This window comes from Podarcis gaigeae, assembly GCF_964106915.1.
Source record: "Podarcis gaigeae genome assembly, chromosome: 8".
NCBI lineage: Eukaryota > Metazoa > Chordata > Lepidosauria > Squamata > Lacertidae > Podarcis > Podarcis gaigeae.
Genome location: NC_139684.1, coordinates 58,384,412 through 58,526,813, shown reverse-complemented (window position 1 = coordinate 58,526,813; position 142,402 = coordinate 58,384,412). Strand labels below are relative to the sequence as shown.

Genomic DNA, 142,402 nt, shown 5'->3' with positions numbered 1-142,402 from the left:
AGCTGCAGGCCCCCAGATCAGAAAAGGCTGGAATAGATGACATATGAAAATCAGGAAAAGAGGAATGTTTTTGCCTGATGCCTAAAGATATGTAACAAAGACACCAGGTGGGTGTCCCTGGGGAGAGCACTCCACAAACAGGGAGCCACCACCACAGAAAAGGCGCACACTTGCAGGCTCCAGGTCAGTTCATATGAGGAGAGGCAGTCCATTTTGCTGGTGTTTGTATTGCTGTTACTGCTTTTAACCTGTCCCAAGCTTTAGAGGAAGGAAGGAAGGAAGGAAGGAAGGAAGGAAGGAAGGAAGGAAGGAAGGAGGGAGGGAGGGAGGGAGGGAGGGAGGGAGGGAGGGAGGGAGGAAGGAAGGAAGGAAGGAAGGAAGGAAGGAAGGAAGGAAGGAAGGAAGGAAGGAAGAAGGAAGGAAGGCTATGTGTCTCCCTCCCTGCTAGAACCACATTTTCTGAAAAGCATAGCCACAATGGATCTTCAGCATTTTCCAGTTACAAGGACTTTCAGAGCAGCTGTGTTAGTCTATTGCAGAAAAACCAACCAAAGAGGCTCATGGCACCTTGAAGACCAGCACATTCATTATGGCATCAGCTTCCATGGACTTCAGGCCACTTCATCAGATGTAGCTCAGGATAACACTTCATGCATCTGATGAAGTGGGCTGTAGTCCTCGAAAGCTTCTGCCATAATAAATGTGCTGGTCTTGAATATGCCACAAGGCTCTCTGTTCCAATTGCAAAGATACTTTGACGATACCAAGGACAGTTGGAATGAAAGAGCTGCCTTCACTCCTCTCACTCCTGCCTTTTTATTTGTTTCTCTCCTAAATACACAACAATATGTTCTCCTCCTGTCTGGCAGACAAGAAAGGAAAATATCCCCTGGAGTTTACACCTCTCTTGCCTTAATTCCTGCGGATGGGCAGCCCCCATCTCCTGAGTATGTGCAAAACCTGAGAGGCCTTCTTGATTGACCACTGTCTTCTCCATCCATCCCCCCACCCATGCCAGTCACCATCCAAGGGCAGAACATACAAATGGCATGTACTGAGCATGCCTCTGTTTGCTTTCAGCTGAATCTGGTCAGGATTGAGCCCCACGATCAGTGAAGGCCTAAGTGTATTCAAGGAAGTCTGTTGAGATCAGCTACACTCTGGGATTTCCAACCAGGCAGCCCAGAGTGTAGCCAATCCGAGTGGGGTTTGGAGCCATGGCCATACAGCTGGCATCCCAGTACTGATGGGATGAGCTGGCATCTTTCTTGGCAGTGTGGCTCAAGTTCAAGCCAAGCTGCAAGAGGAAAACAAACCACTTGGGATCATGGTGACATCCGACTCCTGTGCCACAGAAATCAGGTTTCCACAGCGTGGAATCTGGGGTACAGAAGAATTAAGGAGTGTTCCACATCTCTGAGAAATTGAAATCTGACATGTAACCTATATCTGACCCAAACCTTAAATAAAACACAGAGGTTCATCAAGTGACTGTGTAGCCTTGGATGGAAGAGAAGTGAGACAAGAGCCCCTAATCCCCTTTGGGGGTGGGATGCAAAGAGACCCAAAGGTATTGGCAGATCAGGTTATCTAACTTAAATGGATTCATGGAACATTTGTGGCTATTGGCCATAGCAAGCTTTAGTAACTCCAAAGCCAGTCAGAGGAAGCCATGTTTGCATCATTCATTCATTCATTCATTCATTCATTCATTCATTCACTTCTACTGCCACGAGCAGCCAGAGGCACTCAGGAGTCGAGGTAGTTTAAGGCACCCCCAAGAAGAGCTGGCTGCCTGCTGTGGGCAAAGGAAGATGGATAGGATCAACTGTTTGGTCGGATCTAGCAAAGCTCATTGATTTAAAGAACACTTAGGAAATATATATAATATTTCCAGAGCAGCTGCCCAGTTAAAAATCATAAAACAAGACACACCCGCACAGTTAAGAAGAAAAGAATACTTAAAACAATGCAAAAGTTTTAAAGCCTGAAAAAAAAAATTCCAAAGGTCTTGTGCAAGTGCCCAAAAGACATCAATACACTTCCATGAGGAAAACATCCCCCAAGTGGCTGTCGGCCTGCAGAGGGCCGGGAGGCCAGCTAGCTAGCCCCGGCTGGGCCGTCTCCTTCCTGCCGTCCCGCTGGGAAGAACATCACCTCTGCCCAACATAAATCAGCGACCCGGGCTTACTCAGCCAGGGCACACTGTCAGCAGATCGAACTGCGCACACAGAATAGGTGTGAGGCTTGTGGAAGCATACTACAACTACAGATTCATTAAGCATAAATCAGGACAAAGAAACATGTCATCTCTCTCTCATGTTGTCTCAGAGAGAACAGCAAAAGCAAAAGCTATGCACACAATGGAAGTTCCCAGCATACTGTGCTGGAACATAAACAGACATGTGACATGCAACAATTCCACACGCCTGTTCCTTAAGGTGGAATGGAAATGTCAACATGGCATGCCACTCACTGCTGTGAAAGGCATCTTCCCCCTCCACCCACCAGAGCTGGTCCAAGACATTTTACTACTTAAAGGGCAGGGTGCACTTAAGAAGCACATCTTTACCAGGCCTTTGACACCTGAGATATTTATTTTAGGACCCACACAATTCTTTTGATCATAATGAATTATTTTAACTGAGTTCAGTATTGTAGTTTTACACCATTGTAGCCTGTCCTGGGACCATGGGCAGGTAGTAAGAATAATAACGGCAGGCCCCTTGCTGTTCCACCTACAGAATCCAACCAGACTGGTAGGTGGGTCTTAGTTCAGTGCTGGTGATGATGGGATGACAGTGTCGTCCACTGCCTCCAATGGCAGGATAGCTTAGGGGGCCCAGGGCTGACCATCTAGCACAAACAGTGGTGTCCCCCAACCCTATGCCATTGCTCCCCCACCTCCCTGAGGCATGGACGTAGCCAAGATTTTTGTTGGGGGGCAGGACCAATGTGATTGATCAGTTAGTTAAGCATTTTTATTGTTTTACTTGATCTAGGGGGGGGGCAGCTGCGCCCATGCCCTGAGGTGAATGCTTCTCTCTACCTAATGGAAGGGCTGACCCAACCACCTCCCACGTTTCAGGCAGCCAGAAGTGGGTCTGAGGCTAAACGTGTGGGTAGAGTCATGTTGTAGAAGGGTCACCTTCCCACAGTTCTCCCCGAAGGCGACGCCAGCATGTGAATTGTGCCCAGAAACAGAGCGGCAGCTGGCAATGGTGTTCTTCAAGCACTGCCAAGGTATCAGCTAGTCCCAGTTAGCTGCATGGCAGCTGTGCGTTCTGAACTAACTGTACAAGGAATGGATCCTGCCATTTCGTGCGTTCTCATGCAGCTCTTAACAAGTGAGCCAAGCTGTGTGTTCCACAGGAAGGCACACGTTGCAGGGGGTTGGGTCAGATGACCCTTGGGATCCCTTCCAACTCTACATTCCAATGACTCTATATAATGTTTACTTGTAAGGATCTCACCGTTGGCGCAGCCTTTTACATTCCTCGGTTTCCTGTTGCTCCCATCCCTCCGTTAGCCTTTCAGCAGGATATGCCATTTCCCCTACAATTCGCTGCCCCCCTCCCACTGCCATCCACCTCCCTTCCAAGCAGTTGACGGCTGTGCTCTGCTGCAGATAATGATTTTGACATTTAAATTGTAAAGGGAGGAAGAGAAGCCGGGGTGCGCCTTCTGCTCAGGCAGAATTTGCTTCACATTTCCCTGATGAGACGTGACTGCCATTTGCTGCCTTCGGAAGAGCACGGAGGTGGAGGGGATAACAAGGAGGCCCGACTCTTGTGGCCTGCCCTTAGGCCGCTTCCTCAGGCATGGTGGGGCTCAGGGCCAGAGTCCTGAGCCCTTGAGAAGCTGGAGGAGGGACAATAAGCTGGAGTTCAGTGCCAAGAAGACAGTAAGTAGGGAGTCGATGCTTCCATGGATCCAGCTTTGCCGCTCAGGGAGCCTTGTTGACAAGCTGGGGCTGCTCCGCCACCTTGGGGCAGAGGTTGCTGCAATGTGGCAGGACTTTGGGCTGTAACACTTTTGGCTTCTCTCAATGTCTCATTTTCCCAGTCCTAAATTCAGTTCACTTCATTCCTGAATCAGCTTGCAATACATACATACATAGGTAAAAGGTAAAGGTAAAGGACCCTGGTTAAGTCCAGTCAAAGGTAACTCTGGGGTTGCGGCGCTCATCTCGCTTTCAGGCCAAGGGAGCTGGCGCTTGTCCACTGACAGCTTTCCAGGACATGTGGTCAGCATGACTAAACCGCTTCTGGTGCAATGGGACACCGTGATGAGTGCCAGAGCTCACAGAAACACTGTTTACCTTCCAGCCACAGAGGTACCTATTTATCTACTTGTACTAGCATGCTTTTGAACTGCTAAGTAGGCAGGAGCTGGGACAGAGTAATGGGAGCTCACCCAGTTGAGTGAATTCGAACCGCCAACCTTCTGATTGGCTAGCCCAAGAGGCTCAGTGGTTTAGACCACAGCGCCACCAGCATCCCTTATACAGTGGTACCTCGGGTTAAGTACTTAATTTGTTCCGGAGGTCCGTTCTTAACCTGAAACTGTTCTTAACCTGAAGCACCACTTTAGCTAATGGGGCCTCCTGCTGCTGCTGCCGCACCGCCGCAGCACAATTTCTGTTCTCATCCTGAAGCAAAGTTCTTAACCCAAGGTACTATTTCTGGGTTAGCATAGTCTGTAACCTGAAGCGTATGTAACCTGAAGCGTCTGTAACCCGAGGTACCACTGTACATACATACATACATACATACATGTGTATGTGTATTTTGAAAACACTTCAGTGCTTATTTCTCCAATTATGCACATTTTGGGCATGCCATTTTGCCTAAGATGCATGCTAAGGTTGCCATATGTCCCCTTTTTCCAGGATACATCCTCTTTTTCATGGGTAGAGTCGTCATAGTGATCCATAGTTAAAAGTAGAAGTTGGCAGGTGTGTCCTCATTTCTGCTCTTCAAAATATGGCAACCCTAAATAATGCATTGCTGTATGTTGTTTTCACAAATATATGCATTTACATGCACACACACACACCCAGTGTACACATTTTGGCATGTGTTTTGGCTGGAGAACACCTGTTGCAAAATTCAAAGAAGTGTGAACGGCAAAGGGGTGACACGATGTGCTTTGTGTGTTTCTTCAGGAAGTGCAAATGAGGCCAGTTCACACACTGAAATGTGAACTGAGAAGCATTTCTCCCCCACCCCCACCCCTGGCTGCCAGTGCCCTCAATCAGGGGAAACCAGGCCTTAGCGACTGTCAGAGCTGGGCGATTTAGAAGGGGTCTCCAACAGGCCTCACTGTCAACCACGGCTATAATAGGGATCATGTGCTATTGATTTAATGGCAACTAAATTGATCTGATGTTTTCATTAGGCTAAACAAATTCTCGCCACACAGGTTCATTCAAGGTGCGCTCACTGGAGGAAGCAGGGCAGTCAGATCGCCTTCCCTTTTCGTCGTAGAAAGATGATTTATCAGGAACAGCGCAAATGCTGACCGGAGGCTTAATAAGACCAGGTCTTTGAATCCATCCGGCAGCCTTCATGGGTGAGACAAGGGAGAAGTCCCTTCAAGAGAATACAGCAGTCTCACAGAGGGAGGAGTAAAGGAGCTTATATGGCAGGCAGGGCCGGCCCACTTGAGACAAAACACAAAATGCCCCCTGCCTCTGATACCTCCTCTGTCCCCACACCCTCGCTGCCATCGCCTCCTCCTCCACTGCTACTGGAGGCAGCTTGGGGCACTGAAGAGAGTGGCGCAGTGGGAGAAGGAGGAGCAGGCATTGGGGGGGTAGAGGAGGAGTGTCAGGAGCAAGCCAGCAGTAAATCACACCGTGGGAGTGAAGATAACTCTTTATTAGAGAAAGCAGGATCTGCACAGGAGTGCAAGGCCTAATCTCATCTCCAGTAGGTCTTGCCCCTATGAGGCAGTTTTGGAGATTTCCACCTTCCCACAGTTGCCTAAGTCCCCTCCTCTTCAGAGTTTTTCCCAAGCAATCTGAGACTGTGCCTACCTGCCTTTCCCCCTCCCACTTCATGCCTTTATGGGTACTGAGAGATCAGGCAGGAGGGGAGCTAGTCGCAGTATGGTAGAACGCCATGAACCTGGTGAGTACAGGTATCTTTTTTTTCTAGAAAAAAAGCACTGGAGCCAGTGGCGTAGCGTGGGGGTGCAGGGTGGGCCGGCCGCACTGGGCGCAACATCTGGGGGCTAGGGTTAGGGGGCGCAAATCCACGTGTTAGGGGGCGCAAATTACTTGCCCCGGGTGCTGACAACCCATGCTACGCCACTGACTGGAGCACACAATAGTCATCATGTTTCTCCCACCGGTCCGGTCCACAAATGAGGTGGAGTGAAGCAGCCACCTTGGGCAGGAGAATCCCATGATGTGGTGTACCCATGGATATTCCACACACCCCTGCTGCCATTGCTAGGATTGCATGGCTGTGGCTTCTGGAGAGATCTTTCAAGAATCCTGCAAGACCTCACACAATCTTGCTGGAAGCCGCAGCAACAGCAGCAGCAACAGCAACAGCAGAACCCCAGTAAGTGAGGCTCTGGTGGAAGGCAGTAGCTGTGTCACATTCCCATTTTGCCTCCGGCACTGAAACAGGGCAGGCCACCCCTGGCCACAGAGCTCGTTCCCCAGCAAGGCTCTTCATATGTCCTTGTGCGGTTGCCTGTAATCAAACAGGCCCTTTCCAAAGAAAAAAAGCCTCCCAGGAAGGAAGGGAAAGCGCTATCATCTAATCCCACTAGAAGTGACTGACACTGCCCTTTTAATCAGTGCTCATTGCATCATGAAAAAACATCACCGTTCATCTGCCTTTAATAGGCTTATTCATTTGCCCACTTAGACCCATGTCCCCTGCTCATTAAAACGCCATTCATAGCAGGGTGCTATTTCATGAAGTTCATTTCCCTAAGAGCTTCCCCCACCACCACCACCAATCTGGCTCGATAAGGCTGTGTGGTGTGCCCAGCCAGATCGACATTCACTCATTCCTCCTCTCTCTCTCTCTCTCTCTCTCTCTCTCTCTCTCTCTCTCTCTCTCTCCCTCTCTGTCTCTCATTGCACAGACCTGCTTTTGCCATTTCCCTTCCTTGCCATCACTCGCCCCAGCTCTGTGCACTTGCTAGGTTTGGACGCCTGCTTCTGCAGCATGTGGATCAGCAGGGGTGCACACACACACACACACACACACACACACACACACCACTGGACTCCTTCCACAAGCAGGTTGGAGGGTGATCACAACAATCTGGGCTTGCAGCAAAACTAGCCCACTGGCCCAACTAGTGGGGGAGGGGGCATCAGCCAGCCATGAGAGACAGAGGGAGGGGAGTCAGCTCTCTGAAATCACAGAGTTTGTTTGAAACCAATAAGGGGCTAGCATGCAGCAGCATTTGCCATCTCGGCCCCCTTCCGCCAGGTGCACTATTTTAGATTTCAGGGAAGGGATGGTCAGACCAAGGTGCTCAGGGAAAACCTTCATGCAGCCAAGATAAAAATACCCCAGACCAAAAGTTGTCTATATTAAGGGGGGGATTCACAATAAAATGCTTCTGAAATTTCATGAAGACTTTAAAAAAAAGTTTGTGGAGATGCAAAGCACTGAGAGATGAGAAACAGAGAGAAACCAAAATGGAGAGATTCCCTCGCCTCTGTTGCTCACACTGGGACTATTAATGACACATTATATACTATGGTGCTGGAGGAGACTCTTGAGAGTCCCATGGACTGCAAGAAGATCAAACCGATCCATTCTGAAGGAAATCAGCCCTGAGTGCTCACTGGAAGGACAGAACCTGAAGCTGAGGCTCCAGTACTTTGGCATCCTCATGAGAAGAGAAGGCTCCCTGGAAAAGACCCTGATGTTGGGAAAGATGGAGGGCACAAGGAGAAGGGGACGACAGAGGACGAGATGGTTGGACAGTGTTCTCGAAGCTACCTGCATGAATTTGACCAAACTGTGGGAGGCAGTGGAAGACAGGAGTGCCTGGCATGCCCTGGTCCATGAAGAGTCGGACACGACTAAACGACTAAACAACAACATACTAGATGTTGAAGAAGCACCAGTTGAAGAAGCCCCTTCTCAAGGGATCCAGAGCCAGGATTATGCCCTGTGCAAGCACTTCGGCTTGCAGGGGTGGAGGGTGCGGGGGCAAATGTTTAACTGCTCTGCCATATCTAAAGCAACAGCAGCAGCAGCAACCATCAGCCGATTCTCCCTGCCCATTCAGAACTACCCTATGAGGGAGAGTCTGATTCTCAGCAAGTTTTGCTAGCTTTGCAAGTGTGAATACCCAATCATCCCCCCCATCTGAATCTGAAGCGATCCTGTCCAGAAATAGATACCTAAGCAAGAAGGGAACAAGAAGCAGCAGGTGGAGATTAGCAAATGCAGGTGGGACAGTGGCTGGTTGGCCCAGGAGGAAATCTGGTTTGAGGTGGGGGGGTCCCCTGCCAGGGAAGCAGACCACAGAGAGCGGCTTCCTCTGCCTTGCCACCCCAAGCCTTCGGAGACCAGAGCCCCCTCCTTCTGCCTGAACGGTAAGGAGAGAAAATTAGTCATCCCCCTATTGACATCCAGCTAACCTGTTCTATTCTCCCCTAATTATCCCACTGGTCCCTCAGCCAGCCATTGATTGGAGTTCAATGACAATAACCGCCTACCACTCAGAAGCCACCCAGGGTGCTAATTAAAGGTTGCTCTTGATCTTGTGCGTTCCCCTCATCAATGAGGACCAGGCTCTTGGGAGTTTGCCGCTCCTTAGCTCCGGGGGGGGGGGGGAGGGTTTGACATCTTTGGCAAAGGCCTCAGGGGACTCTGGGGGGTCATGCTCTGATGTAGGGGAGTGTGTGGTGACCTGAGAAGAGGCAGTGGGGGGCAGGGAGTGGCTTGGCCTACCATCCAACTTTTTCAAGCCCCAAACCTGGACAAAAGTGAGTCACGTGACCCATGCCTCACTCATGCAACGAAAAAGTGTTGGTTTTTTTCAGCATGAGAGGACACAATTCAAAACCCAAAATGGCCATCACAATCTCATGCGGGGAAAACAGGAGGTCTGGGGGTTTTCAGGGCATTTGGCAGGTATGGCTTTGGCTAAATGGCATAGGGCCTGTGTAGAGATGGGAAGGCCTTGGGGGAGAACAGAAAAATGGGGGGGGGGGGCTTTTCCCTGTTGTTTTCCTGTCCCCCCCCCCATTTTTTCCATTTTCTTCCAAAGCCATTTTCCCCCCCAGAAAAATTGGAGAAAAAACAGTTTGATATAACAAAAAAAAATCCTTCCAGTAGCACCTTAAAGACCAACTTAGTTCTTGGTATGAGCTTTCGTGTGCATTTTTTTTTTGTTTTGACTATGGCAGACCAACACGGCTACCTATCTGTAACTGGAACAGTTTGATATAGTTTGAATATTCCACACACTTTTTCTTTCGATTTTTCTGGGGAAAAGCAGCTTTGCGGAAAATCGGGGGGGGGGGGACTGGGTTGTTGTTCTTCAAATTTTCCGGGGCTTTTCCGGGCCTTCCCATCTCTAGGCCTGTGAAAGGTTTGCTGGGAGCCATTGCTGCCTTTGAGGCAAACAAAGGTTAGCCACACACACACACCCTAAAAAGTTCCTACTCTAGACTTGCATTTGCTTTGCCTGGGGCTCCATGCATGGGTGTGTAGCCACTGAACTTTGCTGCACAACTAGAATCCTGCTTATGGAAGCCACCTTTGCCATTTTAATTTCCTGCCCTCCCCAGCTGGGCTTCAAGTTCCTGCAAACGTATCTGAGGTAAGGAAATGTGTTAAATAGCAAATGATGCAAAGCACAAACTCAACTTATTTCCAGCAGTCACCTCCCCTGCTCACTTGTTGGGTGTCATGAACTGGCAGGGCCACAGGGAGGTGGAAGAGGGTCCTGGTGAGGGGTATAGCCAGGACTGGGACACACTGGGGCAAGCTGGGGAAGGGGAAGGGGAAGGAGTGGGTGCTGTAGGAAATACTCACTGGGTGATGGAAGCTGGTGAGGGGATGGGGGTCCATGGGCGTAGTCAGGATTTATGGGGGCAAGTTTTATGTTGTGGGAGCAGAACCGAGTTATTTGTGATCAGTTAGTTTAGTATTTTTCTTTATTTACTTGATTTGGGGGGACAGCTGCCCCCGTTGGCTATGCCCATGTGGGGGTCAGTGCACAGGAACCAGAGCAGCAGGACCCATCACCAGAGCCAGAGGGGCCCCTGTCTCCATGAACACGGTGGGCTCTGGGACATAGGGAGCAACGGGAGGGGTGCTCTAGGAGGCTGAGGCAGGCAAGGACCCACAGCCCAGCTCCCTAGCTGGCCAGGTGGGGCTCACTAGCTCTGGGATGAGGGATGTGATTCTTCAGCTGGAGCAGGAACAGGTGAGGGTCCCATGCCTTGTCAAGCCCAGATGCTGCAATCAGCATGCAAGGTATAAAAGGGCAGCAGAGGTGCTGGGTCTGCTCAACTGCCCGTGATGGTTGGACCATGGCTTGGATGTTCCAGGGAGCTCTTTGGGACTGCTGGTGTGGGATTGACTTCCAAGTGCCTCAACCCCTGGACTGACTGCAGAGGTGGGAACCTGGCCTCTCTGGCCCTGATGGCCTGCTGAGCTGTGTGCTAGCATCTGCCATGCGTTCCTGCACTCCAGTGGGACTTGCTGCCAGATACCTCGTGGTTCAGGACACGGGGTATGATGGCTTCCAGCATAGGGTGGTTTCTGTTGGTGTAATTTGGAAAAACGAGTGAAACTGCATTAAGTGCTTGGGCCATGTCCTTAACTGCCCACCCCCATGTCTGGATTCTGCTTAGCTTTAGCACCCCAGCTACACTGGGTGGCTTAGAAACAGTCCAAGGCTAAATGCCTGAAACATGACTCATCCACCCTCCCTTTCTCTAAGGAATATGTGTACAGCAGAGGTGGCTATAAAGTCAAGGCTGCATTCAGCAGCATTGACAGGAGTGTGAGGTATTCATTGAGAAAAGGGTTTTGTTAAGTGCAAGAGATCTATGGAGAAGCCCTCCAGGCCTCTCCATCTCGCCCTCAGACCCCTCCCAGCCACGCCCCTTCTCCCTAGGCCACACCCCTCACCAGCCCTGCTTTGCACCCTCCCTGAGTGTTCTTGCTTGGCTGGGAAGTGCCCTTGAACTCTGATCATGCCCTTTGCTTTTATTTGCATTTCACCTCCTGTTTATATTGTTCTCTGAAGTCCCTGTGCCCTCTTTAATTCCATTTTCCATTTCATCCTTCTCTGGTCCGCTTTCATTCACCATTACATCAATCTCTGCTCTAATAACTTTTATTTGCTCATCAAACAATTGCTAAAGCATGCCAACAGTGAATGGAATGTCCAGCAATGTATATTTGCCATACTAAACATTCTTCACCTTATTCACAAGTCCGTCTCCACCTTAAGACCTTCAATCTCCCTTCTCCACCTTAGGATCTTCACAGTGTTCTCTCTTATCAAAACACATTCCTTTCCCACAGAGGAAATATGAAGCAGCAACATTTCAATTTCAAGGCAACACTTTCGTCGGGAAAACAGAGAATTAAAAAAATTAAAATTCTTAGCACTCAGAACTCCCTTGATGGTTTAAAACTTTCTTGGTTCAAACAATTAGAACATGCTTTTTGTTCTGCCTTCAACCCTTTAATGTTTATTCTTCTTAAAGTCCCTTGCTTTTATCAATGGAAGATGGAGAGTGGGGTGTGAGTGTATGGAGAAAGTAGCCTACTGCACAAAGGGAACATTTACATGTCGCACCGACAGAATACAATGGGACCCTCAGGCAGCTCTAACAGCTGCAGAAATCATGATTCTCACTTTAAAGAGGAAACATGACTACTCCTTTCTCCTCCCTTACTGGCCCTCCCCCTGTGCCTTTAAAAGCCCAACCCAGTGGAATTAAAGAAGAGGTTTTCCTTGCCACTCTTCTCCAGGGAAGACCACAAGTGAAATAATGCCTGTCAGGCTGCTATTGAAGGCACAACAAGGTGGCAACCAAACTGACAATTGTCCAGATAAAACCAGAAACAGCTGCACGGCCCAAACTCACCTCTTGGCCAAATCCAGTGATGCACTGCCTTGCCATTCAGAGTCCGGGAGAGATTTCAGGCTGAAAGGAATGAGTTTCTCTCTGATGCACTGAGTTGGTCCAAAGTGTTAAGATGGGGAGTGCCTGGAGCTGCCTTCATCAACCTGGTGCCTTTCTGATACATTGGAACTACAACTCCCATGAACCACAGCTGGCTGGGACTCCTGGAAGTTGTAGCCCACAAATTTATGGAGGGCAGCAGGTTGGCAAAGGCTAGCCTTGAGGGAGGCAGGGAGATTCCATGGGAATCAGTCTCCAGCGGGGGGCAGGGGGGAATCCATCTCACCCAGGAGAGAGGGTGATTCCCTGGGAACTGGGCCAGCGAACCGCATTCCTGTTGAGTGGGGGTGCTCAGCGTACACTTCTTGCCTGAGCAACGGGATTATTCTGATCACGTCTGCGCAGGCCGGGAGATTTATTGACTAGTCTCTTCTCCATCACAATCCCAGGAAGAATTTCCTCCAAGCTTTGCAGAGCAAAAGTGGCAGGGAAGGAGAGAAAGGAGGGTGGAAAAAGAGAAAGAGAGAAGGGGAGAGAGAGAGACGACTTCAATTGTCTGTTAATTAAGTGTTTCGAATTGGCCGTGGCTCTGTGTGGCGTAATAGGGCATTAGAGGGCAGGAATGGATTTTGTGCAGGCTTTTTCAGCAGCTACAGGATGGATCAGGAGGAGAGTGCACAGCTCAGAGTTCCAGCAGCACCGTCCATGCATAGCCCTGCCTGGCAAGTAGCATTGCCATTTGGCAACTTGGAAGGCGGGTTGGAGGAATGTGATGTGGCAAAGGCAAAATCATCCCTCTGCTGACAAGACCCATTGCCACTGCACCAGCAACTTTTGCTGCCCCCTCTCCTTGAGTTTTCTACCCCACTTGTAACTAAGAACTTGTACCTACCTGGGTTTGCTTGTTTCCTCCTCCCTCCTAATTTATTTTCCTTTAGTATCATGCCTTTTCAGTAAGTCTGGGGGACGATACTGCATTTTTATTTTTATTTTGGTGAGAGATTTATAAGCTCCTCTAGCAGCCTTTTATTTTGGTGTCAGAGCAGGGTTTGTTTGTTTTTAATATACAAATCTTTAGACAAATAACAACAAGCACATGTTATTATAAGGTCACAGACCCAGTAAAACAAATTAAAACTCCAAAACTATGCCATTAGTAACATACGCTGAGTTAAAATATATGGTACTTATATAAATAAAGCACAGAAGCTAACCAAGATATAATTATATTAACAAAATCCTTTTACCAGTCCTTGCAGCAGCAGAAAAAAAGAAATCTAGCAACTGATTATGTTATTATTCTGTTCATGCCAGCCAGTAAATAGGCCAAATACCATTCAGAGGTCCTTCCCTGGGAATTTAAGTAGGCGGAGAGTAAATGATCTACTCTGTAATAGCTGCATACATAGAGAGCATGCAGTCATGTCTCCATTGCTCCATATAAATGCCTGTCGCCGGCAATTGTGACTGGTGCCCATTGGGACTGGTGGGGTGAAAAGCAAGGAGCCCAACAGTAGGTGGCGCCAGAGCAAACAGCAGGCAGATCCAGCTCATTCTAGTTTTGCTCCCCATCTGCACTATACATTTAAAGCAGTATCATGCCACTTTAAACAGTCATGGCTTCCCGCAAAGAATTCTGAAAACTGTAGGGTGACGAGAGTCGTTGTGAGACCTTTATTCGCCTCACAGAGCTACAGTTGGCAGAGTGGTTTAACAGCCAGTTCCTTTTCCCAGAAAACTCTGGAAATTGTATCTCCATGAGGGGAATAGGTAAAGGTAAAGGGACCCCTGACCATTAGGTCCAGTCACAAACGACTTTGGGTTTGCGGCGCTCATCTCACTTTATTGGCCGAGGGAGCCGGCGTACATCTTCCGGGTCATGTGGCCAGCATGACTCTGGTTGGCGAACCAGAGCAGCGCACGGAAACGCCGTTTACCTTCCCACCGGAGCGGTACCTATCTATCTACTTGCACTTTGACGTGCTTTTGAACTGCTAGGTTGGCAGGAGCAGGGACTGAGCAATGGGAGCTCACCCCGTCGCAGCGATTCGAACCGCCGACCTTCTGATCGGCAAGCCCTACGCTCTGTGATTTAACCCACAGCACCACCGACGTCCCTTATGAGGGGAATAGGGGTCTCCTAACAACTCTTATGCTCTGGAACACTTAACACTTATGCTCTGGAACACTAGAGTTAACCTCTGGGAGAGCTGAAGTTGTCTCCCCCACCCCACCCCACAACTTCGGGGGGCATGAGCTTCTAGGCAGACTTGCTTCTCCATCACTTCTCACTGTAATGATCTAAGCCAGCCTTCCCAGCCTTGTCCCCTCCAGGTGTTTGGGGCTGCACCTCCCATGTGCTGGCTGGGACTGGTGCGAGTTAATAGTAAGAAACATCTGGAGAGCACCCAGGTCAGAAAAGGCGGGGCAAGGCTCTTTGATCGTTCTTTCAGCTCAAGTCGCCAGGAATCGAGCAATTCCTTATGCCACAAATCTCCAGCCTGGTACTGTTTGGGGTAGCGACCAATCCCACCAGCCCCAGCCAGCGCATGGCTTATGTCCTCTTTGCAACCACATCTAAAGGGCTGTCACATGGAAGATGGAGCAAGCTTGTTCTGTGCTGCTCCAGAGGGTGTGGCCCAAACCAATGGATGCAAATAAGAAAGGAGATTCTGACGAAACATTAGGAGGAACTTTCTGGTGGTAAAAGACCCCTGTCAAAGGCAACTATGGCAGGGGTCAGCAAACGTTTTCAGCAGGGGGCCGGTCCACTGTCCCTCAGATCTTGTGGGGGGCCGGACTATATCTTTTGGGGGGGGGGGAATAATGAACGAATTCCTATGCCCCACAAATAACCCAGAGACGCATTTTAAATAAAAGGACACATTCTACTCATGTAAAAACACGCTGATTCCCGGACCATCCGTGGGCTGGATTTAGAAGGCGATTGGGCCGCATCTGGCCCCCGGGCCTTAGTTTGCCTACCCATGGACTACAGGGTTGCGGCACTCATCTCGCTTTCAGGCCGATGGAGCTGGCGTTTGCCCATAGACAGCTTTCCAGACAGCGTTTGCCCATAGGACAGTTTAGTCATGTGGCTAGCATGACTAAACCACTTCTGGTGCAGTGGGACACCGTGACAGAAACCAGAGCGCATGGAAACGCCTGTTACCTTTCCGCCACAGCAGTACCTATCTATCTACTTGAACTGGTGTGCTTTCAAACTGCTAGGTTGGCAGGAGCTGGGACAGAGCAATGTGAGCTCTCCCCATTGCGTGGATTTGAACTGCTGACCTTCCGATCAGAAAGCCCAAGAGACTCAGTGGTTTAGACCACAGTGCTACCTGCGTCCCTTTTTTGATAGTAAGTGCTGTTCAACAGTTGAATGGACTACCTCAGAAGGTGGTGGACTCTCATTCCTTGAAGGTTTTTAAACAGAGGCTGGATGGCCATCTGTCAGCGATTCCTTAGCTGTGATTCCTGCATCACAGGGAGTTGGACTAGATAGCCCTTGCAGCCCCTTCCATAGAACTCTACGGTTCTATTATTCTACGGCTGCCAAGCTGCAAATGTTTCACTCTTCTAAAAGACGGACCCTCTACATTACATTCTGAGCTTTGGAGCAGGGAGAGTGGGGGGGTGTTTGGGGGTGGTATCTTGGCGGATACACCTTAAAAGGTTTGTTTTCATGTTGTACTCTCACTACTTACACAATCAGCCTGCTCTCTCTGTGTGGCTGCCATGACATGATGCTGCTGCCAGAGGCTTCGCTGGAGCTTTGCTGCCCCCTGCTGCTCTGCACTGGGAATGTGAAGTAGTTTTCGAGAGTGGGGCTTCATTTCAGCCTAGCCAGAATGCTCCAGCAAGTTTCTACCCTTCCACATGCCAGTGTGATGTAGTGTAGTGGTTAAGAGCGGTAGACTCGTAATCTGGTGAACCGGGTTCGCGTCTCTGCTCCTCTACATGCAGCTGCTGGCTGACCTTGGGCTAGTCACACTTCTTTGAAGTCTGTCAGCCCCACACACCTCACAGAGTGTTTGCTGTGGGGGAGGAAGGGAAAGGAGAATGTTAGCCGCTTTGAGACTCCTTAAGGGGAGTGATAATGCAGGATATCAAATCCAAACTCTTGCTCTTCTTCTTTCATGCCACATGCATGGCCATCTCCACTTGGTTGCTGATTATTTCTCCAGGATTTGGGAGTCTGGGTGGCAGAACGTCCAAACGGTCCCCTGTCCCCATTCCCATTATGAATCCACTTGCAGAGTGTTTCTGCACATGCAGCCCAGGAGTGGGATCTGGGCCTGCATTTCCTCCTAATGACACACACTAAATCCTGAGGATCCATGAAAGCTTAGGCTACAAGATAGGCTTCCCCAGGCTGCTGATGCCCTCCAGAACATAGAACAATAGAACAATAGAATTGTAGAGTTGGAAGGGATCACCAAGGGTTATCTAGTCTAGCCCCCTGCAATGCAGAGACTGATGGGAGCTGTCATCCAAAACATCCAGAGAGCACCACCAGCCTGGGGAAGAGTGCTGCTCTATGGAAATCTATTAGCCTTTAAGGTGCAACTGGACTCTTAAGGGGAAGGGCTACAGGTCAGCAGTAGGGCATCTGCTTTGCATGCAAATCCCAAGCTCAGTTCCTGGCACCTCCAGGCAGTGTGGGAAAAGCCTGAGGAGCTACTGCCAGTCAGTGCAGACAGTACTGAGCTAGATGGACCAGTGCAGCCACACTCAGCATCAGGCAGCTTCCTACGTTCTTCCGGTTTTTGTTGTTTTCACCTGCCTCAAGGGAAGGTGTCTTCTGTTTCCCTGTCTGAGCAAAGGAGAAAAGACTCCTGGGAATGTCTCCTGCTCAAGCTCTGTTGATGGAGCAGGAGCTGCACCAGAGACAGGCCCTTCCAGTTAGCCCCCTACCCAGGAGCGATGGCTCCCTTCTGACACCCCATGCTCTGCTGGCAGCATTCGTCAGCAGCATATTTCCTTCCATGGCAGCTGCCACCTGCATTAACATAATTAATTATATTAGGGGCTGGTGGATTAGCCAATTATGAATGTGCCGATGTTCTAATTTTCCTTTAATTAATTTGTTTTGTTTACAATGCAGCAACATCTGTAGTGTCCCCACTGGACTGTACCAGGAATGAGGCAGGACGTTTCTCCTGGGAACTGGGGAACTCTTCCGCATGACAGAACTGTCTTTGAAAATCCATCATTTATTTCTAGGTTGATGTTTAAATACACATTTGAAGGGGCCAAGCAACTCTTGGCTGGATCTGCCAGCAGCCATCCTCTCTTCTGCTCATCAACATCTATGAAATTTTCCTGCTTAATAAAACTTACCAAGCATCCTATAGCAAGAGTTGCTTTGAACTGCCATCCGCAAAATCCATTAACACAGCTGAGAGATTTAAGTGCTGTGTGGGTCATTTTCTCCCTATTATCATTTTCTCAGTATTTGCCCAGCCATGCCTACACTAAGTTTGAAGATATATATTAACATTTCTAAAGGGATGGAGGCAGCTTAAAAGAGGAATCGAATTTCACTTTCATTGCTGGTCAAATGGTGTGCTTTGCCCAACAGGGGGCAGCAGAGAGACCTCTTTCCAAAGCCCTGCGGGAACTGAAGGTGGAATAATAAAACGATGCACTTTAGCACCATTTCCCAGCCAGATCAGGCTTGAACCTCTCCACCACTTTCTTGCACAGAGCAGATAGAAGCTGTTCACAGGGAACCTCATTAGGAGGAATTTACTTTGACAGCCTGGCACCCTTGAGGTGTTGGCAAAGGCTGAACTAACTGAAGGAACATCTCCCCTGCACCCACCCCCTCCATTTTATCCTCACAACATCACCAGCCCTGTGAGGTAGATTAGTCCGAGAGACAGTGACGGACCCAAAGACACCCAGGGAGCTTCATGGCTGAGTGGGGATTTGAACCCTGGTCTCTTCCTGGCCTTAGTCCAGCATTCTAACCACTGCACCAAAGTCTCTGGTTTTCACACATCCTTCTGCAAAGCTAAAGTAGCTTTTCAACCAGCTCCAAACAGATCCAGTCCCACGGTTGTTTCCCTCTACTGGATCATCTTTACAACAGGGATGAGGAGCCTGTGCCATAAGAACATAAGCAAAGCCCTGCAGGATCAGGCCAATGTCCTATCAAGTCCAGCATGCCTGTGGGAAACCAGCAAGCAAGATTCTCCTTTGTGAATTGGGTGGCCATCACTGTGTCCTGAGGGAGTGAGTTCCATAGTTTAATGATGCATTGTGTAGTACGTTCCTTTAACCCCTCCTGAATCTTCCAGTATTCAGACCCCTAAGCCGCCTGAAAGAAAGCCTGTATAGGGAAGTTTAAAAAAATGTTTTATTATGTTTTTATATATGTTGGAAGCTGCCCAGAGTGGCTGGGCAACCCAGGCAGATGTGTGGGGGTATAAATAGTAAAATTATCATTATGGAATGGGACGTCCCTATTTTCACCGCAGAAATGTTGGAGGGTATGGTATCTGTCCCTCCTTGGCACAATCCCTGCTGTGTCTGTGTCTTCCTCCTGGCCCTCCAGAAGTTTTTGCCCTACTAAGCAGACAGGAGCAACACCATCAGTTGAGGCTGCACTTAGCGCTGAAACAGAAAGTTTCCTGGTTATCAGCAGAACCCACCACCACTACCCCCTTGCTTTGTTTGCTGTCCCAGAGCGAGAGACAGAAGCTAGCACATGCTGGGGCAAAGGAGACCCCTCCTCAGAATCCTGGAAGTTCTGCGGATGAGCCCCAGCCCTTTGCTGCTTTCTGACCATCACATATGCCACCCTGAAGCAAAAAAAACACTTCTTGGGTTGCCTGTTTGAAAAGCAGCAAAGATCAGACGGCAAGGGGGAAACAAACCCAGTTTGTGTTCAAACTGGGTAGGAGGTCAGGGAGGTGGGGGTGGAGAGAAAGAAGCAGGAAAAAAGCAGCTCCTGTTCCAAAGAAGCTGCAAACAATGACATAGTTAGGGTAGGTTTAGACTCTGGACTTAATATCTTACCAGGGCTGGGAGGGGCAGTCTTTTCAGGCATCGGTTGTGTGTTATTTACCTTCGTTCCAAATGTAGTAAGTGAGCCCTGTTCATGCTCATTTTGCTGCTTGGGACCCTGAACTTCTGCCCTGATGATGGCACAAGTGGCCTTAAAACAAGGCTGCAGGGCCAGCGCAATACCTGTTCTGTCTTCATAGAGCTGTCCTCTGGGCACAAAGTGTTGCAAGGTCAAGAGATGGGCAACTGAGGTGGGACTGATCATTTGGGCTGGAGGGTGGTGAAGGGAGAGAGTCCCATATTCTTCAGAGGTAGTGTTCCTTTTCTGATTCCTCTCATGTGCCTTGAAGGGGGTGTCCCAGGGAACGTTGGCCAGAATGATAGAAGGCTTATTCCTCACAAAGGCCGCAGTGAACCAGTGTCCTGGGGTAAAGAGACCTTTCTAGTTGCCCAGTAATTTTAGATTCTAGATAATTGTTGGGAATGTGCTGTTTTGCATTTGGGTGTTGGTGTTGTTTAATTGTCTTGTGCTTTATTATGTTTATTTGTTGATTTCAAATCACACTTGTATGTTCTGCAAATTAATTTTGTTCACCCTTTTGTAGGCTGCCATGGAATCCTGTGATGAGAAGGTTAGAAATATTTAAAATAAAGGCCGCATGCTCAGAGACATTAGTGAGCAGCATTGTGAGGGAGAAGGGGCGGCAAGGGCGGCAAAGAGAGTCCCGCTTATCAGTAGATGGGGACTCTGCTGAGACATGAAGGCTGCCAGCAACACCAACCCCTGAAGGCAGTCCAAAGGAGAGCCAGCACAAGGCCACACAAAAGTGGGTCTGGAAGCAGTGGAGTTCACCTGACTTACATGGGGTGCCAACAGGGTACCTGCAACATTTCAAAGAACTGGCACTACTTGCTTTGGGCCCTTTCATTGGAGCAACAGAGGTGAAGTGTGAGAAAGGACCTTTGCAGGTTGTATAGAAATCGCAGAATGCCCTCCTTGGAGAGACCAATTAGATTTTATTTTCATATCTGGAAGCACTTTTTAAATTGCTCATTTAAGCAAACTTTTAATATTTATAATGACAATTTTATTATTAGGCTTTAAAATAAAAATAAATAAAAATATGCTTTTTAATGTTTTCATCACCTTTTTATTATTGATGTTCTATAATGTGTTTTTAATGTTGGGATTTTTTTTGATAAAGGGCAGATTGTTGTTTCGTTTGTTTATCAAATGAATGAATGTTAGTGCAGCTTTCACCAAGCTGAGGATTACACAGCATGGATCTCACAAAGTGATCTCTACTCTGTGAAAGTTTATGATGTAAGGCAGCCTTTGCAAAAGTGGTGCCCTCCAAAGGCTTCCGACTACAGCTCCCATCAGCCCTAGCCAGACAACCTTCCTCCCATTCATTCATTCATTCATTCATTCATTTTGAATAGCATTTGTGCCCTACTCCTCAGGGTCAGAAAGGCTTCCAGTGTGGATGATTTAAGGTAAAGGTAAAGGGACCCCTGACCATTAGGTCCAGTCATGACCGACTCTGGGGTAATGGGGTTTGCGGTACTCATCTGGGGTTGCGGCACTCATCTCACTTTATTGGCTGAGGGAGCCGGCGTACAGCTTCCGGGTCATGTGGCCAGCATGACTAAGCCGCGAATCAGAGCAGCGCACGGAAACGCCGTTTACCTTCCCGCCTAGCGGTACCTATTTATCTACTTGCACTTTTGAACTGCTAGGTTGGCAGGAGCTGGGACAGAGCAACGGGAGCTCACCCCGTTGCGGGGATTCGAACTGCCAACCTTCTGATCGGCAAGTCCTAGGCTTTGTGGTTTAACCCACAGTGCCACCCGTGTCCCTGTGGATGATTTACAATAGATTAAAACAAACTGAAAAACTTGCAACTAAAAGCTGCAACACAAAAGGAAAAAGGGGTGAAGGGTGAAGCAGGGGGAGAGAAAACCCAGGCACCAATTCTTAAAGTTAAATAGTTTTCATAATGACCAGCTGGAATTGAAAGATTACATTCTCTTAGAATGGAGGATTCTCTCAGGCTACAATCCTTCCTTCCTAGGTACTATATGCAAAGTGGAATTGGTAGCATATGTTGGCTATGTTAATAAAGTTTTAATTTAGGCACACCTGTGCCTCACCATATAATGTGGAACTGATCATTACTCCCGTGAACAACAAATGCAGCCTATGGAAAGTAGAACGGTGGGTTTCAAGGCTAGTAACAAACAAGCATCATTTTTAAAGAGCAATTATCTCCCTCCATCAAATGGGGTAATAGAGGTACTCTAATTACCAGACGCGACTATTGGGCAACTGGGGATTGTAAAGTTTGCTTTTAGCAGCAGCCGTTAAAAGACACTCTCTCTCCCTCCCCCTCCCTTTATTAATTTATTTAAAGCACCTACCCCATGCATTTGCCCAAAAGGCTCTCAGGATGGCTTACAAATCAACAAGAAAAACTGCCATTAGACTATCACTAGAATAATTACCATTTATACTAGTTAAACACCAGCAATCCATAAGCAGTAAAATGATATATAGTTCAGCTAAAAGCAGGCCCCTTCTTGCATTAAGAAGACGAGAATGAAAATGCATCCTCTGCTGCTTTTTGGAAGGCGAGGGTGGGCTTAGTCTGCCAGAGCTTCTTGGGAATTGATTACAAAGCGATGACCCTACCACTAAGAGAGAGACTTGTTTAATTCTGGGCAAGGAAGAAACCTCAAAGATCGCTGTATGCAGGCAAACACATCCCACATAAGTAACTAATCCTCACCCCTTAGGTGATCCAGACACTAACTAAAGGCCTTTGAGTTTAAAACACCACTTTGTAATGGTATTCAGAAACTAATCACAGGGTACTGGTCAACCAGATCAGAAGGTTGGCGGTTCGAATCCCTGTGACGGGGTGAGCTCCCATTGTTCGGTCCCAGCTCCTGCCCACCTAGCAGTTCGAAAGCACGTCAAAGTGCAAGTAGATAAACAGGTACCGCTCCGGCAGGAAGGTAAACAGTGTTTCCGTGTGTTGCTCTGGTTCGCCAGTAGCAGCTTAGTCATGCTGGCCACATGACCCAGAAGCTCTCTGTGGACAAACTTTGGCTCCCTCAGCCTATAGAGTGAGATGAGCGCCACAACCTGAGTCATCTGCAACTGGACCCAAAGGTCAGGGGTACCTTTACCTTTACTTTTACTGGTCTACACAGGCCACAGGCACTAAATCCAGGATGACTTGAAAAGAGCTTTGTTTGCCCTAATGCAGCCTTCTCTGTTATGGTATAGGGTGAGACAGATGGGAGTCCAAAATATCTAAAAGGGCATCAGGTTGAGGAAGGCTGCCCTAGTAGATGACCTGCCCGAGGAGGAGGAGGAGCAGGAGGAGGAGGGTGGCTATGGAAGTGCAACTCTGTTGGTTCTTCTGAATCTGTCAGCAGCTTTTCATTACATTGGCCATGGTATCCTTCTGCACCAACTAGCAAAGATGGTTCTGGGAGGCAGTTTCATGGAGACTTCAGTCCTTTCTGCAGGGAAGGTCCCAGAAGGTACTACAGGGAAAGTGCATCAACCCAACAGAACAATGAAAGGCAGACCGCAAAGTTGCTCACGACCATCTCTAAAGAGGAGTTTTGAAGGATCTACAGGCAAAGGCTTAAATTCCACAGTGGAAGACAACTCTTGGGTCACCTGCATGCATCACATCATGGACAAGATCCTCAGGACATACCTCACACATGGATGCTACACTCGAACACTGCTGTCCCAAGGGACCCTCTTCTTTACTTGCTTGTGCAGTTGCCCTGTTGCTGGTGGATGGATTTGTTACATATGATCAGGGATGCTGCAGACTGTTCTTGACATGCCTTAGAAGCACATCTAAATCTTGGATTCCTACAGCTTCTGCCTGCCATGTGAAGCTAGCTAGAGCAGCTACTCAACCAAACAATCTGTTCTAAGAAACTGAAGCTCACAAAGTAATCCTTTAGCAGCTACTCTATTCTGCAACATCAAAGGTCCTTGATAGCTCACTTTTATCTATGTGTGGCTGATCTGTATGCCTCCAGAAAATGGCACCTTCACCTTAACTCACCAGGAAAAATGTGGGGGAGTGGGAGGCACTGCACAATTTTGAAATAGATACCACATGCATTAAAAGTCAAATTACAGATTGCCATAATAATAAGCTATTATGGCGGTGGGGGGAGTGTTTAAAAATATAGTCACTGTTCCACGTGCCTTAAGTTAAAAATAACTCCATTAAATGACTTGCTTTTGCAATTAAGGCTACCCATCAAGCTTGAGCATTATAAGTCTGTTTTTTATTGCCATAAGAATAAATCCATGTTGTACAATACAGGGCCACTTAAAGGAAAGTTATGCAGCTATATTTAAAGATTGTTTCCAGCAAATCAAATAAATGCATTATGAAACAATGTTTGCAACTGGAAGATCTATTATTTTTGCTCACTTTTGCAATTTTGCCTCCCTACTTTTCCTATTTGCAGGAGGGTCTTGCTTTATTTCTTTATACCATGTGTCAAGGGAAGCTCCACAGGTCCTGGAGCAGTGACTGAATGCAGCGGTGGGTTGCATGAGGGCCAATAAGCTGAAGGTGAATCTCAGTAAAATGGACTAAGTGTGTGGCTTGGATAGCTTACCTGAAAAGGATGAGGATTAACTCCATCTGCAACAGGGGAACGGAACCGCTGGCCAACGGGTCAAATTTGAACCAGGACAGGTCCCAATATGGCATACTCTCACCAGCCTCGCACCTGATGTCCCATGTAGAACTCAAACATGCAGCTGATCCCTGCAGAAAACTGCTTTCTCTGCTCTATGCTTGGGACTTGGAAAGCACCGAGCAGGTCTAGCAAAGCCCCTTGAGCTGCAACTTCCAAGCACCCAACAACCAGCTGGCTTTTGGGTGCTTGGGAAGTGCTGTGTAAGAATCTTTACAGGTGAGTTGCCCCACCCACCTGTCAAGGATCTGGGCTGTTAGACACAAAAGGTTCCCCACCTGTGCTCTGAAGAGTGGTTTACCAGGGAAAGCGGAAGGGCAAACAGAAAGCTCAGACCCATGCTTTCTAGAAGTGGGACAAAAAACTGGACAAACCCATAGTCTGTAAGTTCTGGTCGATTTGCTGCTGCTGCTGCTGGAGGCTGAGCTGGCTTCCACATCAAGGAGTATCATTTTCCAGATATGGCTCGTTTGCCAGCTAGTGGTACCTTGGGTTAAGAACTTAATTCGTTCCAGAGGTCCGTTCTTAAGCTGAAACTGTTCTTAACCTGAAGCACCACTTTAGCTAATGGGGCCTTCTCCTGCTGCCGCCGCGCCGCTTCTGCGCAATTTCTGTTCTCATTCTGAAGCAAAGTTCTTAACCCGAGGTACTATTTCTAGGTTAGCAGAGTCTGTAACCTGAAGCGTCTGTAACCCAAGGTACCACTGGATAGCCATCCCTTCACAGGGAGAACCTGGTGAAGTGACCCATGCACTGTTAACTTCAAGGTTGGGCTAGCGCAATCCACTCTGTATGGGGCTGCTCCTGAACTTGGTTTGGAAGCTGCAGCTAGTGCAGAATGCAGCAGCTAGGTTGTTAGCTGGAATGCCTTGCACCACCAGCATGCAACAACTATTCTGAAAGAAATGCATTTGAGCTGAAGCATTTGGGACTATTGGTTTTGCAGGCGCCTTTCTGTAGTTAATGAAGAAACTTTTGCTTTCTGCTTTTGCATGCTACAAGCTGATTTTGGAGGGGATGGAGAGACCTGATATTAGAAAGCCGACTCCGGATCAGATATTCCTTCCCAATCTTGTGGTCCTATTGCATTTTACTAGCATAATGCTATCAACCAATTCTGCAGGATACAGGTTGTTGGAAAACTAAGTTTAGTAACTTTTTGCAACCTCAGTGAAGCTTTGGGTCTACCTTGAACCTCTTCATACACAATACGTCTAGACAATTCCTCTTATAACAATTAACAAAGCTTTTATTGCTATGAACAGCTTAACAGAAAAACAGAAAAATCTGTCATGCTAGCATTCTGTGTGCAGATAACACCAGTACCAACCCAACTTTCATCTTATAACATCAGTTTTTTTACCACTAGGGTCACTCTCTCTTACCCCACACAACCACATCTAATTTCAAAAAAACCCAGAAATAGTGGAACTTTATTCACTTGTATCTCTCACCATCAAACCCTTTTGTTCAGGAAGTTATTAAGCATGAATCTGCATGGTCATACTGGAGAATGCTTGTTTTCAGGCTATACTGAAAATGTGCTTGCGGTGTACCAATCAGCTTTGCCACAGACAGTTTGAGATTTTGCATGCCAAGGCTCACACCAATTACAGAACCAATCAAGATGAACCACAGTGGCAAATGCATTATTTTAAAACCCAGATCTGCTCTGATCATTTAGAAACGAGGGAGTCCAATTTGAAGGGTAACGGAGGGTGATAAACCTTCCACCACTTGCAGCTTACACCGTCTGTTCCCCAATGTGATTTCCCCCTACCTGAATGCTGTTGTTGTTGCCATTAGAATTCCCACCTGCTGTTTACAATATGGTTGGCAGAGATACAAGTCTCAATACATTGACCTGCGACTGTTGCATCAAATTTGGTAGCAAGAAAGCTTTCCAGGAAAATAGAGGTGGCCCTTTAACAAGTGGTGTGCAAACATTACTTGGCAAACCAGTCCATGTGATATCATCTTCTTAACAAGAGGTGAAGATCACATTATCTCTCCCACTGGTTCTCCAGTTTTCTGGCCAGGTAGAGAAGCATGACAAGATTCTCCGTGGCAGGACAATACAGCTGGCTGACTGACCAAAATTGTTACGTGAATGCTTAGTAAAGTTGGTCATCAGTATTCACCTCTTAGTGGCTTGCAAAATCATCACCAATGGTCATAATGTTTTTTTCACCATGAGCACATTCTGAATATTGATCAAATCTTGCCAGAGGGCAAGGATTATGAGAGTCATGAACAACAACAACAAAAGCAAATATATATTTAAAAAGTTGGAAAAGCACAAATCCAATATTAGGTTTCCTCCCCCCCCCCCCCGCTTTTCCCCGAGATAAATTCTTAATTGCATTAGAAGATGGCTGCTATGCCTCACCACAATCTTTAAAGCCACCTTTCCCTTTCTTTGCATTTTGTTTTTAAACAACTACAGTTTAGTCCTTGAGGGCCACAAGGCTCTTAGGGCATCTGTGCATTAGGCCCCTGAGTCTGGAGATGGGACTCAACCTGCTGGATGAGGGATAAAGTTTCCTGCAACAATGAGTTGGGTTCTCCAGCAACATATGCAATGCAAGGAATCTGGGCCGAAGATAGAACCTGTGACACTTCGCAAGGTGGCAAAGCATCAGCACAAAGGATGCTCTGTAAGAATGAGGAATCTATTATGTCTGCTCCATCTGCTTCATGTTGATCTGGGCACACAGGCTCAGAAGACAAAAGAAGCTCAATAGTCTTCCAGATATGTGATTGATCAGAATCACCACAGAGCTGCAAATGATCCCTGTCCTGATGTGGCTGTGCTCCCAAGATTCCCAGACTCAAGTTGCTCCACTGTTCCACTGCCCAAGAAGAACTACTTAGTGACTGGAGAGTGTCACCTACAGGAAAGTGGTTGGCTTCATTTCCTGCCTCTTCATGCCGCAAAGAGGAAGGATCTCTATGAAATGTCTCTCCACCAAGCTCTTCAGGGTGAACAAAGACAGCATCAGCTGATAAAGGCTCTTGTCTTGGAAGGACTAGCAAGGGCCCCTCATTTCCACAGAGAAGGCTATCTATGGACAATTGTGGTGGTGGCCATGTCTGGCAAGTATCCACTTGTGGAAGAGAAAAGCTATCAGCTCCAGTGCTGTCCTTTAAAGTGATATTCTTTCTCCTGGCTTTTGGTAAAGGATTAGACATTGTTTCCAAACTGCCTGTACATGTTCTCTTGGGCAGAATTAGTCCCAGCAACAAAGAAGGGTGGCATGGCTCAAGCCCTATGGAAAGAAAGAAAGCAAATAAATGAAATGACATGTTTCTGTAACTCTAGTGACAACCCAGGGACAAAAGCATGAGAATCTCAGCTGTTCTTAAAACAGGTGCCTTAGCTCCTAGAAAACTACAATAATTTGACTGCAGCATGCACCCTGACCTTTTAAAAGCAAACTGGGGGGAGGGACAAATCATTCAATAATTTTAAAAAATCAAGTCCTTAAACCCACTAGCAATCATCTAACCTGTTTAGAAAAAAGCAGACGTGTACTGCTTTAGAAAATGTAAAATTTATGGTGTGTGTCTAAGGGTTTAACACCAGACACAGACCGAAGTGATGTAGTAGAATAATCCTTATTATGAAACTTCATTTACATGATGGAATCACTTCAATCAATTTGGTGCTTCCCACTGCCCTGCCTGCCTCTCTTCATCCCCTCACATCAGTCCTAGGAAATAGCATTCTTGATAAATGGACACATGATTCCCTAGCGCTTTGCAATGAGAAATAAAAGGATACCACCACTTCCAAATGTCAACAAATACATTTTAATATCCTGCTCCAGCCAGATGATCAAATTCTGTGCTGTCTCAGAATAGGCATGCAAAGGTCATATCAGATAACATGATGAAAAAGGCCAACGGCAGAGGGATTCAGAAAAGTGGACTTTTTAAGATGACCAGCAATTGAAGGATTCTGCTCAGGGGGGCATACACATATCTGCCTCATACGCCAAACATTCAAGATTCGTTTTCAAACTCTGGGAAGCTCCATCACTCCAGAAGCTCCAATGTGCATACAGCAGTTCCAATGAGTACAGGCAGCTCCAAAAACTCAGTAATGATCCAATTTGCTACACAAACCAGCTCCATGCGCATACTGGAGTTAGGGCCAACATCTAGGGAGGACTCAGAAGCCCCAGAATCCTTCAGTGTACTTCTTATTTTCTTTCCATGGCCTGTATTCTCTGGCAGATATTTTGCAATAATATATGCTAAACATCTGTTTCCTAGTTCCAAAATTTGGATTTGTTTTGGTAGCAAATATACAGAGCCTTGGCACTCTTGCCATTAGCACATGGCCTGGGTATTTTTCACTGAGTTACTCCAAGGGATATGTCATTCTTCACACCATCCAGTACGTTATCTCTGGTGAATCAATGCAAATAATAAATGAATGGAAAGAAACCCTACCCACGTGACTGAAAAAATGAAAGTTTACTAGCCTCTTCTCTCTCCCCACCCCACTTTCTCCCCAACTCTCTTCTCCCCCAACTGACGTACTATATACATCAAAGTTTCACATCGAATATAACTGATCTGTAGAAAGAACTTTATGATCTGAAAATAGAGATGATGCATGTACTTTTGTAACCCCAGAAAATCTTTAATAGAAAATATTTTTTTTTTAAAGTCCTCTTGTTCGCTTTTACACCTTCTGCCTATCAGTGTCATTAGATTTCTACAAGCTTCTGTATGCTGAGAAGTAAAATTTCTCTTTTGTTTACCCTCTCTGTGCCACGGTACAAATAATCTTATAAACCTCTATCATGTCCTTCCCTCCTCGGTCTTCCTCACCCCCAATCTAACAAAACTGCTTATACAAACAAAATTCATGCAGAAAAGAAATTGTAGTAGAATAGCCATATTAGTTTACAGTGGAAAGGAAAATCTGAGTATTGACTTAATGTGGCACAAAGTGTGTTCTCCAGAAATATATCTATGATAATTGTTCAACTCCACTTCCATGAACTTCAAGAAAAAGGAGAAAGATTTGTTCCCAGTTCCTACCTGGACCACCAAATGCGTGCAGTTTAGAAGGCACAGGCTGGTAAGCTGCTAATGGCACCATGAATATCTCCATCTGGTTGCTGTCCACGATGCCATATCTCTGTTTATTGTTCAAGTAGGAATACAGAGTGTTATAAGGGTCGAAGCCTTTGGGTAAGCTGGGGTGGAATCTTATCACTCCCATCTCCTGCGCAAACATGGGAAGAAAAAGAAAGGAAGCTATTATCAGGGAGTACTGAGCTCCTATGAAAAGGAACATTTTGCCTATTGAGCACCTGCTCTTCTTGTAAGTGTCAGGGCATTCAGGCCCACACAACACAGCTGCCAGATCAGGAGAGGCTCTGTGGCTGAAGAGCTTTTCACGCTTCCTTTGGAAGAAAGCCTAACACCTCCCTTCTGCCATCTGACTTACTGTTGCTGGTACACCACTGTGGCCTCAAGCCACCCTGCAGATCAGGTCAGGTCGGGACGAAAATTTCTTCAGTCAAGAATAAAGGTGGCAGCAGGGAATGGCTCATCAAGTCCGGGGCTTGGAAATCACATCCACTCCTGTAACGTTAGGTCATGCTGGACTGTTTCTAGCTACAGTTTGACTCAAAGCCAGAAGGTAGGGCCTGAAGATGAGTGTCTTATCTGCCTCCCTGCTACCACTTTATAGTTGTTGGTAACTTCTAGGTTGCCACATCTGGCAGCAACTGGGGGTGGGGTGGGGGACATCAGATGCTGCACAAGATATCTGGGAGTTCCCTAGCGGTGTCCACTCCAGTTGCAGCCTCTCTGACAGAGAGGGAAGAAGAATGCATTTAGTTTCCAGTGGATGTGAGGCTTTCAGCCCTTCTATTCCCACATTAAGCTTCTAGTTTTTGCATTCTTTATCTCTTTCGTTCTATTTGTACTTTTGTTTGTTTGTTTTTGTATACATTGCTCACTTCTAGCCATTAAGAGGCTCCGAGAAAGAACCTTCCCTAATCAAGACAGGAAGATGACAGGAGTTTAAGAAAGATCCTGACTCCTTAGAAAGTGTTTGTTAGCCCTACCTATTCCGGCCCACAGTCTGGTCCTTTACTATCTGCAACTGCAACACTTCTGGAAACAGGAAAGTGTAACAGAAGAGAGTTCTGGATGGTGCTGACATAATTTTTTTTACTAGGAACTACCAACATAGTAAGATAAAATCCTTGTACTTTAATAATAATAATAATAATAATAATAATAATAATAATATGTTTATACCCCACCCATCTGGCTGGGTTTCCCCAGCCACTCTGGGCAGCTTCCAACAGAACACTAAAATACAATAACTTATTAAACATTAAAAGCTTCCCTAAACAGGGCTGCCTTCAGATGTCTTCTATGGGTTTCTTTCCTTATAAATGCCCCACCACCATCTGTTTGATGAAACAGATTTGCATGTATAGGAAAGGCAAGAAGTAATTACTAAATTTGTTCTTTAGCTCAGAAATTACAGATGTAACTATCAGGAGGCCCTAGATTGCTAAGAGCAATGTTATTCACCTTCCAATCTAGCTACAAGGGCTCATACTGTTCTTTGATTTATGCTGCGCATCTGGTGTTGCAGTATACTGGGTGTTACTTACTTACTTACTTACTTACTTATACACACACACACACACACACAAGGGCTGGGCAATATGATGATATATCATCCAAAACCAGTTTGAAGTCTATAGCGTGATAGTTTCATAGTTTTTGACCGGACAATATGTCATGAATATGTCATGTGTGTTAGGGCTATGCAATATATCATCCAAAACCAGTTTCAATACCATATCATTTTTTTATCATTTTTCATTTATCATTTTTGACCTGACAATATATTGTGAATCACAATGTGTGTGTGTCTGTGTGCTATGCAAAAATCACAATGTGGTGAAAACCGTAAAACCAGCCAATGCCTCTACATAGCTCCATCGTTATTTCAGACATTATGATTTATCAGTATATTGCAATGTTTAGCTGGCGATATATCACAAAGTTGAAAAGCAGATATCTCCCAGCCTTACTGTTCACCTCTACATAGTTTCAGCCTTATTTCAGACACCGTGATATTGGTATATCACAACACTTAGGTGGTGATATATCGCGATGTTGAAAACCAGATATCTCCCAGCCCTAACACAAAAACCTTAAAACAATGTCATTAAGCTACAACCCTGAAACAGTTCAGAGCAAAACTACAATCCTTGAATGATATATCCCTGGACCCAAGGACTCAGTGGAAATATCAACCAGCAGGAAAGCAAAGTCTGGATGAGAGAACTTTTGTTCAGAGCTGCATCTGTGCTACCTTCCCTATACATATGACACACACATGCACCTGCAGAATTACCTATGGTAATTACAGAAGCAAAAAATGTGCTACACAGCTGATGCTATGTAACATGTAATTTGGCTCCAAATCCCACTCTTTACAAAGGAGGATCCTGAGGAGGCACAAATCTGCATTGGATGCTCCTGATGGGGCTGTGGGAACATTCAAGGTCAACTGTGGTATCAAATAAGCAACAGAGCCTGATTAAAATAAGAACCTTTCAGCGAGATACCTTGCTGTTTGCTGGCCATATGCTGTCTAGATAGGACCAGACATCCTCCGGGAGAATACAGCCCCTTCCCTGTAGAATATGTGGTAAGGCCTGGATGAATCACAAGAGCATAAAGGAAGATCACTATCATAAGAGAAATCCACATGTCTGTGATTGAATTTGGTTTTCCAACAATACACTGATCTAGTGGAAACAGATCTAGAATGAACATTATCTTAGCAGCCATTCTAGGGCTGTTTTAAGGGCAGCAGTTCTCTCCTTACTGAAGATGGGGAGTGAGGGGAGGCTTCCTAAAACTTTCATGGAAGGAATATGATTTGAAGCATGGATTTTTCATCTCATAATTTACTGTCTTAGTACACTACACCAGCTTTATGACTTATTGTCACAATATCAGAATCCCTGGAACATCAGTTTCAACTTAACCAGGGAAGAGTAGAAAGATACCTTATTTTGTCCTCTCTTTTTACCCTGCTGCTCTAACAGAGACAGTAAGGCCTATTTAGCTGTTGCTTATCCCTCCTCCAGAGCTATTAGGACTTGGTCAGCAACATAAAAGGGATGCTCCGATAAGAGTAGTGGCAAACTTGCTGAAAGTTCTTAAATGGGTGGAGGGAATGTGGAGGTATTGCGCTGTACCTAATGTAGCCCTGCTCATACCCAGTAGAGGCTCTTACACTTGGACTACTGGGGCACAACCCTCCCAAGGAGAATGTCAAACACATTTTTAAAGGACCCCCCCCTCCCCAATTTCAAAGCCACCCATTCTTTCCTGTCCCTCTGGAGATATTTCCATTCATCTCCTTTTCTCTGGCCAATCTACTCTCTGTATCACTGAGCCACACTTAGTCCAAAAGTATTGGATAGTAAAGAGGTCCCTCCCATGTTCCTCAAGGAGAACTGCCAGTTTTTGAGCCCTGCTAGAAAAATGCAACCTGTGCCATTAATAAAGATAGTGCAACTCGTACAGCACGTAGGCGAAAAATATTCAGTTGTTCAAAAATAATTTTACACCATTTATCAAATATGTGAGAAAGAGACAATTACTTACAAAGTGCCATGAAAACTTACAAACTACCTAAAATAAAATGAACTTGCAATATCATATTTATGGGCTCTGGCTGAACAGTTTCCCCTCCTTCCTGTTATGAAGGCAATCTACATTGACTAGAGAGGACCTAGTCTGTTCCAGCCTTATCAAATCATACAACTGTTCTGAGCAAACTCAGAGCCATTTCCCTGAAGGCCAGATCTCCTCATAGGTTTTAGCAGTACTTTTTTCTGGAAAAAATGTGGAGGAACTCAACACAAAGCTTGTCTGTCTGTCTGTCTGTCTGTCTGTTTGTTTGTTTAATGCGGGATCCAGTCGCAGTGCCACACACATACAGGCAGTGGTTAAATGTAAGATGTGATTAATAAACTCAAGCAAACAATGATCTGGATTAGAAATGGCCACAACTTTATTGATTACAGATATAGGTGTATTTTTGGCTCAGGCATTAGGTGTATATCTGTTTCAGGCCCCCCCCCCAATTTTTTTTAATTACTTTTAAAAAGGTAAGGGAACCACGCTCCTGCTCAAAAAAAACCCTTGGATTTTAGTAACCAGAGAATTAACATGTTTCCTTCCCCAAAAGAGCCTTTTTATTTTAGTATTTTGTTTTGTGACTTTGCTAGAGAGCAACCAAACAAGCAATAGCGGGCACATTGTGAGTCGTTTTCCTTTAAAAATATCTATTTTTTTATTTGGTCACTTTGCATTTATTTTTGTGAATTTTCTGGGAGAATGGTGGATAGCTTGTGTATGTATTGCAACGAACTGTGCATTAACCATTTCCCTGTACTCACTCATTAAAAGCTGCAGCAAGTGTTGATAAGGATTCTTTTAATTTAGAAAAAAAAATGTGTTTTGGATAATTAAAAGTTAAAATTGATTTGGGGTGAGGATAACTACATGCAACTGGAAGCAAGTGTTCCTCACATTTTAAAACTTTTTGCATGTTTCTTTAGTTCTTTGGAAATGGATATGTAGCTGTAATCAATACACGAATTCACAAACTTATGCTGTGAGGTCTGCCTTAATTTCTAAATAAGAGATATGCAGTCAATATTGTCTGAAAACGATACTTGAACCCTCTTGCTTAGGAGCTCTTCCCCTGTCCATAGATGTGCAAAGAATAATGGGTGTTTTCCATCAAGGAGATGGTGGCAATCTGCACGTCTGTAATGGCACACTTTCTTAAATAAGTGTTGTATGAGTCCTATTGTGATGAAGCAAGGTTAAAAACTGCAACCTGTCATGGGCCAGGAGTCAGCTTCTCCTGCTGAACAGCAGCCTGAAGGGGGAGAAGGCAGAGTGACTCCACCTGCAGCTGATCAGCCTTCAAGGACACAAAGAAGGCACTGATGAGAACCAGCTGGCTCCAGCCTTCTTAAACAGAGCTCTCAGCAGCAGTCAGAGTCTGGAAACAAACCCTGTGGTTCCTGGCCCTACCTTGCTGCTTCCTGCTCTCTGTTTGGACCCTTGGCTTCGTTATCATCTGATTCCCCAACCTCTGGATTGTCTATGTGGATTGCTGTTTGCCCAACCCTTGGAACGGACTTGACTTTGTATGCTGACTCTGCCAGGTGCATCTCAAAAAGACTCTTATTTCCTGTTTGTTTGGGCTCACACTCCACCGAGCTCTGCACGCTGTTGCTTGGCAACGGGACTATGACACAGCACTACCAAGTCAAAGTGTTACCAGCCACCACTGCTCATACCTGTGACAGATTACAGCTGGATCCAGAAACAGGGTATGCTTTTGCCACAAATTGCTTCACACTGAACATGTGAATGACTCCTTCCCAGATGGCGGAGTTCCTGGGCTGCTTCTCCACTCGTCGATGTTTCTTTGGAATGTGAGGTGAGATGGGGCTAAAAGAGAAGAGGAAATATGCAAATCCAGTTCTGTTCAGAATTGTAGAACTGGAAGAGACCTCGAAGACCATCTAGTCCAACCCCCGGGGCTCAACGTAGGATCTGCAATATAGGATCTTGCAACTACAACATCCCGAACAGATGGCTATCCACTCTGCTTAAATACCTTCAGAAAAGAACTCGCCACTTCCGGATGCATGTTCCACCATCAAATAGCTCTTAGGAAAGGTCTTCTAATGTTGGCATTCTGCCAGCTCTTGAAGACACACCTGTTTACGCAAGCATTCCCCTGAACTGAACTTCTGGTTTTATTGTTTTAAAAACTGTTTTTAAATGTCATTCTTTTCAACTGCTTGTTTTATTGGGTCCAATCCAAACAGACACAAAGGAATGTGGTAAATGGAGCCTGCTATTCCTCCTGCTCCCCTCGCTGCTAGCAGGATCGGCAAGGCTGGGGAAGAACATTTCAAGCTATTGGGACACTCTGTTGTGGACCTTAAGGTAGCTATCCCTGGACAAAGGAATTTCAAAGGGAAATCCCAACATGAAACGGCCGAGTTACAATTTATCAAGAAATTTGCTTCTAGTTCATTTGGGCCTGAATAGAGACAATTGTTTCCTGTCCAACTACAGGTGCTATTTTACTCAGCAATGCTAAGCAGATTCTGTTATCACCAATTGTCGTAATGTTTCATAGTGTTTGCATACAGTTAAGCTCTAATTAAACTGGCACAGGCTGTACTTTTGTACTTCCTTACCAATGAACTCCAGTTTTTATACTCCCTCATTCCCCCGCCCCCTTACACACATACAAACTGAGAGGTATTGCAATGCATCTGATGAAGTGGACTCTAATCCATGAAAACTAACGCCATAATAAATTTATTAGTTTTTAAAGTGCTTTTTTTCTTTTCTTTTCAAGAGACTAACAAAAGTACCCCTCTGGAAGTTGTTGCAATGGAAGCCATCTGTTTCTGTGGATCATTGTTTTTTAAACTTTTGTTAAGTCGGAACGTTCAGAACTATTGCTCAACAACTCAGCCAATAACAGAGGACATACTTATACCAAATATGACAGCCAACAACTACAAAGGTTCCAAAAACACCAGACTAAGTCTCAGAATTTTTCTTCTATCTGTTGGATGGGTGGTAGAAGAGTAAGAATCACATTTCCCCTATAAATCTAGATGTGCTGTGCTTTATTATCTCATTTCTCTCTTGGACCTAAAAGGCTATCCAATGGAAATTTCCCTCTTACCCTTGTATGAAGGGGAAATGGCAATGCATGCCTGAGTTACTGCTACAGCTTAAAAGTAACTGTGTTGATACCCACCAAATGAACAAAGCTTCACACATCTCAGACTGACTTATTTCTTTTAAGGTTTAATGTATCGCATTTTTAAAAGTGTTGCGTTATTTATAGGGTTTCTATCTTCAATATTAAAGTTCTGGGGGTTGAGAAGTATGAATTATACAGACCTGTCCACATGAAGAGGCCTTTCTCCTTCCTCTGAGAACATGGTGCTTGGGTGCCAATGTTTTGTGGCATTTGCTTTCTGTTTTAAAGCGTGCTTGTACGTAGGTGGCTTAAATCCCTGCTCACCGCCGGCAGTAATTTGTCCTAGAAAGCCAGAAGGAACAGTGCTATTTTCCCCCCACATTAAAAGATTCTGAATCAATTTTCAAGAGTCCTTTTTCTCCGTTGTCAAATTTAATTGGCAGGCCCAAGATTTTTCTACTGCCGCTTGGATTTGAAGATTGACTTTGGAGTTTTGTATTTGAAGAAATAATAAATAAAAACTCACAAACTCAGAAGGTCAGTCTTATAAAGAATGGCTGGAATCTTTAATTCGGTGGTCCAAAAAAAGCAATCCCTCTTTTTGCTGCAGAATGTTAACAAGTTTGGTAACTTACCAAAACAACTAAGATCCTCAGAACGATTCAGCTGAACATCATCTGGGTCTCTCACAGATACTCTAGGAATCTCAGAACTATGGTTCACCTCTTTGGGTGACTGTGATCCCTAAAAATAATGCAAGGTGGCAAGTTACTGTGCCCTTAACTTTTGGTTTCACTGACTACAATTAGTCTCATTAGTTAAATAACTCAATAGTCAATTAATCTTGGGGGGGGGGGGGCAATTAAAAGTTTGCAGCACTTGTAAGAGCTAATGTTGACTCCTTTACAGCATCTGGCAAATTATGCGGCTCTCTGATCCTATCCAGAACAGGCTCTGACCAAAGCACTACTGAAAGCATAATCAAACTCACTAACAAAAAGTCAAAGGGACTGTAGTGTGAGGTGCACCATTACTTTTCAGACCTGCACTCCCAGGGTCCCTACGCAGGTTCTGTAGTACAAGCAAGTGCAACCCATTGCTCTTCTTTTATAGTGATTACAGGACATTTTAATGACGAGCAGGGAAAAGTCTAGGGCCACATTTAGGCTCTGTTTTTGCTGCACCTGCTTGGACTCAAGGCACTGGTACTGTTAAGTAGTTCTCTACTACCCAACAATCTGCACAGAAACCTGTGTCAGAAATTCATCACATGCAGCTCAAATGCCTGCTTCATGCAATCTGGTTGATCTCAGGCACCTATATATTTTTCCTTGAGCATGAAATGATTTGCACAGTATATGCTCAGTTGGTTGTGCTTGTCTGAACATTGCTATCTACTCACAAATATTTCTTGGAACATCAAGTCCTCTTCTGCTTCTCTCTCTATCTCTACAATTCCTTTGTGGTTGAATTTTGCAGAGCAACACCTTGGTGCTTCTTGTTCCTCTCTCTCTATTATTTCCAGCGCCTGCAAACAGCACAGTGATGTAGGCATGGCTCTAAACATGCATTTTGGGGGGCCACTTCACATATAATGCTTTTGGGCTTACACTTGATATATAATGCACAAATGCAATAAACATGTTTTTACCAAGATAGTATCATACACATACACTTGTTATAGAACCAGGGTTGGCTATGACCTGAAGCATACACTCAGTGGCACAGGTTTGCCACCACGTATGTGTGAAAGAGTCTAAGGCTAGGATACACATGGAAAAATAAAGCCAAACATGTCCCACCGCTGGGCTTCTATTAGGACATATTTTTCTCTAGTAAGTAAATTGCCGTCAGATAAGCATAGAGCAAGCTGCTGACTCAGAAACAACTTCGGGGTCCAAGCTGGAAACTGATTCGCTCTGCTTTGCCTTTTCCTGGGCATAAAATGATTACTTACACGTTTGTTCTCTTTGGCTCTCCACTCTGCTAGTTCCGGGGGTGCCATCTCAAAGGAGCTCATCTGAACTAGTCTCTTGGGGGTAATCTCCCCAAATATTAATTTGCGGAAGAGGTACTGAAATAAAGTGAAACAAGCAATCCTCATTAGAAAGATTATTTATTAGAATAACAATAAATCAATCCACAGCAGCAACCTGAGAGAGTGAGCCATTTTGCATAGTCAAGGATATCTTACTACCACAGCCAATTTAAAAAATAACAGTGATGGCCAGACACATCTTTCAGCCCTAGAGAGGGAATAAAGATTACTGGATGACAAGTGTAACAAAGGGTACAAGTCAACAAAACATAGGGGGGGAAATGTCTATCTTTCACCGCGATTTACAATCTTTGCTTAATAAGGAGAATCACACTGCCCATTAAAAATATCATGAGGCAAATAAAGAGTTTTGTGTGCTTTTTCATTTTGTTTTTCTGACCTGGTTTTCTGCAGATTTTAAGTTGAAGAGCAGACTGCGGTACTTGTTCTTGTAGTTTTGTTCAACACAGCAAAACCGTTTGAAAATCTCCTGCTCCACTTTCTTTGCTATCTTCAAGATTGTTTTTTTCTGTACACACAGGTCAGGCAAATCATCCAACCTGAAACACAGAAGGCAAGGAATGTGTTGATTTACCTAGACAGGGCATCCACACAAGAGCTGATCTGCAAACATGTCTGCACTTTCACAAATAAACTGGTCAGTGGGCCAAGCCCAGAGTCCACAACATCTCAATGCAACAGATAAATGTGTAATGCCAGTGTGGTATAACTGCTAGTTATTGACTTGGGCCATTGTGAGGATATCATGGGATATCGTGATATGTATCATGTCTTGTAGTTTTTGAAGGAATGGTGGGATAAAGTGAGTAATGCTACAAATGTTTCAGATTAACTTTACCACCTTACAATCAAGACTCATACATAAGTTCCTTTCCTGTGTAGACTGAGATGTCCAGGCATTTTTACCTTTTCAAAAGAGCTTCCCTCAAGGCATCCACAACCTTACAACGACTTTGTTCCTGAGTCAGCTGAGAACTGTGAACTGGAGCTGGTGCCTTATTAGGTCCCTGGCGTCTCTTATTCTTCCTTGTCCTATTATCATCTTAGAACAAAAGAAAGAACTTTCAGATCTTCCAACATTCTCCCAAAGGAACTTACAGAACAGAAATTATATGAAGACCCAGTACTACCTGCTTTTAAGGCAGGGGTATGGAACCTCAGGCCTGGGGGTCAAATGTAGCCTTTCAGACCTCTCTGTATGACCCTTGGAACTCTCCAGACCACATCCATCACTGGCCTTACTTTAAAGCAAGAGAATCTTTGCCTTGTGTGCTTGAAATATGCGGCCCTTGTTTTTCTTGATGGAGGGGTGTGTGTGTGGAGAAAGTAGCCTACAGTACAAAGGTAAAATTTCTATTTGTTGCTCTACCCAGTTTTGCCTCCGGCTCCACCTACCACTGGCATGTGGCCTTCAGAACATTGCCTAGAATGGAACAAACATTGTTCCCCATCGGTTTAAGGGGTTAAGCTTTTCTGAAAAATCAATGGCTACATTCTCAGTTATAGAAGTGAGAAACACACATGCACTCAAAACAGCCAACCCTCAATTTCTTCTCCCAGCTGAAGACTGCTCTCTAGTAATCAGCAGCCAAAAGCAAAATATATCATAGAACTATATAATTAGAACTTGTATAAACAATCCTTTTTGGGGAGTAATGGCCCCACAATTTTGTTTCAAGGTGCAAATATTATTTCCCCCAATGGTGCCCCAGGCTGTGCTTGTTTTATACAACACCTTCGTATTGCTGGTTAAATGCAATTCACCCTCAAGCTAACACCTGTTGCCACTGAGACACTACAAGATGACTGCATGATGGTCAGCTACATGAGCACTTCCCCATTTTTAATATCTGAACATTCATTGATATAACCTATAAAAAGGAGGGGGAAGTAGCCAGCCTCAGCAGACCCTGGAGTCTAGAGCTGTGAAGATGTTGTGAAATGCTGTTGCTTTCATTCCACAGTACTTGGAACCACCGAGGAATAAAAAGGAACATTTTGCTACCACAGCAAAAATGCAAATTCAGTGTTTTTTTATCAACACTGTCTAATTTGCCTAATGTACTCCAGCTGCTGAACTGCAGCATTTTAAAATCAAAATTTGAGTTTATTTCCCCTCCTAAGTACTAGCCTCAGTCCTAGAGTAAATTTTAAAATATCCACAGAATGAAAAAAAAGTGTGAGCCACAATGTGTCATAGCAGTTGTTGTTCTGGGCATAGCAGGACTCTCAACAGTTTGGTACCCATGATGGGCTTGCTTTGGTTACTGCCAGTGCTGTGATAAACCGTTCAAGAAATAAAGAACTTGCCCTCTTCACAGTTCCTTCCCCAGGGAAGCCACACTGCCAACAGCTTTCTCTACACTTGGAAAAGCATCAGAGCTGAAACTATTTGAGCACACAACCCTTAACTGCTTCAGACAAGGTGTACTATAAGCATTTTTCAGTTGCTGCTTTTTAAAAAAGAAAAGAACATTCTACCCTGAGAAAATCTTCTGACTCTAGGCCACCAACAGGTGGTTTTCTAACACCTCATGGACTCAACTAGCCCTTCATCAGTGTGAAAATATCCTGGGATTTATCAAATACCACTTCAATATTGAACTGGTTACTGAAATGTTTGAGCTATAGAAGTAGAACACACAAATCTGTAGTTAGTGAGCTGTAACTGAGCAGGGATAGGGACCCTTCTAGAAGTTATGATTGCAGGGCCCTATCCTCTTGGGCTGTATATAAAGCATCTATTTAATGCACATTTAAAGGACATGAATTTCCCACCCCACCCCCCAAAAAATCTGGAGAACTGTAGTTTAAGGGTGCTGGGAACTGCAGCTCTCTGCTACAACTGCAGTACCCAGGATTCTTTGGGGAAGTTGTTTTTTTTTTAATACAAGTCGTGTACACAGCTTTATACCACATAAAGCACTGTGAACAGTCATACCATGAGCTCCCTCCTGCCAACCAAGCAGTTTGAAAGCACACCAGTGCAAGTAGATAAATAGGTACCGCTGCAGCAGGAAGGTAAACGGCATTTTTCCGAGCGCTCTGGTTTCCATCACGGTGCTCCGTTGTGCCAGAAGTGGTTTAGTCATGCTGGCCAAATGACCCAGAAAGCTGTCTGTAGACAAACGCCGGCTCCCTCAGCCTGAAAGCGAGATGAGCGCTGCATCCCATAGTCACCTTTGACTGGATTTAACCGGCCAAGGGTCCTTTACCTTTATTATCTATGAGCCCCAATGGATCAGACCAAAGTTTCTATGGGAAGTTACAGGCCTGAGTGCAACTGCATTCACCTCATGCGATTTCCAACCAGTAGCATTCAGAGGCATACTGCCTCTGAGAGTGGAGGGCAAACATAATACATCCTGGCTGCATAGCTTTTATTCTCCATAGATTTGTGTCTTCCTCGTTCATTCATTCATTATTTGTAACACTGGTGAGAGGGAGGACTTCAGCCTTGTGAGCTCTATTCTGCTATTCTGTATTTTTGCTATATCTCCATTGGATAACTCCAATATCCACCAACCAGAGTCAGGCGTAAAATTGTGGCTGAGAGTATGGAGTCAATTATCTATTGTGTCTCAAAAGCCATACACTAGAATAATCTGCATATAGGAATATAGATCTGTATCTGTGTCGTGGCAAATCAGGTATATGAACAAGAACTCTTATATATATTGTTAACAAATCAATATTCAAATTTTACAAGAGGAACACAGAAACCGATATGCAACTAGCAAAAGCCCAGCCACGATACAGAATTATTTTTAATTAGAATTTACGAATCTACTGTAAAGATGTCTACCTGTCAATTTTACCTTTTGCCCATCCATGGAGACTGATGGCTAAAAGCCATACATGCTTAGTAAAAAAGCAGCAACTTACCTAAATTCAAAGGCTTGTGTTGAATGACAGTTTCTGAATACAGCTTCCCTTCATTTTTACTATTTGGTAGCAGAAGAGCACAGTTGCCTTGGCTTTCCTTGTGCTGTGGGAATTGCAGTGAGGATGGTTGGAAGAAAAATGGAACTAAGTTACTGGTTTCTTTGGACCTTTAATCAGGAAAAATTGATAAAGTAAGAGACCTTTTGCTGAATAGCCATAAACGGATTCCTTCTATGAGCCCTAACCATGGCCAAGACTGGTATTGATGAACTGGAAAGAATAAAGATATGGTCCCCTTAAATGATGGATTGAAGACATGACAACGCTCACAACATATGAACGGATTGCTTATTGACACAGACTTCATTTGGAGAAATATATTGGCATTTGGAAATAATTTATACAAGATATAGTAGGCTATCAACAATCATATATATATTATGACAATAACAGTACTTACATATCTATAGAAAAATGCAAGTGTAACTGATTATATTGCGGGGGCTCAATTAGTGCCAGCGCCTTCTGTCAAGAGCTTGGGTGTAACCTTTGACGCCTCCCTTTCCATGAAGACGCAGGTTGCAGCCACAGCAAAGGTGGCATTTTTCCATTTCCACCATATTAAGCAGTTGGTCCCTTACCTTTCTCGCCCTAATCTGGCCACAGTGATCCATACAACCTCCAGGCTTGATTATTGTAACTCGCTCTACACAGGGCTGCCTAGAAACTGACCTAGAAACTCCAGCGGGTGCAGAATGCCGTGGCGAGGCTCCCTACAGGGTCCTTGCTGTGGGATCACATTCATCCAGTGCTTTACCCAGTGGAGTACAGGGTCAGGTTTAAGGTGCTGGTTTTGACCTTTAAAGCCCTATGCAGCCTAGGACCCACGTACCTACAGGACTGCCTCTCCTGGTATGCCCCGTGGACCTTAAGGTCCACAAATGACAACATTTTGGAGGTCTCAGGTCGCAAGGTGGTTAGATTGGTCGCAACTAGGACCAGAGCCTTTTCAGTACTGGCCCCGACTTGGTGGAACTCTCTGTCACAAGAGACTAGGGCCCTGCGGGACCTAACATCTTTCCGCAGGACCTGTAAGACAGAGCTGTTCCGCCTGGCCTTTGGTTTGGTCTCAGTCTGACCCTTGTTTCCCTCCCCTTATGGTTTCTGATCTATGGGCTATGTTTAAAATGAGGCTGCATTCTAAATTGCATTTTAACCTGGATTTTAAATTAGTTTTTTCCTATTATGTTTTTACTGTAATTTTATTGGTATTAGCCGGCTCTGGCCGAGGATAGCGGGGTATAAATATATTATTATTATTATTATTATTATTATTATTATTATTATTATTATTTAGTCTGCTATACCCTACTCTATATATCTACAGTGGGTGGGTGGGGGTGTAAATTTTTTATTCTTTTTATTTTTCTTTGCACTTTTTTCTTCTTTTTCTTTTTTCACTTTCTTCTGTGAAACTGAAATTCTCTTAATTAAAAATTAATTGAAAATAAATGGATTCTTGATCTGCTCATTATGTTAAATTTCTCTTTTCAGATAAAGCAGTGTGAGTGCTGCACAAACAAGTAATCAAACTGACAAAATAGAAATGGTACAATACTTCATATTCTCTTTACCCATCTCACCAACAGGACACCTTCTGTCTATGATAGGAATTGACAACTTGGTGCTTTCTTGGCATTCCTAAGTCAATCTGTCAGTAATATTGGTGGTCTATAGCTTTCCACTCTGAATGGTTTGTAAGTTTCTAAGGGGGAGAAGTGCAGAGATGGGTTTCTCTCCTTGTGATCCTTCCCATCCACTTAGCCTAAGTTTTGTTGTCTATGCTCTGATAACCTCTAGCCTGTATTACTGCAATGCGTGTGATACATGGGGCTGCTTCTGAAAACGTTTCAGAAACTTCAGCTGGTGCAGAATCTGGCAACCAGGTTGCTCACTTGGGCAAGATGGTTTCAGCACTGGCTGCCAATTAGCTTCTGGGTCCAATTCAAAGTGCTGGTTTTGACCTATAAAGCCTTAAATGGCTCAGAACCGCAATATCCCAAGAACAACCTTTCTCCAGATGAACCTACCCAAACCGAGATCATCATCTGAGGACCTTCTTCCTGTGCCTCCTTCATGAGATCCAGAGGGTAGCAACATGAGAACAGGCCTTTTCTGTTGTTGCTCTCCATTTTGTGGAATGCTCTCCCCTGGGAGATATGGCTGGCCCCTTCATTATACACCTTTAGACGCCAGACAAAAACATTCCTCTTCAATCAAACCTTTGGTTGATTAACATCTGATACCCTTTTAAATCTGCTGGGAAGATACTTGGTTTGTTTTTGTTCTTATTTATATTACATATTTTGTGGGTTTTATATTGTGTTTTTGTGTTGTGAACTTCCCCGAGATCTATGACTGAATGGCTGCATGCAGATTTCAATGAATAATAATAATATTTCAGCAGCAAGGATAGCAAGAAAGGAAGTTTTAAAAGGGGATATTTTTGCTGCATGACATTTGCTTTGCTGGATTTTTCAACAAGGCAATCCACTTGACACCAGAGGCAAGATTTAAAAAACGCAACAATGAACAAAGGGATGGATGAACAAATACTCCCTTTAGCCAGCTCAGTGCTGAGAGGTATCAGTCACATTCTCCTTTCACACGGCCTCTGCAGCATGACTGGCACCAGAGACAAGTTCGGCTTCCAACAAATTAATAAGCTTTTGACATCACTACGAAGCAGAAAGAGGCCTGAAACTTATTGCAAACTCCTATCCAATCATCTTCATTAAAAAGGAGCTTCCTCAACTATCTTAACCTTTATTGCTGTCAGCTGCTAATCATTCTAATCAGTTATTTCATCATGCTGCAATGTAAGAGGGAAATATATACTGAATGGGATCTAGTAATGTGCACCTCGTCATCTGATGAATCCTCCAGTTCTATGAGCTTCCCCAAAGTGAACATTTCATCACCGTGAGTCTGAGTTCCAAGGAGTTTGACTGCTGACCCAGACAATTCCTAAAAGAAGTAAATTATAGAACAAACAGAATCAAACAGAAAATGGTTTTAAATATAAGACTAGGAGAGTATGGGGGAGGAGTGGGAACTGTCGTAAATCCCACCATGGATCTATATTTATTTGGCAGCTAAGCTTTCTGCTTTATTGGATCCAGGAACAGGAATTCATACATGAGGCTAAAAGGCATTAGCTGACACATTTGGGTTTGTAATGTAGGTATAATAAACTGATCAAAGCACTCGTTTCCATTACAAATGCCTCTTCTCTGATTTCTTTTTGGACATTAATAAAGCAGCAGGACAAGAGAGAGGCTCTTATAGTGTTTTTTGCCCTTTTCTGTATCTGTAATACAGATGCAAAATCTAAAGTGGACAGACTGTACACTCAATTTAACGTGATCTACTTACTACCTCACATTAATATTTACATGGTCACACAATTTTATTTTATTTTTTTAAATTATGGACAGCTCCTTATTTAAGTCACTTTGTCATTATAGTGAAAAGAAAGGTTGAGGAAAGTTTTAGTGTTTTGTAGAAAAAATCATCTTAGCAACAAAAGGTAGCTGTCAATCAATATACAGCAGAATCCTATTCAGAAGCAAAACCCATTGTATTCAGTGGAGCTTACTCCCCCAGTGACTGCAACCTGAAAAAATTGTTGATCATATACATTTTTCTACCAGTTAATAAGCACATGTGCCCTTCACTAGCAGTCTCACAAATTATAAACTGAAACTCATTGATTAATCAACTAACACTGTAATCACAACCCCCTTTTGCATTGGGCTGGGGAGGAGCCGGTTTAAGAGGTGTCACTCCACAGGTAACAGAGCTCCCAATTTGCCTGTTGGGTGGAAGTGATGCAAGTGGGATCCCCTCCACCCCAAGTGGCAGCTTGCATAAAACCCTAAAACACGGCATTATGGGAATGGGGAAGTGCTGACCTGACCTGACTTGACCTGCTAGATTTCAAGTCAGCCTCACTATCATCATGTGATGACATCAGGCCCAACGGCTGCACAAGCAAATGGTGGCAAAGTTCCATTAAGACTTTTCAGAACTTTACACCTTAAATTAAAAACATATTCCTTGCATCTTCTGTTACCTCAAAGGAACATTAGAGTCAGAGGGTGTAAGTGTCTAATTAATGTTGATGTGTACCTTTGCTAAACTGTACTCAACATTATAGGAAGATCTTGGTGTTAGGAATAGACATTGCTTGAGTTACATGAAGTACTGTGTAGAACTACCATTCTAATTCCACTTCCAGCCAATCATGGAAAAGCAAGGCTTCAACCGAAAGCACTAGGATATGAGTGTTCAATTCATCCAGTCAGTGCCTGGCCATCCCACACTGAACCACTTCTGATTTCAGAAGTGCCAACTATCTAAAGCAGAGGTTTTCAACCTTTTGGGGACCACAGCTCCCTTGACCAACTACATTCTTTCTGCAGCTTCCCTGTGGGGAAATGCGCTCCAAACCTCAGAAGCCCAATTATGTCACCCCTTGCCTGCAGAGTCCACAGCCCTTTACCCTTTGCCCCAAAGAGAGGTGCCTCTTCACTCCCCACTTGTCTATCCATTCCCCACAGCAAGGACTAGTGGACTGGCTGGCTGGGCTCCCTCATCCACTTGCTTGCTTACTCCAAGGCCGCCTCAGCTCCTGGCAACCAGAACCCCCTGGCCAGCCCCAGAGGCACCATTTGCTAGGGGAAGCTTATAGCCAGGCCTGCTGCAACCAACAGCCACGCAAGCCCTAGGGGAGCAGAGACGCAAGAGGGCAAAAATCCACATACAAAAAGATAAAATTAGAGAAAGAAGAGAGATGAAAAAGTGTGGTATCCCAACATCCCAGAGACAAATCTCAAGGGAAGAAGAGTCGACTAGAAGAATCTGATTCCTCTGTTCTGCAATACTGGTATTTGTCAACTCATTGTGATGATTAAGATCATTTTCACCCCTCATTTCACTTCATAATTACAAAACTGATCCTCTTGGAAAGTCTGTAGCTTCTTGCTTTCCTCTCTCTTCCATTTGGCTGTTGGTAGGACAAATCAAATAGTCCTACATATGAGCTGGCTCTAGCACAGACACATCTACAAGATAGTCACAAATATAGCTGCAGAGAGAGGCTGGGTTGCAAGTAATTACTCTGAGCTGGTGCAGATTAACCTGGTGTGCGACAGCTGATTTACACCTGTCTATTCAGTACATCCACAAGATGAAGCAGCAGCAGACTGCTCCGCAGGCCATCACAAAAACACACTGGGGTTCAAAAGTAGTGCTGTGCAAAGTGCCCCATTATCAGATTTTAAGTGGCCATCACAAGCTCAAAGTTAATCTGCATCAGTTTACAAATTTGTAGAGTTGTGTACATAACCAAATGCCTATGTAGTTCAGAACACTGAGACAGAACTACTTATTAACTTTCAGAGAACTGGCCCAGCTTTAGGCGTTGGTGTGATTCAGGGGAATATGACTCTTCACGTCAAGCCTGATAACCTCACAATCTTTTATCTGCTGTATTTCCAGAGAACACTGGAAGAAATGTCAATCTAGCTTAGTGCTGCCTACAATGGTTGGCATAAGCTCTCATAGGGACATTCTCAGCCCTACTTGGCGATGCCACACATGAAACCACTTTGACCTTTTTTATAATCAAGTGGTAGATTTTATGAAATGAAATTAAACAAACATTGGACCTGCATGCTGAGCTACAGCCCTTCTAATATTAACATGCCCAAAGGGCTAATAATTGAAGCTGCAGTCCTAGCCCTACTTACTCCCAATTTAATGGGACTTCTGAGAAGACTGCAACCTTAAATTACAATTAGCACCCTAAAGCTGACCAGTTTTAACCTGGAACAAGGCATCTACGGTAGGTAATTAATGGTTATTCAAGGGGATAATTAATCAGAGTCAGCTTATTTCCATCCCAGTGCTGAAGTTGTATATCCTACCTCTTTATTATTAAATTTAAAGGAGCTATGTTGCAATATCATACTGCAACTTGAGAAATAAGATGGTAAAGCCTAGAATTCAAATACTGCAGTAAAATTAGATGTATTACTTAATCCTCACCAAACCATAACCATAAAGCAATGAGGACAGTAAGAAGATGACATACGTAAAAGACCATTTTTACACCGTGAGATTGATGTGGTCGCAGGCTTTCTTCCTCCTTGGACAGAAAGAGAACACACCAATTATAAACCAACTTTTAAAAGCAATCTGTTTTTTAGTTGGCTGATTAAGAGAAATATCTAACAGATCACCCATCCCCCACACTCACTGTTCCCAAAGAACACCTTTCCAACCATCAGTGTTCAAAATCCAGATAATTTTTAAAGAGTGTACAAGTGTTCTCTGAAGCTTGCCAAGTATGGCAGGAGGAATTACATTTCTTACTTTGGCGGGATTGGCTGAGGCTTTTATCATGAAATTCTGTAGAGGTCTCATTTTAGGGCCAGTTTTCATAGATGATATTTTTATGTTATACATAGTCCTGAAACTGTGATAGGATAAAATAACAAATCCATTTTTAAAAAAAAAAATACAAATATTCAGGTTTTCTACTTCACCAAGATTCTTAACCCAGGTTTGAAACTAATTAGAATTTTTTTAATTCTTTTTTATTTTCCCATTTTACAAATGTTTTGACTAAGTTTACAGTCAATGTGCCAAATCTTAATGACCCCCTCCCTGCTTTCTGCAATTACTTCTGGTGTATCATTTACCCCTGCATATCCAATTCAAACCTGTTTACTAAATTTTCCTTTTGTATCCCCTTTAAATTGTAACTGCACATTTTTATGTCAATCCTGCTAATGACTTAAGTTGTTTACAATAATTTTTACAACAGTCCACAGATTTTCCCTATTCTATATTAGGTTTGAAGCTAATTGGAAATCATTGGTGAAGTGGGAAGGCAGGTTATTTGGGACTTACATTTTTAGACTATTTTAATTGATACATTTTACCAAGACTGCCAGCCTCTTTGAGCTTCCTGTCTGGGATGTAAAGGTAAGATACATATGACAAACATAGGTATTACTTAACGGCTGCTAAGGCCAGGTAGGAAGAATTTACAATAAAAAGCATGTGGAATAGCGGGAGGGAATATGCTATCCTAATTGGCTTACTCTTGGTCACTTAACTACAGTAGTGTTTGCACCAGCCTACAGTGAACATGCTACTACAACCACACCTGCACAGGACTGCTTTCTTCGGCTGGTTGAGTATTCACACTTTCTTCTACATTGTTGATCTTGCCATCCAAGTCCTCTTGGTGATCACTTGACATTCTTTTTTTCTCAATGAGCTTGGTAACTGCAGTGCCATCTGTGAATGACTGATACCCTGACTTGCTCTCCAACTGTGGAAAGTCAAGACCATGATCTAAAATAACATCTCCACACTCCAAGTCTCTGAATCTGTTTTCTTCATCTGTGGCACACACAGAATCTTCCTGATCTATAACTTCATCAATTTTCAGAAGAAACCAGCAACTATCCATATTCATGTTCCCAGACAAGGTATTGTTTGGGTTTAGAGTCTCATGTTCTTCCACACCCACTTGCTCTCTGAGAAATTCTTCAGCCGATGCATCCATAGAATCTGAAACAATTATTTCTCCTATGGACATCTCACTTTTCATTATGTCAGAAACTGTGTCCTTCAAGTCTAATTTAAGTTTGGCCCCTGAAACAAAGTTAGGTTCAAATTCAGAGTTTGCTTGACATATGTCTGCTTTCTTAACAGTTGTATCAGGCAACAGAGAAGAAGCACCCATTCTTCGGGATATTTTGGAGACCTTGGTTTCACTAAATGAATTTTCAGATGAAAAAGAGGAATACATTTTGTGAGTCTGTAAAGCTTCTGTATGAAAAGTAGCTATCAGATTTTGACTAGTATCACTGACTGTTTCTCCTAAAAAGCTAGGTGATGTGTCCAGATCTTGATACTCTTGATACTGCGTCTCATGAATTGGAGAAGTATCTAAACACTCTTTCTCTTTTTCAATTTCTTCTTCATGATAATGATGGATAATGGAATTATCATGGCATGATTCCTTAGAAGAAAATCTTGCAAAAATACCTTCATCACATAGGGCAGATATATCTGTAGATTTTGCTCTTTCAGCTTTAATGCCAAAATCATTATTTGTTTCCCCAGGGTCTGATTCTCCAGAACTTAGCACTTGAACAGAAGTGTCAAGTTCCAAGCCACTTTCCACCTTGTTCACTTTTTCATATTCCAGTTGTCCCCCAGCATTCTTAATCTTGGGGGATGTCTTTAGCTTTTTAGTACAATTTTTATCCAACAAGTCAAACAGGGCAACCCTTAGTTTTTCATAAATACCGTCCTTCTTTTTGTTTTGCATTTTCTGTGGCAATTTCTTTGGATTCAGATGCATTAAACAATGTTTTTGTTTCTGTTTTCTTTGCTGGTTGGTATCTTTCAAAAGCACATAGCAAGGCTTTGTTAATTTTGTTGCTATACCTTTCATTCTGCTTGACCAAGGTTCTGACAAAGTTTCAGAGGCCAACAGTCTGTGTGAGATTTTTTCAGATGGTACAGATTCCTTTCTGAGACCTTATCTGCAATGTCTTTATGAGTAAGAGCCAACTGTTGCTTGTACTGTTCTTTTCCTGCAAGGTGCTCATTGACTCATGTTGTTTTCTCCACCTTGACTGCAACCTGCCTATTTCGGGAAATGCTGCAAACTGTGGTAGGAAAGAAAAGGTTTTAATTATGGTAGTGGTGTGGTGTTAAGGCACAGCATCAGCTCTGCCTCCTAATCCCCCCCTCAATGTCTCTAAAGACTAATGTACCCTATGCATGCTCAAAATATATAGGATGAACCAAAAGTAACATTTTTAAAAATCAGCTTTGCACATGCTCTGCAGAAGCCACACATGTGCAGAATGTACATGTTCACATTAACAGATAAGCCCAGCATATCTAGAGGTGTTCCCTCTTGCCAGATGTTGTGACGCTACTATCCACATAGAATACATGTTCATATCAGCCTAACAACTAATAGCACCATTGTACACTCTTTGAAACTCCCTCCACAGGAATATAGGTACAGCCTCATCACTTAAAAAAACCACACTAATGAAAGCATTCTTACTCAAGCCTGTTTGGCAGAATTGTGTTACATATATATATATATATATATATATATATTACACATACACATACACACACACACAGTGTGCGTGTATACAATATACACAACACACCTACGTTTCCCCCTATTTAAATAATTTCCATGTGTTGTGAGCTACTTTGAAAGGCCAGCATGCCCAGAAAGGCAGGTTTAAACTACTTTTGCTTTTAAAAGCTGCCCAGACTTCCACCGTCAGTAAAATAATATATATTGTTCTGGGAAGAGGACAGGCTGGCTTGGAACCTAAAGAGCTCTTCCTAACTCCAATTTCCCTCCAGAGCTGACCACCGTCTCTCCTATCGATTCTAGAACACCCCTCTCCCTTCCTCACAAACGATTCAAAAAAACGAGACGGGTGTGCCAAACAGGCGCAGGATGGGGAAGAACAATTGGGGGGAGGGAAAATGCAGAGTCAACAAGCACGCGCTTCTCCCTTAACGATTGCCACACGAGCCTCTTTCCCGGGCGCTGGCTCCCTCCTACGCCTCCTCGCGCTCCACCTGCAGCGCCGCCCACGCCAGCACGACGCCAAGACGGGGCGGGGATAAATAGGAATCTGCGCCACGTGACCTTGGATCAAGCGGGAAACTTGCAGATTCTTTGCCTAGACGCACGTCACAAAGAGGAGGAGGCGAGGCTTGGGGTTTGAAAACGAAAGGCCGTTGGCCGGCTGTTAAGAGTTCTGTGGGCGGGGCCTGCCTGGGCAAAATTGACGGGAAAGCAGCAGGAGCGTTTAAAAATGGGGGTTTCCCCCCCCCTTCGGAGCGGATTTCTCCCTGCCTCCGAAAGTGGTTTACAAAAAAGAGTAACACAAAATTATCAACGTGCGTGTTGGCACCCGCCCGTCTCCGGGACATAAGCGCAAATTATCAGTAAAAACAGTTTAAAACTATTAATAAATAATTCAGCATTTTAAAAAATCAACGCTTAAATGCTGCATTTTCACAGGTCACATCAGAAAAGGGGTGAAATTCACCTGACACGAGAACTTTTTCATTTACCACTTTCCCTAACAAGGGGGCTGCAGAGGGTGTTGACACAATGGGTTTTCTTGGGGTGGCTTCCAACCTATGCAACGTTCTCCCCTGGAAAACACACCTGGCACCATTTCTGTCTTTTTGGCCCCAAGCAAAAATGTTCCTCGTCCACCAAGCCATTGGCCTTTAATTATCTGCAGCATCCTTCCGTGGGTGGGATGCCCTAGGTCTGTCTTTATAGATATGAACATATTTTTAGTTTTGACTCTGTTGGTGTTAATGTATGTTGTTTTTATTTTGTAAGTTGCTTTAAGTTACTTTTCATTTAAAAAAACAACCCCTAGAACAACTACTAGAAAGTGCAGTTAAAAGGTATGTGCAGAATGCCTTCACCCCACAAGAACCAACATGTAAAACAAGAGAGAACAGTACAAATAACAACAATAACAACAACAATAATAATAATAATAAATACGAAGACAAATTGGCTCTGGGGAAGAAACTTTCCTTGTCACCTTCCTTCAGATGCTGATCCCAAAAGTCCAGGGTTCATATGGGGGAAAGGCAGTTCTCTTCAGTATAGGGGTCCTGAACTGTGTAGGGCTCTAAAGCAATTAAATTACTCTAAAAACAAATTGGCAGCCAGACCAGAACCAGTTTTATGTTCATTTCTTCTTGTTCCAGCCATATTCTGCACTAGCTGTTGTTTCCAAACCATCTTCAAAGACAGTCCCAACATCCAGCACATTGCAATAGCCTAACCTGTAAGTTATCCAAGCATAGACAATGGAAGCCATTCCTTTCAATGAAAACTTGCATGCCAGGTACTATAAGCCAGTGCTGAAGCAATGACCCACCTTAAAAAAAAATCAAACAATTTAAACTGCTGGGTGGAGAAGGCAGTTACTGTATTTTTCACCCTATAGGACGCACTTTTTCCCCTCCAAAAATGAAGGGGAAATGTGTGTGCATCCTATGGGCGAATGCAGGCTTTCGCTGAAGCCTGGAGAGCAAGAGGGGTTAGTGCGCACCGACCCCTCTCGCTCTCCAGGCTTCAGGAAGCTATCTGCAAGGCTTGGAAGCCCAGCGGGAGGTCCCGTGGGCTCGCAAGGCTTGCGGGCAGCAGCCTGCAGCCCAAAAGCTCGGGGGACAGCAGGGAGGCGCAGGGCCACCACCCCGCTATTCCCCGACCTGATCTGGAGGCTGGCTTCTCCCCCCCGCCAGCCCCACAAACTCGGGGGACAGCAGGGCAAGCCGCTGCCCCATGGAGGCTACAGAGGCTGCCCCTGAAGGCAGAAGAGGGAGATGGAGCGCTCCGTCTCCCTCTTCTAGCTTGGGGACGGCTGCGCAAACCTGGGGGGGAAATAAAATTTTTTTCCTTGATTTCCTCCCCCCCAAAAAAACTAGGTGCGTCCTATGGGCCGGTCCTATAGGGCGAAAAATACGGTAAGTACCACTATAAACCCTGATGGACCAGGGCCAGAAAAGATTTCTTGGAGGACACACCTGAGGAGGGTGAACTGCCACTATCCAGCTGGAACCTTTTTGGGGTAGTCTGCTTCTTTTCATGTATTTTACAAATGTATTTAAATCCAGTTCATTATGATCTGCAGTCTCAGTCTCTTTCCAGAGTTAATCCACAATTATATTGGTAAGCAATAGGGTATCATGTGGAAAGAAATGATGGGATGTATAGCTACTATAACTTTCTTATGGAAGTTGGGTTATTGACATGTGTCAATATACCCTCATAAATGTATGAATTTAAAAAAATGATTATCTGGTAGACTGGGGGTATGATTGGAAACAACAGACTGCTGATACTTTGGAAAAGGAACTTCCACATCTCCCTTTAAGTTTTTTCTATTTAGATGAACACTACTAGTCTTGTAAGCTGATGAGGAATACACACATGCAAACTCCAGTACTGAATAAGCTTGCAAATACCTCCCCCTCCCAATTCCTGCAGGAGATCTGATCTTAAAGTACTTCAGTACTTCCTATTGATTGTATTCTAAGCAAAGATAAAGAGCAACTTCAGAGTTTCATTTACCTAAAAATAAGTTTCTATGAATCAGCCTTTACAGAGTCAGAATATGGAAGGCGCCACCTTCTCAAAACTCAGTTGTTTTCTGAAAGCAGCAGATATTGAGGTAATGATCTGTAACATCACAGTTAATGTTCACCTAGTGTAAAACCATGGTGACAGCAGCCACGAAATTAAAAGACGCCTGCTTCTTGGGAGAAGGGCAATGACAGGCCTAGACAGCATCTTGAGAAGTAGAGACATCACCTTGCCAACAAAGGTTCGTATAGTTAAAGCTATGGTTTTCCCAGTAGTGATGTATGGAAGTGAGAGCTGGACCATAAAGAAGGCTGATCGCCGAAGAATTGATGCTTTTGAATTATGGTGCTGGAGGAGACTCTTGAAAGTCCCATGGACTGCAAGAAGATCAAACCTCTCCATACTGAAGGAAATCAACCCTGAGTGCTCACTGGAAGGACAGATTGTGAAGCTGAGGCTCCAGTACTTTGGCCACCTCATGAGAAGAGAAGACTCCCTGGAGAAGACCCTGATGTTGGCTAAGATGGAGGGCACAAGGAGAAGGGGACGGCGGAGGACGAGATGGTTGGATAGTGTTTTTGAGGTTACCAGCATGAGTTTGACCAAACTGCGGGAGGCAGTGGAGGACAGAGGTGCCTGGCGTTCTCTGGTCCATGGGGTCACGAAGAGTCGGACACGACTAAACGACTAAACAACAACAACAAAGTGTAAAACCATGGTTTCCTGGACAAGTTGCAGAGACTTGGAGCTGTGTATTCCCTTCATGATTTGTACGTGATGGGTTTAGAAGCATCTGCTTACATTTTTAAACAAGCTATAGTTCCGCATGACAGTTATACTGCAAAATTGCAGCAGGCTTAAACTCAAATCAGTGAGAACAAGCCAGGATCAAATCACAGTATCACAATTGAAAGGGACCACGAGGGTCATATAGTCCAACCCCTTGCAATGCAGGAATCTTACACCCAATGTGGTACACAACCCTAACAGTCTCATGCTCTACGAACTGAGCTATGGTGACTTCAAATCCTGTTTTCTCTTTTAAAGCATATGCTTCAGATTTCCTCCTTTGGTGCACAAAACGGTTTTGGAGTGTACAAAATTCATAACTCATTCACATTGAAGAAAATCATGGTTTCCCATAATAACAGAGCTGGGCCCAAGTATAATTAGTGAATTGCCAGGTTTTATATCGCATATGCAGTGAGATCCAGCCAAGGACTTTTGACAACTGTGTTCTACTGAGCACTATCTTACTAGCTGGTAACAGCCGTATTTTTAGCACAGTGATTGCCTTGTGGATGTCGATGCATGTGATGGCCACAGCTCACCACATCCAGAAAAAAGATGCTTCCACAGCCCAATATCACATTTGCACACTGCTCTTCATGCAAGGTGCCAAGGGCACCATTCATGTGACTGTCCTTTATCGCAACCATCATCTTAACATCGTATTACCAGAATCACTTAGCGATATGAATCAATCCTGGCCTCCCCAAACTCAGTCTACCACTACATCACACTGGCTCTGTCAGTTGGCTCTGTCAGTGCAGGGGATCATTGGGCTCTTGCTCTTGACAAGCCAGCAGGAGGCCAAAGCTTGGACCTGATAAAAATCTGATGTTGATAATGGTGCATTCCATTCCTAGCTTCCCAGATACCAAGAGGCACAGCAAAACATAAGTGCTCATTCCTGGATCAATTTTTGTTGGACTGCATATCTGACACACACAGCTATTTGTCTGAAGAAAGTATCTTGTACCAGTTTGGCATGGTTATTCTACTAAAGTGGTGCATACAAACCCCCTCTATCCAATTCACAGGACCACCACCCTCAGGTACTTGCCCTGACATATCACCAGAGCTAGTAGTTGTAAACAAAATTCACTGAGAACCAGGGAGGAGACTTTATACAGTAAGAACTTTATTGCACTGTGTTCCAAGTGCTGAACCAGAAATGTTTGTGCCTGTTGAGCCCGACTCACAATGAAGCTCTAGCATTTCTACTCTATGACAGAACGTGCATCCCTGTGCGCTTAACCGCCCCACCTTCTCAGTTCTGTTAAGGTTGCAATACAAGCTAATATACTGTAATACATCGATGTGAAATTAAAAGGGGGAGAAACAAAACTATACATAGGAAAAACAAAAGTAATCCACTTGTTCTACAAGTCTGGGGCTGTTTTATATTTGGCTACAACATCTTAAGTTGTAGCTTTTTTTAAAGCAAAAAACTTTTACACGTGTTGTAGAAGTGAGACTAGTTACAAGGACAATTTGTGCCTTTATGTGCACGAGGGCAAAATGGGACAGAAGATGAGAAGGAAAATTCAACAACCTGTTCTTTTCCACATTTCTCAACCTATAATCATTGTTCCAGATAAGCACTCTTTTTTTAACGCACAGTCCATGGTACTATGATCATTTGCATGTTTTAAATATAATGCCAACACCCACTCCAAATATATGCCATATTTTAGAGGAAAGATGGCATTTGTAGTCAACATTTTCAGACTTAAGTCTATTAAGCCACCCACAAATTAAACTGATTGGCATAGTACCATCACAATTAGATTGATTTAAGTCTGTATGGAGCTTTAAAGACTGTGATCCACTTTCTGCATTAAAAATGTTTAAAGGGAATGTTAAGTGATCAGATGCAACGCAGAAATAGGGCCCTGTTTATAAGGTCTGTAAGGCCTTGTCTATACCCACTGAAAGAGCTGCTGAGAGTGACTTACCAAAGCCTTTGACACTGTGCAAGAGACTAAATTGAAAGCTAATTCATAATTTTGAGTAGCCAAACAAATTTTAAAATAGAAGAAAGGGACATGGGTTTTCTGTTGGCACTGCAAATGTGGACCCAGCTTAGCCAAAGCAATTTCCTAGAGAGGTCACCTAAAACTGGCTAAGCACAAGCAATGCTCTTCTGCCCTTCTGACCAAAATTCAGGACACATTCTCCGTATTTATTACGCTCTGAATACAGCATATGCCAATGAGGCATTGGTTGTGTGCAACCAGCAAGGCTCCCTTAAGAACCTGATGAAAAGTCAGAAACAAGGCAATCAGTGGTTACAGTAAACTATACATGAGCCCAGTCTGGAAAGATACAGGCATTGAGAACTCAAGATCAAGAGATGCCAATGGGCACCAAAGCCCTATTAGAACTAGACTTCATTCAAGTTTATTCCCTTCAGAGAGGCGAGGATCATTCAGACAAGCAGCACACAGCCTTCCCATCGAGATTTTATAACAGGAGTTGTTTTAACCTTAATCAAACACACATGCCTATTCTCTTCCTATGCTGTGTCAGTTTTTCTGCCTAAATGGCAGGAAGCTAACTTCCAAATTATTTAGAGAAATCTATTTGCAGCCAAATGGTGGGCAACATTTCAGCACAGAGGATCCCATCTGAAACACCTGCCTTAATGTGTGTGATTTGGACATCCGCATATCACTCTTTTAGAGGGATCAGATCCTCAGCTACAGATTCCCAAGGGTTACAAAGTAGGCCATCTTTCATTTCAAATGACTGTTTACATGTTAACTGAATGATAACTGAAAATGTTCAGTTAAGAAAAGGACTTTCACCCATTGTGATAGGTTTACCAAAAGCAACTCTCCCCAAATGCCTATCAGCTGCAAACGCAATGTCCAGAACTTCTTGGAACACCCACTTGGGATTAAGGCTGCCAACCACATACTAGCTATACAGGCGCTCCTTAAATTCTGTCTGCCATCTTTCACCAGTAAGAGGAATAACTAGTACAAAACTAAAAAATAAATTTGGGCTAGGACCTAAGTGAGGGATGCTGTCCTGCTCCAATGGTTTCTGCACAGTCTGATACTCTGGTTTTCCTTGAGACATAGAATTCATTTTATTAATTTATCTCTCTCCAAAAAGTTAAAAATACAGAAGGTTCAAATAATGCTCGTCTCTTGGCAGATGTTCAGACTGCAACATGAGAAGACAATCCTTCACTGAAATGTTTACTTTTAATTTTATTTTTTATCACAATCATCATCATTGGGACAAAGGCAGAGGAGCACCCACTCCACTACGGTAAATATGTCGTTCAGCTCCAGAATTACATTTCCAGGTTCCACGAGTCCAAAAAGACAGCCATGAGAGCGTCAAGACTTCATGGAGGGCCTCCCCCTTACTGCATAATGCAGTGGCCGTTGGCATCTCTGAAGCGTAATCGCATCTTCGGTCGGTATTTCTCAAGGTAGAGCAGTTGTTTAGAATTGAAAGCTCCCCTCCTCTTCCTGAAACAGAAGCACATCCAAGACATTAGATCTCAAGCACAAACACTAAATGCGTTTCTCCAGTTGGAGGTAGCAATACCAGTTGCTCTGGTGCTTAAATTCTGCTTGCTGGTTTCCGACAGGCAACTGCTGAGAGTATGATCTCTGTGAGAGTAGGATCCTGGCATCATCCAGCAAGTTTGTCTGACATTCTTAATAGACCTGCACAGCTCACACCTAACTTCCTATATGGTACCTCTGCTTCATTTCAAGCTTGGCAGAAGCCAAGAGAATGAAAACATGAGGTGCATATGCAGATGAAACTGGATCTATAAATTATCAGTAGGACTGCAAGCTTTGATCAGTTTAATAGGTTGATCAACAAAAGCTTTAGTTAATTAAGACAGAGTTATTACATTACTGTCACTCTTTCTTTTCTGCAATGTTAGCCTCAAACCACAAAGGAAAAGCTTACTGCAGCTCCTCCCCATGCTAGTGTCAGTCTTTGGAAAATGCGTTAAACACTGGCATGAAGGTCCACAGACTCGCTTGCCAAACAGGTGTTTTTTTCATTCTGATGAGATCCCCCCAGACCCTATATTGAGCCTTAAGGAACTCATATGGCCCCAGACTTATTGTGTTACCCAGTGGTGTTGGAAAGATATGGCTCCTACACCATCAAGGTAACCCAAGAACCCAGCCTAAATAGTGACGGCCAAATTCTAATCTGTGAGGAAAAATAATAATATATTATTCAGGTTCAAAATCCTACTCAGTTTATGGAACTCATTATGTGACTTTGGGTCATTCACCAGTGTCAGACATGATAAATCTATGGTTTGTTGAGATGAAAACACACTCCAGTGTACCTTAGGCTCATGCACTCCCCTTCTTCCTCCTTTCAGCACAAACAAATATTATTAAAGTGTCCATTACAGTGGTACCTCTGGATGCAAACAGGAACCGTTCCAGAGCCCCGTTTGCATCCTGAGCAGAATGCAACCCGTGTCTGCGGGTCGCGATTCTCCGTTTCTGCGCATGACATCATTTTGAGCATCTGCGAGCGGCAAAACCCGGAAGTAACCCGTTCTGTTACTTCCGGGTCGCCACGGAGCGCAACCTGAAAACGCTCAACCTGAAGCGACTTTAACCCGAGGTATGATGGTATAAATATCCTGGTTTAATTAATTATGGTTTGCACAACTCAATTTGCCTTAACTGGACAAACCAGGGAACTGCAGTTTAAATACACCAGCTGAAGCTTTAACTTTAGCATGACTCCCAATATGACCTTTCAGCCCAGCCTGCCTCATACAGGATAAAATGGGGTGGGGAGATCATGTGCGCTGCTCTGATCTTGTTGGAGGAAAGGTAGGATACAATAATCAGTAAACACAGGCTGTATTGACATGCCTATTTCTGCTCTGAGGTGAACTCATTAGGCTACAGTTCATGTGGAACGAAGTGTCTCATTAAAATAAATAAAGAAAAGCATGATGTGCCTAAGAGCCATCTACCTCGTATTTTAAAAGCAGACGGAGGGGGCTCTATTACCGGCTAGCCCTCCCCCCGCAACTCTGGATTCCTTTGGAATGACTGACTTCTACTAGCTGGGTTGTAGCAAAGCAATGCCTAAGATCAGCAGTGCCAGCCAAGACAGGCTACATTTATTCTGTATTCCAAGAGACTTGGTCAGTTTCCCAATAAAGAAAATGGGGGGGGGGGGCAGTTCTGTAGCTTGCTTGTTCTTAAGTGAATGTTATATCCAAGTGGCCCAAGTCACAAGCCTAGCTAATTCTGTCTAATCACCACCCAGAAGGAGGGACTGTGCCTAGGCCTCAAACATTTTTGTAGGTCACAAGCTCAGCAATGCTATGAGGAAGCAGCAGCTGCTAACCAACCTTGTGACAGAAGATTGCTCAATGCAAAGAATGCTATAGAAAGCGAGAAGAGGGGCAACACTTACTGTCTTATAAACTGCACAGCGTCCTCATACTTCATTCCACATTCAATGAGTGCTAGGGCAACCAGAACTGGGGCTCTGGAAGGAGAAGAGAAATCAATACAAATTTAAACTAGGTCCAGTAAACCTCTCAAAAATAGATCCAATTAGTGCAGCCATGGGTCCAAGACTGCTTCTCTCTCTCTCAGCTGTAGAACAATATTGGCCTGCTTTGTTTAATGCTGCATGCAGTATGAAATCAATAGCTTTATAGGTGCCCAATATAGGACAGCAACACTGTTTGCACATTTCAGTTAAAAAGTTTATCAACTATAATTGAGACTAGATGGGCGATGCATCTTAAAGAAAAGTACCTGCCACCTGCAGTTTTGAAAAATACTTTAAAATATTTATTTTAAAGATTTTCCAATTAATCAAGGGAATATTTAAGGTCAAAATGTTTTGATAAACTGATCCATTGACCAAATGTTAACAGTCCTGCTGGCATGTGGCACAAAGTAGCTCAGGGCAGCAGTTCCTGGCACTCCAATTTTAGCAAGTGCATTGTTTCACAATATTGATCATGTTGAGGAATGCAATTGCAATTAAGAAGGGAGTGCCAGCAGCTATCATAAGCAACTAAAAATGACTGGTTACTGGAGAGGTCAAATCATCAAGAGCCACAGCACGCACCAGCTGATTACAATTCTTACCCCGTGCATAAGCATGATTGCAAGGGAAGGAACTATCTACCCATTTACTACTTTGCAGCTGTCCTAGTTGTGGGCAGCTTGCTTCAAGAGTGCCTAAGCCAAACTTAGTGATTTAAAAGGTCTCCTCTTAAAAACCCAAGGGCCTATTCTTCTTCATGGTGTAAAAAACTTAAAAGTTAATTGCAGTGCTTTACAATGGAGCATGGGGTTGGTGTTAGATGAGAACTATCCCTGTTGATTTAGAAGTCTTGAAAAAATGGCTGGGGAGGAAGACAGCAGTGTTTGAAACCAATGAGTCAGCATCCTAGCAGACAACCAAATGTGTCTCAATATACTGGTGGGTTTGTTGTGCTACAGACCTCAAATCACAGGTTCAGCTGCAAGAAACAGGAAATCCTGAAATCAACCTCTCCAATCAGAGAACAGGAAGTTTACCTTCCAAGCCCTGCAACACAGTGTACAGCAACGCAGCAGCCAGGTTCCTCACGAAATTTTGTTTTCAAAAGGTTAAGCCAGTCATCCACGATTTCACTTGGAGGTGGTGCTCCATCATCAAATGGCCAGTCCTTTGGAAGAAGGAGACAGAACATGTTACTTCCTCTCAGTATTAAAATGCCACCCCACGTCTTTTCAGAAGACCCGTAACCATCCCATTTCTCAGGCAGATGCAACTTAAGTCTGCCTGAATTATTGCACCTTCCTTTTCTCCCCTCCCACTCTGGGCATGCTACCACTAAATTGTTGTACCTGCAACCTGTATTTATTGGATCTTAATTGACTATCCGTGTGTTGTGTCTGAATTTTTAAACGAAGAGTGATATAAATCTGTTTTACAATAAACAAAACAAATTTGGCAACTAATTATACCACTTTGGCAATAACAAGAGAAAAAAGCATACTCTCATTTTCATGTGTGTGACAGCAATACCTTGAATACTGAATATGATATCTGGGAGGGATATCAGCTGTAAGCTTTTATGGTCTGCATTTTATTGTGGGATCAATACACTGTTTTGATGCTAATTTGGTTCATATATTATATTTTTAAAATTATTATTTATAGCACCTTTAGTGTGTACAGCACTTTACAAAATACAGTGGACACTCGGGTTGCGAACGTGATCTGTGTGGGAGGCACGTTTGCAACCTGCAGCACCGCATCTGCGCACGCGCAGGTCGCGATTCAGCGCTTCTGCGTATGCGCGAGTGCTAAAACCCGGAAGTAACCCATTTCGGTACTTCCGGGTTAGGCGCGGTGCACAATCCGAAAACATGCAACCTAAACCGTCTGTAACCCAAGGTATGACACATGGAAGGGGAGGCAGGGATAAGCAATATGCAGTTGTTTCAGTTGCACATGTTAAGGCTGGGTTACAGTACAATGTTGAAATTAAAGGGCTGTGCCAAAAGCTTCAAGGAAAAGGTGAGCTTTTAGGAGTGATTTGATGATCATCAGGTAGTTCCAAACAGTACAGGACAGTAAGGAGACAAGGCTGGTATCTTTTGAGGGACAGGAGACAATGTTCACATGGCTCAGGGTGAGGGAGTTTTATTGTTTTAGCCATAACAAAATATTTAATATGTTATCTGTTTAAGTGCAGTGTTAAGGAACATGATTGGCAGCCCCCCTCTTCTCATGGATTCCTATGAAAAAACATTATTGAATATTATGTTTATGAAGGACAATTGCCCAGAATTATGCTGCTATTATTATAATTATTATACAGTGGTGCCCCGCAAGACGAATGCCTCGCTAAACGAAAAACCCACAAGACGAAAGGGTTTTCCGATTTTTAGCGGCTTCGCAAGACGAATTTCCCTATGGGCTTGCTTCGCAAGACGAAAGCCCATAGGGAAATCTCCGGGGACAGCGGGGAAGCACAGCACGCCTTCTCCTCTGTTCCCGGACCTGTCCTAAGGCTTGCGGTGGGAGGTCCGGGAACAGAGGACAAGGCGCGAAGGACTTCTCCTCTGTTCCCGGGGCTTGCGGTGGGAGGAGGGTTTTTCCTCCCCACCGCCAACATTCAGAACAGCATTCTGAATGTTGGCGGTGGGGAGGAAAGCCCTCCTCCCACCGCAAGCCTTCAGGACAGGTCCGGGAACAGAGGGGAAGGTGCGCAGCGCTTCTCCTCTGTTCCCGGACCTGTCTTGAAGACTTGCGGTGGGAGGAAGGTTTTCCTCCCCACCGCCAACATTCAGAAGGCTGTTCTGAAGGCTGGCGGTGGGAAGAAAAGCCCTTCTCCCCCGCCAGCCTTCAGAAGAGTTCCCGCCTAGGCTGCAGATAGCAGCCTGCTGCCCCGCGCGAGGGGCGCTCTTAAGCAGAGCGCCCCTCGCGCGGGGCAGCAGGCTGCTATCCGCAGCTTGGAGAGCCCTGCGGGGAAGTCCTGCAGGGCTCCCCAAGCTGCGAATGTCTGCCCCGCACGACATTCTCCGCTGTCCCGGGAAGGCAGGCGGGGGGAAGCAAAGACTTTCGCCCCCCCGCCGGCCTTCAGAAGAGGTCGGGGGACAGACTGTCCCCGGACCTGGTCTGAAGGCGGTTTCCATAGGAACGCATTGATTGATTTTCAATGCATTCCTATGGGAAACCGTGCTTCGCAAGACGAAAAACTCACAAGACGAAAAGACTTGCGGAACGAATTAATTTCGTCTTGCGAGGCACCACTGTATATTATTACTGCTCCTTCCTCTCTCTTCGTATCCCACTTTTCTTGCTTTGATTTCTTCTCTTATTTTTTTATAGTTGCCATTATTGCTTTTGCTTTATTAGAAAATAGAAACCCAAACTTCAAAAGTGTCTTTTCACGGTTTGGAGGGAAGGGGAAGACCACCACCCTACAAAGGTGTTCTGAGCAGAAGGGGCAGAGACAGAATGGGTAGAATCCTCTTAGAAAACAGGAAACTTAGAGGTGGCAGGCTTGGAGGAGCCAAGGCCATATACAAAAGATATGACCCCAAATAGGGCAGAAAGATAAAACATGTCTTCCTTTGAGCACCCTGAGGAAAGATCCATTGAGAGCTGAAAGGAAAGAGCAAATCTTCATTGTATCTCTTCTTCTGAGATGCCTGCTCAACAGAACACCACATTATCAGCATGAAACTGTCAGCCGCTGATCACAGTTCCCAGAATAGACCTCAAGCACCACAATAAGACTACCAATGCTGACTGCAAAGCCTGGGGTTTTTCACAGGTTAACAGCTATACAAGGCTTCCACTGCAGCAGCTTATCAGGCCAGATGCCAGAACCAGGGGGACTTCCAATGGGCAGATGAAAGGAAGTACAAGAACTGACATTCAGTGGTGGAATCACTCAAATGAAAAGTTCCCCCTCGCAGACATTCAGTTAAATTTGATTAAGCATGGCCTGATCCAGGAAAGCACTGAGTGCTTCTTTTAACAAGCCAAGTGGTGCTGAGGAAATTCCACAGCTCAAAAGATCAACCCTTTAGATTAACAAGCCCTGAAAGAGTCTAGAAGCATAGACGCTGCATTCATTGCTACTGGGAGTAATATTTATATTGTGCTACATTTGCTTCATGTTTATTTGCCTTCACAACAAGCCTGTGAAGCTGGCCCCAATTATCCTAATTTTACATATGAGGGAACTGATGGTGAGCCAGAAGGATTTGCCAAAGGCCACACAACGAATCTCCTAGATCGAACTTCAGCTTGTTCAACCAAATCATTCAGCTTATACTCTGCTCTCAGCTTGTTATCGCTCAGCACCTAATGACAGCAGACATGCATTCTGGGCCAATCCTGATCTCACAGCTGCCTCAGGAAAGTCTACTGTTTTTTTCAAAAGTACACCTGCTTTTCTGCAGGCACTATATTGCAGAAACATTTTCAGAAGATAATTCAACCTTGTCTTTCCTAAGCCGTGTCTGCTGTTTAGACAAGCTATTTTTAAAATCAGACACATGAACCTGTGAAGTGTCAGCAGCTGGCATGGAACAATGCCAGCATTATCCACCCCACCTCCCTTGCCTTTTCCTGCATTAAATGTATTGAACACTACTAGTTCAATCAGCTTATGTCTAATTCTGATGACCTATTACCATGTGTTAGGGTAGAATAAGCAATTGCTTTGTGTGTCCCATCTCCTAAACATCTCTACAAGTAAAGTCTGGACAAACATTTTATCTTTACAACCATCGTTCGAGGTAGTGTAGCTATCCCTCAGCCAAACCTATCTCACAGGATGGTTCTGACACAATTGTTGGGAGACTAGAACATCTTGGTGGACAGCTTGATTTTTTTATTTCCATTTTCTTCTAACAGTTTTTTTCAGGTTTTGCTGGCAAATTAAGAGCCCAGAGGTAAGTCAAAGCATTGGAAAGATCTGGGCAGAGTTCCTTATCCTGTGGAACTGGTTTAGAGATAGTCCGCTCAGAATGGACTGAACTACTGCTGCAGGCAGTGGAGACAAAGGTGGGGAATGAGGTATACATAGCAAGCTGCTTGTTGCAATTGCTCAGATCAAGGACACCATAAGTGGCCATTCTTCTGTCACACTAGAGAAAACAAGGGCAAGAGGAAGGGCTGGCCTACAGTCACAAGATGATGCTGTTGACCTCTAGGAGAGAGTAGTCTAAGTATCACGCAACATAGATCTCTCTCATCACTACCTTTTCATGCTGCAGCAGAGATTATTTTCCAGGCATTGCTTGACACAAGAGATTATCTTGGCTGTGACTTCTGGAGAACCTGCTCTCTTGCAGGCCTTTGCCACCTGGCCTGGGAGGGTAGGGCCCTGACCGACTCCAGCTACAAAAGCTGAGGCAGATGAACAGAATCTTGGGTTGGGGTATTGTTTAGGGGGGTGGTTGTTGGTGGATTCTGTTGCTGTTATTATTGTCCTAATTGTTTAAAGAATTTTAAAATGTTTTCAACCGCTTTTTAACATGTGTTTTTAAATTTGGGTTTGTTGATGACACAATTGTTCCTGAATGCCCCCTCCTGCTTTGTGGAGCCCACTTGGCTCCCTGTTATACTCCATAGCTTAAGTCAAGGAAACAAGCTGGGAGGCAGCTCAAATGTGAGTGGAAGAAAACTCTGGTCAAATGCAATCAAATACTGGTGAGGGCTCATCATCAAGCCTACCTAGTGACAGTGAAGGCAGCAAAGAAGGCTTACTTTGCTGCCTCTGTAGTTCCCCCGGCCCTGAACTACTGCAATTTACACACACACAAACACACACACCTTCTCCCAGGACAAAATCATTTTCCAGCCAAGAAAACATAGTACTGTGCCGTGTCACTCACTTTCTCATGAACACACACACTTGTTCCTGGCTTTAAAGCTGAAGGCGGATGGGTATCCCCACTGGCAAGGTTTATCTAGTTAATACTCACAAAAGTCTATCTTTAGAGAAACACAGAGACATTGGAACTCAATCCCCCAAACTGATTAGCCAAATACTTGAATGCACCTGATATGGCAGGACTGTAGATTGCTCAGTGACCCAGAATCCATGCCCAAGTGTTGCACAGCTCCACAGCTGCAGGCTAGCCCAGACAGTGCCATCTGACTAAGAAGCAAGACCACTAGGCAGTTCAAAAAACCCCACCATTTTCTGCTGAATCATAATTCCCTCTCAGAACTTTATACTCACCAGAACTTGAATTCCTTCTTTTTCAACTGGTGCTTTATCATAGGTAGCATCACAGACACGCACCAAGGTTGTCACTCCATACTTCTTCAGCTCCTTTTAGAAAAAAACGAAGTCAAATCAACTTTTCATACCAAGTGAAAAAATACCTTTGCTTCCAGAGGCATGCAAAGCTGTATGAATAACTGATGACAGGTGACAGCCTGGGGCAGCCTTCCAAGGAAAACTATCTCTTCCTTGAATTACTGCTGCACATACTTCAACTGTCCAGAAACAGCAGGGTGTAAAGGAGGATAAGCAGAAAGGACGACCTGCCAATGGAAGGATCCACAAAGAAGCAATGGGTGTGACAGACTGAGAAGTCAACGAGCGTCTTCTCTTAAAACAGCTGGAACTACAGAGCTCTTAAAAGCTTTGTTAGCTGCATAAAGCCTGTTCCTTTCTCCTTCATTATTTAATTTGCAACTGGTTAAGTTTAAGTGTGCAAATTTTGGATAGACTCTTTAGGTTAATGTAATTGACTTTGCATTGCACACTATTGCAACAGTGTTTATTGTTAATATTTGTTACCATGGTTGTTATCTGTATATTTTGAAAATCTTTGAATAATAGTATTTATTTCAAAAAGTTTAAATCTGCAGCACAAAATCATCTAAAACATAATCTAAAGCCTAGTAGGTGATATCCAACATTAATCATACTAGGTTGTATCCACTGAAGTTCTGCTCAGAGTAATTCCACAGAAATTAATGGACCCAAGTTAGTCATGACCATTGGTTTAAGTGTGCTCACCCCAAGTAAGACTTAGCTGGATACCATCCCATTTGTTTAAGAAGCACCCTTGTCCTTAAATTGGAAGCGAGTTATTCAAAACAAGAGAGAGAACATATGGTAGCATGAAAGAAAACACATTTAACATTTTACAAGCTAGAAGAGAGGTAAGTACTGAAAAGTATTACTTGTAAAGTGGCCTAAACAAGAAAAAGGAACACAAAGGCAAAGTGGAACAGCAAAGTTAGCACCCCAATCTTCTTTAAATGGAAGCATGTGGTTGTCTGGGTTATGTAGCCTCAGTCATTTCTGGTCTAAAGGACAGCCTTGTTTTCTGGCTTCCTGGGAATGCATTACAAGTATAAATTCTAAGGCACACAAACACAACTCTGGTTTAGTTGCAAAACGTGAAAAAAACAAGCTGAACTTCAAAATCCCTTAATTTACTTTTAACATACATTCTACCCACAATACACAATGAGAGCAAAATTCCCCAGTTGTGACATCACCCTGAAGAACTCTCAGGTGATTAGCCACCCCGAATTTATTAGTGTCTGAATGATTCCTCAATTAAGTCTCACTGCTTAATTCCAGTATCTGGTGTAGAGGCTAACACAGGATGAATGAAAAGAGAGAGGAGGACACCTTGTAGGTCAATTTAGTAATTGCAGTCTTGTGCCTTCTAGGGCTGGATGGTGTATCAATACATTTTCCAAAATCAGTTTGAAGTCCACATCATGGTAACGGTTTCATAATATTCAACATGGTGATATTCTGAGAATCACAATGTTTGTGTGTGTGCTATGTAAACAATCATGAAAGACCATGAAGCTGGTCATCGCTTCTCTCATGATTCCTGCTAACCTTGTTGCTCTGTTGACTGAGGTAACAAAGTTACAGACATGGCGTATCAATGGCCGGACTATTCCTGGACTAGGTGTGAACACTGTATTTATATTCTGGCCTTTCCTGCTTTCATATTTCATATTTCATGTGTTAACTTGTTTCAACCCACATACTGTTGTGGGCTCCAGGCAAGGGGGTCTGCTTGAAGAGTGCCTTTTCTTGGGGGTAACCCTACAGGAAGAGAGGTGAAGGGGGAGAAAGACTAGCAAGCAGCCCTAGTGCATGGGGATTCCAGAAATAAATAGGCCATGCAAGATATGAGTCACTGCAGCTTTACACTCCAGAAATCCTGGGACTGCGGGTTTTGAATAAGAGTTCTAGAGAATTTCTCTACTAGGCCCTACTTTAGTCCCACATTAATCAAGAACTTACTTTAGAACTCACCCAGCAATTTCTATGTCTGTGTATTGCCAGGGGGAAGTTTGGAAATATTGGGCAAGTTACCTTTTAGCTATCATCTGTTGGAATCTGGTCTCAATAACTGCAGGGTACAGTTGTCTACCATTACTGGTCTTTCCACTGAAGAGTCCTTGATAAGCTTCCCACCTCCACTAGGCTTCCCGGAAGAAAATTTGAAAACCACTCATCTAGGTAGACTACTACATTGGCCTGCATCTTTGGTGCACTCTTTGGCTGCCTGTTCAAAGATATAATACAGATAGCCTCCTTACCTCTGTGAATTTGTTGAGGGTTGCATTGGTTGGGTTGTGGGTAATTAGGAAGCGCATACTCTCATAAGTAATCTCCACTGGAGCGGGACGGTTCATAGTGGCAGGAGGAGTGATGGGGCCCAAAAAAAAATCAAACCTTGCAACGTTTCACAGCAGAAAACATTTAAAAAATCACTAAAGGGTCTGGGGATAGATCACAGCTTTCCTTGTTAAGTTCTTTAAGATGATTCTTCACTTCAAGAAAAGCAGGTTTGCTTAAAACGTGCTGCACTTCAACTTCAGCCTCAATTACTACAGGCGGTTCTCCTCAAGACTCTGCCCTACTACATGCACAAAATAGGCAGCCTTTATTACATTTAGGCACTGGTGAGGCACAAAGAAAATTTAAGGGCAGATCTTCTTTCCACTTGTGTTTGGCCAAGCTTTGCTTCTCTAGTGTCACCAAGAGGAAAAGGTGTCCAGTGTGCAGAAAATATCCCCATATATTTGAGGCTTATGTCTTGGTGTCTGGAGTCTTCAAGGCAAAGTTTCGTTATGGCACGTAGGACCCTGGCCCCCAGCTCACTTGTCAGCCAGGGTGCTGTGCTGGGCCCGGCAGAAATCTGCCCTGACACTCAGAATCGCCATAAATGTGTGACGTGGATTCGAATGGAAAACCTAAGAGAGGGGGAAATATTCATGTTTAGAGACAGCTGTGCACAGATTATATGTACAGAAGCATCAAAACACCTACAGCATTAAGATTTCAAATGGCAAACAAGTATCTGAAATTGCTTTAGTCATAGAGTGAACAATATATATTAACGAAGTGAAACAACATTTCTGTGATCTGTATGCTCATTCCGATTAATCAAGGCCAGTGCTCATATTACTATCTGATCCTTATGCCTTGTCTGTGATTGCAATCCTAGGGTTTCCAAATCTCACACAGCACTATTTCCCCTGCATGCAGATTCAAGCAATTATCACAACTTAGTTTGAACTAGTCCTTAAGTATAGCAAATATGACCCTTAATACATATCAAGAAACATATGCTATCCATAAAAATCTTTTACCTTTCATAAACTGCTTGTGGAAGATTTGGTTTCAACTCAAACATGTGAGCTGAAAGTTTCATTAAGTGCTCTGTTTGCCTCAACCACATGCACACAAGTTGTGCCAAAAGGAACTTGAAAGCCAAGAGCAGTCCAGTTCACATTTTCACAAGGCAAATTGTTCCGTGACGCACAGTATAAAACAAATACCAGGAAATTCTAACCTGCTCACTTCAGTGTTGATCCTTACCAAGGTTATGACGTATATCATCTAAGACAATGCACCAAGGAAAGGATTTTATGTAGCCTGGTTACATATTCCAGTTAAACATTCAAACAGTATCCTCCTCCACACTATTCTGCATGGTTAATAAAGATGAGTTTTGTCCTGGAAAGTGCTACCAAGCATCCACATCAAATTACAAAACTTATTACATGTGAAAATTACTGTATGTTAGCCCTCACAACATGGGAATTCCAAATATAAATTTCAGAAAGGCTGAAAGCAGCCCAATCTCATGTTCACCTGTTGCAGAAACAGAACTGTGTGGGTCTTTCCTTTCTAACCTTAAAGAATGACTGGTTTTCAATGCTGAAAGGAAGATTTCCAACAAGCAGCTCCAGTACAAGAAACCCATGCTGTATGATGGAGGCTGCATATGCATATGCATCTTTCTGTCTCAAAGCCTACTTCCAAGGCAGGGAGTGAGGCAGAGTCCCACACTCAAGATTCCTTTTTTTTAGAAGCTGCTTAGTAGTTTTAAAATCTCTTAAGTGGTGTACAACCTAAAACAATACACATAATTAAAACAAAAATATAGCATAAAACCAGTAAATCATTAGTGCAAAAGCATATAAGAGTTCAATCTTTTAAGCCAGGGAACAAATCACAGGCAAAAAAACACAGTCCATCACCCTACAAAGTCTGCTACCAGGTCCTGAAGTTGTACAGAGACATATAGCCTGCACTGTAGTAGGAAAACTTTCTAATTTAAAGAGTATTGAATGCAAAGCATCTATTAGTCAATTTAGCACTGGGGATTCAATTATGTAAACTAGATGCAAGAGAGAAGGAATTAGTATAACTGCTGCTGTTCACAGAAGACACTGAAGCCTGCATATAAACATGCTTGCTGTGGTTCTCTTCTGTAGTCTCCATGGGGATGAAATTTCTCATGGGTAGCAACCAAGCCTAGACTATGCACCTACTCTTCAGTTTCCTCAGCTGTGCCTTTCCAACATATGACAGCAAAAAATTCACCTGTGGAATGCTGAGCAAGATGTTCAGCAAAAATGAATGCAAATCCACCTGCAACTGTGTCAACAACTATCAGAAAAACTTAAATTTCGTTAGTTGTAATACTTTTTTAATTTTTACATGAGACTTTATCAGGTATCATGGTTCAACTACTATAGAACCTTACAAGCTAGGTAAGGAAAATAACACAAAGGTAGAAACATTTTAAGAAATTGAGTGTGGGCTATCTAGAGGCACAAATTTAACATGAAAAAATGTATTGTTCAAACCAGGCTTTTAGAGGAATTCACAAAGGTTACTATATTTTAGTAAACTGTCTACTAACACATAAAAAAACCACTTTTTTGTGTGGGGAGTGAGGAATCTCAAACTTTAGAAAATGGAATTTGAAAAAAATCAAATGTTCCAGAATTACAGGTTGTTGGTTTTTTTTTAAAAAAAATGTATACATAGATGGATGTTCACAGGAGTATACAAAAAGGTCAGTGGCACAAACACAGTAACTTCATTACTGGCTCCCTTTCACAGATCCTATCTGATCAAAACCTTTTCTGGCTCAAATTGTCACCAATTTACTCTTCACAGTTTTGTCTAATGAACATTCAGTTCTCAACTCTTCCCTTCCGCTTTCAAACTAAGCTTGTGTTTGCTAGAATTGAGGCCAGAATGTGTTTTCACTGGCAGAGCTCAGTCCACAAACTTGTGAAGTAAAGGTGTTTCGAAGAAGTAATCAATTGTCTTTTTATTCCTTGGCTTGACAGATGGTCATTCATGGTTTATGAGGCTGAGTGTGTGGCATTTATTTGAAGGCTTCTTATTACATTGTAACTAGGTAACTCTGATTTAGTATCTGATAACAAACTAGAAAAATAAGCCAGGATTCCTGATTTGTTAACATATATTAAGCCAGAGCGGCACATTTCAAACACAACAGGGTACTCTGGCTCAATACAAGCTAGCATCTTTGCACCAAAGCCAGCATGAGGAGTGCTCAGCCCTGACCTTTGTTCCATCAACCATGGTTTATGAAGCCTTAAATAACAGCCCAAACCAGGCCATTGAGTAACTATGAGCTAGCCCTCAAATAGATTTCACATGGCAGAAGCAAAAATAACAGCCAGCTAGAGTTATTTCACACCTTACCGTCTGACGGCCTTAAGGAAAGGAAAATGTACACAGAAAGAGGTAGAATCTCCTTCCAAAAACAAAGACTATAGTCACACAATACAGACAAATCTACTGACTGAGGTTCTGCCTTCATTTACTGGATCTTGATCAATGTTAAGATGATAAAAACAGGAGAGCTTTGCAAAACAAAGGTGGCTTCTGGTCCAGATGTACTAGGTCTAAGAACTGACCAAAATCCAATCAATACAGAATGAAGCATGTCCAAAAGTTTGTTTGCAAATCTGGGGCTCTGAGTTAACAACCGGTCTCCAGGGGAGGGGGCAGTTTCTAGTCGCCAGTGGTGACTAGGCAACATGTTACCAAGTAGAAGAATTCTACATTATGTACTCAAAAGCAGGAGGGCAAATCACAGAAAAGATTCTCCCAGTTGTCATGTGTGCCTTTATTCACTGTCCACAGAATTTTAATAAAATACAATTTAAAAAATTAACTCAGATAACAGTGGGCCACTGGCATGCCCTTAGTCACTCCTTTGCAGGTTCTTAATTGCCTCTATTAAGTGATGCTCCAAAACAAGACAACATTTTAGTTAAGTTGTCGGGGGGGGGGGCCAAGGTCAGAGGTGTGCTCAATCACCTAACTGAGGTCTAGCCTTCCCCGCACCACCACCACCTTAAACGTGTGAGTGGAGCTCTGGAATATTAACTGGATTCAACTGTGAAATCTTCTCCTACAGAATGCTACACTTGAATCTTAGCATTATCACTACATCAAAACCATCACTTGCCCTGCAGCTACAGAATATGAAAACAAAAAACAGTCTGGTGTGCCCATTAAGCAGAAGAACAAAAGCTGTTGGGAGCTTGGCCCCTCTTCTCTTCCAGCTAGAATAAACAGGTACCAAAGAACTTTGGATGTTTTGTGTAATACTTAGTGGAAGAGATCCATTTTTATTTCCTTTTTAACAATGAAAAAAACAGTAGTTTTGTGTGAAGTCATACAAAACTGAATGGAGAGGATACTGGTAAGTCACTTACATCAAGGGAAAGTTACCAGATCTTCTTCCTTATTTCTGTACTCCAGGCAAAGCTCTCCCAAATAAATGGGAATTTACTCCCAAGGTCTAGCTATTAAGCAAGCGATTGCACAACTGAAAATCTGTATGTGGGCATCAACTCCCTGGCAATGAAGGTTTTAAGAGTAACATAGTTCCTGCTGACAAAGTGTTCCTTGACTACCATCCTGGATTATCAAGCCAACTTTAAAAGCAAGAGGTCTTACAAAGGTATTCATCCAGAAAAAAATAATATTTGCAGCTGCTTAAGAGCATCTCAAGTTAATTCCCTTTCCTGCCAAAACCACAGAACATCTTAAAGTGACATAAAATAATCCACATATGCTTGTCAAGTCAAATTGTTAATTCTACCCACTTATTAAAAATCAAAACCTCTTGATACTCAAGTGTAAGGTAACAACTACTTAACATCCAGCTATTATATACATGCCCAAACCTTACTTTAGGAATGTATCAGAAAAGTTTCAAAATTAACTCAACATCTTAATTTGTCCATCAATTAAAACTGACCACGATAAATTAACTAATGTTTTAACTTATTGTCCTACTGATGAAACTGAGGGGAACTAGCAACCCTACCACAGTCTCCCAAGGATAAAGAGAGATTTATTTTGCTTTATTATCCCAAAGACCCCAAGGCAAGTTACAAATCTGGGTTCAGCCCTACTACTGAATTCTAGGACTAAGCGAGAGAATAAGAAGTTTGTTTGATTGTGAGGTGGGTGAGAATATATTTAGAAAGAGGCTATAAAAGGATGATTGCACAGAACCAGAAGTGAATTTTGTGGGAAAGGACCAGGTTGCACATTATATGGCGTGGGGCGATTAATTTTTAAGGAGAAAATGGTGCTAGATCTCTGACCTATGCAACAGTCATGCCATATGCTCTCCAAGTGTGGGAAGAGAGCAAATAACCTGTAGTTCAGAGTCGGGAAAAGGTGTTATCAACATGCACATAGGCACCTTCTGCAGAGTCCAGTATTCAGTCTAGGAACACAAAGCAGATTCCAGGTTTCATCCCTATTGTGCCCTAGAACAAATGATGCCTAAAACAGGGCTTTACTCTTTGTAGACTGGTTTGTACACAATAAATTTATGTGCACATGAGAGCCTTTTGCTGCCTGAGAAGTAGCAATTAAAGAACAGCATGTAGTGAAGCTATACATAAATGGCAAATGATAATATAGGCCCAAAAGAAGATATCGCACACCGTTTCAGAACAACTAGAAGTTTTATAAACTGTGATTTAGGGAACCCAGAGAAGCTTGGGAAGGGACCTGAATAATTTTTACACACTGACTGAAACTTTATATAAACGTGGCCTGGCAGGCCATTAGTCTCATCTCATGAATCACAGATAGCAGAGTCCGAGATAAAGCAACCTGCCAACAGCCTGGCAGGAGAGATTAACCAGGATCACTACAATGACATCTAGCTGACCCATAAACTTTTAAAAGTAACAAATTCATCTGTACTAGATGCCTACATTTCTGATTTACCCAACTTTTAGTTCAGTTTCCTACTGCAAACAGAACTAGTCCAAAAATACTCCCTGCCTTTGAAGACCCCCTTGCAGCTTGCATTTCAGCTTGTTGCCTTCAGGACTGAGGCCATAAGACGGACTGCACCAGCTGTACCTTTCCAGGACTGCAAGAGACATACTTTAGAAAAGGTTATTTGGATCACCTTTCAACATAGCATAGCACAACAACATAGTACAAAGCAAAACCTGCTAATTTGTCAGACATTCATCAGAGATTACGCTCCAGTATAGGCAAGCAACCTCTTGTAAGATTAGCTTATCTGAACTCATTTTACTTCTAGCTGAATTCCACACTTGATTATTTTTCATATGCTTAGAATGAACTGCCATGAAGAGTAGTGTAAAAATTGCTTTCTCAAAGCAGCAAAAATTATTCAAGGGACAAATCTCCAAAAGTTCCTTGTTTCTTAAAACTAAACTTGTAATAGCACAGAAATAAGAGAACAGGTTTTGGAATGTTGTTAGATATAATTTTACCATGATCAAATACTGTCACATCTCAGCAAGCCAATAATAAATACACGCCAGAGTCTGCCAAGATTCTGAACAGCAGCCAGCTTTTCAACAGTTTCATGGTGCTGGTTAACATGGACAGAAGTGCCTGCTCTTTGTCCATTCATGCAACCATGCACTTCCTCCTCCGAAGTTCTTTTATATGCCTTATACTTATAATGCAGTTTGCTCACATTTGGGAACAAATTTATCTTTTCTCTGTTCTTCTCTCAAGAGGTCCAACAACTTCCTGCACCTTGTGTGGACATGGGTTGCAAAGCTGCAGGCCTATGCCCTTGAGAAACTCAACTAGCACTGCCTATTACAGTGGTGCCCCGCAAGACGAATGCCTCACTAAACGAAAAACCCGCAAGACGAAAGGGTTTTCCGATTTTTTAGCGGCTTCGCAAGACGAATTTCCCTATGGGCTTGCTTCGCAAGACGAAAGCCCATAGGGAAATCTCCGGGGACAGCGGGGAAGCGCAGCGTGCCTTCTCCTCTGTTCCCGGACCTGTCCTAAGGCTTGCGGTGGGAGGTCCGGGAACAGAGGACAAGGCGCGAAGGGCTTCTCCTCTGTTCCCGGGCTTGCGGTGGGAGGAGGGTTTTTCCTCCCCACCGCCAACATTCAGAACAGCATTCTGAATGTTGGCGGTGGGGAGGAAAGCCCTCTTCCCACCGCAAGCCTTCAGGACAGGTCCGGGAACAGAGGGGAAGGTGCGCAGCGCTTCTCCTCTGTTCCCGGGCCTGTCTTGAAGACTTGCGGTGGGAGGAAGGTTTTCCTCCCCACCGCCAACATTCAGAAGGCTGTTCTGAAGGCTGGCGGTGGGAAGAAAAGCCCTTCTCCCCCGCCAGCCTTCAGAAGAGTTCCCGCCTAGGCTGCGGGTAGCAGCCTGCTGCCCCGCGAGAGGGGCGCTCTTAAGCAGAGCGCCCCTCGCGCGGGGCAGCAGGCTGCTATCCGCAGCTTGGAGAGCCCTCTGGACCTCTTCTGAAGGCGGGCGGGGGGCAAAAGTCTTTGCTCCCCCCCGCCTGCCTTCAAAAGCCGTCCGGGAGCATTTTAAAATCGCCCCGGGACAGCGAATGAATTCTCCGCTGTCCCGGGGCGATTTAAAAGCCCCCGGGAAGGCAGGCAGGGGGAAGCAAAGACTTTCGCCCGCCCCCCGCCGGCCTTCAGAAGAGGTCAGGGGACAGACTGTCCCCGGACCTGGTCTGAAGGCGATTTCCATAGGAACGCATTGATTGATTTTCAATGCATTCCTATGGGAAACCGTGCTTCGCAAGACGAAAAACTCGCAAGACGAAAAGACTTGCGGAATGAATTAATTTCGTCTTGCGAGGCACCACTGTAATTTCAATGTAATTTTGTGGTTTGATGTAATCCTGAACAACTTCCATTTCTACTTTTCTAACAGTGCACTCTCTAGAAATCTGCTACCCAAATACTACCCGAATCTTAACAAAGAAGCCCTTTTGCAATAACTTAACAAAAGCTACTGTTAGTTGCTTGGTCATCTTTAACATTATTGTTCAGTGCTTTTCCTCTAGAAAAAAGGGTGCTGGTACTCACCATGAAGTTGTTACAGTAAGTGCCACACTTAAAGAGGGCTTTTATTCTAAGGGAAAAGGTGCCAGCAGTGAGTACCATTGGGTACCCCCAGAAAAGTACCATTCTTGTTCATTCCCTTTCACAACCTCGGAACCAAAGCAGCCTAAAACATACATATGCTCATTTTGGTGCCAGTGATTAAAATGGTTCTACACAAAATATATATATATATTTTTCATAAAACTGCAAGCTTTAATCTGGTCAATCCAAGATGCAAAAACCTAATCCTGGTGCTGCACAGAGGGTTTAAGGATTAACAGCCTGAAAGCAATTACAAAAAAAATATAATTGAAGTGCTGAAAATGGAAAGCAATGTTGTCACAAATGACCAGATACAAATAAATGTTTTCCAGCTGTGGCTAGATCTGCCTGAAGTTTCCAGGCAGTGCTATCAAATTTCTAGAGATTTTGATAACCAAGTGCCCTGAATTTTTCAAGTTTCCAGGCCGAGAGAGAGAGAGAGAGAGAGAGAGAGAGCTATGCCTGTATACAAAACACATACACATTAAGCACAGCCTTGTCTTTAACCATTCGCTTGGCCAACATTGGTGCTTTCCTTCAACAGATTTGACTGGCAAAGCTGAGCAGTCTTTCTGCTTTACCACCATGATTGGTTCCCATACTGACTACAGAAGAAGTGAAGCTGACCAGGCTAGCAAAGAGCAACACTCTTCCATGCTTCACCTGCCTAGAAGGAATGTCAGTTACTTTTTCATTCCCAACTGCTACCAAGTTCATCAATGGAACTAAGTAGATATCCACAGTAGATGGAGAAGAGGAGGATGTGCACAAGAACATTTTCTACTGCAAACTCACCATCTCACCTTAAATTTCCTATCCCTCATTCACTGTGCCCACTTCCTTCCCATTACAGTCAAACCTTGGCTCCCGAATGCCCACGTTTTGGAACGTTTCGGCTCCCGAATGCCAAAAAAAAAAACCCTGGAAGTAAATGCTCTGGCTTTCGGATGTCGGACATCCAATGCGGCTTCCACTTGAGTACAGGAAGCTCCTGTAACCAATCAGAAGCCGCACCTCGGTTGATGAACATTTTGGAAGCTGAACAGGTTTCCAGAACGTATTACATTCAACAACCGAAGTTTGACTGTATCACAAACTCCTCATTCACCTTTACAAGCCGTATTCTGTGCAAACTCCACAATATTTCCAACAGTCTCAGGTTACTGTCCACTTCAGTCTACCCCTTAAATACTTTTAACGTGAGTAATCTAGAGTGACAAAGAAACATTATTTATACAGTATAGACATGCTCTTTCTACATCAGAGTTCACCCCTTTTGGAATCATGGGTACATTTACAAACCTTAGAAACTATAATGGGCACTATGCACACACTGCAGCTTAATCAACTGGCTACAGTAAAATGCTTCTTTCACATTTCAATGGTCCTTTCAGGCACCAGAAAAAGCACCAGTGTCACCTACGTGTGTCCACAGGTGTCATGCTGACAAGCACTATTTTTCTCAGATTCCCTAAAAAGGCCAATTCTGTAGTGGCCTGAGATTCAAATTCTGTTAGTATTTATGAAGTGCCACGCTCTCTCTCTCTCTCTGATTCAATGTACTATGTAAATAGCATGCCTTTTGGAGCACTCCAGTATTTATACCAAAGTGACGACATACAAAATAATTTAGTTACACTTTTTAGGTTAATTGACAAATCTCTCTTACAGACAGGGGCCAAGAGTTGGGAAAATTGGGAAGCACCTGCTGCATTTTTATTTCATAAAGTGATTCTGAAATGTGCAGTATTTTCCAGAATTTAAAAATAAGAGACCACAAATAATTCTCAAAAGTAAATTAAATTTAAAAACATTAGAAGACAGCTGATGGATTCCCAATTTTAAGCTTCCAATTATGTGAATGTGTTTCCAGTTACATTTCCAATTGGAGGGTAGAACATGTAGGTGGATGGAAAGTGTTGTTTTTATAAATAGCCAATCTTTCTATAGTCAACATTCAAAGCCAGATGTCAGCTTCTAGCAACTTGATGACCCACCCACAAGCTTCTATGACCTATGTCAACAGCAGTTTTGTTTACCCAAATGACTAATTATTTGATGTCCTCCAGGTCACACAGAAAATTAAGTTAGTGCAATTTATTTTCAGAAAGCAAGTTTACTATAAGGAACTTATAGCAGGGAGATCAAACCCAAAATATTATTTTAGGGGATAATATTTTTATAGAATGGTGTTATTTAACATAGTACGATATTAGACCAGACTGAATCCACTAATTAGACTAAGTCCATTTATCCTCTGCATTCTGATTATCAGAAATGGCCAGCCAGATACCATGGCACAATCAATATCCACTCTATTAGCCTACAACATCTGGTAGTTAAGAGATACTTTAAAGAAAACACACACAGACGCACAATTTGCACTTCTGGCTATCACTATCGGTAGTCCCATAAAATTATCTACATGTGGACACACTATACACTTCTACAGAGCAATTATGTGGATTTAGAAAGAATAAAAGTTTTTTTCTTAAGAATGCAACCCTGTCACTTGTTAAAAAAATAAATTTTCTCTTCACTTTAGAAACATAGGAAGCTGTCTTATAGCAAGAAAAACAACTCTTTCATCTAGCTCTATGCTGCATTCTGGCTGGCAATAGCTCTCCAGAGTTTTAGGCAAGGTCTTTTCCAGCCACACCTGGAGATGCCTGAGACTGAACCTGTTACATCTACAGGCCAAACATGTGTTCTAAAACTGAATTATAGTCTGTCCCCTGTCCGTTTAGATTTGTGCTGTTGCCTGATCCCATTTTACTTTAGTTCTGTTGTTAAATCGCACAATTTCAGAGGAGCTTCTTACTCCCAAAAAAGCAGAGAGGATTGCAGTCATCTCCTCGCAATATAAAAATATAAGGAGATGAACAGTAGTGTTGTATGATAACTGAGTATGTTTTCTCCACCATTCTCTTTTTACAAAGAAAAGCAGCTTCTTATAAGTGAGTCAAAAATCCATTTTTAATAAATATTTATGCAATTTAAATTCAGATTTAATTTTAGACCAGTGTATATGTAAAATAAAACATTGTAGCTAAAACTAAATTTGGTAAAATCAGATTTGTTTCACCTAAATTGGTCGATCATTTTTGTCCACCCTGTTATAAAGCATTTATCAGTAAAGTGTCTCTGTCAGAGACACCACTTTTTTTTAAGTAAAACTATACCACAATATCAGAAAAGATGCAAAAAGAATCAGTACATTATATTTTATTGCTATGGCTAGTGGCTGATGCAAATAAAGATTCTTCTGATTCTGATGCTAAACGAAGCAGGAGCCTGAAGAGGTCATTTTTAATTTTAAAAAATTACAAGCAACACTACCATCACATCAGCTCTATTCCTTAATAAGGCCCCTCAACAGTTAACTAGTGCAGTGTTCTATGGAAGGACAAAGTTCAAAATGTGGACAGTAAACTGAAAATTATTCACAAAGTGTTAGTGAAAACTGTTTCAATTTAGTCGTATCTAGACATTCTATAGCTAAACCACGGCATGCTCAAAAGATTCCTCCTCACTACAACAAATAAAATCATCTATTAGTTTGAGACCTCAACTCCCACCTCTTGTAGACTTTCCAACCCCACAGAAGTCTAAGTGAAGATAACATTTCTGCACTTTGAGTCACATAGGGAGGTGCCTTTTTTTCCTTACTACTGCAGTTCTGAGTCACAACCTTCCCTGTTCATTCAACAAGCAGAGAGAATGTTCATACTACAACTTGCGAAAAGTGCTAGTCTGTTCATAGGTACCCAAAAATCACACACACATAGTTATTTCACATAGGGAAAGTGGTTTGTAACAAACCATAGCCAACGAAACCCCAGGGGGTGCCAGCAGATTTCAAATGACAAGGGCTGTCCTGTGCTTTTATCTCATACACCCCCCAAGAAACTTATTTCCAGCACAAAGACTCCCCTTTTAATGATTTAACTAGACTATGCTTCCTTACACCATCTTGGTCTTTTATCACCTAACATCTTTGAAGCTCCAGCCTTGATGCTCACTTGCATAATCTCTCCTCCTTTCTAGAGACTTGTAGGTCCCCCTGGGAGACATTCTTCAGTACACACCCACTTCCTCCATTCTTCCACAGGTCTGATCCTAATGCTCAGTTTTATGCTGTTATTCTCTACCTAACCTGAAATTTTCCTTGTAGCATTTCCCCATCATAACATTTACTGATTCCTTGTGGTCTAGCAGCCCCTCCCTTCCCCCCCCCAAATTACGAATCCTTCCTTAAGCCTCCACTTTTTTGTCTAAGTATCCCCCACAACACCATGACCCTCCTTTACCAAGTTTGCATGTATGTTTTTCTGGGCAACTCAAAGAAAAAATTATCCCATAAGAACAAGAGACAAAAAGCAAATCATTCTAAAGATAGAATACCTATTATTTACAAATGTTTATCATCTATTGGGGTATAATATTTATCACGGGGTGATCTCCCGTTGCTTGGTCCCTGCTCCTGCCAACCTAGCAATTCGAAAGCACATCAAAGTGCAAGTAGATAAATAGGTACCACTCCGGCGGAAGGGTAAACGGCGTTTGCGTGCGCTGCTCTGGTTCGCCACATGACCCGGAAGCTGTACGCTGGCTCCCTCAGCCAATAAAGCAAGATGACCGCTGCAACCCCAGAGTCGTTCGCAACTGGACGTAATGGTCAGGATCCCTTTACCTTTACCTTCCGGTTCCTTGGAGGACTTGTATTACTTCTAAATCCAAAGTTTTTGCTCCTTCAGGTCTCCTCCCTTCACATGTTGCTAAAGCTCAACACTGTTCCAGTACATTTCCTTTCCATGATGACCACTCTTTTAAAAGTAATCTTTTAAAACAAAGTACTGCCCCTAGGCCAGGTCAAGCCAGCTTCACCCTCCTCCACAGACAACAACTTTGTCCATCCTCCTTCACAACGGAGCGATGAAGCTCACTGGGTGTTCTTGGGCCAGTCACTTCGGCCTAACCTACTTCACAGGGTTGTTGTGAGGATGAATTAAGGAAGAGAACCATGCATGCCATTCTGAGCTTCATGGAGAAAAGGTGGGATATAAATGTAAAAATAAATATATAAGAGTAACCGAGAGGTCTGAAAAGACTATTCTTCCCTCCACCAAATCAGGCCTTCTCTTCCTTTTGGCCTAACCCATTTCTGCAAACCTTCCTGTGGTATTCCCATTTTTTCCTCCATGCATCCCCTTAGCAATCCTCCCTTTAACCATACAATCAATTTTCCATCCCATGTTATAAGCAACCACTCAAAAAAAGAAAAAAAGGCTTACAAACGTCAAGAAGAAATATATGACTATGTTGGACATCTCTCTCCCCACACTTGAACAGGCCAGGCCCCTCCTCTAGTTCAGCTTCTCAGACCCAGTCCCAGACATCCCCCCTCTGCCAGCACCCCAGCCTGCCGGCTCCCAGTGTCTGCCTTAGGCTTAGCCACTCTCTCTTTCAGACGCCGCTTCCTCCTACTCCAAATTTCAAGCGTGGCCCCATTCACTGCAAGTCGCACAACCACCAGAGGAAGTAGCGTATGAAAATGGCCCTTTCCCAAACCCCATGCCCTTTTAAATTCCGCATCCTCCCCATCTCCTTTCCCTACCAGCCTGCCTCCCATTCTTCCCCTTAAACCCACTCACCACCACGGAAACCTCCTAACTCGAAAGTCCCAAGGGTGGCTCTCCCTCTCTCACCCACACTTCACTCAGGAAAATTCACAGCGCCATCAAAAGAAAACTGAAGGGCCTGAAAAGGGCCTTGTGCAGATCCACTGTTGACCCTCAACGCTCACCCCCATAATGTCTTGACCTCCCTCCCACCCTTTCTCCCCCAACCCACCGAGCAGCTCCCCAGTTCGCCCCCCCGCCCCTCCCACTTCCTTCCCCAGGCAGCCCACAAATACCGGGACACCCCCCCCCATCGAAGTAAAGGGTCTCAGAGCGGCGTTCGCTCCCCGCCCTACGCCTGTGCGGCCCTCCCCCTCGTGCTTCAGCCTCCCCCCATTCTCCCCCCACCGCGCCTTCATCCACCCCTCCCGCAAAGGCCCCGGCCACCGCCGCCTCCTCGCCGTCGTCCTCTCACCCACCGAGAGCATTGAACGTCCAGGCGCGGAGCAGACCGGGCGCCTCCCACACGGCCCGGGCAGGGAGGGCCCCTCTACCTGCGTCAACGCGCGGAAGCGGGCCAGAGCCGCGGAGGGGGAAGAGGAAGAAGGGAGCGCCGCCGCGTCGTCGTCGTCGTCGCCACCGCCGCGTAATCGAAGCCTCCCAAACCGGACCTGACCGGCAGCCGACGCGACGCGCGATTCCCCCTCAGCCAGGCACACAAGACAGACAGGCGGCCACCCGCCAACCACAAGGCCCGCCGGGAGAAAGGCCCCGCCCGCCGCCCTCGCGCAAGCGCACGAGGCACCTCCCGTCCCCGTCGCGCGCCTTGCCACAATGGTACCGTCCGGCTCACCTCACGCCACCCTCCCCCCTGCACCGCGGCGGGTGATGGTACAGGCTTAGGCGGCGGCGGCGCCGTTCTTCTCCGGCTCCTCTCCCTCCATTTGCGATGGCCTGACGCACAAATGAAGTTGCCCCTCTCTTTGAGAATGGTCCACGCCGCTCCTTTTCAGGAGAATGGAAGCGGCGCGCTCAGTTCCCGCCCCGGCGTGACCCAGAGTGGTACGGCCTGCTCGGAAAAGAAAGCGCGCAAGCACTACTCACATCTGCAAGTGTGGCAGTTGCCTTCGCTCGATAATGGACTGGACAAGAGCCAACATACTGAAGCTCAATCCAGATAAGGCTGAGGCCCTGTTAGTGGGTGGTTCCCTAGACCGGATGGCTGAGTGGCTGCCTGCTTTTGATGGCAACTATGTTGCAATTGAAGAAGCTACATAGCTTGGGGGTACTTTTGGATCTATCACTGTCCAATAGTATTTTATTTAATGTTGCTTTAAATATAATAAAGCCTAAAGACAGGAAAGCCATTTACAACCAGAAAAGATAAAAACAAAAATACAAAATGCATAAAATGCTAAGATATCACAATTAATTTAATAAAGAGAAATGCCAGTGTTTAAAGCTGCATGCCAACTGCAAGCAGAAGTGGTCTGCTATTCAGTTTAAACCAGGTGCATATGTACCTAGTCTGAGCATGGGAAACTGCTTTATAGGAAGTCAAACCATTGATCCATCTAGCGGTTTTGCCTATATCACAGGCAGCAGCTCTTCAGTTTCAGGCAGGACATCCCCACTCCTACCTGGAGATGCTGGGGCTTCAGCCTAGAACCTTTTGCATCCAAAGCAGATGCTCTGCCACTAAGCTCTGATCCTTCTCTGCTTGCCTTTCCAGTAGGGTACTGTTCAAAGAATTCCCCAATGAGAATGAGCGGGTGGTTCTCCCTGCATGCATATAATCTCATTTAAATTTGATGGATTACAACTACAGAAGATTAATTTAATAACTGAGTTTTAAAGTGAAAGTCTTTCAAGTAGTTTGGCAGAAATATACTACAGAATAAAAAAAGGCAGCTTGCCAAAAAGATGACTAGAATACTCTTCCTTAATGCATTGATGCATACAGATTTTAATCCACCATGGTTATCAAACTGTTTAAAAACCAAACCAAATTGCTTCCAACCTAGTTGCAGAAAGCCAATGTGTTAGTGCTTCTATACTATAGATTAGTGTTTCCCAAGTGGGCGATACCTCCCCCTCAGGGGCACTGGAATGATCTAGGGGGGCAGTAGTAGCATCTGGTGCAATTGGGAGGGCCTTGAATAAAAATAAGGGACTGGTGGAAGCATGAGGAAAGATGAGAATAAAATTTTGAAAAACCATTAGTACATGTCGCATCCGTTGTGTAATCATGCTTACTGCCAGGTCAGGTGCCATTGTGCGATGGCAACACCACCACCCCTGAATCCAGTGGTCCTGCTGAAGACGAGGGGTTTTCGTGGGCTTGAGTGAGCTGTTTTCAGCTTCATCCAGGCCTGGGAAGTGGATTGCAGCTTGCTTGCCTATTTGGCCAATGGCAGGCAGGTTGCCGCACTGGCCCCACCCCTGGGGCAGATTGTACTGAGCTTACCCAAGCTAGTACACTCCATATGTTTTGAACTACAATTCCCAGGCGACTGGGCCTGATGGGAATTGCACACCAAAACATCTTGAGGTTGGTGAAGGTCTCTCTAACTATACAACCTTGTGCAAGTTTACTCAGAAGTAAGTCCCACTGCCAGGGCTGATATCAGCATGTGGCACTCTTGGGCAGCTGTTGAGGCCCCAGCACCACAGAAGAGCCCACTCCTGCTCCCTCCAGTCTGGGGAGCTGATATTTTAATTTCCTATAATGACTCCAATGTAACCTTGGTCCAGGGCTTTGTAGGACATTAAAATGACAGACCTCAGACTGCCCTGGAGGCCTGCCATTGACATTTCTCATTGTGGAAAATTAAAATGGTGGCTTGCCATCTGACCTTTGTTTGAAACTGCTGCCACTTCCTAACACTGGCAGGGAGCAGAAACATTTTGTTGAGACACCCCTCTTCCCTGTATTCACTGTGGCTTTCTCTCAGATAAGTGCACAGTATTGCTGCTAATATCAGTGACCATTGCACTTGGAATGTAAGATGAGGCCAGAGTAGTTAACAAAAGGCTTTGTTGAAGGAAGAGGACAGGGAGCAATATTTATCTTTATATTGCTTTCTATCCCATACTTCCTCATGTATATACACACACACACACACACACACACACACACACACACACACACACACACTATAGAGCTCGCCTCACAACAATCCTGCAAGGTCTGCTTAATTTTGTTTTTTAGACTTGAGGGGGAAGCTGCTTTTCCATTTCAAATGCAACATTTCAGTTTTTGCCACTAGAGAGCAGCAGGAATCCACATTCCACTTGCAGAGAAAGCCTGCTCTCCCATGCTGGGAAGGAATGATTGAGTAAGTAATATACAGTACATTGTTAGATGGTCATCATGTTTTGTCTTTGGGAATATTAGCACAGGGCTCTGTGAACACCTGTTACCTTTGAACTTATTGAACAAGGTGGGGCTTTTTATAATCCTACCGCCATGACCATCCAATTGCTGTGTTAATGGAGGAGCCATTTAAACAGCGAAGGGAAATCTGGTCCTCCTTATGTTGTAGGCTTATAACTGATTTATTATTGATTCATTGCATTTATATCCCACCTTTTTCTCCAAGGAGCTGAAGGTGGTGTTCACAGTTCTACCCCTCCTTATTTAATCCTCTCAACAACCTTGTGGGGTAGGTTAGGCTGAGAGGCAGTGACTAGCCCAAGGTCACCCAGTGTGCCTCATGACCGAGTAGGGATTTGAACCCTGGTCTCCCAGGTCCTAGTCCAACACACTAACCACTACACCACACTGGCTCTGTTTCATCAGCCCCGGCCAGCATGGCCAATGGCCAGGGGTAATGGGAGATGCAGTCTATCAAAACATCTAGAGGGCCATCTGTTCCCCACCATTGTATTAACACAAGAGATATGCTTGCAGGGGAGTAGTGTTCTAATCTAATGGGGGGCAACATCTCTGAGGGGTGTTAAAAAAGAACTAAGAATCTCTGGGGTCACGCCATCTCCAGCTACTTAGCACAGGCCCTACAGACCAAGGTCTTCTGAAAAAGTAGGCTCTGACCTATGAAACAACAAGCAGCCATGTCTTTTAAAGGCACCACAGGATGAGTTGGAGTTGTTGCTGCAACAAACATGGCTACCCACCTGCAATTTATCTAGAAAATGCTCTAGCCAACCACTTCTATACTGAGGCATATTTTTCTGCATTCTGTGTCCCCATCCCATGGAGAGTTTACCATGGGGAGGTAAATGGTAACATCTGAGATGTCTATGCATCTATGATAATTCCCTCCTCACCAGAGGTATTCTGTGTCTGAATGTGCTTTCTTGGGTTAGGCTGCAGGCATCTGACCTGGTCCTAGTTATGCTACTGTTATGCTAGTTATGCAAGAGGACCTGGGGCAGTGGAATGTGCTTGTTTTCTCCATTAATATCTACTTCCACAAAGTTATCACCTTTCAACACACTGTTCTGGCAGGGCCAGTGTGCCTTTAACGGCAGGCAGAAATAATGTAAGAAAAAAAGTTTTTTTCTGTGCTGGAGAAAGAAACCAGCACCTGTGGAAAGCCTGCCATTTACCCAACTGTTTAAAGCACAGGGTCCTGGCTGTAGCTCCTGCAGCACACGCAAAAGAAATCTGTGGTAACAGGAGTGGGGGAATGCCACTCCAAGAAGCACAAAATGGTTCAACAATGCCAGCTGCATCATCAGCATCCATGGCAACACCACTGATGCCATCATCAGTCACAGATTGCATGGCAATGGTGCTGCTGTGAAAAACCGCTACAGAACAAGCCAGTCTACAGATGGTGATACACCCACACAATATCTCCCAGCACAGCCATGCCTGCCTCAAAGAAGAGAAAGAATGCTAGGCCCCAACCTCTGCTAAGAAGATTTCACCCTCCATTAAATGTTGCCTGGCAGCAGCCACTGCATCAGGCTGTAAGAGAGAGAAAAGCAAGGATGCAGGCACACTCTTTGGCCACTGTGAGAATAGGATGCTAGTCTAAATGGGCCATTGGGTTAATCCAGCTGGCTTATGTTCTCATGCTGAGAGAAAGCAATATTTGGTGTCTCCTCTCCTTGAACTTTTTTATCCCATCTGGTCTTCAGAACAACATTTACCTATGAATATGAATGCAAGTTTGCTTATTTTTTCCTCTATCTAATCCATTTCCTGCTTGTGTTATGTCTGGAAATTGTAAGTCTGAGGGCATGGACTGTATTTTTTGTTATATGTAAACAACTCAATCCGTGGCTGAAGAGTGGGATAAAAGCATTCTCCAAATAAATACTAAATAAAAATGAGTCTTGCACATGGGGGTTCCAGTCCCATTATCTACACACACACACACAATTGTTCATAAGTACCCTTTTGACTGCACAACAGAGAACACACGGGGAGAACAGTTTTAAAGACCACTGGTGTCATGACCTTGGGATCAGATTCCCCTTTTTCAGGGGATAAGATAGAGAACTCTGAGCCAGAGGAGGAAATTGCATGCAGGGCCAGTCCCAGAAGCACATCTGCAACATGAGCCTGTAGTGCCAGTCTCCTCCCCTGCACCAGTGAGGACGCCCCATTGTCATCCTGGAACTCAAAGAACACCATCACAAAAGCCCCAGTATACCCAGAACCACCCTTGCTCCATTGGAATAAAAGATCATTGGAGCAGGCTGGGTTCCTTTAGCTTTAGTGGCAACTTCCCAGCATAGGGCACAAGGCTGAGAACCACGGTGGGAATTTATGCTCCACTACATTGGAAGTGGGAAGTCCCAGCGCCTGCCAACCTAGCAGTTCGAAAGCACCTCCGGGTGCAAGTAGATAAATAGGGACCGCTTACCAGCGGGAAGGTAAACGGCGTTTCCGTGTGTGGCTCTGGCTCGCCAGAGCAGCGATGTCACGCTGGCCACGTGACCCGGAAGTGTCTCCGGACAGCGCTGGCCCCTGGCCTCTTAAGTGAGATGGGCGCACAACCCCAGAGTCTGTCAAGACTGGCCCGTACGGGCAGGGGTACCTTTACCTTTACCTTACATTGGAAGTGTTGGGGTACCACTCAGCTTGCACTGTAGGCAGACATACCTGCATGGGAAGAGTAGAAAGAGAGGAACCTCCAATCTTTCAGTATAAAAATGCAGTTTTACAAATTATGCTGCAACTGCGTTTGGAATACTGTGTACAGTTCTGGTTGAGTTGGGGGGGGGGGCAGAAGCTGTATGAGTCATGTCTGATTTCTGCTGGAATCCAAAGCTGTAACCATAGGAGAAGCAACACCCTCTTGGGGTGTCAATGCTGTGGGCCCCTCCATTGTAGGCTCAGGTTGTATATATGTGTAAATAAATCATATATCATAAAGACACCACTGTCTCTGCAGTTCTTCACTGCAAGGGAACTGAACCTTGGTCAAGCATCCAGAACTCCTGGAATCTCGCACCACTTGGAGATTAGGGCAGCGTGCAATAATATTGTGGAGTTGGAAAAGGTTCAGAAAAGGGCAATCAACATGATCAAGATGGAGAAACTTAAGAAAGGTGGTAGCATTTACCACCTTTTGGTTTAGAGAAAAGATAAATCAGAGGTTACATGACAGAAGTTTATAAAAGCAGGCCTGGCATGGAGGAAGCGGACAGAGAAAAGTTTTTCTCCGCTTATCATAACTCTGGAACTCGTGGACAAAATCCAACAGAGCTGACTGTTGGAAGACTCAGGGCAAATAAAATACTTCTTCACACAGTACATAGTTAAACTATGGCCACCAACTTGGATGGATTCAAAAGCTGAAGGAGGCAGCTATCAATGGCTACTAGCCACAATGCCCATGCACTGCAATTCCCCTCAGTACCAGTTGCTGGAAACCATAGGAGGGCAGGGTGCTCCTGTGCTCAAATCCAGCTTGCAGGTTTCCACAGTTATATGGTGGGCCACTGTGAGAAGAGGATGCGGGGCTGGAAGGACCATTGATCAATGATGGCCTAATCCAGCTGAATTCTTCTTACGTTCTTATTTGAATGCCCCAGATTTTTGCTTCTTCTTAAACTGTGCGCTCATTAGGGTCTGGCACATGCGAGATTAAACACTGCTATTATGCAACTCGGCATTTAACAACGCACATGGTTATCGTACGGTAACTGTTGGGAAATTATTAGCATTTTGTCTTTTTGTAAACTTCTAAGAAAATTATTCACTGAGACGGCGGTGGGGAGACCCATGCGGGGGCGCGCTCCCGCGCCCTCCATGATTCCTGCGCACGCGGCTGTGCATTGTCCTCCTCGCTTCGCCATGAGGGCGCGCGCGCTCCCGCGCTCGGCCTCTCGCTATCAGCTTTGTCCTCGGCGAAGAAGGAGCTTGTCACGAGAATTAGACTTACTAATGTAGACTAGCCCACAGAGCACAGATCCGGGTTCACCTAGACAGCCACAAGTGCGGAGGTGTTCCCTTGCTTGAAACGAGGAAAGTTGCCCAGGGAGGACAAGAGAGTTTGGCACGCTTTTTAGCATCCATTAGGCTACAGGAGCGAGTTCCCTTCGCGAACCAAAGCTAGTAAGAAAGGCAGCTGCTCTTTCTTATGGCGCGGGGATTGATCTTATTTAGTGGAAAGGAACGTGTCTGGAGTTCTTAAACAGCTTAAGGCTGTGCTCTGTTGCACACACTGCTGCAGCGTCGGTACTCCTGGCTAACGTTTTGAAGAAGTTTCCCAAATCATATTTTCACACGGATTAAAGCTGAATTAGAAAGAGCATTAACTTCTCTTTTTACTGCTGTTTCCATTTCGTTTCGAGGAGGCCACGCTGCTTTCCGAATCCAGCTAAAAACTACTTCCTATTGTTCTCCATAAGCAGCGCTCACTTTTCTCTTATGGAAAGAAAAAAAAGGAGAGAGAGAGTAGTAGGAGGGAATTTGTACAGTGAACCTTTACTTCCAATGTATTTTCTCTCTATATATGTAGTCTACGAACCACGCATGAGCCCTGAATTACATCTAAGACGCATGCGCAGGGTGTGTGCGCACGGCGAGCTGATAGGAAAGAGGGCCGTCTCTTCAATGGAATGCTGCGCCTGCGCGGCTCATCCCGGCGCTTCATTTTTTTTGTTCGTGGCGAAGAGGCCTTAGGCTGGCGCGTGCGCAGTGGGCGCCCTCGCGAGGTCTGCGCACGCGCATTCCTGGCTTGAGTCGAGAAGAACGGTTGGAGGCGGCCGTACTTTGGGCGCGAGGCAGAGGAAGAAAGAAAGAGGCGAAGAAGCAGAAGCAGTTCCCGCGCGCACGAGGCGTTTCCGCTCCGGCCCTCCCTCCGCTTCCTGTCTCGGCGGCCCCGGCGCTCAGTCGGCGTGGCAACCCTGTTCCCTCGCGCGCCTTTGCCGCTCCTTCGGCCGCGGATGCAGCGCCGCGAGGACCTCGCCGCCCCCGGCCGCCTGGGCAGGGCCCCGGGCCCGGCGGCTCCCCCGGGCCGCCTCCAGTCGCCTCAGGCCGCCGCTTCCCCGAGGAGGCCTCCGCGGGGCGGAGGTGGCGGGGTGCGCGGGCCCCAGCCTCCGCCGCTGCTGCCGCCCTCGGCCACCGGCTCGGCTCCGCCGGCCCCCAGCGTCGTCCCTACCCCGCTGATTCCCGGAGCCGGCTCCGCGGCCAAGGCCGAGCCCGAGAACAAGTACCTGCCCGAGCTCATGGCCGAGAAGGACAGCCTGGACCCTTCCTTCACCCACGCCATGCAGCTGCTGCAAGCCGGTAAACGCCCCTGCCGCGGGGGAGGGGAGGGGAGAGGAGAGGGGCCGCCGACACTGTGGCGACTACTCGGCTGATTTGGGGGTGGGGTGGGGAGATGAGTCCCAGCGTCCTGTAGAATAATAGTAATAGAAAAGGTGGAGTGCCTGATTCCATCCACTGGAACACTATAGTTCAAATTAGTAAACCCCCCTGCCAATCTTTGTTAGTCTGACATCCTTTACTTTTCCAGGCATATACTTAAAAATGTAATCAAGTATAAAGGTGTATGAAGAAGGCCATATGTGCCTTAACTTTCCCCTTCAGTAGAAGTTTTGGTAGGCTAGAACCCATTTGATCTGGTGCTGGTCCTATTTGTTGATCAGAGTTAACAGTATGGGAGAACTCAGGCAGTTTATACCCCAGTTAGTTGAGCAAATTCGTTGTCTCTTCCTCTTCCCTGCCACCAAACCCCCATCCTGTATTCTTGTCAAGGTCATAAAACTGGGCTCCTTTGCCATTTTAAATAAACTCCCACCCCCATGTAACCCATCTGCTTACATATATTTTCAAATGGTAGGTGTGGCATGTTGACGGTATGAATAAAGGAATACTGAACAGAAACTGCTCTTCTAGTTTAGAGAATCCTTCTTGCCTAGTTTATGGTGATAATTCCTATTTTCCATAGGCAAGTGACTGTTATACCCTTGGAGCAGGGTTCAAAATTGGCAGGGCGCCAGGCACATTTCGCTTCTAAAGATTCTCCATTTGCAAGCACCTCAAAAAGTCTGGGTGTCATTTTTTGCACCTGGCTGACACATGGATTAGTGAAATGTATGCACTTTGAAGCCTTGAAGTGTATGTTAAGGATTGAAAATATGTTATGGAGTTTAACAATAAAGAGTAGAGTGTTTGAAAACTGAAGTATGGTGCCAATATTTTTCTTGTAAACATTAAATCAAATATGTATTAACAATTTAATTCAAAAATGTGATACCAAAATAACAAAAAGTTTTGCCAACCTCCCCAAATGGTGACTAGACATTTTGTTTTGGTGCCCACAACCCAGGTCCTAGGAGCCATTTGGCTCCTAGCTTTTCTATCCCAGTTTCTAACACTGCCTTGGAGAGCATGCCTATGAGTGGCAGAGAGTGTAGTAAAGCAGGAAATTGGAAGTTTCTTAACATGGAGTCTGGGGCATGTAATCTTTCATGTAGTGATGGAAAGGTGGGCCTTACCTCCAGAATCTTGTTTATCTTGTTTCTGAGAAAGGGAAGACAGATGTTTTCAAATGGAGGTGTGAAAGTACATAGGAATGACAGAAATGGTGATGAGAACTATAATAGTGATCACCAAGGTAGAAGTAGAGTTCAGGGCTCCTGTTATTCTAATAGTGATGCAGAGGTGCAGCTTTTCTGGACACAACAAGTTCAAGCTGTACCTGCTGAAAGAATCCTACACTACTTTACATCTGTTGGGAAAGGCTCGTTTAGGTAGTTGGCAGGCTGTGTCAATTCTCTGCCATCCTCTCTTGGACCTGGAAGTTGTGGATGAGGAAGGGGAACTTGAGAAGCTGCCTCTCATGTCAGATCTTTGGCCCCTCTCGTTCAGTATTGCCTACACTGACTGGCAGCAGCTCTCCAGGGCTTCAGATGAAACTTTCCCAGCCCTGGAAATGGTGGGCATCCAGTCTGAGTATGTGCTCTACCACTGAGCTCCAGCACTTCTCCTTAGTGTCTGTGTCTTACTAGTCAGGCGGTAATGGTTAAAAAAAACCCCAGTTAATTTGTATGTAGTGTTGGTCACCTCTTACCCTGGTCAAGCTGGAGAAATTACAGTGGTTTTCTGTTCAGTGAATTCAGTCTGTAGTGGCTCTAGTGTATCTGTTATGACGATCGGTACTAGTGGTACTATTAGCCTTTATAATGTGATAGTGGGTACAGAAATGTCATCTAAGTTGGTGGTCAGAGGTAGACTTAGAGAATTGGACCCTAGAATTTCCACCCAAGTATTGGGATTTTTCTTTTTTTATTCCAGGAGATTTCAAGCAGAGCATTCTGTGTATCTCCCCCCTTCCCCTCTTGCCGAGACAGAGGGCTTTGTAATCTCATTGCTATGCATATCTGTATTTGTCCTTGTTTCCAGTGAAACTATTAAATAGAGTGGAAATGGCAGTCTTTGTCTTGCTAGCACCCTCCTTCCACATCTTGACAGTGTCTAATCGCCTGCTGTAGCCGTATCACCACAGTGCAGCTGCTGTGCTTTCAGGCTTTCACTATATCAAGAGAACAACAACTGTTTGGAAATAACCAGTCAGAATTTAGAACAAAGGGGAATGCTAGATTTTTGACTTGTGAGTAAGGTGAGGAACATTCTTGATCTAAGAACTAATTAACTTTTTAAAGCAGAGTTCATGTGATTAAGGCAGATTTCTTTGCTTTTTGAAACAGTTCAGAGGTGCTTTGATTTAATCTTGCTGGATGACAGGCCTGTTTCATTGCTTTATTTCTCTGCGAATGAGAAGCTTCATGTTGTATTGCTATGCAAGTAGCAGTGCTTTTCTGTGGGTACTCAGTACTGGCACCCCAAATGTTAAAAGTGTTGCACTTACTGTAACAACTTTATGGTGAGTACCAACATTTCCCCCCTTTTTTCTTTTTTAAAGCACTTTTTTCTTTTTTAAAGCACTGGCAAGAAAGTAAAGAAATTGTATCAGTAAAGAATTTTAATTTGAGATTGAAGTCAAACACCCCAAACAGTAAATTCTACTGCTGCAAAAATATTTATACAGTAACCACAGGCAGAAGAGCTTTCTAGACTCCTCCTTTATTCCACAAATAACTTCTAAGTACATAACTAATTTATTAATTGCAAGAGTCATTGTTCTAGTTGTCCTATATTTTTATGTTCCAAACATTTTAGAAAATCCTAGACAAATTATATGTGAGCCAGCAGAAGCCTCACAGCTGGAGAATTCAAATCAATATGTGAAAGTTGCTTTGCAACCACCTGCTGTTTCTTGGCCCTTGCTGTCCCCTTGGGTCACGTGGCCACAATGCCCAATTATGGCAGAAAGTGCTGTCAGGGTCTCAAGTTTAGACCATAACCTGCAATCCAAGAGATGTGTGAGACATCTCAGCCTCATTTTTTGCTTCCATCTCTTCTGAGTTCCTTCCTGTTCATTTTTTAAAAGTGCTCCCTCCCCCCTTTCTACGTAGTTTCAAAAAAACTGGAAAGGGCAGTTCTTGATTAGAATTAATTGATTGGGCTTTTTTTTCTTTTTACTGGTTGTCTGATGGGAGAAAAAGTTATTTTCCTCAGCTATTTGAGAACAGATTGGTAGACTTATGTGTGTAGCCATAACACACTGAAGAATTTGGTAAAATAAAAATAATCTGTACTAGAAAATAGCCCTATCACACATATTATGGCTTTCTTATGAATAGATCTGATAAGGTTGGAATTTCTAAACTGAGGGGAACATGGTGAAAGTTTATGCAAGGCGCTTTTTATTCCAGATTAATTAAACCAGGATACTTATTTATTTCCTTCTGCCCATCATTGGCTTTAGCTCCATCCACTCCCAACCAGCATGTTGCCCACTCCTGCTTTAGACCATAAGTCTCTATGTGGCAGCCACAGGTGCAATACCAATGGAGGGACCTCCAAAGAACCTATGAAATCCCTGCATTCCCTTCCTCCTCTTACACCAGGCTTCCTCAACCTCGGCCCTCCAGATATTTTTTTGGCCTACAACTCCCATGATCCCTAGCTAGCTGTACCAGTGGTCAGGGATGATGGGAATTGTAGTCTCAAAACTTCTGGAGGGCCGAGGTTGAGGAAGCCTGTCTTACACCAGTCTCAGCCTTTACAGCAAAGCTGTGCCCATTTCTTCCTTTGCCTGTATGTACTTTTTAAGGCTAAGATTGAAGCCAGGCTCCCAGGCACAAGAAACAGCTTTCGTGGGCAATGACCCAGCCAACAGATCCAGGGCCCTGGGATGAGAGGCAGGGAAGAGAGCAGAGTGACGGGGGGGGGGGGCAGGTCTTAAAATGCTCTTACAGTAGCACAATGAGTAGGACAAATGCTACCCTAGCTTAAATAAATTGGTGCATTGTTTGCATCCATTGTAACTCCATGAGGACCCATGACTTGCATAAGTGTTCTTGTGCCATGGTAATACTGGAAAACACCAGACTGGTTTTTATAGAACTGCTCAGTAACAACACCTATGTAAAATTTTATTTTATTGTGGTTGAGTGGGCCAGTTCCCATGTAAGAAACATGTAGTTTCAGTATTCATTTTTTTTTTATTTACTAGATTTGACTCTATGCCTTTGTGGCAGCCATTTTATGATTTGATGACACCCCCCATGGCAGCCATTTTGTGGTGGTCCCCACCACACACTTTTAAAGTTCCCAGTGTGTCAGTGGAGTTGAAAAGATCAGGGATTAGAGAAGTTGGGAAGCCCTGCTTTAGACTTGTACTTCCTAGCCTCTTTTTACCAACATGCTTTCTTCCTGTTAGTAGTGTACCTCTGGTGAGTAATTTGCATCAGAAAACTGTTGCCCTAAAGGTGATCTAATTAAGCATGTTTAGTTTACTTGTATTTAGTAAACAAAGTTAAAAACTTTAAAACAGCCAGGGTTGCCTAATAATATTGTATTTGCAGTTGGCTTCCATTCACTCTTACTAATGAACTTATAAAGCCAACAATTTCGGGGGGGGGGGGGATAAAGCAGTAAAAAATCCCATCCCTACCACCTGCTCTGTCCTACTTTTTGCCATCCTGCCTCTTAGCCAAACTCCTCTTCTTTCCCTTTCCCAACGATATACAACCCCTTCTGTATACAATGTGAAGTTTCTTTGCAGCCCTCTCATGTCTTGTCTTTCACTTGTTTTTCTATTGGATTCTTTCCAAATAGACTGCTCTTTCTTTTATCAGCAACTTGCTTCTGATTTCCTTGTCTCTTAGTTCCCCTATATCCAAGGGAGTATGCTTACTCCTTATTCTCCCTAAATGAAGTTCTGATTCTAGCCAAGTTTACAGCTTTTACTTTCTGTGCATAAGTTATACTGTAATTCAGTTATTTTAAGTTCATTGAGAGACTGGACAATATAAATTTAAAATTTTCTATAAAACAATAAAAAAGGCCATAGATCAATAGGTCTACAGTATTTCTGGTTAAATTATGGTACTGATATATATTTACCTAAACCGATTGTGCTTCCTTGAAACTATGCAAGACTAGCTCTTAGAATTTGTCCAGTCTAGCATATACTGTAGCTTTTAATTCTTTCATCAGTACTGCCCTCTGGCAGTCCCTTATTCCGGGCCTTTTTAGAATCCTCTTGATGGAGCCATATGATTGAAGTATAACCTTGCTAATTCATGCACAGAGAATGGTGTTCTGACCTTGTTTAGCAGACTGCTGGGTATATGAGTGGGAGTTGAAATAAAATATTATTACATCTGCCAAATAGCCTTCTGGCTAGATATTTGCTTTTTTTTAAAGGTAGGAGTAAAATCCATTTGTCCAGGTGGCAAAGTATCTGCAATGTGTTGATTGTTTTGTGCATTAAAGAATAGACTAGGCCTTGTATTTAGTTACATGAAACAAATGGAGGTGCCATATTTTCCTTTACATTTGGACTTTGCCTAAAAGGTAGGTGCTCACACACTGCTGCACTGCAGTTGGCCACGGCTTTCAGCACTGGTGAACATTTATGCCAGGTTTGGGAACCCTTCGACTTCCAGATGTTGCTAAACTACAACTCCCACCATCCCTGACTGTTTGCTGTGCTTGCTAAGGCTGATGTAGTTCAGCAACATATGAAGGGGGGAAAGTTTCCCACTCCTGTTAAATGCAGAAGAATAGGAGTGTATGAGGATCCTAAGAGTATGTAAACACTTTCATATACAAAAGCCTTGTTAACATAAGAAATGTATCATGTTTGGGGTGACTGCAAACTGCAGTTTCAGGTACCAGTATAATATTTTGAGCATGTGGAGCTAGTTACCCTGGTTTCATGGGCTTGTGAACCCCTGAGAAGTTCTGGGTGGTTTCCTAGCAGGGTCAGCAGTGCTATCGTAGGGCAGCTTCAGCTTGGATAGCTTTTGCAGCAGCAGCAGCCAGAAATCTAAAAGTGTTGCTTTTTGCGTTAGAAAAGTAATAGCATTAGAGAATGTCCATCTATACCTTTCTGGAAGCTGCTTTTTGAGTTACTCCAGAACAGGTTATTTCCAAGCAAGTTTGTTGAGAAACAAAAGGAACTTGTTTCTGTTGGTGAGACACTTGTCCACATCTGCACATGCACGTCTATGGGGGGGGGGGTTAAGATGGTGGCTGCAGTCTTCTGCTGCCCCGAACCAGGCTTTTGGCAAATCAATTATCAGCCTTTTGGTAGACAACCTAACTCACCCGTAGTTCATTATAGAGTTTGAGGTCAAAATGTTACAGCAAGGCTAGTTATTCCTTAAAATAGAATTTATATTGTTCGTGCACATTGATGCATAAAACTCTGTTTCTCCTGGTGAAGGCAATCTTTTTCTAAAATGTAGTTCTTAACAGAATAAATTGGTTTCTGTGCTTGAGTAATTCTCTTAGCAGTGTTGAACAGCTTGTGGTTTAAAACCTTTATTCTTCGTGCAAAAAAAAATCAAGAAATTTTAGCATGCTTCAGTGACTTCTATGAATATCAATTTAATATTCAAAGAGCCCGAAATATGGGTTAGAAGGGCTCTTCAAGGTCATTTAAATGAAAGGGGGAAAAGTAAAACCTACTGATCAATTTCTGTCTTTTTATCTTGAAAGTTTTTTTTGGGTTTTTTACTTTGGATGGGCATCTTCAATTCAACCTGAAGATACCTATTGGTCCTAGTATTTTTACTGTTGGACTGACTTTTGTTCCATAGTTGCTGAGTAAACTCTTAGAGCAGGGGTCAGCAAACTTTTTCAGCAGGGGGCCAGTCCACTGTCCCTCAGACCTTGTGGGGGGGGCAGACTATATTTTGAAAAAAAGAATGAACAAATTCCTGTGCCCCACAAATAACCCAGAGGTGCATTTTAACTAAAAGAACACATTCTACTCATGTAAAAACACGCTGATTCCTGGACCATCCGCAGGCTGAATTTAGACGGTGATTGGGCCGGATCCGGCCCCTGGGTCTTAGTTTGCCTACCCATGTCTTAGAGCTTCTGTGACATAGGTGTTTTCCTTCTTTCATCCTTGGGAAACTGGGCTTTGTTTAGAGAAGGCCTACCCAAAAAGTAGTAGTATCTTCTTGATATTCCTATATTTCCTTCAGCCTGTCGTAGGGAAGGCCTTGGAACTTGGCAAGCAGCCCAGTCGTGTCACTTGCAAATTGAGAGCTTGCCAGTTACATTCTTGGACTTCCTTTTAGTGCAAATACACACATATTCAAGTATTTGATGTCACAACCAGAGCAGTAAGGGCTCGTCCTGTTAAAAAATTGCCTGGTTAAGACAGGCAAGAAAGGGAACAGGCGAGAAAGAACACCAGAATGTTTTCCATTACAGCAGACGTGGTTGGCTCAGAATTGGGGGTGTTCTGGTGTGGCAGGGGTCTGTAGAGTTTTCTTAGAAATGTTTGGGGGAGAACTTGGTAATAACTGGCTCCCGCATGGCTGCTGCCTTAATAAAATGCAATAGGTAAGATGTTGCTGGGAGCAAATGAGAAAAGCTACAAAGTAGCAAAACTGTATAAAAGCAGCTCTCTCTCCCTTTCACTTCGGTTTAGAAACAGTTAGCTAACATAAGTGCATATAGGACAATGATGTTTGTTTGTTTGTTTGTTTGGTGGGCCTATTGGCTAGGTTGTGGAAAAACTGAGTTTGGGGCTCACTTGCACAGTCATGTACCTTGAATGGGGGGTGATTCTAGACAAGCTGCCTCTTGTACCTGCTTTTACATGCATCCTGTTGGGTTTTTCTTTTTTTAAAAAAGGTTGAAGTGCTGTCTCAATTGTATGCTTTGTCTTGTTTAGAAATCGACAAAATTCAGAAAGGTGAATCAAAGAAAGATGAGGAAGAGACCTATCTGGACCTATTTTCTCATAAGAACATGAAGCTGAAAGAACGAGTTCTCATCCCAGTCAAGCAATACCCTAAGGTGAAGGCCAGCAAATGCCTCATTAATGCCCTGTAAAGGGATGCTTATGACAGATTTCCACTCACAGCAGCTGTTTGCTTTGAGCTGTCCTGATTTATGCCAATGCATTTATTGCTGTTGTTAAATATTTCCAAGGCGTTTCTGCTGTATTTTCTTTGTGTGTTTGTAGCAGGCCAGAGCATAGGCTTATGAAGGATATTTCTTGTACTTGAAAATGTTTATTATTATTTTATTTTTTTATAATATTTATTAAGGGTTTTTTGATTACAATATAAAAAAGCAAGCAAGAATATTACATATCATAACATATTTTCTTATCTCCTTTGGACTTCCTCACATCTCCCGCTCCTGCGTTCCAAATTATAAAAATTAAACCAGCAATTTATCACCTTATCTCCATCCTTACTATCTAATTTTCCAATGTTATATCTTAAATTTTAGATACGTTTATTTCACTCCTTAAAACATTAAACTTAGCCTAATAATTATCTAAAAATTTGTTTTTTCTTAAATTTGACTTATCTTCATAGTTCACTTCGTCTGTTTCAATGGTGCCAGGTTGTTTATAATCAAGCATCCTGCTTAACATTCATACAATTTACAATATTTTTGCAAGTAAATCTTAAATTTTTTCCAGTCTTCTTCTACCGTCTCCTCTCCCAGGTCTCGGATTCTGCCAGTCATCTCGGCCAGTTCCATATAGTCTATCAGTTGCATCTGCCATTCTTCCAGTGTGGGTAGATCTTGGGGTTTCCAATGCTTAGCGACAAGTATCCTTGCTGCTGTTGTTGCATACATAAAAAATGTTCGGTCCTTCTTGGCCGACAATACCCAAGAGGAAGGCCTCTGGTTTCTTAGGGAAGGTATACTTAAATACCTTTTTCAGCTCATTATATATCATTTCCCAGAAAGCCTTCACTCTAGGGCAAGTCCACCAAAGGTGAAAGAACGTTCCTTCATTTTCCTTACATTTCCAACATTTGTTATCAGACAAGTGGTATATTTTTGCAAGTTTGACTGGGGTCATGTACCATCTATATATCATTTTCATTACATTTTCTTTCAAAGCATTACATGCAGTGAAGTTCAGCCCAGTAGTCCACAACCTTTCCCAGTCCTCAAACATAATATTATACCCAATGTCCTGTGCCCACTTTATCATAGCCGATTTAACCGTTTCCTCTTGTGTGTTCCATTTTAACAGCAAGTTATACATTCTTGAAAGTACCTTAGTCTTAGGCTCTAACAATTCCGTTTCTAACTTCGATTTTTCCACCTGGAATCCTAGCTTTTTATCGAGTTTGAAAACTTCTTTAATCTGAGCGTAATGTAACCAATCTCGGACTTTGTCTTTCATTTTCTCCTGACTCTGTTTATTATTGGCAAAAAATATATATATTTCATTCCTTGTGCAATATGGCACGTCACAAAACATAAGAGGACAGGTCCCTGCCCTGAGGACGTTACAGTCTAAATTTGCCATAGCAAGAAAAAAGAGAGGAGGGGAGACAGTGATATACATGGGGGAAAGGGGCCATATTTCAGTTACAGTTAGGTAGTAAGATGAGAACTAGAGTTGTGCCACAGAAGTGGCATTGCATAGATCAGGGCTTTTTGTGCCCCCCTAAAGTCTGTCATTTTATTTAAAAATAGACAGGGAAACCATCTTGACTGATCCTGCTGTGATGTCAAAGGCTTTTGTTAGGGTTACCAACTTTTTTAAAAATAACAATTTCTATATATTTTTTTACTAGCAGTTTCTCTAGGTTCCCCATGGTGGTGTCAAAATAATTTGGGGGGGGTGTTCCTAATGCCCCGTAATTAGTCCAACTTTTTAAACAACATATCTTATACATGTAAGTTTACCGAGCATTCCCACAAGCCCCCAGATGTGAATCTGTGATACCAAAAGTCTTTTGCCTCCAAGCCACCTTTCCTCCAGTGTGTTCTTTTAAAATGCAAACACTTTCACTATGCACACTTTGATATGCTTGATTGCTAACTTACCAGAATTTGGATCATTCACCCTTTGGTTTTTTTCTAGAAGGCCAAAATGAGTACAGTTTAAAATTTCGGGAAACTTATAATTGCTGATCCTAGTTATTGCAGTATAAATTTTAAAGTAACTTAATTCAGTTTTTGAAACTAAGAAAAAATCTGTTTCTCTCCTTTTAGTTTAACTTTGTTGGGAAGATCTTGGGACCCCAAGGCAACACCATCAAGCGACTGCAGGAAGAAACTGGAGCAAAGATATCTGTACTGGGGAAGGGATCAATGAGAGACAAGGCAAAGGTAGGGGTATTGGGCTCAAAGTTCAAGTACTTTTGTGTGTTTTAGAACTCTGGATTTTTTTCATAGATGGTTGGGTTGGCCAACCGTTTGTTGACAGCACATTGCCTTTAAGTAAAAGTGTTGTGTTACCTACCTTTGAAAAATGCATTGATAACTTAGAACTGCAAAATCCCTAGGAGTGAGTACTTGTTGCTTTGCCATTAATCACAGAATGAGCAGGCAGCTGATTAACAGAATGCAATAGTGTTTTCTAATACAACCATTGCCAAGTGTTTGTTGTATCTAGGCTATGTAAAGAAAAGAGATTCATAGAGCATCACTTCAAAGTTGAGCTCTTGCTTCTCACGTTTCCATGTGGCTTTGAAGAGGGCATCTAACTGAAATCTTGGTTTTCTTAACTTTTTAAAATTGTACTTGTGAAGGCTACTGTTAAGCCTCTAGATTGTTTAAAGCCAAGTAAGTAAATCTTGAGTTTATGCTAGTCAGGATTTTTCATTGCCAAGTAAGTGAGAATAGAAAAAAATGAATCTTATTGGAAGCCCATTTTTCATATTTCTTTGGAATATCAGTTGGCAAAATTCTTTGGAGTCGATATATGCAAGCAAAAGTTTAGGGCCTGGACCATCTGGGGATAACTAGTTTAGGGTTGGCACAGGTAAATAATTTTTTTAGTAAAACTAATGTTAGACTTTGTTTTGATTCCTGTTCTTAGAATTATGTACTAGGAGGCATAAATGAAAGACTGTTGTCGGGGTCTGAGATTTCTACCAAAATGTCTAGTCCTGTACTTGTGTTTTATCCTGCCACCTTTATTTGCAAATAGGTGAGCAGTTGCTGTTGCAGTCATTGGGTGTGAGGAATCCACTTGTGTGTCCAAGCACAGAGCAGTCTCAGCTTAAAAAAAGTTTCCAGATTAAAAGTATGGGTGGGTAGTTAATTGTGCACCAAAAGATTAGCACCACTGGCCAGTAAAGCAAGTGCTGCCACAATTACATGGGCCTCTCCAAATGGCAGTAAAATTCACCTAGGTCAAACAGTCATGAAAGTCATTACTAGCCCAGTAAAATAACTCATGGATTGAAGGGTCCAGAGCTGCAGCAACAGCCTCCTAAGTCTTAGTAGTTAGTTCTGTCATGAACATATGGAGCCCTTCAATAAGGTGTTGAATCCAGTTTCACACATGCAAACCGGAAGCAATAGTAAAATTACCTTACAGCAGGCTTCCTCAACCTCAGCCCTCCAGATGTTTTTGAGACTACAATTCCCATCGTCCCTGACCACTGGGTCCTGCTAGCAAGGGATCATGGGAGTTGTAGGCCAAAAACATCTGGAGAAAGCCTGCCTTACAGCGAGCAGGTAAGGATAATAATTTTTTTCTTTGAGAACTAGGGAAAGATGTGAGACATAATCCCAACACTTCATTCCTTTAAGCATCATAGAATTTGTCTCTGCTTCCGGGGGGAAAATTCTGAGAGGTTGGTGGCATCTATTTGCAGGTGTGGCAAAGCAACACTTGTCTCTATGTGAGCAACATATAAAACCTATAGCCATCTACTGAAACAGTTGTTTGTTTTTCAGGAGGAAGAACTGCGCAAGGGGGGTGACCCAAAGTATGCTCATTTAAATATGGACCTGCATGTCTTCATTGAAGTTTTCGGGCCACCGTGTGAGGCTTATGCTCTTATGGCCCATGCCATGGAAGAAGTCAAAAAGTTCCTTGTTCCGGTACATACCACCTTCTTTTTCTAAAATGTTCTGCATAATGACATGTTTGGTCTTGGCAAGGTGTGTTCAAGTAGAACAGATTGTGGCAAAGCATATTCCATAGAATAAGCTCAGTCAGAGAGAAAAAGGTGATAATGTTTTGAGTAAGGCAGTACTAAGTATTGACAATTCAATCACCGGAGCTGAACAAATGCTTCGTTCCAAAACTTAATTGCAGCCAACCCACCTATGCAGTTGGATGTCTTTCTGCAAAAATGACTCCCAAGCAGTCATAGATACGAAAGACCTTGTCCTATTTTGAAAAAAGTGTTGGGTTGACATTTAAAAATTATAATCTTAGAGATTTTGCAACAGTTACTTAAGAACTTAAAGGCTATTAAAGGGTCAAAAGATTGGACTCTAGGGAAGATGCCATCAAGAGATTGGCTGCTCCAAAAGTTGTCAGGAACTCAATTTTATTTGCTAACACCTGCAAATGTTCTTTTTGCGGGGCGGGGGGACCACCTGATCTTTTATTCATTTTAGAGAACCAAGGATTCTAACATCTGGATTGCTGGTTTGGTTTTGCCTTCTGAAATTTGTTACATGAATTGTAGGTGCAGCTGAGCTTTCTGAAACGGAAACTCCTGAGGTTTCAACTCAACTAGAGAAGGGAACTTTAGTGCTAATGCACCATTTTAAGACTAGCGGGGGGGGTGGTGTTTCCACCTCGGGTTTAATACCTGTCTTGAAAAGCAGAAAGACCTTTCTAGAAATATTCAGAAATGACTAGCTTTCATTATTCATCAGCAGAGGAAATTGTTAGATCTCATGTTCTAAAGGTGTGAGGTGTGTATGTGCACACATTGTGGAGAGTACACAGGAATTTGGGGGTGGGGGTTGTCTTAGTTACCCCCGTTGAGCTGAGCTTCCAGGTAGGGAATTATAGAAGCCTCTTGGACAGGCATTGCTGTGCAGCTAAAGCAGAACAAGAGTTCCATGTCTGCCCTGCTGTGGATAATGGACTTCTGATACATTTGTTTTTGTTCTAATGCACACAACACAAAATGGCTGTGACTGTCTCAGTTTTGAATATGGTGCACAAAGGGGTAGAGCTACATAGAGACTGCATGTAAGGTTTGTGAAGCTTTGAAGGCTTCCACGTATCCAAAAGGATACAAAAGTGATCGCTCTTCTTTGAAGCCATCTGTTCCTTTTGGTTTGCCAAAACCACCTCCTATCTTTTAACACTTTACTGTGTTACTGTTGCACCCCTCCAACAGATTGGCATCAGTGACTGGATTCCCTACTGGATTTAGGGAGTGAAATGCTTTTGCTCTGCTGCTAATCCCTCCACAGATTGCCTGAAATTGTACCCCCTGGAGAGTGCAGAATGCACAGAGCAGGGACAGAAGTGGAAAGAGGCAGCTTAGAGTTACTGGTGAGCATTTGCTCTTTGGACTGAAAACATTTCCTGCCGCCTCTGAATGGGAACAAGAAATTTAGGTTGCTAAGGGAGCCCACTTCTCAGAGCATTTGACAGGCAGGAAGGCCAGCTGTTCTACAAGGGTGCAGAGGATGTTTTGTGGCAGCTGTTGTGTCTTAGGCAACTCCTGCCCATAGTACTCACCTATGCCTTTCCAAACAGAGCTGTTGTTAGCAGCACAAAAACCCATTTCAAATAAAATGAATGAGATTTATTTTATTTTATTTTATTTTATTTGCATGGCCTAGAAATTAATTCCCTCTGTTTTTGCTCAGGATATGATGGATGACATCTGCCAGGAGCAGTTTCTGGAGCTGTCTTATCTCAATGGTGTGCCAGAGCCAACACGAGGTCGAGGGATTCCTGTACGAGGAAGGGGAGCTGTGCCCCCACCTCCACCTGTTCCTAGGTAAGAAATGGAAATGTTGCTGGAGATGAGCTCTTGCTGGTTGCAGTTGCATCTTTAAGCAGTAAGATTGTGCTTCTGATGGTTTGGGGAGGTGGGGAAGCGATATGGGCTTAATGGCTGTTTCAATTTTTTTTTTAGTGTGTGGAGTGGGGCAGCCTTGCTGAACAGGTGAGAGGCAATAGAAAAGGCGCTCAGTCATATTTCCCATAGGTGGTGGGTTTTGAGTCTTAGTTTACTCTCGCAATTGCAAGCTTTTTCTTGTTCAGCATGTTGACAATACCAGATCTTTGATGGGGTTCATGAATTGTCCAATAGGGTGGTGGCCCATTAATTGTAGACCATCTTTAATTATTCCTAAACTTTACGGTCCTGCCAATGCATTCTGCACTAAGCAAGGATAACATGAGACTTTTGAAACTTTGGTTTTCATTTAAGAAACTTTGGTTTTCATTTCCAACCCTTGTTTCAGAGAGACAGTTGAATGTTTTCTATGTCTCAGGCCAGGTGGATATAGCTTTAAGTGCCCTTCACAGCTGCCTTTGCTCTGCTCTTTGCTACTTTATCTTAACCCTTCTTGACCTAGACATCACTGCTCCATAAAATTGCTAATCTGCTTACCTACATCTGTGCATCTGCCCCTTTCTTCATGTCTTTCCTTTATTATGTTTCCCTTTGGCAACACCTGTCCTTAACATTAAAAAAACCCCACAAATTATTCAACTTGTTTTTATTACTGGTTGTTAGCCGCCCTTAGCCTGGTCTTGGCTGGGGAGGGCAGGGTATAAATAAAAAATTATCATCATCATCATTATTCAAAATCCAAATATCAGAAGCAGCCTCAGTTGTGTAGGTTTTTCCATACACATCTTTATATATATAGAAACTGGGCTGTATGAATATCAAGTGATAATGCTTCCTCTCTCCTTTGCTTCCAAAAACTACTTTGTGCTAAACTTAGAAGACTATAAAGGCCCATTTCTTTTTTGAGATCTCTTGGGCCTTTTGCATTGACAGCTGATGCTGCTAGTTTGGCTTATCTTTGAAGTGATTCTGGTAGGTACTTAAATCTTTGCTACTTGCTCAATCCAAGTTTCACATTTGGGCATTTTTAGCTCTGTCTCCGTACATCACACAGCAAATTTTACTAGATTTAATTTTGTCATTCATCTCTGCTGCTAGGCCTCTGCAAATTGAGCTTCTTTATAGACAACAGATTAGATTTAGTGGGTGTCCAGAGCATGGTTGTGTGCAGATTGTGTGTGCCTGCTAACTCTTCTGTCCCCTTTTTATAGGGGACGTGGCGTGGGACCTCCGCCACCACCTCCACGTGGAGCTCTTGTGCGGGGGGCCCCAGTGAGAGGTGCCATTGCAAGAGGAGCAGCTGTGGCCCGGGGTGTTCCCCCTCTTCCAGCAGTGAGAGGTGCCCCTGCACCAAGAGCTCGGGCAGCTGGCATTCAAAGAATACCTCTTCCTCCCCCTCCTGCACCAGAGACCTATGAAGATTATGTAAGCAGTTTTTAACTTTCTGAGAGGAGGGAGAAAGTCTGATAACAGATTACTTGTGTCTAAAAACTTTGGTTTATCCGCAACACCCAAGATTATACATACGTAAGAACATAGAGAGCATCCTTTGTCAGATTAAGATGACTGGTCTGTCTAGCACAGTATTGTCAGCAGTGATTGACTGCAATTCACTATGGGATTTCAAACCAGGGTCTTTCCCAGCACTGCCTAAAGATGCTGGGAATTGAACGTGCAAGCAAATAGCCTGCTCCTCCCCCAGAGTTAGACCTTTTTTGAACACATTAACACCTTACATTTCAAGCACTATGATATCACTTTAACAATCATGCCTTCTCCCAAAGAATTATGGGAGCGACTGTTTGTTAAGGGTGCTGAGAGGTGTTAAGAGCCCTCACCCATTCGCCTCACAGAGATGCAATCTTCAGAGGGTTTAACAGTCAGTCCCTCTCCCCAGAGAATTCTGAGAATTGTAGCTTCCTGAATATGGGTCTCCTAACAGCTCTCAGCACTCTTAACAGACTACATCTCCCAGAAGCCTGAGAAAAGCTATGACTATTTAAAGTAAAATCATACTGTTTTAAATACAGTGGTACCTCGGGTTAAGAACTTAATTCGTTCTGGAGGTCCATTCTTAGGTCCATTCTTAACCTGAAACTGTTCTTAACCTGAGGTACCACTTAAGCTAATGGGGCCTCCCGCTGCTGCTGCCACACCGTCGCCACGTGATTTCTGTTCTCATCCTGAAGCAAAGTTCTTAATCTGAGGTACTATTTCTGGGTTAGCGGAGTCTGTAACCTGAAGCGTCTGTAACCTGAGATATCACTGTATATGGTGGGGTCTTCCCACATACAACTTTGAAAGAATATAACAGATGTCATTTGATAAGTACAGGGGAAAGGCATGCTTGCTTGGTACTGTACAGGAGAGTTTGATAATAGCATGGGCCTTTGGACCTGGCTACTTTAAAAAGTAATGGCCCTTAAGAATGAATAAGCCTTGTCTTCAGTGGAGAAAATAGCACCAAGCAGAGACAGAAATTGTGTCTGCTTGGCAGTTGTTTTCTTGAGGTTTTCCTCCCTGCTAGCCTCATCCTCCTTACACTGCATCTTTAATGCTTTCTGATTCACAGAAATAAGACTTGATCACAGATCCCGGTGAAGTACTGCTTGGCAAAGGACCATAGTCTAGGGGACCTTGGTTGCTCGGAAGTATGGAGGGAGGATGATTGTACCAGTTCTTAAAGAAATTTCACAAACTTTGTAGTAGCAAACCAGCTTTTGCCATGCTGACTGGGGTGATGTAGTCCAAAATATCTGGAAAACAACAGGTTGGGGAAGTCTGGTCTATTCCATTTATTAGACCAAGATTGTTATATCTACACTGGGCAATTGTATTTTTTTAGTGTGTGAAATATTTCAAAGGACATTGTTTGGATAACTGCAAAGTAAAGTAATGTGTGTTTGAAGGGGGTACCTGTGTGTCACTTTTGTGATTTGGACTTTTATAGATGGTACTTTGCTTGGTATTTTATTTTATATTTTTTTTTACAATATCTGACTCCTCCCTTGCCTCTTTGTCTATTCCAGGGCTATGACGATGCTTACGCAGAGCAAAGTTACGAAGGATATGAAGGCTACTACAGCCAGGGTCAACAGTAAGTGCTTCCTTTTGATTACTTAGAATCAAGTTGGAAGGGGACTTGTCGAGTAATGTTGTCCAACCCCCTGCAATGCAGAAATATGCAGTTGGCTCATCCAATCCACAACCTTTAGTAGCATCACGTTCTAACCAACTGAGCCACATTAGTTCTTAATTGCCCTGTATCTTCAGCAGAACACAAGGATATTGTGCTTGTGTGTGCTTCTGCATCTATACCATGAGTATCTGTGTTACAAGGATCAGCACTGTCCAGCATTCCCTGGGCCTTGAGTGATTGGGTAACTACAGCCTTAGCAAAGCACTGTGTTCCCCAAAAGTCAGGTAAAGGGCCCCATCGCATCCACTAAGCCTTGGCCTCATTGGCATGGACTTTTCCTTTACTGTTTGTGAAGATAGCTGGGCCTGGGCTCCTTCTTCCCTTACAACTTTAGCTAATGGACAGTATTGCAAGGAAGCATAGTATCTGGTCTAGGGAGTCCCTAACTATTGCAAGAAGCACGTCCACATTACCCTCTCTGTGAGATAGATGGTCATTTGGACCATCCTAAATATTAAAAGCATGATTATTAGAAAAATACACCACCTCAAGGGATAATAATAATAATAATAATAATAATAATAATCCGTCTTGTTATTGCAGGGAAACAGAATATTATGACTATGGACATGGTGAAGCACAGGAATCTTATGAAGCGTATGGTACGTCTGCATGCTCTGTTGCCATGGCAGAAGCAGAACTCTGTGTTCGATGTATTTTAGTCAGTTACTTTTTTGCAAAAGATAAAAAGGTTATCATGATCTAAGTTTTTTGAGAGGCAGTATGTAGCATATAACGAGTCTTTTCAGCTGAGAACAAATCTGGAGATCTTGCCTTTAGCTGATGTTACTCTGAAAATGTCCAATAATCTTAAGAATATACTGGCTATCTTAGTGCAATGAAAATGTTTACTAGAAAGTCTAATTACCAGTGAGTTTTATCCCAAGTTTTCATTCTGCACCAAAAAGCAGAGCTGTTACTGTTCTGCTAACCACTAGAAAGTGCAAGACACTCAGCAGGGAATAATAAAGCCCTGTGGTCTTCTCTCTTTCATTTTTAACTTGCAAGATTTCAGCTGACATTTTGCCACACATTCTAGACCATTTTTAAATGCTTAAAGCTAAGGACTGTATGTGTGTATCTTTGTAAAGGAAAGGTTGGATTTCTCAGGATGCTGAATTCTTTGCCAATAATTCAATTCCACATTGGCACAGTACAGTCATGAAATCCATGAAGCTTTAAATATCACCAGTGTGAGACAAGAAGTATTTAGCTGCCAAAGAATTCTCGGATGAGTATGAGGAAGATAAAAATGAGAGCTCCTTGCAACTCTAAGAAGGTTTGTCCCCTTCTACACTGAGATACTGGCAACTATGGAAACAGCTTTCTGGTCATGACAATATTTGTGAAAGATTGCCAGTGTTTCCATTTATCTGTCCTCTTCCTTTGGGTTGACTCTAAGCATTATTTCTCTGCCTCTTCAGTATTACTGTTGCATCCTCTGATTTTCCTGACTGAAGGGACCAAACCTCCTCTGGGCCACTGGGCACGACAATGCTTCTCTTAATTAGTTCAGTTGTAACTAATTTTAGAGCATGTGCCTGCTTTCCTGTGGACACAATGAGAAAAATAACTTGTGTGAGCCAGCCATGTTGAATTAGAAGTGTGAGGTTTTAGCTAGTCAGAAGAGTATGGATTTCAACAAAACTAATTTTGTCTTGTTTTTGAAAGGAACCTTGTGTTTTTCTGATGTTTCATTTCCCCCAAAACTGTTAATATTCCTCCTTATTATGCCTTCTATGTTTGGTGAAAATAATAGTTTCCTACTGCACCTGAGGACTGTATTGTCTCCTGTTGGGCATGTGCCAGGAGGGTATGTTCTGATGGCACATGTTGCAGCTTGCTGAAGTCTGGTCTGGTCAGTCCTTTGGATAGGAAGACATCTTGGAAACCCCGATGCCACCTTGAGCTCTGTGATGAAAGAGAGGCGAGATAGAACTGTACTAAATTTTAAAAGTATTTTCTCAGGGCAACAAAGGCTATGGTGGTAACACATTAGGGCAGACAACTAAACCCCTCAGTTGAAGCTGTCCACTTGTAGAGAAGCATGCATCCTTTAAAATATATGTTCCATTAATAAACTACTAGGAGTGTAGTTGTGTGCATCAAAACTTTGGCCAATTCTGTGTTTTGATTACCTGCAATGAGCCATTTTGACTCATGATGATTTGTGCAAGACTTCTGTGTCTTGCCAGCTTTGAATAGTACTTCACATACACTCCAGTTCCTTCCAAAGCACCATTTGGGTAGCACACTGAAATCTATGCCTAGGTCTCTTTTCAGGGTTATTTGCTAACACCATGATTCATGAAAAGCAAAACAGCTGTCCTTTTTCTGCTGCCTACATGCACTATTTTCTTTCCTGCAGGTCAAGATGATTGGAATGGAACAAGGCCCTCGCTCAAGGCCCCTCCGACTAGGCCAGTGAAGGGAGCGTACAGAGAGCACCCATACGGACGCTATTAAAGCATACATGAGGGGGAAATATCACTTTTGAGCAAACAGTTGTTTCTGATTCTTGTATCTCCCAGGATTCCTGTTGCTTTACCCACAACAGACAAGTAATTGTCTCCCTGATTTTTCTCTGGCTCCCTTTTTCTCCCACCTCCATCCTCCCCCACCACTGATCTTGCATTCTGGCTTCTGTATGTAGTATTTTAAAATAATTTAGATTTAGAAGACTGAATTCAATTTTTAAGTGTGTAGATGGCTTTTTTTTTCTCTGTTTAGATATATAAACACAACTGTACCTTTAAAAAGAAAAAGTTGAGGTAAAAAATGTTAGTTTCCAAAGTGACATGCTTGCTTAACAGTTATGAAATTAAAGTTTGTTAATCTTTAAGTATTTTTTGTTTTTTAGGCAACCCATAAAAGTTGTAGTTGCAGAATCCCAAAAGTAGGCTACATTTCAAAATTCAGGGTTGGCTTTTAATGACTTAAAATCATAATGTAATGGTAGCAACTGCCGCAGTTTAAAAAGTAAGCTCAAATATGAACACTTTGCCCTTAAAAGCAGATTGCTTGATTAATCTTAAGTTTAAATGTTAATAGAAAGAATTCTCCTTAACAGATAAAACAGTAATTTTTTTCTCAATCAGTTTAACTTTAAAAAAAAAATTAGGTTTGTAACATTGACCATGTGGGTTTTGAAATCTAGCCCCAGTGTTGAGATGCTAGTGACGGACGTTCTCCAGCAAAAGGTGTTCTTGGCTTAATTCTGCATGAAGAATTTTTAAGAGAAGTGGACATCTAGCTGCTCTGTAATTTTTATATTGCTCTAACTGCCCAGTGTTTTGATATTAGGAAGTATTAAATGAATAGCTGTGCATTGTGTCTCTCTCTTTTTTCTTTTCTTTTTTCTTAAAGGAAAAGCTGAACACTTGAGTGTTTGCAGTACATAATACAGCTCAGGCTTAAAATTGGCAAAACTGTAAAGCTTTTAGCCATTCCAATGACATGTTCAAGTGCGTCTCAACACTAGCTTTATGTTAAAAAGGGACATTGCAGCTGAAAAAAGCAAGGAGCTTCATTTTGTACATAGATTTGTACACTGTTCTCCCATTTTGTTCTTGGAAGATTAAATGCTACTACTTGTGTAAGCCTGCCTAAATAGGTAGCTAAAATTTGTCAAGATGTCTGCAGCAGTTTGTCAATAAAGTTTAGTCCTTTTTTAATCAAAGTAAATGTGATGAATTGTCATTTTTTTTTAATTTTGGTCAAGCAGTAAAATAGATTGTCCTCTTTCAATTAATTTAAATTAATGCTAAAGTACTTGGTCTGTTTTTTAAAAAGAAGTTCTCTTAAAATCCGAAGACGTTTTTAAAATGGTATGTTCTGAAAGTTTTAAAACTTTACCAAGCTGAGTAAGCTTAATTTTAAAACAAAATTGTTTTTCACCCCCTGGAAGTTGAGCAGTTGTGCCAGAAATGGGGCTTCAAGTGGCAGCATCAGTGGTTGAGACATCTGCTGGCTTTTTATCTTGAGTCTGCGGACAGCTGCTTCTGCACCAGCCCCTTTGTAGCTGCTATTGATTTCAAAAGGGCAGAGTGGCCTTGCGCAAGCCCCACTCATTTTGGTGACACCTGCACAAGGAATGTCCGCAGGGGATTGTGCCCTCTGCAGAGAGGCGGAAATTGTTGATCCAAAAGCAACTTTCATTAAAACAGTGTGACTCCAAAAGCCTTTTTCACAGATAGAAAAGAAGACTTCTTCCTTTTGCTGCATCCACAGATTTCCCTCTCCTCAGCTTGCCTGCTTTTCAGGGCGGCATTCCTTGGGTTCCAAGGCAATTACAAAGTGGTGGCTTATGTAGGGAGCAGGCAGATTGTTCTCAGTAGCCCGTTAGGAAAGGCACATAATGCAGCTTTGCTAACTGCCCACCTGTCCACACATCCCCATGTTAGTGATTTGCTGCCTTCAAAGAAAATCAGCTTCCCTGCCTGGTTGTCTGGAGGAAAGTCTCACTCACTGCAGATGACCAGGTTAAACAGCTGTTGACAAGCCTGGCATGATAGCAGAACTGACTGCTGTGAAGAGCTGGTGGCTTGTACTTACTCTCCCTTCTTGGCAAAATTTAAAATCGAGTATTCACTGGGAAAGAACTGCTTGGGGGTGAAAAAAAAGTCCACTGTTACTGTCAAATTGCTCATAGCAGTGCATGATTGAGGGAAGCTACTTTTAAAAGCCAAAAAGAGTTGTATTTGTAGATTGTTATTTTAAAAAAATGTAAATAACTGAATTTTCCACAATGGTTTGGAGTCAGCTTTCAGGGCTTAATGTCTTGCTTGATGAAAAGAACACCCAAAACCCCCCTTTTAAAGGAAAATTATCGCAGGAGAATTCAGGATGTCTTAAAGCTAACATGCACCGAAAAACTCAAAAGGTAACCTAAATGTCTGATTTTAATGGCACATTTCTTTTACATAAAATGTGACGGCAACTTGCATAAACTTTTATTACTGAAGAAGTTCTTCAAATGTTAATTTTAAATGTAAAATCTTGTTTAAAAAAGATGGTTTAAAAATAGATACTTAAAATACATCCACTTGCTTATGCATAAATTAGCAATAATGTTTTAATACTTGTGCCCTTTGTCATCTGCAATGGACCGTAACCTTGGGCAAAAAAAAAAAAAGCAAAAAAAAAGCAAACAGAATCGAACCTTAAATATCAAAAATGGATGTAGCTAGTCCTCTGTGTTTACCAACAAAATCTACTCAGTTATTCAAGTAAAACTCTGGCCCTTATTGACCCAGTATTGCTGTTCACTATATTAAAACATTTAGTACTTAGGTATTAAGTTGCATGTGTTGGTTTTTTCCCCCTAGAGCAGTGGGTCCTAATTGGTGGTCTGTGGACCCCGGGTTCTGCGTAACCCACCCAGGGGGTCCGTGGCACCCTTCACATAACAAAACTACCCTGGAGATAACAAAAAATTCAAAAGTAAGGGATCCATGGCTTAGCTTTTGAAAAACGGGATCCGCAGTACTTAGCTAATTGGGAACCACTGCCCTAGAGTTTTTAAATTGCATGCCAAGAGTGTATCAACATTTGTTTTGATTTGTGAGTCGTTATGAAGATGCTTACTACTCTTCTCTGTTTGCAGGAGGTGCTCTGAAAATGACTTTTGCTGAGGACGAGTTGGGTATGCTATTCGGCTGTTTCTACTTGTCTGGATTTGGAAAAAAGAACTTTTGTATCTCATATAAGCTACATTTGCATGACCAGTCACTTCGGTTCAATAAGGCTATGCTGGCGCTTAACTCGTCATTTAGCCAAAACAGGCCCAAAATCAAGACAGAAGGATGGGCAAGGCTGTGTACGCAATGGTTTAAAAACTAAATTCAGTTTTGACACTATGGGAAGTGTCAAAATGCATAAACATTGCATATTTTGCATACTTCACTGTAGTCTGGGGGAGGGTCAGTCACTGAAGCCCCAGCCCCAAATATCGGACATATTATTCACCTCTCTGGCTTCTGAAACTGTAGCAGGCACTTCAAGCATACTTTGAAATCTTCAGGAAGCTAAAATATTTGCACCTTCTGCTTGTTTCTAAGTGCCTGTGGGATTATGCCACACAGAATACGAATACAGCCTGCCCTTGAGGAACTATTTTGGAGCTGTTTGTTCATGTGAATGTAGCCAACCCCAGTTGACCCTTGATTCCTTCTCCCTTTGCCTTTAAAACAATTGGCAGGTTCTCCTAAGACAGGTGTGGGGAATTTGTTGACTCACCAGGTGCTGCTGGACTTGCGTCAGCCCCAGCTTCCATGCCTAACAATCAAGAGTGATGTTTGTAATCCTGCAGTGCTTGGAGGGGTGGCACCAGTGGGTCTCCCTTGTCTGGAAAAATTGTGGCAGTTAGGAAATGAAGCTTTGCTGGCCAAAGGAAAGTGCTGGAAAAGAAAATAGGAGAGAAATTGCCACAGTATACAGCTGTGAGGTCACCAATTACCTACTGCCGAACCTCTGCATCTTCTCAGCTGATTAATTAGCATCTTGAACTTGGCAGAGAGCCCATACTTCCCAGCTAAGCTAGATGATCTTATGAATAAGTCATTCAACTACAGTGGCCCCTCACTGACCAATAATGACCTAGCAGAGAACTTAAGCTGGTAAAGCATTTTACATGCTACAAAAATTATTTAAATTACTGTTTTCATAGAGTTGTAGAGTTGAAAGTACATATGTGTGGTTCAGTATGTTAGGGTGTGAACCATGGAAGAGCTCCCTCTAGTGGCTTCAGAATGATCACTTAACTATCTAGCTTGTTTCTTCCCGCTCAGATCCAAAGAAAACAACACTGCAAGCTGGGAAGAAACTATTGATAAAACTACTAAGTGAAACTGTTTAACAGGCAGGACCACAGTGAGTCGCTTCTGGACCTTTCTGAGCAATGTGCCCAAAAGACGAGCTCCCCAAACCTAGGATGCTGACCCCAAATCAGGCCAGGGTTTATCATGGGAAGGGGGGGAAATTATGTGCCAGAAAACCTAGCTTTTCCATTACAATAAACTGGGCAAACAGAATGCTTGAATCTGCCTTCTCCAACCTGGTGCCCCTCAGATGTTTTGGATCACAACTCTCATCATCCCAAGCCAGCATGGCCATGGGGACGATCAGAGATGTAGTCCATGGCCCCAGGTTTGGGAAGACTTTGCACTGTGGTATAGTGTGTGACCCCAAATCACCCATTGCTGAGCATAGATTTGAAGCTCTGAGTCTCCGCAGTTGGAAGCTCTAACCATTACATCACATTGATTGGATACTTTTTTTGAGACACAGCATGATTCTTGAAAGGTTTCCAAATTAACTCTGTTGCAGTTCTTCTCTTGAGGTTGCAACCCAGCAAGACTATATGTGTGCATGGGAAGAATATGTAGCTAGAAGAGTTGTCTCTTCACCATGTAGGTGTATTACAAACCTATACGTCTTCAGCACTGCCCTCCATATTTGCTGTGAATTTAGGGGCCCTGGAAACCCTGACCTAAAGGAACTACAATATGAGAACCATTGACATAACTTTTGCAGCATAATTTACTGATTACATCCTGAGTTTCAGTAATTCTCTCCTATTTTTCTCTAATAGATGGAATCATCAAATACAAGAAGAAGAGGCAACATTATTATGAGGCACATTTTTACCAAGAAGTGCTCTTTGGAGAATTTCTAATCTCTGTAAACTATATGTGTACTGGGGCTTCAAAGACCTGTTTTCAGTTGGTTCAGTTTCCAGTCTGGGATCCTTTAAGTTCAGTTTAAATAATCCTCACACTAATCCTAAAATTTGGAAGTGCTTGTGAAAGAATATGTAGAATACAGGGTACATTTTGTGCTGGCACAAGTTCACTACAACATTCATTGCAGGCAAACAAGGCAGATCAAGGCAGTGTACATCTGTTTATTGCTGGACCATGAAGTAGATGAGCCCCAGATACATTATTTGAGTGTGCTGTGGTATTGAGTACATTTTAATAAAGGTACTCCATTTTTTTTAAAAAAACGATTTCATGTTAAATCATTTTAGTAAATTTGTATTATTTCTAAATCTCCCAACACTAGAATGGCTTCCTGCCTCTTTTGATCCATACCAAGGTTGAATTGTAATTGTACAGGTAATTCAGTTGAAGTTTTTAATATGCTCAAACACTGAAGTTTTGGGGTTTGGGGAAATGACTGTATATATGGTGTGTTACAGAAATGTGTGGTCTTTAATTTTCTTGTCTGGAATTAATTTTTGCCTGGAAGCCTTCTGGCATGATTAGCTGGATAAATCCCTGCTTTTCTCTGCAACCTTCAGGGCTAGAAATCAGCTTCTTATTTTCTCCTGTTTTTCTTCCCCACACTACTACAACTGGGTGTTACAATAGTTGCCAGACTATAAACATCTGGTTCTAATGTGTATTCTTGATTCTGTGACTCTTTTTACGTATGCTTTTTTTAAAAAAAAACACTTGATAATTTAAAAATCCCTGTCTTAATCTTGAAAGTGATGTTTACACCCCTGGGGGGTAATCTGCTCTTTAAAAAAGGAGCTTCTTTAAAAATACAAAAGGTGAGAAGCGTATTTTTGGGGAAACAGCAGCAGTCACATCATAACTGGTTACCACCTAAACCCTAGATTAATCTCAACTTTGATTTAACCTTACCTTGAAATTATTTACCAAAACAATATGTCAAGGGAGGAGTCTTCCAAAGAGAGGGTTAACATACAGCAGCCTTCTCCAGCCTGGAGTCCTCCAGATTGATTGATTTTTTTATTTACTTATTTATTTACTGGACTACAACTCTATAATTAGTTTTAGCCAGCATTGCCAGTAGTCGGGGGTTATTGGTGTTATGGTACAAAACACCTGGAAGGTGAAGGGTAACGAGAGAAGGCAAAGCAGGATTTATTTTGTTCTAGTCAGCAACCGTAAGGTATAGGTGTGCTCAGCTCTGCAGCATGCAATACAGTGCTTCTGACTACACACAGAATGCATTTCCTGGTGTATATATCTAAATCAGGAGTGTGCTTTGGTGTGGAAGGCATGGTGACAGGATCTGGAGCTTCAGCATCTCAGTTTAGAAATTGAGGAAAGAGTATGCCCTTTGGTGGACATTGTACACAAGTTATATGTGTTGTGGGTAGAAACATTGCTTTGGTACCATTTTGTGTCTGCTGCTGCAGTGTGACCTATCTACAAATGCCTACTTCATCAGATGTGTTAAGTGAAACATTGGAAGGGTGCAAAGTAAGGTAACAGATTATGCAAGTGGTAAAATTTGAGGTGAATACAAAAGGCCCTCAGACCAACCTGTTGATGGCACTGACAGCTCTTTAGTTGAATAAAGGTATAAGAAAAGTGAAGGACCCCTGGATGGTTAAATCTAGTCAAAGGCAACTGGGGGGTTGCAGCACTCAACTCACTTCTGGCCGAGGGAGCTGGCATTTGTCCACAGACAGCTTTCCGGGTCATGTGGCCAGCATGAATAAACTGCTGGTACAAGAACACCATGACAGAAGCCAGAGCACACGGAAACGCCGTTTACCTGCCCACTGCAGCGGTACCTATTTATCTACTTGCACTGGTGTGCTTTCGAACTGCTAGGTTGGCAGGAGCTGGGACAGAGCAACAGGAGCTCACTTCGTCTTGGGGATTCAAACTGGTGACCTTCCAATCAACAAGCCTAAGAGGTTTGGTGGTTTAGACCATAGTGCCACCCGTGTCTACAAAAAGGTGTAAGAGCTCAGTGGTGTGTGTGTTAATTGCCTTGCAGGCTGTTCTCATTTTAGAAGAACATAGCTCATTAAGGCAGTTACCCTTCCAAGTTCTGGAGTGGTGGAGCCTATGAAGTCTACTAGAATGGCCCTCAGCCAAAAGAAACCTGTTTCTTAGGCATGCTTTATCAAATGACTGCCTTCTCTCTCTAGCTGACCCTTCCCCTCCAGCAGTCCTATGCTGGCCTCTTGTGTATCTACGTATTGTCAAGCTGCAGTTGGTGGTTGTGTTAAGCAAGCAAAGGCCCCTCCATAAATTGTCGTGCAACAGCACTGTATTGCAGTGTCGTCATTGGGCAGCAAAAAAGGGGGGCATTATTTTGTAAACCGCCCCCCCAAAAAAAACCCACTGTGTGTGTGCTTCTATGACATGAGGGGAAGAGTTGAGTCAGTGGAGTGCACAAATTGTCAGCACTAGGGGTGGGGGTTTTTTAAGGCCTTAGAAAAACACAAATGTGAAGTACTCTTTAGACCAGGGGTAATCAACCTTTTTATATGTACCACCCACTAATGCATCTTACTTGAGGGTAAAATTTCCTTGCCGCCCACCAGTGCTGCAGTAACGTGTCGTAGAACCCCCTACCGCCCACATGGAATCCTGAAACACCCACTAGTGGGCAGTAGGGACCAGGTTGACTGTTGCATCAGTATTCCACAAAGGAGATCAAGGTGGTGTCCGTTATTCTCCCTCTCCACAGTTAAGCCCCACAATAGCTCTGGAATGTAGGTTCGGCTGAGGAGATCCCGCAGTCGGTGGCAGTAAGCCAGGACCGGTGGCTCTCGATACTGGGCTTCAACTCCCATCCTAAGAAGCTTTTGTCCATGTTGGCCGGTGGCAGCTAGAGGTCCACATGCGCATCCTTTCCTCTCACGTAGCATGTGGCGAGTACACAACAGCCGCGGGGGAAAGCGGGGTGCGCGCATGCGTGTGGCTGGTACTGTACTTGAGGGCTTCCAGCAGTCGCCCGTTAGGATCCCCGCAGGGGCGAAGAGATCTCCGGGCTTCATCAGAAGTTGTTCACCAGCGATGAGGCATGATGGGAGTTGTAGTCCAGTAACTGCCTGAAGGTCCCACGTGGCTGGCGCCAGGTCCTAGAGACGGACATTTCACTATCCCCTGAACTGACAGCGGCTCTTCGCGCGCTTGAAGGGCCGCCGCCCAAGGAAGACGCGGCCGGAGGCCCCCGCCGCTCTTCCCGCCCAACGAGCCACGTGACTGACTCCGCCCCCTCCGCCAATGCTTTTTCCCCACCGCCCCTTTTGTCCTTCGTCGGATGCCGTCGTCTTCCCTAGGAGAGAACGCGAGGCTCCGCCCGCCATCTTCTTCCTCGCTGCTTGTGGTGCTGCTGCCACCGCCGCCACCACCCGGTTCCGACCGAGCTCCGCCTGCGGGAGATGGGTAAGGCGGCGGGGAGAAGGAGGGGGATGTCCGCAGGCTTCCCTCCGCCGTCGCTGGCCCCTCCCGCCTCGTGCGGCCCCCTTTCTCCCCCTTGACGCCCGGCCCATCCGCGCCCCCTAGGTGCCCACCCCCCACATGGCCTGAACTTCCCCGCCCCACCCACAGAATCTGTGTTTCTTAGTTTTTTACGCTCGCTGTTTAGCTGGGTGGGGAAACGGGGGCGGTTCCCACTTGGGACTTACAAGTGTTCCAGATAAGACCTGTCACCTGTCCCTGTCCTCGGTCTTTGAAGAATTAAATGACCTGGCACAAAAGGAAAAAGGGAGAAAGAGGGAAAAGGAAAAAGACACACTCAAGCATTTCCCCTGCTTTCTCTCTCCTTTACAGTGGTTGCTCGAAGTTTTGGTCTTGTGTGTTTACAGGGACCAGGAGGTCTGTCCCTTTATGGCAGGGGCTCTCATTGCTCCCCCCCACCTCTGCAACATTTTACTTTTTCTTTGTATACTCCTCTGATTCTTTATCATTTTGGACCTGCTGCTCTTTGCCATTTGTCCCGTGTTGCCAGCACGAGCCAGGTGCTGTTCAGAGTAACTGCCAAACTATCCCTGCTTATCAGCAGCAGCTGTTAGTTTATTGCTATTGTCACACGAAGATGCCTTAGGCAGAGCCAGAAGCTGGTCCGCCTAACTCAGTGTTGTCTGCACTAACCGACAGGCCTGCACACAAGCTTTGGCCCATCAAGCCAAACCCAGCTCCTTAGCTGTGTGCAGCTGCCAAATAAGGGGTGTGATAAAACCTTGAGGGTTTGATGCCTGTCTGGGGTGCATGTGGGGACTCCTGGTGACTGTGATCTCCTGGCAGGCCACAATACATGGCTTGTGGGCTGTGTTTGGCTTGGAGAATTGCTGGTTGCACAAACCTGATGTATAATGTTAGGGACACACTGTAGCTACCTAGTTCTGAGTCTCAAACTACTGTTAAATGGGCAACCTCAGAGGATGGTGGACTCTCCAGGTTGGATAGCCACCTGTCAGGGATTCTTTCATTGTGATTTCTGCATTGCAGGGGGCTAGATGACCTTTGGGGTACCATCCAGTTCTATGTCTTTGATTCTGTTGGTCCATCCAGCTCTGTTATATTGACACCAATAGTTCTCAACCTCTTCAGTCCCTGTGTTTGAGAACCCACATTTTCATTTTATGCTACCAGTATGTACAGGGATAGTGTTGCTGCTGCTGCTGCTGCCATTCACCATGTTACAGAGGCCCAATTGGCCTCCATTAGAAGTCAGGCATTTTGCATTGCTGGTCCCATGCTGCAGAACACTCTTCCAGCAGAGATTCAGCAAGCATCCTTTCTTTTGATTTTTAGGTGTCTCTTTAAGACTATTTAGTCTTAATGCAGCTATTGGAAGCTTTTTTTGACTCACCAGTCATTTTAATGATTGTTTTGCCATGGCTCTAATGAAGTCTTATTGCTGTACCCCACCCTGATGTTTCAGCATATAAAAGATAGAATATAAATACATCTATAAATAGAATAAGTATGCCTTAGGCCAGGCCATAAGCCACCAGTGGGTCCTTAAGCACCAGTTGAAGCCCAGTGGTGTACACCAGTGTTTCCCAACCTTTTCCCAACAATGGCCCCGTTCTGACCTTGTCTCCTTCCTATGGCCCCTCATAGGCATAGCCAAGAGGGGGCGGGGGGCAGTTGCCCCCCATAAGTAAAAATCAATGCAAATCTGAAGTTCTGCCCCCTCCCAACAAAAGCCCATGCCCTAACAAAAATCCTGGCTAACCCCTTCCTCTCCCACGCTACTGGTAGAAAGGTAGCTATTTAAATGTTTTGTTTATAAATAGAACATGTTTTGTTTGTAGTTTTTATAATTTATACAAAATACAATTACATAAAATGATAGGAACATAATGAAATATTGTTGAAGCAGAAAAACATAGAATCATGGAGCTGGAAGTGACCCCAAGGATCATCTTTCTAGTGCAACCTCCTGCAATGTAGGAAAGGTGCACAGCGAGTTCTGTATATATGGGACAATTTTAAAAAGCAAGTGGTCCTCACTGACCTGGTGCAAAAGTACCTTATCATCTGAAGGAGCTCTGGCTGCCTAGATAAAACACTATAGCCCCCCACACCCTTACCTGGGAGTAAGGCCAACTGAACTCAGTAGACACTTAGTTATTTACAAGATGCAAGTCAGCAGCACCAGACGACCCCGCTCAGCTAGGTGCTGGGGTGGCTTGCACCTTGCAGAGTAAGGCTCAGGCTGCCACTGGGCACAGCACTGATGGCATCAACAAGCAGCTCCAGCTCTCCCAGCCCTACCCATTGCCACCCCACCATCACATTTACCTGACCTGGGGATTTTGGATCGCAGACTCTACTGGTTAAAACAGGAGCCTCAGCGATTGCCCTCTTCCGCTGGAAACAAACCAGTACTGCTCCAGGAAAGCATACATGGCAAAAAGGAGCTCTAGGCCCTGGTGGGTCTCCCTCTTACCCACTTGTGATTGTCCAAGCGGATAGCCAGCCAATCAGGATTTTTTCCTTTTGATTCTCACATCCCTCTGTGGCCTCCTAGCCTCATGCTTTGGCCCCCAATTTATGCGATTTTCACCTGTGCCCCCCCTTGGGAAATCCTGGGGGCACCCAGGGGGCTCTGTGGCCCCCGGTTGGGAAACACTGGTGTACACTGACAGGCAGATGCTCTCTAGGACTTCAGGCAGGGGCCATTCCAAGCTCTCTCTGGAGATGCCAGAGGTTGAAACTGGGACTTCTGCACGCAAAGCACATTTCCACCAAAAACTGTGACCCTCCCCCTTTTATTCCTTCCATAAATAGAAACCAGTGCCTACTGCATTTCCATACTCTTGATGTCACCGAAGAGTGGAGTTCAGGGTGGGGCTACATAGGTAGGAGAGGGCTTGGTTCTTAATGGCTACTAGAAAGTAGAGTTAGGCCCTCTCCCAGTGTGTCCCTGGATGCTTTTCTGTAACTTTCTCCCAAAGAATGGAATGATAACATTGGGTGCTAGCTTGTAGTAGGGGCGAAATCTGCCCAGATGCCAAGTGGATTTGGGGAGGAGGGCTTGTAGAGTGCCCTCGGAAAACAATGATGAGTATTTTGCTGAGGTCTCCTTCTGTCACTAAGAGTATGGCAGGTGGGTCGATGACACAAGAGTATCAAATGCTCTCTTAAAGGAGGTTTGGTTGGCTCCATCTGTGCCTACCTTTTGGCAAGCTGCAAAAATATGTTTCATCTTATTGTGCTTCTAGAAAGCTTTTTTCATGGACATTTTGTTTCATTGTATCACTGCTGAGCATTAAAATTACTGTAATTGTTGTAAATGTTTATCGCCATGGACATTTTTATACTGCACTAATTATTTTAAAATTCTAAGCTGTTTTGGTGATTTTTCTTACAAATGGGAAATGGGATGGTACTTGGAAATGGATCATATTTATTGCCACTTTTATATCTCATTCCCCCACTCAGGGAACTCAAGGCAGCATGCATACATCTTTTTCCTCCTCCACCATCACCACCCTTTCTCCCATTGTATTCTCACAACCATTCTGTGAAATAGGTTACCCAATAGGGTCTGGTTCAAGATCACTGATTGTTTCATGGCTGAGCGAGGATTTGAGCCCAGGATCAAGAAACATCCTCCATTACACCACTGCTGCTTTTGCTGAACCTCTTCCCTTCCTTAATAACTAGGGCTAGGAAGAGAAAGTGATATTCTTAGGAGCCAACATTGAATTTTTAGACACAGCTCTGATGTCTAGACACCAGCTTCTCATTCCTAGGGAGTGCATTGTATACACTAAAAATATTTCTGTTCTAGTAGACAGACAGGCAGGCAGACACGTCTGTGAGAAGGGGACACACTACAGTGGAGCACCTGTTTGGCCGCTGTGGATCCCCATGGCATGCGCTATTTTACGTGAAGACATCCTAATACTTGTAAAGGGCTTACTTATACTAGAACTAGCTATTGAAATGATTATACGTGAAGAGTGTTGGTGTAACATAAAGCTCAAGCTCCTCGTTCCAGTCTTTCATCTATTATGAAGACACTAAGCAATTTTGGGTGTGCCTCTGACTCTCAGCCCTGAATCCGCAATATATGAGTAATGTTACTGATCCACCTTTCAGGGCTGTTGTAATCATTACTAAGAGAATCTCTGTGAAGCCTAAGGGTTCACACACTAAGGGTTGGTGTCAGTGTGTGTACCAAATTCCTCTGGAAATTTTAGAACTGTGTGATGTTTTGCAGATACCTAAGGAATTGCTATGACTACCCAGACCTAACATTTCCAGTTCTTCAAAGCAAAGTAATCGTTTGATGAGAGAGCTCAACCCTCTTTGACTATCGGTGGTTATGGCAGGGGGAAGAAGGGGCCCTAACCGGACGTCCTACTGCCGCAATCCTCTCTGTGAAACTGGAGCCACTGGGGGCGCTGGCCATTCCACCAGTTCTTCAGTCACCAGCGTGCGCTCCCGTACCAGGTGGGCATGAACCCCCACAGACTGTTGGATCATTCTCTCTGATACAGAGTGCTGTCCTATCTGAATTCTCTCTTGCTCCTCCAGCACCCAAAGTTGACCCAGTACAGCTCATCAAGCTTAGCTACTTCTTTTCTCCTGTATACAGTGGCTTAGAAAAGTTGATAGGAAACTGCCATACACCAAGTAAGAGCATTGGTCCAACCAGCTCAGTGGTGTCTCCAGAATTTCAGACAGGTCTCTCCCAGCGCTACCTGGAGATGCCAGGGATCAAACCCTGGGACCTTCTGTACAACAAAGCAGATGCTCTAGCGCTGAGCTATGACCCTTTCTCTAAAAGGGAAATGCTGATTCAAATTTCACCCCAGCTACAAACACACTAGCTGTATCCATCAACCACTGCCTCCACCTGCAGTATGGTGGTAGCAATACTGACCTAACTTGCAGGACTGTTAGAGTTTTTCAAGCATGAAACACTCTCAGCTGTGAAAAAGCACTGCAAATGCTTGTGATTTCATAGAGACTGCAGTTCCCAATGAGAGCACTTTCACTGTGTCCCATTTAGGTCAGGCCCTACTCTAAATCCCTTTGCTGTGCAATATGAGAATTTTTGCCACATGAAACTGGAGGTCTACATGGCACCCATTAGCCTGACTGACCTTAATGGGAGGCTAGAGTGTGAGGAGGCTGATGCCTTTTTAAGAGCCTGGTCATGCTTATATAGCTGTAGGACAGCCTTCTAATGCTGTGCATCTAAGCCAGGGCTGAGGCATCTTTCTGTGGTGCTTGAGATGTTGTTAGACTTCCAACTCCTATCAACCCCAGCCTCTGTGTGTGTGGCCAGTGCTCAGGGATGGTGGTAGTTACAGTCCAGCAATTTACGGAGGATCACAGGTTCTCCATCCCTGCCCTAAACCATTTAGGTCTTTAGCGGCTACTGATGCTCTAAATTCAGTGTTGAATGTGTAACTACTGTACTACAGACACCACCTAGGCCCACAAGCAATTTGGTGGCCAAATTTCTGGAAGTTTCAGGCTCCCTTTAGAAGTATCCCTTTCCAGAAAGCATTACAGTAGTCCAGTCTGGGATACTGTATGCTGCCATGACTGATTATGTTGTTTTTAATTATTTTTGTCTTGAGCTGCCATGAATTTCAAAAAGGCGCTGCAAATGATTTACAGAAATTATTATTATTATTATTATTATTATTATTATTATTATTATTATTATTATTATTGCTGTAAGACCTTGGCAATGCAGGCACATCACCCTTTCTTGCCTTTGGAAAGTGCACCATAGTGGCATTGAAGGGAGGGCAAGACAGGTAGAGTAGGGGGCATGGAGTGGGGGGCTGCTTATGACACAGAGGAAGGGAAATTGGGAGAACGCAATACATTGGTACAAAAAGTAGCATATTCATGTTAGCAATTTCAGGCCTAATTCTTAGGTGGGTGGATGCATTCAGAAGTTTTTCTGAGCTGTCTTTTTTCCTTCTGCCCCTCTTCCCCCTATAGGAGTGGCTCAGGAACGGGCCTTTCCAGCCCTCCTCTGGCAACCCAGACAGTGGTTCCCCTCCAGCACTGCAAGATCCCAGAGCTTCCCATTGAGAGGAGCATCTTGTTTGAACTCCAGCTCTTCTTCTGTCACCTTATCGCCCTCTTTGTCCACTACATCAACATCTACAAAACAGTGTGGTGGTACCCACCATCACACCCTCCATCCCATACCTCGTTGGTGAGTATCTAGATATCTTGCTGCAAGATTACAAAATCACATTGATAAGGTCAAGAAAAGTATAGACATATACACACAAAATAACACTGAAGCTTTTTTATTATTCTCTAAAAGCTTTCTTAAAGAGGAAGACCTTGCACTGCTTCCTTGAACAGGGCTCTACCGTGACACCTATTGACAGAACATGTTATAACAGGACAAGTTTTGCTGCAAAAGATGTGCATTACATAATCAGAAAGTGAAAACAGCTGCTTCATTTCATATTTATGACTTGTAGCAAAGCTGGCTTCAGAGATCTGATCAGGCATTTGCCAGTGCCCAGAAGCATAATGGTGCACACTTTGCATGGAATAGCCAAGAAGGTCAGGTTCATTCTGTGAATTCTAGGATTGCACTCTCAACCTCTTTCAGATTAGGCAGGTCCACAAAGGTTCCTTGCCTGCGGGTGGTGGCGGGCAGTATCCTAATGCTGTGGGTATGGTGAGGCAAACCTCTCCAGTTCTGTGGTCATAGAACATTCATCCATATGAGTTAGAATTAAGGCAAAAAAAACCCAGGTGGGATTCAGCTCAAAAAAGCAGTAAGTCTTGGAGTGAGTGAACCTTCCCTTAGTCTTCATCAAGTTGGATCTTTGGTGGGTTCTTTTTTTTCTGCTATAACTTCTCATATGTTTCCCAGTGGCCCATGGAAGCCTCTTCATTTTCATTTTTCTATAAGCTTGTGGACCAATCAAGTCCTCTTTTTCTGTTTCTGCTTCTTTCTACAGAATTTTCATCTCATCGACTTCAACGTCCTGGCAGTGACAACCATTGTTCTGGCAAGGAGGTTGATTGGTGCTATCGTGAAGGAGGTGAAGGAGGTAGAGGCCTGGAGCCCCCCACCCTGTCTGGGGGGTTACTCGCTTCCTGTATTTAAGCCTGTATTTGTTTCAGCTTTTCTTTATTATGTAAAGAGCAGCTGTGCTCTATGGCAGCCTCCATTCATTCCAGTGGATATGTCTATTACTGGCTTCCCATAAGCAAGCAGGGATTAGCACTGGTGAGCTTCTGTAGGGAGGGAGTTCCAAGAAACATGACCCTTTGTCCTTTCACCCCAGCCTGTAAAGCATGGCCTTCCTCACCTGTCTTAATGGGTGCAGAGAGACCACAGATGGAGTAAATCAGCCCTTAGTGGATGTTTAGCTTAAGGCACATAACAGTGCAATACCAAGCATGTTTATTCAGAACTAATTCCCTTTGAATTCATTGGGACTTAGTGAATATGCTTAGAGTCTGCAACCCTAGAACTAGGAATTCTGATGCACTGCTGATTTTTCCCCAAAGGGAGAGGGAATATATGATTTATGGGCTACTATTAAAATGAGGCTGCATTTTAAATTGTATTTTAACCCGTATTTTAATAAACTGGGTTTCCCCCCCACATTATGTTTTATTATAATTTTATTGGTCTTAGCCGCCCTGAGCCCAGCTCTAGCCGGGGAAGGTAGGGTATAAATAAAAATTTATTATTATTATTAGCCCACAAGATGGGGTGATGTTTGCCACTTTGGGAGACTTTAAAAAAGAATTGGACAAACTCATTGAGAATAAGGCTATCTGTGGCTGCTAGTCATGACAATGGCCTTCATGTATTGGAGATGGGATGCCTTGGAATTCCAACAACTGGGGAACATTAGAGTGCTGCTGATCTTGTGTCCTGCTTGTGGGCTTCTCACAGGCATCTGGCTGGCCACTGTTGAAACATAATGCTGGACTACATGGGTCTTTGGCCTGATCCAGCAAGCCAGACTCGTCTTATCTTCCTCTTCCTCCTCCCAGGCTTCTCATACTGGCAAAGTCTCTCTTCCGCGCTCTGTTTTCCTGGTGATCACTCGTTTTGCTGTCCTTACTGGGGCAGGTTGGAGTTTGTGCCGATCCATAATCCACCTCTTCAGGACATACTCACTCCTCAACCTCTTGTTCTTGTGCTATCCGTAAGTACCAGCAAACCCTTCTCATGTGATTATAGGTTGCTTTGGGTTGCCTTGGGCAGATAAATAATAACAGTGAGAAATTTCAGAGCCCCTCTCTTTCTGTTCTTCCCAGGTTTGGCATGTACGTCCCCTTCCTGCAGCTGAACTGTGACTTCCGCAAGACTGGCCTTTTCTCCCAAGTGGCCAACATTGGCCCCCGTGACACAGGTGAGGTCAGCTCAAGAGGCAAGGACTACCTATCTGTTCTGAAGGAGACCTGGAAGCAGCACACTCGGCAGTTGTATGGCATGGAAGCCATGCCCACCCATGCCTGCTGTCTCTCCCCGGACCTGATCCGCAACGAGGTGGAGTACTTGAAGATGGACTTCAACTGGCGCATGAAGGAGGTGCTGGTGAGCTCCATGCTCAGCGCATACTACGTGGCCTTTGTGCCCGTCTGGTTTGTGAAGGTATGTGAACAATGGGTGAGTTACCTCTGCAGCACAAAATCTAATTGAGGGGGGACTTTTTTGACCCAGGGACCGCACTTCCTTCTGAGGAACCTTTCAGAGGCTTCATGCCAGTGGTGGACGGGGCCAGAGGCAAAAGTGGGCGAGCGATAAATGCAAATTTTACCTTTGTACAGCAAGCTAGTTTCTACACACAATGAAGTACTGACAAAACAGATAATGTAAGAAACAAACACATAAACTGAAACATAAATTAACACAAACATTTCTTTTGTGGGTGGCAACCTGGAAGGAAACAAAAGTGGATATTGTTGCGTTTGAATTTCCCATTATTTACTTGCTCTTTAAAGCAGGTAGTCAGGCTTGGCAGCTTTTCAGAATTTGGGGTTTTTGTTTTTGTACATGTGTGGTCTTCGTTCCTGTTGGGCCACAGATGATTTGCATGAGTGTGTTTTGTTTAGGCAAAGGCAGCAAATGGTGTCAGTAGCTAGCAACTCTTTGAAATTTTGTACATTCTGGCCTCCTCTGCCACCACCCATGAAATAGAGTGGCCCATCCCTGCTGTAGAACGTTCTCACAATCTCATTGCCTTGGACCTACAAAAGCAATTCTCTTGATAGATGCAGATTGTATTGGTTTACTTTGTGGAGGTGAAAGGCTAGCTCTAAAGATGCCATGCCTGTCTAACATCTGTGCATGCTCTCTCTCCCGCCTTCTTTCCTACAGAATACCCAGTATTACGACAAGCGATGGTCGTGTGAGCTGTTCCTCTTGGTTTCCATAAGCACCTCTGTCATCCTCATGCAGCATTTGCTTCCTGCCCGCTACTGTGACCTCCTCCACAAGGCTGCAGCCCACCTGGGCTGCTGGCAGAAGGTTGACCCAGCACTCTGCTCCAACGTGCTACAGCATCAGTAAGCAGATCTCTGATCGTGGCTCCCATACTCTTTCTAAAAACATATCTGGGGCTGGTAGGTAGCTACCTGCATCCTGGGGCAGGATGCAGGTAGCTTATGTGCAAGCTCAACATTGGTCTGAGTAAACTGAGAGGGTGTCCTGGGACACACAGGATGTGATGAGCAAGTTGCCTCTTGTGTAAGTTCCTGCTCTCACTGAGCCTTAATCGATTTCTAAAAAACACCACTTGAAAAGCACCGGTTGACACCATTGGGTATCCTTGGACAACTACCCCTTTGCTCTTCCATCCGTGCCTTTTTTAAGGTGTGTATCAGAAGCCAAATCAGATCAAAAGTGAGATACATACACACACCAGTAAAAATGAGTGCTTCCCTTTTCACCCTGGCATACCTGGTCACATAAAGCAATAGCAGAAGCAGGTAGGGTGAAAATATTGGGTTGCCAACATTTGATGTGGCCCAAATCCTGTGCATATGGGTCCTTTCCCCCTATTTTTGTCAAGCTACCAGATATTGCTTTGAGCCCAACCAGCAGTGCATGAAGGCAGCAGATCTCCACTGTTCATTGACCCCCCGCTCTGGTACTCAAAGCCTGCCATTCCTTAGCCTGGGGAGCTTTTATGGCAGGCATAGCCCTTGTTGGATTCTGGCATCAAAGGCTTTAAAAGGGAAGGTGATGATAAGAGATTTCAACACCTTTTGCATAAAAGTAAATAGCTGGCAGCCCTAGGAAGATGTCCTCCACACACAACCTGCACACCCACACCTGAAATAGCACTATCAGGAGTAGCTCATGTCTGCAATTTCATGTCTGGGTAGATGGGTTAGAACAGCCTTCACTAAGCTGGTGTCCTTGTTTATTGACTAGTGGGAATTATAGTCCAAAATATCAGTGACTTGCTCTGTAGTTCTCTGAGTGCTTCCTTGGGACTATACACCATTACACACAGTGGTACTGAGTCTATGAAGTTTTCCCATCTCTCTCCTCCCATCTCAGGTGCCTCTTTATTTATTTTTCAGGTGGACCGAGGAATGCATGTGGCCCCAGGGGGTGCTCGTGAAACACAGCAAAAATGTGTACAAAGCCGTCGGCCACTACAACGTGGCTGTGCCTTCAGATGTCTCCCACTTCCGGTTTCATGTAAGCTTTTGCTCTTTTCCAATACAGAATGATGAATGCATGACTGAGTGAGCTGACATCCTTCTAAGGAGCCCAGTGGTGTGAGGTTCAAGGTAGAACCTCTTCCCATTTATCCTCACAGCAACTCCCATGTGAGGTAGGCTAATCTGAGACAGAGAGAGTGATTAGGTCAAAGAGTTTTGAGCATAGACACACTAAGCGCTATGCTGTGTTGGCACTCTTATGCATTCTGTCTAGTGGGCTACCTAAAGGAGCCACATTCTGAAGCCAGAACTCTACAGATCTTTAGAGAGCAGGCACAAATGCATAAATTTGCCTGGTTGCCAGATCGGTACTTTTCAGAAAAAATGAAGGACCTTGCTGCTAGATCAGACCAAACGCCAACCAGATGCCTGTGAGAAACCCACCAGCAGAACTTGAGCACAACAGCACTTTTCCTCGCCTGTGATTCCCAGGAACTGGTATTCAGAGTCATGCCACCTCCAACATAGAACATAGCCACCATGGCTCTTCAGGCATTTCTTTCCGGCCTAAGTAAACATGTGAAGGGGTCTGCAGGGATGAGGGTGCTTAGCTGTGCTCTCATGGCCATTCCTGCCACCCTCTGTAAATCAGCAGGTCCCCAGTGCACATGGAGGCTCCCTTTGCTTTCAAAACCTTTTGTTTTTCCAGAGTTCTGAAATACCCAGGAAGCCTCTCTGAGTACAGTTTGCTGTCCAGCCTCATGGCGAGAGCACAGATACTGGGGTGGTGGAGGAACTGGCACATTTCCCTCTGTTTCCCCTGCCCCAACCTTCTCACATAACATGGAAAGAAGAATGTCTGAAGGAGGAGTCAATAGGTAGGTAGGTAGGTAGGTAGGTAGGTAGGTAGGTAGGTAGGTAGGTAGAAAGAAAGAAAGAAAGAAAGAAAGAAAGAAAGAAAGAAAGAAAGAAAGAAAGAAAGAAAGAATAAAATGTTACAATACCCAGGTGAAATCATAGCAGTGCAACAGCTAGCATAGAAGAACTGATGCCCTGAAAATAAACTGATGCCTGTTTAATTAAAAGAGCAGAAAATTCAGCATGGAGAATTCAAGATGGAGAGAGAGAGGAGGAGTTTGTCTTAACCTCAACCAAGGAAGGCTGTGTCTGTAGCCCCTGCCAGTTGCCCAGGCACCAAAGAAGGGAGACAGAAGGGCCTCGGAGGCCAGTATTAACGCTCAGGCAAGCTCATAAGGTGAAGACAACCTGTTCACATCCCCTTTAGGGCTTCAAAAGTTAATACCAGCACAATTGGTCTCCCGTGGATAGAGGGTGCACCCTAGAAAACACCCAACACTCTTCTATGGCTGCAGGTTGCAGGGAATGATCAGTAGTGGCTGGAGTTCAAGGACATTTGTCCGCCATTGCTGAACCTCTGATAAACTGTTTGAGAATCACTGCAATAAAGGTTGGAAGGTAGTCTCCAGATTCAAATGGCACACCTGCATTTACTTTAGAATGCACTTAAGTAGATTTAATTTGTTTTAACAAAAGAGCAAGGTTCCAGTCCTCTTGCAGACAAAAGTCTAGGCCAGCCTTCATCAACTTGGTGCCCTCCAGATATTTTGAACTACAGCTCCCATCAGGCCCAGTCAGCACAGCCAGTGGTCAAGATTATGGGAGCTTGAAGTCCAAAAGGATTATGGGAACTTGGGAGTCTGGAAGGGCACCAGGTTGGGGAAGGCTGGCTTGGGCAGTTCCCAGGAAATCACCGATGCCTCACCCATCTCTGGGCCGTCCAGTTCTTTTTCAGCAAACCCCTGCGGATCTTAAACATCCTGATTCTCCTCGAAGGAGCCGTCATCTTCTATCAGCTCTACTCACTGATCGTGTCAGAGAAGTGGCACCAGACCATCTCACTGGCCCTGATCCTCTTCAGCAACTACTATGCCTTCTTCAAGCTCCTGCGGGACCGGCTGGTGCTGGGCAAAGCTTACTCGTACTCCGCCACCAGAGACACTGACCAGAAGCTCAACTGAAAGCCTCGCTAAAGCAGGCAAACCAACTCTGCCACTTTGTTGGGGGCAGCCGGAGATGCTTCTGCCGCCCCAGGCAGCTGCTCCTCCCTGCTTGAGAAGGAGGCTGCCACCCCAAGGGTGCAGGAGGGCGGTGCTTGGACGGCAGTGTGCAGCAGTCAGGCCGGCCCTGAGCTTTGTATGTTCGTTTTTTTACACTGCTTTTTGTCTTTGTTTTGTTTTTCTTTGATAACTGATACAATGAGGTAAATATCTTATTTTTATACTCCCAGCTGTTGTCTGCCTGGTTTGTCCAGTAGCAAGAGCAAAGCAGCAGGTCCTTGGTTTAAATCTCAGAGCTGGTTTAGAGAAGTGGCGAAGAGTCCTGACCTGTTATGCAAGCAAAAGTCCCCTATTCAAATCTTGCCTCTGTTACAAACTCGGTAGGTGAACTTAGGCCACTCTTATTTCCTCAGCTCCCCACCCTCCATGGGCCCCAGTCTGCAGTATGAAGTCCTGCTGGCCCGCCTTGCAAAGCAGTTGTGAGGATTACTGAATCAATGGAAGTTGAAGCAGTTTGAAATTGTTGAGATATCCTCTCTTAAAGCTTGGGAGTTTTTCCTCCCTTATCTAGCACCCTGAACATTTGTGGCACTTTGTGGAGTAATATTAGCAAGCATGACAGATGTTTGCCTGCCCAAATGTAATGAAACTCGAGTAGCTAGAGAAAAGGACCACTAAACTGCTTCAGGATTTTATGGGGGTGGGGGCATTAAGATGATCTTTAGGAAGAAAGAGAGCAATTAGAAAGGGCAGGGCATGTGGAGCTAATAAAAAATTACTGTGGTGAGAACTGAAGCAGGTTTGTAGGATTACAACTCAAATCATAGAATTATAGAGTTGGAAGGGACCCCCAGGGGTCATCTAGTCCAACCCCCTGCAATTGGTGCAAAGCAAATGAATGGAGAAAAATGGTATGTGCACATTTTCAGCGGTAAGTTCCTGAATGTGTAGGCAACACGTGGAAATGAACCCTCCAGCTGTTTGGGGCTGGCTAGCACTGATGGGAAGCCTGCTCTTAACAGCCGCTGGGCACAAACAAGCTGAACAGCTCAAGGGGGCCCCATCAGTCGGCATACTGTGCCTCTCCATCCTCAGAGCTACAGCCTCTGCCCCCCACCATTATGCCATCGCCTTTCTCTGCTACCCACAAGATAGGCCAAACTCCCTTTCATTGTTTTTGTTTGTTTGCGGTGGCACACTTTTTGCAGTTCCAGAGGGAGCTGCGTCTGCCAGCAGCAGGTGCACAGCGCAAGTGAAGGCTGTCATGACCCTCCCATCTGATTGGATTGGCGCTTTCCGTACAGAGCGTGGCTTGCACAGCAGAAGCAAATGGCCACCAGGTGGCAGTCGCTGTGATGTGTTCCAGATCTCTCTCTGGTGACTTGTTGCTAGGGCTCTCACCATTTTCTATCCCAGAAGCAAGGGGCCTGTTGTTTTCACTGCATATTTTGCCAACTGAAGTGGCAAGCAGCCCTTCTTTAAACAGCAGTTACACCTCCACTCCCTGTGGCTACTGTCTGATGCTTACTTTCTAAAAAGCAGGGGAGGGGGGTGTTGCATGGCCTTCATACATAATTACCTTCATCCTTGAGGCACAGCATTCAAGAGCAATGCAGGGACTAGAAAGCAGTTGTGGTTAGTCATTGCGCAGGAATGGAGAGGTAGATCTTTCCTGAGTGGGCCACCTCCCCACCTCCTGGATGTGAGAACTTGGGACACGTAACACCTCTGCCTTTCCAGGATTCAGCTTTATTGTATTGGCCCAAATCCAGCTCCTAGCCACCTCCAAGCATTGTTATAACACCTCAATCACCTCTCCTGATTTAGAGAGAACAGAGAGAGAGAGATGGGTGTCATCTGCATGTTGATGGTATTTCAGATCTCCTGATGAGAGCTCCCAAAGGCTTCATAAAGGACATGAGGGGCAAGAAGGAACCCTGTGGGATACCCCAGGTCAACTCCCAGAAGCCTCCTTTAACTTCTTTCTGAAAGTGGCTCTGTAGGTAGGAGTGGAGTTACCAAAGCACAGTGCCCCCACCTCCCTGTGATGCTTCCAAAGGATACTGCGGTCAGTATCAAAAGCCACCAAGAGATCAAGGAGAACCAGCAGGGCTGTATTCCCCCATCTCTCTCCCAACAAATTAATTAAATGTCATCAGTTAGGGTGACCAAGGCAATTTCAATGCTATGGCCAGGCTTGAAGCCAAACTGGAATAGCTCCAAGTCATCCGTTCCCCCCGGCATGTCTGAAGCTGAACTGCCTTCACCTTTTTGAGCACCTTCCCCAAAAGGGGGATATTCACCACTGGACAATAGTTGGTTAACAACTTGCTTGTTAAGCCAAGGACTGGGGATAACTGACCAATGCTGTGAAGAGCTGGTGAGGGAACATCCTTCCCCCTCCCCTTTCCTCTTTGTGTCCCCACCACCACTTTGTTCCTTTGATGCTTCCCATCCAGCTGTCTTTGGCCTGGAGGCTGCTGCTTGGCTGGTGCCCTCTTGCCTTCACCCACTGTCAATGCGAAAAGTTATCAGGCCAGCAGCTAGTGGGTGATGCTTTCAGCTGGTGCAAGTAGAACTGGAGCCTCTTCCGTGCTGTGCCTGGATCTTCAACCTGGTTTTGCGTATAGATCCAGCTGCTTGGCCATTGTCCCATCCGTTCCTGTCGTCGCCTGCTCCTGCTTCGTCGAAAATCTCACCAGACAAGAGTTCTTTTCAGCCCCACCTCAGGCTTGCACGAGTCCCCGCCTTGTCCCAAGGGATGGGAGGAGGAGGAAGACTCGGTGCTGCTGCTGCTTCACAAAGCCCCTTTCCCACTGCAGCTCAGAGGACTCCCGCTGGCTATCTAGGGCACCAGGGCACCATCTGTCCCTAGCAAGATTATTGCAAATGAAATAAGAAAAGTCTTAGCCCAGAGATTAAAATATTTAATAGACATGTTTGTTCCACAGAGAAGACTGCCCTTACAAGAAGGGAGCTGGCTGGTTGCCCTCAGCACTTTCCTTGAGCTGGCCTTTCACACTTGCCCCAGAAGGGCAAGCAGGAGGCTGGAGAAAGAACCAGAGCTCAATGACAGAGCATCTGCTGGTTCAGTCCCCAGCATCTCCAGAGCTGGTTGAAATTCGCTGCCTGAAATCCTGGAGCAAGAGCTGCTGTCTTTCTGTGTACATAATACCAAACTAGATGGACCCAACGGTCCTGTATTCTAGGGGTCAGCAAATTTTTTCAGCAGGGGGCCGGTCCACTGTCCCTCAGACCTTGTGGGGGGCTGGACTATATTTTGGGGGGAAATTAATGAATTCCTATGCCCCACAAATAATGCAGAGATGCATTTTAAATAAAGACACATTCTACTCATGTAAAAACACGCTGATTCCTGGACTGTCCACGGGCCACATTTAGAAGGTGATCGGGCTGGATCCGGCCCCTGGGCCTTAGTTTGCCTACCCATGCTGTATTCACTTAGGAGTGGGTGTCATTGAACCCAATGAAGCTTGCTTCTGTGTAAATGTGTAAATGTGCATAGGACTAGACTTTGTTATCCTCCCCGCAACATCAGCTGTCTCAGGTGATGGTGCGATGTATATAAATCTACAGGCAGAATTAATTTTCGGGAGTTCCTTGGAGAGCAGCTGCCAGTCAGCATAAACAGTACTGAGGTAGATGGACTTGTTGGTAGCTTCTTATTGCAGCTTTTAAGCTTTGCTGCTATGCCAGGCCAGGAAGGAAATGCCTGTAAAGCAGAGGGATTGGGCTCTCAAATGCTGGGCGCTTTTCCATAATGATGCCAGCCTAGTTCCTCTGCTCTGCCATCGCAAATGGTTCACTTCTATCATAAGAGCTGCTGGCTCAAGCCTGTGGGGAAATGCTGTCCTCCAATCCCAGGTGCGAATGGGCAGGCACAGCTGGTTAGCCTCTTTGGCAAGGGAATCGGACTCCATGCATGCTCAGAAGCAATTGAATTGCCACACGCATTGCTCAGCTTGCAGCCTGCTGCTGACGGCGTTTTTGAGGCTGAACCTCGCCACCTGTTAATGAGGATGGAGGCAAGCCTGGTCCACTGAAAATTTGCAGGTGAAAAGTCTACCCAACTTTGCTGGGAAGATTGGCAGTTTAAAGGTGCAGGCACTTCCCAAAAGTGTCCTGAACATTTAGCAGTGTCCTGTTTTTGCTTTTAAAACAAACAGTTTGTGGCAGACACACTTGAGATCCAACATTGAGGCCTTTCATCAGTTTCAGCTGCTTGATTGAAGTTCTTCATGCCCTCCGCCAGCCGGGGCCAAAATAAACGTTACTACCTAGAAACTGCCCGCTCTGTGTGGAAGACCTTCTCCCGCATCCAGATGGTTTGTGAGGCATGCTTGGGTTTCTTAGTGATGACTGAGATGTCATGCACCCAGAGCCACGCTCATCTCTGTTCTTACTTCAAAACACTTGCGGACTGGATTCTGACACGGAAAGCCAATTCCTGAACTAGCAGCAATCCTTCGCCAAGAGAAAAAGCTAATGCCTTGTGTACAGGGTGGTGGTTTTTGAGGACAATGTTATTTTGGAAAGAATTCTCATGGGTGGGCTTGATTTGCACACCTGGGTCCATCTCTTGACCAAGCACAGACTCACACGCATGGATAGTCAGTCCCAGATTTAGTACCTCAAGAGATAATTATTTCCATCACGGACATTTTGCTTGTAGTTGGGTTCAGTGTGGCACAGCATAACACGAAGTGTAGAGAACTTGTGTACTATCCATGTACGTGTGAATCAGATCTCGCCCACCCTGCCCAGTTTGGCTTCTTTTATCATTCCAGAAGTTTATTCTGAACATCTCACTCTTCTTCAGTTCCGGTTTAACTAAAAGAGTTCATAGAATGAATTCTGGATTTGGAGCACATGGAGTTTCCCCTTGCTCTCAGTTCATAGGCATCTCCCCCTTTGCTCACATGAACATGGATAAACCTCTGCCAGAAAAAGAAAAAGAAAAGCAACTTTGATGTTGTTATATATAGGATTGTTTCAATATTCTTTTTGTGCACTATTTTTGAGGCAGCCAGGTCAAGACATGAAGGCAAAAGCTATCGATTTTTCTGTACGGGTGTATGTGTTTTCAGGAAAAAACCAGGCAGTGTGTATGTGTGGAACCACAGCAATATCTAGTCCAGGCTTCCCAAAACTCTGGCTGATGGGGATTGTAGTATGAAATATCGGGTGGAGGGGGGGCACCAGCTTCAGGAAGCTTGATCTGTTTGAAAACCTGATATGAGCATTTAAAAATGACATACCCCTACTTAACAAAAGGAAAAGGGATCTTTGTCACTGGAACCTTGGGGGTGTTGTCCCACAATTCTGACTCAGGGTCCCAATCCCCTAGGATGTTCTCCTTGCATACAGGCAGATGGTGGGGAAGAGTTATGGGCAGACAGAGGTGCCCGGACTAGCCCAGCTATTCCTGCCAGTCGGAAGTTGCTCCTGGATGCAGGCACTAGTGGGCACCAGAGCACTGCTCCTGCCTCTGCTAGGAGAGGGAGTCATGAAGGTGGCATCATTCTGTCAAACCTGCAACAGCGCAGAGAAATGGGGTGTGTTCCCCAAAGGCAATGAAGAGCAGAGCAGGAATAGTTGGGCAGTGCGGGGAGAATGGCAGTGGGAAAAGGTGGGGTTGGAGGAAGGAGATACGGGCAATACTACACCATGTGAGAAGCCACAACCACCTCTGCTATTAGACAGCTGATTGATCGTTATTGATCGTATTATTGTTGTTTTATTACTGCCAGTAAGGGGTGCTTGTGGAATTTTCTGCCCCAAATGCCAAAACAACTTACCTTTGGTACGGTGCACATTGACTTTGCAGTGGGGAAGGAGAAGGGTGGGGAGCCGGCATTACTTGCTATGCTGCCTCTGGCATTAAAATGACTTTGGCTGTCCCTGGAGGAAAGCCCCCTCTGCACGCAGAGCCCAGGGAAATGCAGTGAGCGCAGGGGGAATTCCTGGGATCCTAGTTCCATCCATCCTGCATTATTCCCTTCTCCCTATTGAGCCAACAGAACCTGCGCTGCATGTCCACATGCTACTGCTGACGGTTTGCTACAGAGCAGTTAAATATTTGTGAATGTATCATTCCAGACCAGCCGAGGGCTAAGGTTGGGTTTAGAAGTGACAGGTGGCAGGCAGGCGAAAGGTGTCATCACTTCCTTTCCCTCATCATCAAGCAATCCAGCAGGGAAGGCAAAGCAGTTGGCTTCCACTGGTGCTCAGCTCATCAGAACTGAGCTCCCCTGATTTGTTTTCAATGCTCAGAACTGAGCAGATGGATATGTGGGGAAGAGGGTGTCTATGAGTATATACAGTGTGCTGGACAAAAGACTAATTTACACACACACACCTACCTCTATTGATTATGTATTTATACAACTATTTCCATGCTGCTATGTCATAAAAATTCAGGGCAGCCTACAAATAGCTCCATTGGTAGAGAATGAGACTCTTAACACCAGAGTCATGGGTTCAAGTCCCACATTGGACAAAATATTCCTGGAATGCAGGGGTTGGACTAGATGACCCTTGTGGTCCCTCTCAATGCTACAAAATTCTATAAAATGTCACTAAAAGCAATGCAAATATTTATTAAAGTGATTGGCTAAATAAAATAAACAACTGCATAGACCTGTTGGCATAAAATGGAATTTGAGAGACACCTTGAAGTCAAAAGCGAGGCTGCCTGCTGAATCTGCTGGGAGAGCGTTCTACACCATGGGACCAGCAGAACTGTGCCTGGCTTCAAGAGGAGGCGAGACAGGACTCTGTAAAATGCAGGGGTTTGAGGACACTTTCAAGCCAGGCCTGTGAAGCAGGAGTAGTTAGGGGTGCAACCTGGAAAGATTGAGATTGGAACAGATTGAAAGGCCTGGAGGGCTGCATCCAGCTCCTGAAGTTCCCCACCCAGCAACACTAATGGGCTGAGCCTCCGGGTAACAAGATGTGGATTCAGTGCTGAATTCACTGCCCACTTCTGGGAGGGCTGTGCCCTCTGGTTGCCCACTCACCCTCTGGACTTGCAATGCCACCTGTGTCTGGATGGGAGCAGCCTCTCTCGGTGGCTGCTTGCTGCGCCTCATTTCCAGAGGGACTTGTCAGCCCACCTTGCGCTTGATCTGGCATGTCGGCCTCATGATGGCGGCAAACCCCACAGGCACTCACAGGAGCTGGCTGCCAGTTTCTGTCCAAGGATTTCCCCTCTTGCTGCGGGCATCTTTTCCCAGACAAGAGAGAGAGAGAGAGAGAGCTTCTGAATTTGTAATTAAAGCTTTTATCAGGATCCCTGGTGCTGGGCCAAGCTTTGGGGGAAAAAAGTTCCTTGTCTCCTCTCCATTCAAGTGAGCAGACTCGTTCTTCAACTCCGTGCTCGTCACATCTGGGATTTTTTTCTTTTTTCCTGAACGTGGCCCCACATGCTTGGATTTGCAGCGTAGGGACAGGCTGTGGGAAAACCCAGAGGGGAGAGTTATTTTATAGTCTCTGCTTGGGGGAAGAAGGTTTAATATCAGCTGTATTGAACTGTGAGCTGGAAATTAATTGCAAGCCTTAGACACACAATCACAACTTGCAAAAAAAACCCCAAAACATTCCGTATCTTTATAGGATGATCCAATATAATTTTGACGAGACCAGTCGAAGGTGCTGAAACCAAGGTGATGTAGCCCCATCTGCTACATAACTGCCTGCCTGCCTGACCTGATGCATCAAAACCATCCAACTTGTGCACTGATGGGATTAGAAGGGGTTGATGGGAGTTGTCGTCCAAAACATCTGGAGGGTACTCGGTTGTGGGGTGGGGGCTGCTGTAAGGAGAGGCTTTTGAGGAGGGCAGCCTGTGCTCCTCAAACACTGGTGCTGCACCAATTCTGTGCTTGCACTATAGCTTGTGCTAGACCACCAATCCATCCATTCATAAAACACCTATGCCAAAGGGGCCCTCCCAAGGCAGAATTCATTTCTGTTCCAAGACTATAACCAACTGGCTCTTTGCTGACAGAGCTTTGTTTCCATCAAGAGATTGGGGCAGGGGAACACTTGTTTTGGGATCCACATCTACTCCTGGAATCATAGAATTGTAGAGTTGGAAGGGGCCACGGGGGTCAGGGGTCACCTAGTCCAATCTGCTGCAATCCTGAATCTTTCCCCCATGTTGGGGCTCAAACCCACAACCCTGAGATTATGTCCTACCAACTGAGCTATCCCAGCTGAAAAGCCCTAGCTCCATACCCAGAGACCAGGGACAGGCTCTCCATCTAGCCACCATGCCCCCCACCCCCAGCTAAAGGCCATGGGATGGGAGATTTGGATTCTAGGATTGATGTGGACAGCACCTTTGACTCCACTCCTCCCTGGGCTTTCTGGGCCATGACCTTCCAGCCTTTCTTGCCAGTTCCCTACTTTCTTGCCAACACGCATTCCTGTTCCCATCCCTCCTGATTCTCCATCCCTACCACCCCGGTTTTCTTCTCTCAGAGAACTGCACTGCTTATTAAAGTGACTAGAATATTTGTGAATATCCTGTGCCATCACTGCAGATTAAGCTAACTACTAAGGTTGTTGTCGTTTAGTTGTGTCCGACTCTTCGTGACCCCATGGACCAGAGCACACCAGGCACTTCTGTCTTCCACTGCCTCCCACAGTTTGGTCAAACTCATGCTGGTAGCTTCGAGAACACTATCCAGCCATCTCGTCCTCTGTCATCCCCTTCTCCTTGTGCCCTTCATCTTTCCCAACATCAGGGTCTTTTCCAGGGAGTCTTCTCTTCTCATGAGGTGGCCAAAGTATTGGAGCCTCAGCTTCACGATCTGTCCTTCCAGTGAGCACTCAGGGCGGATTTCCTTAAGAATGGATAGGTTTGATCTCCTTGCAGTCCATGGGACTCTCAAGAGTTTCCTCCAGCACCATAGTTCAAAAGCATCAATTCTTCGGCGATCAGCCTTCTTCCAGCTTTCACTTCCATACATCACTACTGGGAAAACCATAGCTTTTACTATATGGACCTTTGTTGGCAAGGTGATGTCTCTACTTTTTAAGATGCTGTCTAGGTTTGTCAACCACTAAGGTAAGGTAAAGGTAAAGGTACCCCTGCCCGTACGGGCCAGTCTTGACAGACTCTGGGGTTGTGCGCCCATCTCACTTAAGAGGCCAGGGGCCAGCGCTGTCCAGAGACACTTCCGGGTCACGTGGCCAGCGTGACAAAGCTGCATCTGGCGAGCCAGAGCTGCACACGGAAACGCCGTTTACCTTCCCACTGGTAAGCGGTCGCTATTTATCTACTTGCACCCGGAGGTGCTTTCAAACTGCTAGGTTGGCAGGCGCTGGGACCGAGCAGTGGGAGCGCACCCCGCCGCAGGGATTCGAACCGCCGACCTTTCAATCGGCAAGTCCTAGGTGCTGAGGCTTTTACCCACAGCGCCACCTGCGTCCCTCAACCACTAAGGTAGTAGGGGGCAAATCAGAGGCAGATAGGCCACCTCCCCACACCATTCTCTAGTGTGTGTCTTTGTGGTGTGGCCCCCATAGGGGAGCCTGACCTATTACAGCCGGTCATGCCAAGTGCAGTTCACAAACTGCCAGCCAAAACAGACTCTCAATGAGCAAAGACAGTCAGGGTGGGAGAGGAACACAGCAGCCAACAAGTGAGTGGGCCCTTTCCACCTCGGATTGCAAACTCACTAGACGGGGTGTGTGGAGGGTGGGCAATATGTCGAAATCAACAGCTGAAGCTTTGCACAGAATGCACCTTTAATTGCTTGATAAGATTTGCAGAAAGAGTGGCATAGTAGAAGGTTGAGATGTTGGCAACCCTCTTTCTGCCACGTCTGTACAATTGTTGGGTTCCCAGCCCTTCCCTTCTCTTGGAACGGAGGCATGGAGGTGGCACTGC

General features: G+C 44.4%; 4 protein-coding genes and 2 long non-coding RNA genes across 30 annotated transcripts; 4 read left to right on the top strand and 2 right to left on the bottom strand.

Annotated features, from left to right (window-relative positions):
- The first annotated feature begins 15,734 nt into the window (after positions 1-15,734).
- Positions 15,735-17,496, top strand: LOC310850460. The gene is made up of 2 exons (XR_014567340.1): positions 15,735-15,817; positions 17,250-17,496. It is a non-coding gene; the product is annotated as an uncharacterized lncRNA (long non-coding RNA).
- Positions 17,497-25,130: 7,634 nt separating this feature from the next.
- Positions 25,131-51,410, bottom strand: SPOCD1 (SPOC domain containing 1). 16 transcript variants are annotated; one of them, XM_083751627.1, is made up of 16 exons: positions 51,324-51,410; positions 48,902-50,420; positions 47,822-47,875; positions 44,587-44,691; positions 43,755-43,907; positions 41,665-41,767; positions 38,686-38,821; positions 38,159-38,318; positions 37,678-37,794; positions 37,123-37,248; positions 36,356-36,464; positions 35,921-36,062; positions 34,285-34,438; positions 31,522-31,611; positions 28,958-29,144; positions 25,131-27,171 (listed from the first exon to the last, which is right to left on the bottom strand). In XM_083751627.1, the coding sequence occupies exons 2-16, from the start codon at positions 50,201-50,203 to the stop codon at positions 26,375-26,377; spliced, it is 3,735 nt and encodes a 1,244-aa protein (XP_083607753.1). In that variant the 5' UTR covers positions 50,204-50,420; positions 51,324-51,410; the 3' UTR covers positions 25,131-26,374. The 16 variants fall into 16 exon arrangements, with proteins under 16 accessions (XP_083607753.1, XP_083607751.1, XP_083607754.1 ...); XM_083751625.1 differs by having other exon boundaries at positions 51,309-51,386; XM_083751628.1 differs by having other exon boundaries at positions 51,320-51,357.
- Positions 51,411-55,815: 4,405 nt separating this feature from the next.
- PTP4A2 (protein tyrosine phosphatase 4A2) lies at positions 55,816-83,736 on the bottom strand. Of its 4 annotated transcripts, none has more exons than XM_083751969.1 (6): positions 83,654-83,736; positions 68,774-69,430; positions 66,429-66,521; positions 61,252-61,382; positions 60,128-60,202; positions 55,816-58,182 (listed from the first exon to the last, which is right to left on the bottom strand). In XM_083751969.1, the coding sequence occupies exons 2-6, from the start codon at positions 68,867-68,869 to the stop codon at positions 58,074-58,076; spliced, it is 504 nt and encodes a 167-aa protein (XP_083608095.1). In that variant the 5' UTR covers positions 68,870-69,430; positions 83,654-83,736; the 3' UTR covers positions 55,816-58,073. The 4 variants fall into 4 exon arrangements, with proteins under 4 accessions (XP_083608095.1, XP_083608096.1, XP_083608093.1 ...); XM_083751970.1 differs by having other exon boundaries at positions 83,403-83,673; XM_083751967.1 differs by lacking the exon at positions 83,654-83,736 and adding an exon at positions 83,029-83,497.
- Positions 83,737-90,687: 6,951 nt separating this feature from the next.
- On the top strand, positions 90,688-112,226 carry KHDRBS1 (KH RNA binding domain containing, signal transduction associated 1). Of its 2 annotated transcripts, XM_083751823.1 has the most exons (10): positions 90,688-91,262; positions 99,247-99,371; positions 101,547-101,663; positions 103,242-103,388; positions 105,129-105,262; positions 105,401-105,430; positions 106,555-106,768; positions 108,373-108,440; positions 109,086-109,144; positions 110,911-112,226. In XM_083751823.1, exons 1-10 carry the CDS (start codon positions 90,920-90,922, stop codon positions 111,006-111,008), a joined length of 1,335 nt encoding a protein of 444 aa, XP_083607949.1. In that variant the 5' UTR covers positions 90,688-90,919; the 3' UTR covers positions 111,009-112,226. The 2 variants fall into 2 exon arrangements, with proteins under 2 accessions (XP_083607949.1, XP_083607950.1); XM_083751824.1 differs by lacking the exon at positions 105,401-105,430 and having other exon boundaries at positions 90,690-91,262.
- A 1,966-nt stretch (positions 112,227-114,192) lies between these two features.
- LOC310850437 lies at positions 114,193-116,547 on the top strand. The gene is made up of 2 exons (XR_014567309.1): positions 114,193-115,412; positions 116,134-116,547. It is a non-coding gene; the product is annotated as an uncharacterized lncRNA (long non-coding RNA).
- A 2,901-nt stretch (positions 116,548-119,448) lies between these two features.
- Positions 119,449-132,712, top strand: TMEM39B (transmembrane protein 39B). 6 transcript variants are annotated; one of them, XM_083751777.1, is made up of 9 exons: positions 119,449-119,704; positions 123,999-124,231; positions 125,744-125,963; positions 126,730-126,813; positions 127,781-127,935; positions 128,048-128,384; positions 129,111-129,298; positions 130,322-130,442; positions 132,208-132,712. In XM_083751777.1, the coding sequence occupies exons 2-9, from the start codon at positions 124,104-124,106 to the stop codon at positions 132,442-132,444; spliced, it is 1,470 nt and encodes a 489-aa protein (XP_083607903.1). In that variant the 5' UTR covers positions 119,449-119,704; positions 123,999-124,103; the 3' UTR covers positions 132,445-132,712. The 6 variants fall into 6 exon arrangements, 5 of the variants coding, with proteins under 5 accessions (XP_083607903.1, XP_083607902.1, XP_083607900.1 ...); XR_014567300.1 differs by having other exon boundaries at positions 119,541-119,704; positions 126,730-126,822; positions 130,322-131,307; positions 131,356-132,712; XM_083751774.1 differs by having other exon boundaries at positions 119,541-119,704; positions 126,730-126,822.
- Positions 132,713-142,402: the final 9,690 nt, after the last annotated feature.

Coding starts and splice junctions, on each gene's coding strand:
- PTP4A2 (XM_083751969.1), bottom strand. CDS start 68,869: ATGAACCGTCCCGCTCCAGTGGAGATTACTTATGAGAGTATGCGCTTC. Junction 66,522..68,773: donor CCCTCAACAAATTCACAGAG/GTAAGGAGGCTA, acceptor TTTTTCTAAAAG/GAGCTGAAGAAGTATGGAGT. Junction 61,383..66,428: donor AAGAAGGAATTCAAGTTCTG/GTGAGTATAAAG, acceptor CTTCTTCCAAAG/GACTGGCCATTTGATGATGG.
- TMEM39B (XM_083751774.1), top strand. CDS start 124,104: ATGGCAGGGGGAAGAAGGGGCCCTAACCGGACGTCCTACTGCCGCAAT. Junction 127,936..128,047: donor CTCTTGTTCTTGTGCTATCC/GTAAGTACCAGC, acceptor TGTTCTTCCCAG/GTTTGGCATGTACGTCCCCT. Junction 130,443..132,207: donor TCTCCCACTTCCGGTTTCAT/GTAAGCTTTTGC, acceptor TGGGCCGTCCAG/TTCTTTTTCAGCAAACCCCT.
- KHDRBS1 (XM_083751823.1), top strand. CDS start 90,920: ATGCAGCGCCGCGAGGACCTCGCCGCCCCCGGCCGCCTGGGCAGGGCC. Junction 103,389..105,128: donor TCAAAAAGTTCCTTGTTCCG/GTACATACCACC, acceptor GTTTTTGCTCAG/GATATGATGGATGACATCTG. Junction 109,145..110,910: donor GGAATCTTATGAAGCGTATG/GTACGTCTGCAT, acceptor TCTTTCCTGCAG/GTCAAGATGATTGGAATGGA.
- SPOCD1 (XM_083751627.1), bottom strand. CDS start 50,203: ATGAAAGGTATAGCAACAAAATTAACAAAGCCTTGCTATGTGCTTTTG. Junction 36,465..37,122: donor TGATGTTCCAAGAAATATTT/GTGAGTAGATAG, acceptor CATTATTTTTAG/GGATCACAGTCACCCAAAGA. Junction 27,172..28,957: donor GCACGCATTTGGTGGTCCAG/GTAGGAACTGGG, acceptor TTCTTTCCATAG/GGCTTGAGCCATGCCACCCT.